At 38.6% G+C, this 144,179-nt stretch overlaps 2 protein-coding genes across 11 annotated transcripts; both read right to left on the bottom strand.

Annotated features, from left to right (window-relative positions):
• Positions 1-1,894: 1,894 nt before the first annotated feature.
• LOC115565050 (uncharacterized) lies at positions 1,895-3,102 on the bottom strand. Its single transcript, XM_030390015.2, has 2 exons — positions 2,761-3,102; positions 1,895-2,660 (listed from the first exon to the last, which is right to left on the bottom strand). The coding sequence occupies exons 1-2, from the start codon at positions 2,825-2,827 to the stop codon at positions 2,035-2,037; spliced, it is 693 nt and encodes a 230-aa protein (XP_030245875.1). The 5' UTR covers positions 2,828-3,102; the 3' UTR covers positions 1,895-2,034.
• A 29,134-nt stretch (positions 3,103-32,236) lies between these two features.
• On the bottom strand, positions 32,237-103,208 carry shakB (Innexin family member shaking B). 10 transcript variants are annotated; one of them, XM_030387992.2, is made up of 10 exons: positions 102,756-103,206; positions 99,159-100,030; positions 71,629-71,788; positions 56,761-56,894; positions 56,488-56,677; positions 38,347-38,501; positions 38,214-38,278; positions 36,036-36,202; positions 35,793-35,971; positions 32,237-35,711 (listed from the first exon to the last, which is right to left on the bottom strand). In XM_030387992.2, exons 2-10 carry the CDS (start codon positions 99,500-99,502, stop codon positions 35,519-35,521), a joined length of 1,587 nt encoding a protein of 528 aa, XP_030243852.1. In that variant the 5' UTR covers positions 99,503-100,030; positions 102,756-103,206; the 3' UTR covers positions 32,237-35,518. The 10 variants fall into 10 exon arrangements, with proteins under 10 accessions (XP_030243852.1, XP_089120373.1, XP_089120374.1 ...); XM_089264247.1 differs by lacking the exon at positions 99,159-100,030 and adding an exon at positions 101,943-102,258 and having other exon boundaries at positions 102,437-103,205; XM_089264248.1 differs by lacking the exon at positions 99,159-100,030 and adding an exon at positions 101,943-102,253 and having other exon boundaries at positions 102,437-103,205.
• Positions 103,209-144,179: the final 40,971 nt, after the last annotated feature.

The following is a 144,179-nucleotide window of genomic DNA, read 5'->3' as shown; positions in this document are numbered from 1 at the left end:
TATGCGTACCGATTTGCTCCCCCATCCCCACCCCCCCGCTCGTAGCCTTATCGCCGACTCTGCTGGATATGGATCCGAGTCAAGTTGCTAGCTGGGATAGCCGGGATTGTACGAGCTCAGCGAGAAGTAACCAGGCAAAAAGCTGCACAAGTAGCTGTGCACATCAAACCGAGCTGAAAGCGGAACACTTAGTTGAATCAGTTGAATAGACACGACAACAGACAGCGACAGACAGCAAAAAAAAAAAGAAGAAAAACTGAAGAGAGGCAGGCAGATGGATCAAAGTGGGAGAGATAACAACAACAACAACAACAACAGCATACACACACTCATATGCAGGGGTATAGAAAATATCTATAGCTATACTCAACAAGTACTTGAAATTGAGTAACAGTTCAGGTCAGCCCACAATACATTTATATGGCCATTAAAATTCTTCGATCTGGGAGAATCTTTGAGGGAAACTTGTGTACTTTAAAGGCCTTTGTAAGAGATTGTAGTTTATGCAAATATTGGAGATGTATAAAAGACTCTGCTTGGGTCAACTTGGAGTACTTTGATGTAAGATTAAGCTATAGCTATAATAAGTAATCCTTGAGTTCCTTTGGAGTACTTTAATACGAGGTTTAGCTGAAAACTTTCTAATCCAATTTCAAATGTGTTATTCAAGCTTCTGAACTTAGTCTTTTGCAAATTAACAATAAATAGGAGATTTTGCCGTAGATCCCAAGATTATCTAGCTATTCATATGATCAGTAGCAGTTTCTGGATATTTTTCTAATGTTGCTGCAGCGTCCAGGTCAAGTTTAAAAAATTGGGTGACATCTAGATAGGGCTACAGGTGATTAAAATTTAAGTTGTCTAAAGTGCTTTATTTAAAAATCCATTGACATTTGATCATTCAGTTATTAAAACCAGAGCAATGCCTGCAATTCAGGGAAATTCGGAGTCAAAATAACAGCTCTGTTTAATGATTTTATTGTGCTCTATGTCTATAATTCACAGCGGTCATTGGATCGTTCTCGAACCAAACCTACTCATAATGCTAATGTGCATCCCGTGAGATGTAGGGGGTGTAGGGCTATAGGGCTGCTGTAGGTGCAATTCCTGAGTAAGTTTAAGGATTCCACATCATCAAGTATTCTGCGTAAGGAACTTGGGCTGGCTTTGAAGATTTACATTTGGTAGGAATTCAAGCCTAATGCCACTGCGCAGCACAACTTGATATTATTAAATATTAAATTTCAAATAATGAAAAAATTAAACAAAATAAATAGGTAAATAAATAATTGAATAAATAAATAAAAAAAAAATAAATAAATAAATACATACATAAATGAATAAATACATAATAAATAAATAAATCAATAAATAAATATAAAGAAATAAATAAATACATAAATACAATAAATAACTAAATCCAATACAATAACTACCTCCTCCCTCCTAAATACCTCAATACAGTACATAACTCAATACATCACATCACTCCCTCCATCAATCACTACATAAATAATAAATAAATAAATAAATAAATAAATAAATAAATAAATAAATAAATAAATAAATAAGAAAGTAAATAAATAAATAAATAAATAATAAATAATTAATAAATTAATAAATAAATAAATAAGAAAGTAAATAAATAAATACAAAAATTAAGACTAAATATATGAAAAAATCAATAAATAAATAGAACAAAAATTTATTTAAAAAAAAAAAATAAATTAAACGAATAAGTTATTAAATAAATAAATATAGTCCAGACAGATGGAATACAAAATAAATGCAAATATATATAAATACATAAATAAATATGAACAAATCAATTAATAAATATATTTGTCAATAGCTTTAAGAAATTAATAAATAAATAAATAAATCACTTTGGTGGTTTCTGCTAAAATGCCAATAGGCAACAAACTATATTTAAAGTCAATTTTCTGAAAACATGAGGCGATTGCTGTTCTACAGACGACTTGCTATGTGGGAGTAAAATGAGAAAAATCGGGGAAAAACTTTGCGGAGAGGTGTCTAGTCAATCTTGTCCAAGCGGCCCGAGTGGAGGGTGGTGCGCGAGACGAACTTCTTGCCCTGCGGCTTATTGGTGTCTGTTGTCTCCATGGTGCGCTCTTTGAATCTGTCCTTGATATATTGTACGCGTGCCGGATCGACATTGCTGCGGCGTCTGAGCGGATTGTAGTAGGGTACCTTGCGGGCCGGCGGCTCCGGCACGTTCGGCTGTGGCGGCGGCTTGGCGGCGCCAGTGCCAGTGCTCTTCAGAGTCTGATCCACCGACGGGTGCTCGATGGGCGCAACTGCCGTGCCGTTCGGCTGCTCCACGGCCATGTCGGTGTAGCCAATCGAGACGCTGGTGGTGCGGTTCGGCTTGCCCTGATCTATCTGCGACTGCTCTAGCGGATTCAGGCAGACGCTGTACCGCCGAATGTCTGTGCGGCTCATCACACAGATCGGCAGCTCCATGCGCGAGCTGGAGTAGCCCAATGGGCAGCTGGCGCTGCACTTTACCATCTTGGAGGCGATCTTAATGAATAACTGCGATACATAGCGGCCCGCCGTCGATTTCAATTTGAATTGAGGCTCCTGCTCAACCGTCTCAGGGACCTCAACCAAAGCAATTGGCTGTGCTTGCTTTGGATCTGGCGAGGGAACATATATATAAATTCAGTCGATTATGGATACATGTATGTACATATATCACTTCAGTCAACAACAATGCAATCAATTTGATCTACTCACTGTAGGTCAATGAGCGCTTCAGCTGCAGCCCCTTGAAGGGGGCTTTCAATTGAAGTTGACGGAACATCCTCTGTATCGGTATCGGGATACTACTGGGGACTCCAACTACAACGGGAGGCTGCCACTTCAGAATTTAGTGCAGTCGATGTATCTGCCTAGTTAGTTCAATGTGTTTAATTCACTTTTCTATTGCAGCTCACAATTTACTGCTGGTTTTTCCAAGTTGATTTTTGTGATTTTCCCTTAGTCCGAAAAATTGATGTAGTGCCAGAAAAAAAGTAGGAATGAAATGAAATGGTCGACAGACGAGTTTACCCTACGCTCACTCTCTGACAAATCGCCTGAGTGCAATTTCAAAGCCTGCTCGTTTGCCACTGTCACTGGGACAGGATGGGGCTGGTGGGCCTACGACTGAGACGGGGAGTGGAAAGTGGGCTTGGTGAGGCCAGGCCACGACTAACATTCCCTCGGCCAGCCTCTTTTTTTGTTTTCGTGAAAAAACCTTCATGCATATTTATAGTTCCGCTTGTTGACAAATATCGCGCAGTGTTGACTGACGGCCCGGCAAGCGGAAGCTGCACTGATTAGAAACCTAGTGCCGCCCCATCGAGATTCCGGTCCACACGAGCTGTGCACCCAGCACCAGGCAGCATCAGAGGCACCACTAAAAATAAACTGGAATATATTCGAGTGCTCGGGTCGGCAGTGCTCGACTCGCAAATACCCTAAGCAACAATGCGAGCTCTACTTTAGTATATCAAAGGTATATAGATTAAAGACATATAGATTTAAGCAAATATAAATGTAAATAACTATACTCTAAGAGAATCTATTTAACTATAAATATATTGGCTTGCATTTAGGTATGTGGCATTTTTATTTTATATATTTTAATATCGATGGCTTCATCCAGTTTGCGCCTCACTTTGGCTTTAGCTCTTGCCTAACTCGACTTACATAGCACTCGAATAATCAGATATAATACAAACTATCTATATACTGAATATTTATATTCTCCAATGCAACAGCGAGTCGAAATATGCCTTTTGTCGCCGTCTGGCCTGTTACTCATATTTGCATGAGCACCTTATACCCTTGTTAGCTGTTTTCAATGGGCTCTGGGTGTACACACAAAAAAAGAAGAAGGGAGATAGGGAGAGAGAGAGAGAGGACGACTAAAAGTACATATACTAACAAAAAATACTTTTGGCTTTGGCTTAAAAATACAAACGCCACTTTAGTCACACTGGAAAAAAGAACGCGTCCGGTGCAAAAACTGTAACATTTCTATGCTCTAGGCTCTATAGTGCTAACTGAGCCATAACTCCCGGCCTGGCCACACAGCCCCAGCAGCCAGTTTGCAATGGGTTTATTAAGAATTCTTGCTATCCACATCTGCCCCTATTCAAGCGAAGATTATGCAAGCAGCCTTTTTGTAGGTGCATGCGACTATTTGAATTTAAGATTTGGTAAGCAAAAAAAAAAAAAAAAATTAAATCTTTATTATATATGTATTATATAGGTAAGAGACTTGTTGCCAATGTAACAGAGTTCAAATTATTTTTAAATATTTCAATTAAATATACAAAAATATATAGTATATATTGTTATATTAATTGACTTGAGGAAAATATACTATATATATATTAATATTATATATACCTATAATATAATATATATAAAATAAAATAGATAAAGCAATCATTTCAAATGCAAGTGAATTTTTAATATATGTAGTATGTTTCCTTAAAATTACTTGAATTTTTGATTAGCCAAATAAACTTGTAACAATTAAATAAATATATAATTGAATAAATTATATTTTTTAATTTTTATCATATACGTTTAACATATACAATAATTTTCTAAACTATTTAACATATGTATATGTAATATATATGTATGTATATGTATAATTCGGTATATTTTGTAATTATTTCTTTAAATTGAAAGTACTTTAGTATGCAATTTGGAATATTAAAAATAAGCACAAGCTTAAAATAAAATAATTATCCCATTACGACGATCCGCTCCAGTCCAACTGAGCCAACAATGGTTACAAATGGAGGACTCCTAGACAATTGCTAGTTCACGTTCTATTTTATACTGTTTCATTTTAGAAATGTAAAGAGTATATAGCTGGAAGAGTATCTAGCTATTTATGATAATTGACAAATTTAAATGACTCTAATATATAAAAACAATAATTAAAATATAATAATAGTAAATAAAAATAATATATTTCATATTATAATAATATATTTCATAAATAATAATAATAATAGTATTAAAAAATAATTACAATTATATATAAATATAATAATAATAATAAATAATAAAATTAATAAGACTTCTCAAGCCGAGCATTTATATTTATATAAAATATCATCGTATATATGCTTAAATCAATAATAAATTTCAGGCAGCTAATAATGGGGTTAAATTCTGTAATTTTGCTAAATAAAAAATTAAAAAAGAAAAAAAATAAATATGAAATTAAATAAAAAATAAAACAATGCAAAGGAATAGAAACCAAGCCTATACAATATATTTAATTTGCTTTAAGAACATATAAATAGATTTGTTTTTCCCATTTGTTCCGGCCGAGCTGAGCCTACAAACTAAGACTTAAACTGCGGCCGCTGCAGAGCTCTGGCTGCAGCGCCGGCGCTATGGCCAGCATTGTTTGGCAATTGATGGAACAATGGAGTTGTGTGTGCGGGAAAGGGCGGCACACAATAAAAGCCACTGGGCCGTGGCCGCGATCATTGTGCGAGAGAGCCCTAAGCCTGCGCTGGCCCCGCATGTGTGGCCGGTGCTTTCACATTAGCAAACCTATTAGCATTTGGCTAATCCGCACTTAGGCTTAATATATGAGGCCGAGTATGTGCCTGGGCCTGGGCCCGAGGATGCGCGCTAGACTGGCTGTCGGTGAACGGACGAGCGAGCTGTGAGCCCTTTATCGCAGGTCGATCGTGCATGTCCTTTGTTTTGGCATATGCACTTGCAACTGCCACTGCCACAGTGGGCATTGTGCAACCGACTGTGGGCCGGCTCAGCACTTGTCTTAATCCCCTTTCCGAAATGAGTAGCATATCCAATGGCCAGTGGCCAAACAAAAGCACACCCGTCCACAATGGCCAACAATAACGTCGAATCTGGCACGTCATCTGATCCTCTCGAAACTGAGCCAGCGGCTCAATCGATCATCAAATCGATCTTGTTCTTGTTTTCGTTTTGTTTAGTTTTGTTTTCTTCTTTTTTTCCTGTGTTTTTGCTGTTTTACCGAATTGATCCACTCAAGATAAATTAGGCCACAACATTTGTGTAAGCTTAGCCGCGGATTATCCAGCTGCCAGGCGGGCCTCAGTGCAACTGTGCGCTCTCCAGACAACATGTCTTCCGGTCGCTTATCACCTAGGAGTGCTCTATGGGAATGCCCCGATTCAATATCATCTATAAGCATATATGAATATCTCTCGCTCTCTTTCCGCTTCTCTTGCTCGGCGTCTGGCGATAATTTCTTTGATTATTGGCCGTTGAGAAGGAATGTATGTATGTGTATAAAAAGTTACAGTACAAAAGTTGATTACAAAAGACCATCAAAATCAATGGAATGCGAATAATGAAAGGCCCAACAGCAACAACAATTGAAAACAACAATAAGCAAGATGTTGTTTAACTAGGGCTGTAGATGCTGGCTGCGTGGGTGGGTGGATGGTTGGGCAGGACATGTGTATATGGGGGGCGGGTTTGTTGTTTCATTGCCGGCGTTGTATATATGTATATATATATATTGTTGTAGAGTGCAATTATGAAAATAATGTCCACAGACCATTGAGTTCATAACGCGAATGAGGCCGCAATAAAATAAATAAATAAAGAGCAACTTGTACTCAAATGAGCCATGCAAATGCTGAGATGACCAGAGACGCGGACACCGAATGCCGATGAGTGGAATAAACAACAACAGCAACAGCAACAACAGCAACAACAACAACAATCACGTCAACAGCCGTATCATTGCCAACGTCAATGTCCTCGTGGCTCATTCAGTTGGTATTGAAATTTATTTTTATATAAAATATGAAGACAACGAGCCACGCAGCAACTGAATTCCGTTGTTTAGAGGGTTGGATTTGCAATTGTGATTGCTCCATTTGGCACTGGACCAGAAACAGAACCAGAACCATAAGCAGGAGCAGGACATGGACCACGTATACGTTTTGGTAGCCAGCTGTTGGGTTACTTTATTCGCTGCGGAGGAGAGAATAACAAAAGCCAAAAAATAATAAAAATCGAAAATATTTTTAAACAAGCTTTAAGTCGCTTCAAGCAGCTTGAACTGAATTGTAGATGCTTTAAGGGCTCGATTGAAAATATTAAATCGATTAAAATTCGCTGATTGGGAAGAGTTTTGGGCAGCTAAGCAAGCATAATAATAGATAATTAATAAATGAAAATTAAATAAATACAAATGAATCTTTGTTATTTATTTATTTAATTATCTTTTTCAATATTTATTTATTCATATATTTTATTATTTTCAAAAAAATATTGATTTATTAAAAAAAATATATATATAAAAAAAAAAAATTAATGCAAATAAATTCGAATTAAATGTTAACTTAAAACATATATTATTTATTTACTTACTTATTTCAATATTTATTATTTTATTATTATTTATTAATATATTTTATTTATTTACATATTTAAAAAAAAATTGTATTTATTTAAAAAATAAGAAATTAAAATACAATATATACAAATAAATTTATACAACAAAAATCTTAATCAATATATACAAATAAATTTATACAACAAAAATTTGAATCAAATGTTTATTTAAAATATAAATAGGAATAAATACAAACAGATCTATATTATTTATTTATACATACATATTTACATATAAAAAATAATAGAATGCAATAATCTCGACTGCTTGTATTTATTTAATTAATACATTTTCTAATGATTTTATTTATGTAATTATTTTATCGGTCAAAAATTCATTATTCTTATATTAAATTATTTATTTTTTTTAGCACTATTATACATCCAAGTATACATCTAAGCTTAATCGTATTAATTAGTAATAATTTACTCAAGTCTCTAAATATATCAACACAATTTCTCAGCTTATGAGTTAGCTTTCATTTCGAAACAATTTATATTCATTTTCTGTAATCTCTTATTATTTGAGTAAACTAATACAGCTACTAAATATAATCACAGCACATATTCAGTCTAAGCAGCTTACAGTAAGTGCTATTTATGTATATACAAAAAATATTTATCAAAATGCTTTGTAAGCGCATCAACATGTTTATGCACGTGACCCTCGGCACCTCGGCAGCACCCCAGCTGCAGCTCAGCAGTAACCCGGCAAAGTGCAGACAGCAAAGACACCAAACACTTGCACACACGCACACATTCATAAACAGGCGGCAAACACCACAAACCACTCACACACGCACACACAGTTATTGGGTGCGCGACCCTGGGGCAAAGTTAAGAAGTTCAAGTGTATAATTTCGTTACAATTGGGACAGTTTTAGTGCTTCGCCGGAACTCGTCGAATGACGCGTCGGTGGCGGATCAGATACAACGTAACAGGCCAGACCCCTGCTCCTGCCCCTGCCCCTGCCCCTGCCCTTGCGCTGGCCCTTGCCCTTGTTCACACTCGCACTTGCAGTCACGCTCGTCCTTTCGTCCAGGTCCTTTCGGCCGGGGCTGCTAGAGCAACGCTTAAATGCGGTTTTGTGTTACACATGTGCGTCTAATTAGCGACTATTTAACGGCTGGGAGAGCGGGTCGTGTAACTAATACGGTTCCGGACACACACACACACACACACACACACACGTGCAGAGGGATTCGTTAACGAGCATGAAATTATTATCGAAATACAATTAATAAGTGAGACAAACGACTTGGACATGACGGCTCTGGTTGCGTAAACACTTTTGACACTTGTCCCGCCCGCCCGTCACTTGCCCCTCGCCCTGCCATTGACTATCTATCAGCTGCAAGCTGACACTGCAGAGGATGCTGGCTGGCTGGCTGGCTCCTTTCGCACGAATTCCGGCGCCAGCATTGGCCCAAGTGCCGCCGACACTTCCGTCAACAGGGGAATTCCTCGGGGAATCTTGTCGGAGCTGCGACCGCTGTCCCACATTATTGGGAACTCGAATGCTTTGCATATCTCCAAATCATGTGTGAGCCACCGGGCATGGGAGGGTGGCGCATAATCGCAGCGACCCAGTGGGTGGACAAATCGGCTTTGGAGCTCAAGGCGTAAGTAATTTGGACCCCGACCACTTTGATAAGTGAAAGCGGCTTCTGTCCGTTTGATCCGCAAAGAAGGCTCGACCCTTTAGAATGGCTGCCACGCATGCTCTAACCCAAGCGGGCGCCCAGCCTCGACTGGGTGCCACTTGAGATTCAACTCAATTAACTACTTATTAAATATATTACATTATACATGCATGTTCATTAATAATAAAAGTCAATTTTTGCATTTATAATAAATATTTTTACTCACATAATTTACAATATTTCCCAAGGCTCTAGAGTTCTTTAGAGCAATTGCAATTCGTTGCTGTGAAAATCGGTTTTCTTTCTTGCCTTTTGTGTAAATTGAGTCAACTCGCCCGGCGAGTGGGTGGGCGGGGAAGGTTTGTGTTTGTGTTTTTGTTTTTTTGGTGCGCACCCGGACTCTACATCAATACCCACTTTGTTTTAATGCACGCTGATAAGTGAGCCGCAGGGCTTAGTCCCAAGCATATATATATATACGTGTGTGTATATACATATATGTATATGGCGAAGCTCACACATGTGTCTATATATGCTTAGTTCAGTTGTCCAATATATATTGGCCAGCCCTCAAATTGCCAGCGACTGTTTATGGGCTATACCCATTGGAAATGTGATAACCCAACGGGGTATGCAGCTTTTGTATCCAAAAGGGGGGGATTCTTACAGAGGAGAAGGAGGCGAGATTCTTACTTAGGCGGGCACTCTTTAAAGGCAGAATATTCATATCTAGATGAATAGACCTCTAGAAAATTCATTTAATGGAGCAGATTCCATTAATGAATGAGACTTTTTAAGGATGTTTCGAATGTTTTCGAAAAGAGGAAATTCTTAAAGGATCAACTTGTTAATCCTTCGGAAGGCAAAGATTCTTCCAAGGCAGGAGATTCTTTGAGAAGAGTGAATGCTTTTAAATGAGGAGATTCTATAATATTTGTTTTATTTTTTATAGTTATTCTGTTATTTTTGGATAGAACCCTTAAAGAATATATTCCTCAGACTGGGAAAAGACTTTTAAATGCGAAGATTCTTCATCAGATAGTAGACAGCAGAAACATAAGACAGTAGAATCTTCGAAAGAGAGATTATTTGTATTCGATTCTTCAAATTGGGAAATGTTTCATAAGGACGATCTCTGTCAAAATGAAGAGAATCTTGGTAAAGATTCTTTAAAGAAAAAGATACTTGATTTGCCAGTCATAATCTTATGAAAATGAACAAGTGAATGCTCCTTCCTTCCTCTCCTTCCCCCTGTATATCAATTCAGATACTCTGCATGCATCTCTAGCATATTTCATGAGCTGCAGGGTATCAAAGTGTGAGGTATGATCAAAGCTAGGTACCCAACGTTGTTTTCTTTTTTGTTGCCTTGAAGCAGACCCTTAGTAGAGCCAAATGTGGGCGCTATTTCAAAGTGGCATCGCTATGAAGTTGCTGGAGCATTCTCTCTCTATCTCTCTCTCTCTCCCACTTTCACTCTCTCACTCTGTGTCTATGCGCTGGTGTTGATTTTTTAACCGAATTGAGAAAATTTGTTGGCTCAGATTCGGTGAAGCGTAGACCATAATCAACTTCAGTGGCCGGCAACTCAATTTATATTTTTGCAATAACTTGCAGCAGCTGTGTTTCTGAGAGTCCTCTTTCTCTCTCTCTCTCTCTCTCTCTCTCTCTCTCTCTCTCTCTCTCTCTCTCTCTCTCTCTGTGTGTGTGTGTATTCATGTGTGTGCGCATTCTGCTATAAAATAAAATTGAAAAAGGATTTCCGTTTGTCGTCCCTCGGTCAGCAAGGCAACCAAAAGTCTATCGACGTATTTATATGGCGACGACCAAGACCAAACGGTCAAAGGTGTAAATTTTATTTGAATTATTCGGTAAGGGTGCCAACAACAACAACAACAGCAGCAACAACAACATATCAACATCTCGAAGGACGACTACAATGAGAGCACATATTTGTATTTAGTTGGGTTACGTGGCCGGCATACAATTTTTCGGCATTGACTTTCGTTCAATTTAGTTTTGATAGAATTTTCGCCAATGGACTGACTGACTGAATTGGCTTGATTTAGCTTCCGGCCATTTCATTTCCTTTCGGCCACTATCAAAGCCACACACACACACACATATGCACATCTGTGCCCTGTGGCCAAAGCGAATCGAATGTACAACAATTTGCATATGATTAAGTCTTAAGTCCTAATGCCAAATGAGTGAAATTTCTTTAGCTATCCAAAAGGCTTTCAGTTGGTAGATTTATAGATTTTTTTAATTTGTCTGTAGTTGCCATAATAGATCATAATAATACAGCGACTTGTGATTGCTGTTAGGCTGAATAACTTCCACCAACTCTAAAGTAATCATAGAGGAGCCTCAGAGGCAACCAGTCACAGTCTTGCATAGTTGATACCAGTGAAATCTTATGGAAATTGGAATGGAATTAGTTTTATGTAGTATTAAAGGCGAACTCGTATCAGAACTATATACATATATAAATGGTATATGTTTTATTGTCTGGCTACTGGCTAGAGTGGAGTAGCTTAGAATTGCTCTTCTTAGAAGATCTCTTAAGTTTACCTGCCCATTTACTCTACACATACACATACATACATATACATATACATATAAATCATGCATCGACATATTCTGCTGCTAATCTTAAGACATCTACTCTTTGCCTTTCTCTGCCTCCCTACATATGTAATTTATTTATTTATTTATTTTTATTGTTTGTGACCATTTTATTTTGTCTGCATTGCCTTAAATATTGCATAAATATCATCAATAAATTATAAAATTTAATAAAATAAATAATAATAATTAAAATCATTTGCTAAAATTTGCTTAAATATTGCATAAATATCATCCATAAACTATAAAATTTAATAAAATAAATAATAATAATTAAAATCATTTGGTAGCCTTTGTAAATGATTTGAGTTAGAGCTGCCGCCACAAATAATCGCAAGCCCCCAAAAATCTTCCTTATGCGTATGCTTATTATCTGTATTGGATTTACCCTATTACCAATTGTAAATTTCTGTTGAATTAATTTGTCAAGCTATAATCGAGCTGCAACTAGGCATAGCTTTATACGACATGCTAAACGCAATCAAACAATTGATGGCAAGAGGCGAACGGAAATGAGGCTGCCAAGTGACCTGTGTGCGAAGTGAACCGAGGCACAGATAGCTGCATATATCGTTTATATATAGGTTGATAGCGTCTACCATGTTGGCGTGGGAGTGGCCAAGGAGGTTGAGGAGGAGGAGGAGGAGGAGTGGAAAGGAGGTTGCGATCTGCGGAAAACAGATGAGCCTGCTCAACTAGAGCCCCACCTTGAAGACAAATGTGGTTCCAAACTGGAAGGCAGTTTCTTAAAGAGGAAATATGGGGAAGCAGATGGTAAGCAGTAATGTCGTAATGTAAGGCTAACTGACTACCTGGTTGATGGGCCATCAAATATATCTAATTAGCTCAGCCAATTACTGTGTGTACAACTTTTGACTACTTCTTTATATAACAAATGAAACAGTTAAAATTTACAATGCCAGAACTAGATTCTTGCCTGTATCTGAAACTGATTTCAGCTAAATAAAATTGAAGTTCTCGGAAATTAATTGTGAGAAATTGCTCAGATTATGATCAAAATTGCTGATATATTATGCAGATATACAAATACAGAATGAAGGATGTTGCAATCGAGTATTATCGACTGAATAATACTCATTCATATGATAAATGCAGTCAGCTTCAATACTCCTCGAGCATGGCATTTGGAGTCTGCCAAATTCATTAAATATTCAATAATATATAAGTTGAGACTATTGACAACCTAAGGAGGCTGGAGAGTCCACTCACACAACCAGTAGAACTGATATGGCTCAGTTTATATTCGGACGAGAGAGAGCTTAGAACTATTGTTACTAAATTATATAAAATATATTATTTCATTGCGCACAAAGAACGCAACAGAGCGTCCCCAATAACCACTACTCTAGTGTGGGAGCGCTTAACTTATATAATATTATTTTTCAGATTATTGCAAATCAATGATTTTCCAATTTACGTTTCGGAAAAATCAGACGAGAATCAGCTGTTTAAATATTTCTCTAGAGAGAGAGAGAGAGAGCAAGAAGACATTGCGGTAAGTCAATATACTACGTCTTAGTTGGTGAATATAGAAGAGGAATATAGAAAATATTAGCTCTACATGTTCAATCACGACTCACTTTTGCAATGCAATTAAAGTGAATGAGGACGTCGATCAGCTGTGATTGCGTAACTGCAGCGCAGTCACCACCCATGGCTCATTGGCACATTTAGTGTGTGGCGCGAAACAATTGGCAGTGGCTCGGTGGCTCGTCCCGGCTCGGCGCTGGCTGTGGCCATTATTGAACAGCTGTGCCCGGCTAATTGGTCACACGCGGCCACTTAGCACTTCAGATGCCGATAATGATGACGGCCGACGGGGTTGTCCACGGCTAAATGAATACATCAGCCGCATCATTGCGATCGTTGCCCATGGCAGTCCCGTCAGCAGAGATCGGCACGCTGCAAATTGTGCCGATGACATGGGCCCCGAGCTCTCAATTGTCCGCTTCTGAGCCATAAATGGCCGCATTGGCCACGCTCATCACATGGAGCTGGGCCAGCTAGATCGATTGAATGTGAATCCGTTCCGACGAGTGCCCGCTGTGGCCAAATGATTGCGGTCGATCGGCCATGCAATTCTGCTTCAGCTCCTGCTTCTGGTCGATGATGGCGCAACGAATCAATTGAAGGCCTCTCATTCTCCTCCATTCTCTCACTCTCTTTCTCTATCTCTATCTCTGTTGTCCTGGCTAATTGGCCTGTGTGCAACATTGCAGGCGGTGCGAATATTGTCACAGATTGAAATTATCGGGCGCAAAATTGCAATTTTCATGGTCAGGCCGACTGGGCCGAGGGTGCTCGGGCCTACGCCACGGCCATTGTGCTTCGGCTCGTGATAATGTGATCAAATTTGCCGAAATCAAGCCAAAGAAGAAGTTGCCCAACTGAAACGAATGCCAGACTGAGCGGCTGAGCGACTCGGCTCTCACAAGGAACCGAAATCCTTGCCTTGTCACGGGCTGTCAGCTGCTTTTTGTTTCCTTTTCCATTTAATTTGTTGTCGCTGTTTCTTGGTCGGTCGAAAAGAGCATTCCCTGCTGGCTGGCTGGCTGGCTGGCTGGGCAGTGGATGTCTCTCGACGAGGTGTCTGCGCCTCGAGTGTCTCATTTGTCCAATCTGTTTCCGGCCAAAGTGCGTCCACTTTGTGTCGCTTAATCCCGCAGCCAAAGCGTGTATGTGTGTGTGTGTGTGTGTCTGTGCATTGGCTTTGCTCTGTGTCTCTCTCTCTGTGTGAGATTTGCATGCCAGCGCCTCAATAAAGTTTCAAAGCAAAAAAAAAAAGAATAAAACAAAAACGAGAAAGAGAAGAAAAAACTTTGTTCTCGATGCGGTTGCGGATGCAAGCAGGGGAATGGCTGCGTGCCGGGGCACTAATGCCTGGTCTCAGGTCGGCAATTACGGGCCATAACAATCATAATAATGGGAAATCAAGTTCTTCTAGTGGATCGTGCAGCGTAAATGGGGCATTGTGTTTGCTCGCGCACTGTCGCCGGCAACAGCTTCATTTTCCAGCCCAAGCCCAAGCGCTCGTGAGCGGACAATGGCAGCGCAGCTGCCCCGCCCCCTGCTTCGACTGCCGACTGCCGACTGCCGACTCCTGACTCGCTGCGTGGTTGCATGCGGCTGGCCGAGCGAGCCACGGCTAATCCGTTGCGCCTGCGTCTTTTAATCACTTCCGCGGTAGAGCATGGCCAGTCGGGGCGAGCCAATAATGCGCGCACCCAGCGGTCAAGCGGTCCAGCGGTCCAGCGCTTTTTGGGGTGACCCTTTCCGCCTCAAGCTGTGCGACATGGAGCTGGCTTATGTTAGATGCGTGCAGCAGCTGATTAGCACTGGACAGTGGACAGTAGGCACCCTCAGGTCAGGCACAGACTCGGGCTAGGGCAAGATGCTTGGTTGCCCACAGCTGGCGCTGCCTTCAGCCTAATCAGCGGAATCGCATTCAGGCAACTGCCTCATTATAAATGGTGCAGGCTGAGATCAGGTAGACGATAGGCGATATTTCGACATTTGAGGAAGGCGTGTTAAAAACGGCACCCAGGAAACACAACAGCAACAACAACAACAACAATAAAACACTCGAGTCTGAGCAGCAAATGGAGTTCCAATTACATTACATAAGAATATCAACAGCAGCAGCAGCAACAACAACAACAACAACAACAGTTGCTCAGTGTCCGCTTACAGTTGTTGCTGTTGCTGTTGTTGTTGTTGTTGTTGCCGCCTTATGTCAAAACATGGAACGTCCTTTCGACACCAGCTACTCGGCCTAGATCTCTTGAGACTTCTGGTTAAAAACGTAGCGCATTGATTAAGTAACTAATGGGCTGTCACAAAGCAGACGGGATTCTCGCAAAATTGAATGCATTGAGCGGCAGACAGCTCCCGACTCCTGCACTGACCCCTTATTCAGATCTCGCCACGAGGCGCCGTCGCCGTTGCTCTCGTTGCTCTCGTTGCTGTTGCCTGCGCACTTGTTCCCGTCTCGTATGTCCTGAGCTACAACTCAATTGGGCTTCCCATTAATTGCCCGGCATGTCGGCCAACTGCTGTTCGGTTGCATCCACGGGTCGCTACATAAATCAGTTTCCCAGCAGCTGTCAGGCGGCGCCAAGTTCGAGTCCAGATCTCACAGCTTATCCCATTTAGAGCTGTCGAAATCCGGCCATGTTCTCTGGACTGATGCATAAATATGAGCGAATTTGAGATTTCTCAACCTGCTTTCGGCTGTTGTTCACTATTATCTCATTATTCCACTATGTAGATTGATAAGATAAGATTGCCTTTGTGCGTGAATTATATTTGGCAGACTGTTGACCATTGAAATTCGCAGAATCACTACAAAAATAGCGCAGCAATACTTTAAACAGAACTGCAATCTAGGACTCCAACAAATCGCCGAGAGTTTCTGCTATTTTCTGAGCCGAGGCTTCAATCAATACTCATTTTCTCTAATTGGAATTGATTTTAAAGTTGAAAGTTGTTCATCATATTATTTTTGATGTATTTTTATTTTAATTTTTATGAAGCTTGAAAATAATACAGAATTATTAATTAAGTACAACTTAAAATTAATTTATAACCCAATTTCTCAAACTTAATTTCTAAGCTTTTTAAGTTTATTTTGTTTATTTTATTTTTTTAATTTTTTTTTATTTATATTGTTCGTTAAATATTCAACTAAAATACGCTTAAAATGTTTAGATTGTTAATTATTAAGTATATATTTGTAATTTATTTTAATTTTAATTTAAATATTTATAACTTATATGCTTATTAATATTTAGTTGAATTATCTAAAATTTAGTTTCACTAACTTTGAGCAAAGAATTTAAAAAAATAAACATTTTTTATTTTTTTCTGAATTTAAACATAATTTAATCATAGGCATTTTTCATTTTTGCTTACTTTCTAATCTTTTTTTGTTTATTTTATTTACTACATATAAATTTTTTCGTATTACTATTATTTCTTATAAATTTTTTCTTGGTATTATTTTATAATATTTTTTTACATAACAAACATTCAGCTTATATTTTCGAAAACTATTATTTATTTCCATTTAAACCTAAATTTATTCCAATCATTTTAAAAATTTGTTAAAATAAAAAAAAAATATTAAAAAAATATACTTTATATTTTAATTTCTTAAGGAATCCATATTAATTATTCAATAAATATTTAGCTATGCTAAAATGTTATTGTAATACATATTAAATTTTACTTCAGCTTCTATTGATAATTGATTATGTGCATTAATCTATATTAATTTTTTTTTTATTTATATCTTATTTATTGTTATTATTTTTTTTATTATTTCTATATATGTTTATTTATTTATTTTTGGCAATAATTTTTCCTAGATCTCGTACTGCAAAAAAAACAGCGGCAATCAGAAAAATACGATGCTCTTAGATAATGCAAGAGAAATTTAAAACACAAAATATTTAATATTCTTAATGAAACATATTTCATATTGATGATATTATTGAGACACTTTTCTCTGCATTTAATAAGACTATATAATATCATTGAAAATAATTTGTAAAATAAAAATATAAAATATTCTAGTTGTTGTGCATTGCCATTGGAAATAGTAGTAGTAAAATAGTAGTTGTACATTAGTGTTAATCAAATAGTAGTAGTGGCAGTTAGTAGGTGAGTTTATTGATAAATTACTTGGTGAAGACGCTTGGGTTTAGTTGAGATTTGTCAACGCCTCAGTTTGCCACAGTCCAGGGCTGGAAAAGTCAATTGCATTGCTCGCGGAAGAATGATTTTTGTGTATTGCAGATGCCTCGGAGAGTCGGGTTCGAGGTGGAGTAGAGTGGGGTGAGGTGAGGTGGAACATGCTGCGCATCTGCGATTGTTGGCACAACACAAATCAGAGAGCAAAGGGCTAGAGCGAAGCTGAACAGCGAGAGCGATAGAGGACAGCGGGCGACTCTTAATAAGGTTAGCCGAAGGCAAAGGGCTGGGCACTTCAATGCGAAGCACAGTATGCTCGAGTGTGAGTGACGAATGTGAATCAGAAACTATTCGCATGCATCAAAGGGGCGAATGAATTCGATTAAAATTACATTTTTTATTTTGATTTCTTGCCGCCTGCTGCTGCTGCTGCTGCTGCTGCCTTTGTGTCGAGCCAGAGACTTAGAGCGAGCGAGAGAGAGGGAGAGAGGGAGAGGGAGAGCGCGAGCGCAGCGTGAATCCTTTTGATTGTGCATGAATTTGCAACTTGTGCAACGCATTTAATTTTATTTAGTTTCATTTGCCAATCGACGGCGAACTCGTCGTCGTCGTCCTGCGCACTGGCGACCCCTTTTGTTGGCGACACCGTCCGTCGAACGGTCTGCCGCCTCCTGTGCTCTTCACACGCCCTGCGCCACGGGCGCTCCCCCAGCCCGGCCGGGCCCAGCCCGGCCCGAGGATCGCTGCGACGCAACGGAAGCAAAGCTGGCCACGTTGTGGGCTCACATACCCGGCCACAAGCGAGGTCTACCAAAGCAACCCCGAATGGCCATAGCTAAAGCCAAAGACCCAAGCCAAAGCCAAAGCCAAAGCCAAAGCCAAAGCCGAAGCCGAAGCCGAGGCAGAAGCCAAGCCATTGCCGTCGTCATCAAAAAGGACACTTGACGGGAACAACAAAAGCCGATGTTGCCACCGTTGTGTCCGCGTCTGCGTTTGCTTTTTATTTCTATTTGCAGCACACACAGAGAGAGAGAGAGAGAGAGAGAGAGAGAGAGAGCGGGAGAGTGAGTGAGACACACATTCATTGCACGGCGTTTTTGTGTGCTTGCCCCTTTGAATGAGTGCGCTCCTCGCATAACGCGCTGCCGCTGTGCGCCTGATTATCCTTTCAATTAAATTGTAGCGTAACATTTTCCACGTCGTTGACAATAGCTACAACAGAGTCGCACTGAATGACAGGGGACGGGGCGGGCCGGGCCGGGGGCTTGCACAAGAAACGGGCGAAGAGAGACAGAGACTGAGTGCGAGAAAGGTTAAATGGAATTCAGGCCAGCATTTGCCCTTTTTATTGCTGTTAGATTTGAATGTGTGTGTGTGTGTGTGTGTGTGTGTGTGTGTGTGTGTGTGTGTGTGTGTGTGTGTGTGTGTGTGTGTGTGTGTGTGTGTGTGTCTCTGCGAACTGCTGTTGATTTTACTAATGGCCAGAACTGTGCCCAGCAGCCTGGCAACATCATCATCTCGCCTTCATTATGCTCCCAGCTGCACTCGGGCCATTGATCGCCGAGATGCAGCCACTCACGTAATATGCGCCCACGGCGAAAAAAGCAGAGAAAAGTTTTAGAACACTTCAATTCAGCGGCTGGTTAGCTCATGAAGAATACTAAAATCTTATACATAGAATCCTGCATTTTGCATTTAGCAATTTCCAATGCACTTAACAGACTGTGAATACTCATTAATCTCATTTATTGAACCCATTGAAACTCGAAGAAATTAGAGAAATCAGCGGCAAGCAGATGTAATTGCAATACGAGAGGCATGCATTTATATTTACTTAATAAAAAAATAATACTTTCAAGAGAAGTATTATTTTGGTCAAAGTTTTTATTGAGCTGCCGAACGGCTTTTATTGGAGTCTTGAGGGATAGCACCGAAAGTTCAGTTCATTATTATGTGCAGAATGTGCAGACTTGTTCATATACATACATATATGCATCTGTATTTGTATGTGTGTATGTATATGCCACATACATATGCAAGAAGAGACTTTCTGGAATTGCACTCCTCAGAGCTGAGCACACACGAGCATATGCAAGCGCTAATTAGTTCCTCTCTGTTCGATCAACGAGCATCGACTAAGGAAGTCCGAGTGGGTGAGTGGGAGAACTAACAAACTGATTAAATTATGTCACTCACGAACGGGCGCACTTAATGACGATGCTAAGCCTAACTACAGAAACTGAACTAAAAATCCCACACGCTGCTTCCATAAGTTGCAAATCTCGAGGAAGCTGAAAGACTAGGAATAATACTACAATATACTATAAAAATACTACAAATACTATACCAAGTTTATGGTCAGCTAACTTACAAACAACTATTATTTATATTATATTATTTACATAGTTTTTTATTTAATTAAATATTTAATGAAGTCTTAGGCAAGACAGCAGAAGGGTCTTAGTTAAATATTATTTGTATGTATGAATATCTTGCACAGTAATCTTAATGGTAGTACGAGTCTTAGCATGTAGCCATAGGTTAGTTCAAGCTTTGGTAGTTGGCTTTCGATACAGATCCGGTCCAGCATATCATCAGGATGACGGACTGAGTGCTCTTTAAGTTCCTGCGCGGGGTCTAGCAGATCTCTGAGTGGCAGTGCCCAAACATCTAGCCACAATCTTTGGTTAAATATTTAGTCGCTGGCACCTCTTGGATTATGAATCATATTTTCGTGCCCCTCCATGTCCTTGGCACTAAAGGATGTGCCAGCCAACGATTTCTAGATATCCTGCTCTTCGCTTGCGTCCGTAGTTTATTTAGCTGCGGCTACATAAGCCTGGAATGATGAAGAAAGCGATTAATAACTATAACTAAAAGCAAATTAAGTTCGTGTCTTATATAAGAGAAGCCAGTAGCTAAGATGCTTTTGCAGTTGCTGTTCTTGTTGTCCAGAGATGAGTAGTTTATTTCATGCTGCAAGCAATAAGGCATAATAAAACAATCTTATTATGATTTTTTTTTCATTATTTTTAGGCATTTTTGCTTTAGCTCAAACTGTAATATTAATAAAAAAAGTAAATAAATCTATAAAAATAAAGCAAATATTCTCATCAATTGTTGACTTAAGCCGATATAATACTCTTGCATATCCTTGAAGCTCCGCTCTTAGAGCAAGCCAACTCCGAATGGGCTCAGCTGCCTTAGCTACGCTTGGGGCCAAACATTATACATATATACATATATGTATATGCTTATATAATACATATATATGGTTAGATAAATCTGTTATATATGAATGCATAAGTTGTTCCACGCGCTGTCACTGGCTACATTTTTGGGCACCGACATAAATGGGATTTCGGAGCGTGGCAAAAGCCCCGGTTGCCGGCTGCATAACAAATGCGATAATATGATTTGGCAACAACAGAGAGCGCTGAGCCGAAATCCACACGCACTTTTTAATTTTTGACGAGTTTGCGCTGCTGTCGCACACTTTGCTCGCCCTCCTCTCCCTCCTCCTCCTCCGCTCGGCCCGCCCCCTCGCTGCTGTTGGGCTCCCACTAAATATATAGACATAGCGCACGACAATAAACTTATTCATAATACATGAGCTCATATCAAGGGTGGGGGGTGGTGGGCGAGGGGCGGGCTTGGCAATCAGTCAAATGTAATAATAAATAAATAAATAAATAAATCAAAAGCAAACATAGAAAATAAATAACAATACAACTTCGCGCCGCCGTGCTTGATGCCCAATTCCGAATTTCGCTTCGAATATGGATTTAAATGCGAGCATTTTACGCTTTTGTATGTGACGCGTTATTAAAAACTCTCACACTCGTAAAATATTCAAATAGAAAACCCCGCCGCCGTCGCTTAGAAAACAGCGCAACAAATGTGCAGAGCCGCGTCATTTAGCCGGGATTACGAGGGGTCAACTCTTTGATGGTTTCTTAATTGCACGTTTTGTTGTCTATGCAGGGGGGTTTTGCTCTTGCTAACATTTTAATCAAAGCTCCAAATTGAGAGTTTAGAGTGAGAATTTAGTTGTGAGCATTAAAATTTATAATCGAATTTATTTGCATTTTCTTTTGTGCACCTTTTGCTAACCAACTAGATTGACGCAGCGCCTGGGTCAGATATAGAGGATATGTGCTTGATGCACGCATGGAATGGCCAGCTCCTGAAAATTCTTTATATAGTCTTGCTAGAACTAAATTGGGAAAAGATTGATATGAAATTCACATTCCTATTCTATGGTTAACAGACAATCTGAGTCTCGATTGGCAGACAGATGAGCAAATCCTTGACTAACGTTGATTAACCATAATCTCGACGTTAATTTATGGCATACAAGAGATAAACAAATTTGAGCGAGAGAGAGAGAGAGAGAGAGAGAGAGAGAGAGAGAGAGAGGAGAGAGTGAGAGAGAGGAGAGGGAGAGAGAGAGAGAGGGAGAGAGAGAGAGAGAGAGAGAGAGTGAGAGATAGAGAGAGAGAGAGAGAGAGAGAGGGAGAAAGATGTCAGAGAGAAAGGGATGTCAGTGTTTGTTAAAGCGTTATAAATGCAAAGTAATATTAAATTTATTTTTAAAAAAGTTGTTAAGTAAAAATAAATGTAAATGAAAGTAAAAAATATATGAAAGTACTTTTAAATATATTTGTTTATTTAAATAAAATCACTTTAGATTGTAAATCTAATAGTAATTAATTTACAATTGCAGTTTACAGTTTACAGTTTAGCTATGTATTTGAGCTGTAATTCTAGCATTCTTAGTTGGCCAATTATTTGTCTGATTATATAGTGCTCTCTGTCACGTTCCTTAAGGTTCTCTGGTGCATAAAGGCTGCTTTATTGTCCTATTGGCTTAGCATTAGCTAGGAATAAAGTGTGTTAGCTTACCTACATTAGCTACGACTGCACATAATTCACTCTCAATATTGTCATGAAAAGTCTTTGGCCTTAATCAAATAAATAAAAAATATTTATGTATAAATTCACAAACTTAAATGCTCAACATATTCAATAGTTACATCTATTAATTTATAAGTATATTAAGCATAAATTACCAACAAATTCGAGTGTGACTAAAATTGTTTTTGATTCGCTCTGCAACAACTGAACTGCAATAATAACACTACAGCAAAGCATTTCTAATTATTGATTGATTATTATTGAAATTGGCTCAATTTTTAATAAGGATTTCAACTGGATTTTTTGCTTTTGTTTCAGCTCTAGTTAAAATGTTGTACTTTATTTGCGAAACAAAATATATTATATACATATATATTAAAGGACATCTTTTTATCTGCATCATCTTAATCCACACAAATAGAAACCAGTTTTATTTTTGTTTAGCGTTTGCAATTTAATATTGAGCGCATTTTTAGCATCAGCAACGCCAACTTAGTTAACATCAAGCTATAAGAATCATTCATCAGACAATTGCTGCAATTTTGTTGTGCAGTGTTATGCTTGAAGCTTTAGCTTTCGCATCTCACTCCCACAAATCGTAATTGTGGATGGCTCTGGATCATTGTCCAGCTATGTGGGCTCTATCATCAGACATCCGTTAAACCATCGGATGGTGAAAAAAAAGTTTAGCTTTGCAATAAACAAACTTTAGATGGTCTGAGTGGCTAATGAATGGCTATGGCAGTTGCAATTGTCGAATGGAGTTTTTTGTTGCCTTTTGCAAATTGCATTGAATAGCTGCCAAAATAAACAGGAACGCAAAATCAGCGATAAGCAAGCAAATGGGGCAAACAAAGGTGCTTTAGTATCAACGTTTGTCGACCATTTTTTCGCAGAGATGCGTTTCCGCTCAAAACAAACCGAGCTGACGCTAATTGTCATCTGTTTGGGCAGAGTAGGGTATACCTGATCGGCGGCTAGTTTGCTGTTTTTTTGACACTCGATATGTGCGGAGCGTGCGGGAATGGCTGAGCAACAGTCTTTGACAGGCAGCCAATTCAATCAGCCCTAATTATGTCGCATGAAAAACTCATGGACGTATATCTTTCGATCTGGGAACTGAGTTTTCATTACACCAATTGCGCGATTTGCGTGCCCGATAACCCGGGCCGATTCTCATCAGCGAGGCGTCGCATCGAAGAGGAAGTATCAGCTCGAGGGATTAGCCCATGGCCGTATTTGTATTTTCACAACAAAATTGCGGAACCTATGAATGGAAACGAAATACGCAAAGGCTATCACACAACATTCCCGATGGCTATCGCATATTACTCAACATTTGTGCTGCGTTTAGCCAACAGGATGAGAGGGCAAACGTTGAGAGAGTAGATTACATGCTTAAGAAGTGACTGAAAAAATAAATAAATAGAGATTTAGCCAAAGACTTTCAATTTATATGTGCAGCACTAAAACACGTGTAATTATAATATATATTCCTTTCAATAAAAATGTAGTTTATTTATCAAACTCATGATGGAATGCCATCTGTTTTTCATAGGATTCATAAAGTGTAAGGCTTCTTACTAATGCTGTTCTCTTGGTATTGGTGTACAAAAATTAGCTTCGCATATCTTTCTTTTCATTACTTTTGCTCACAATTTTGAAAGTATGGTCGAACTACAAGTGCAACTGATGCCAGGCCAAAATATCTATAATTCATGTCTTGTGCTTATAGTCGACCAACATTGGGCTCTTATCAAATTAAATTAGTGTTCCCAAAATTATTAAATTAAAGTCAGATAATACCCAACGTCAGTGAAAAATTGCACATACAAAGAAATACATACATATGTAACAGTATGCATTAGTGCGCCCGAAAGTATGCAGGGCTTTTTAATTGCCGCTGAAAACATGTATGGTTCGTCCTGTGAGCTAAGCAGTTAAGTGCTCGTTTTTTGTGTTGATAGCTGAGGATAGACTACCATGTTACCATTTAAGTCGCAAATATAGACATGCACAGACTTTCTAATGAAACATCTGCATACATTTGAATTAAATATTATTTATAATCATAAAATTACATTGAACTTGACTGTAAACTGCTTTCCGGAAGCATACACATTCTGCTTGCATTGTTTATGCTACTCAAGTTCTTCTTGAACTGCTTGTGCATATTCATGCAAAACAATGATGGCGCATTATTTGCCTGTCTCACATACTTACATATTCGTACACATGCATGCACTGCTTTGCAAGCAGTTGCTTTGAAGGTGCTGAGGCTGCAGCTACAATTTATAGGCAGTCCTTATCCTATAGGCACTGCTTGCGGCTCATTACTGGAGTTGCCAAAAAACAACACATAGGTGGCGCCACTATGTAGTCCAAGACAGCGCACTTACCGCATTCATGTTTCATGCCCAATCCAAAGGGAAACCAGTCGAAAATAGAAAGACAGGTGCATTTTGTATATTTCGTAACAAATCGAAAATTGTTTTTATTACTTTCTGATCAAAATCATACAACGTTGTCAATTCGTTTCGTTTTTATTTTCTTTGTTTCGCATTATAATAGTGTGTTTCATTATCTGTTTGTTGCTGGATTTTGTATTTGTTTTTCTTTTTTAATTATTATTATTTTTTTTCTGTCTTGTTTTGTTTTTCTTTAATAGTAATTTATAATTATAATAATTTATATATAATAATATTTGTATAATATTACTTGGTAATTTATTTAATTCTCTTTATGCGCCATCGCTCGTCGTCATCATCATCAATAGGCGCCGTCAATCAAACCAGACTGATTGACGCCCATGATTCAATGCAACTCCTTCATTCATGCCTATTAATGCATTCCTGCCTCCTCCACTTAATTGCCTTTGTGTGTGTGTACTAATCATTTACGTTTACTTTTACGTTTACTTTATGTTTACGTTTATTTTTACTTTTACTTAACTTTGATGCATATGATTTTAACTTCTTGCTTTGCTTTCGTTACCTTCATTATTTATTTTGTTTCTCTTTAATCTTTTGCCATTTACTTGTCGTATGTAATGCGATGCAATAATTTTTGTTTTGTTTTATTTTTCTCTTTAGCAAGTTTAATCAACCAAATGTAAAATAGTATTGTATATGTTATGAGTGTTTCTTTGTGTGTGTGTGTGCGTGAGAATGTGTATGTGTGTGTGTTTACGTGATGTGTGTGTGTGAGTTATTTACAAGTAATTAATGTTCGCTATGTTATGTTGTTTGCTTGATGTATGCGTTGTCTCATGTATGCTTAGAATTTAATTTTGCTATTGGATCTTAGCGTTTGCCTTCCATTTGAAGTATAATAATATTATATATATATATATATATATATATATATATATATATATATATATATATAAATATATATATGTATGTATATTCATGAATATGTCATCCTGAAAATGATGTATGCCTTTATGCTGGTTTTTGAATCAGTTTTCTGGATTTAGTTGGGCGACATCTAGCGCTCGTTTGTGTATTAGCACCATCTAGCGCTCGTTTATGTAACTGTATGCCTTATAAATTTTCTCTTGTGGCTTATGTTGCGTATGAGTGTGTTTCTCTGTTCTGTTTCTGTTCTGTTTGTGTCGGTGTTGGTGTTGGTGTTGGTGTTGGTGTATGTTTGCCTGTCATATAACTGTATTACTTACACTGCTAAAAATTCACGTTTATATCTTCAATATAGGGGCTTCATATATGCTTTGAATGCCATTGTTTTTATTGTTTTTCGATTTGCCATTAATTCGATTTCTCTTCCTGCTTCCACTATTCGTATTCATATTATTATTATTATTAATATTATTGACTAAAAACTGTCGTCGTTACAGAGATATGTATGTGATATATACATATGCCTATGCTCACACACCTTTGCATATATATGTATATGCATATGTATATAGCACGTACTCTATCCACCGATGTACCCATCCACCATCCAGCCATGACATTCTATTCAGCTAAGTAATTTATGTATATTAAATAATTCGATTTTGGTTTCTCATTTTCTTCATTTTGGGTCTCGGTTCCATTGCCTATTCAGTAATAAATTGATGTTTAAATAATGGTTTATATTAATATACGTGTATGGGCCTTAACTTTAAGTATGTTACGTTTGCTTGACTAAATCAATTTTGCTTTTGTTTTTAATTTTAATTTGTTTTTTATTTTGGTTTTTGTTTTTGTTTTAGCTGTCACTCATTTGAAAATTTATAAACTGAGGACGTTTATCTCATCTTATTCTTCTTCTGCTGCTTTGTCGCTTGCTTCATTTATACTCATATAATATACATATACCCCTCCCCACTCACACACACACACACACACGCACACATGCACACACGCATGCGCATGTGTGTATATATGTATATGTATGCATACGCTTCATATATGTATATATATATTTATATAAATACATAGCTTCAAATTAAAGCTTTATTAACCATGCACGCGTTTTATTTTCGTATTAACAAAATGAAACGTTTCACAATAATCGTACACAAGATTTATAATGAATTCATAATGTATTAGGTATTAATATTATTATTTTTAATATTATCATTATTACGTTATTATAACTAGTTAAATATTTATTTATTTAAAAAAAAAAAAAAAAAAATCAACACACTCCAATTCACAGACCTGCCAACTGTTGCGTATTTCAATATGAACTAGTTAATATGCTATTGTTTATTAATAATGAATCAATTGATTAATTCATTGATTAATTATCCATAATTCTATAATTTAATACAAATTAGAGATTCGCTTACGAGCTACGTTGTAAATGTGTGTGTGTGTGTAAGTGTGTGTGTGTGAACTATAGGTAATATTTACTGTACTTGATGTAGTTGTATTATTTATGCTTTACTTTCCTCCTCCTCCTCCTCCTCTTCTTCTTTTTGCTGTCTGTGATTTTCTATGTCGGCATAAGTTACGTAATACATATGTGTATATATATATATATATATATATGTATGTATATAGAGAAAGTATCCAAGGAAGGTTCGTTGCTGCAGCAGCATTAAAAAATTGAAACGAGTTGTCCAGTACCCAGAATTCCTCCGAGATGTGAGACGTCGCTGACGTATTATTATTCTTAATTTCATTTTCGTTTTGATTCAAAGTAAAGCAAATGTATTCAAAGGATTGCTGGATATGTGTATTTGTTTTGTTTTCGAATTTCCTTTACTTATCGTTTGTTCGTCGTGTTTTCGCTGGTTCTAAAAATGGGGAAATCGAATCAAAAACTAAAGATCCTAATGAGATCAGTTTTCTCTCTTTTTCAGACGTAATTGATAAAATTGCTTTCGTTTTCTAATTTCGTAAATGTTTGCCTACATTTCGGATAAAATTGCATTCCTAATTGCAGAAATTACTGTATGTGTGTGTACATATGAACTATGTAAATGTATGTGTGTGTGTGTGTGTGTGTGTGTTTCGTGTATAAGTTCTTTTATGACTCTTATAGAATTTCGCTTATTTTTTGCTTTTGGTTTTTTTTTTTTCAGTGTACAAATATGAACATTTTGTTGTTATTTTTTTTTTTCGGTTGATGCTGTTTTTTTTTTTTCTTTTGTTTTTTTGGTTTTTTGTTGCTGGTTTTAAAATCTTTGTTTTTACTTCAGTTCTTTTTGAATTTCGTTTTGTGTATATTTGTTGTTCTTGTTTTCTGCTTGGGTTTCCTGCTTCTCCATCTTCTCCTTCGTCTTGCTGCTGTCTGCTCAATTCTTCTTCTTCGTTTACTTCCTGCTTGCTCGTCCTTTCATATAACTTTGCCATTCCATTGTATAAATATGTTCGTTAATGCAATATTTAATAGTTCTCATTTGTTTATGTTTTATTTGTAATATTCATTATTAATTTTGTAATCAAAATTCCTCTAGTTGAAGGCAATCGGCGAATATATTTGAAATTATTTATGCAATTATTTTACATACATCCTTTGGTTTTCTCTTGTATCCTTCATCATCTTCTTTATATTATATGTAGTTGTTTTTTTTTTTCTTTTTGGTATTTTATTAATTATTATTGTTAGTAGTATTATTTTATAAATACGTTACGTTCTTTAAGTTAGGTCTGACTAAACTTAAGAGCTGTGGAAAACAATTTAAAATACAAAACTTTTGTTTATTTCTCTTCGTCTTCTTCTTCATCTTCTTCATTTCCGTTCTGGATTTAGCTTTAAATATGATCTTTTTCTGCGGTCAAAAGTCATCTGAAGGTGGAAAACTTAAGTGTAATTTTGCTGAACGTGTTTTGCTTTAGTATTACGATCTAATTCGTTATAAAATACATATGTTATATGCACATACATATGTGTGTATATATATATGTATATATAGTATATATATATATATAATGTATATTGTATAATTTTAATAATATTAATAATAATAATATGTAAATGTATATTAAGTTATGTACAAATTGTATGTGCCTTAGGTGTTAATTAAAAGTCATGCTTATGCTTAAAGTACATTACGTTTCTAATTATTGTTAGTAAAAAAAAAATGTTTGTTTCCAATATAAGTTTTTGTTTTCGTTTTGGGCACTATATTATTTACAATATTTGTTATAAATTTGTTATATAATTTGAAAATCACTTTAAGGCAGTTTTCTTATGCTTCAAAATTGTGCTAACGAGAAAGGAACTACATTTATAAGTATTACATACATATATATAAATACATACATATGTATATATATATATATATATATATTTATATATAAGCATTAAGACGTCGAACAAATGGCCTAACTAAATATGGCAAAGTACGGAAATGAGAAAAGTAAAAGCCAATAGGATCCCCAGCAGGAGTTGGATTTCGCAGTGGGAACAGAAGGTGTTTAGCTTCAGCTCGATCTTGACCTTGGATATATTTTGTAGGAACTACTTTGCGCCTTCAGCTGCTGTCTGCATTGAAATGAAAAAGCCTGAAAGCTCGGAGCTAGCCATGAAGTGAAAGAAACAAAGGGAAAGGAAAATGGAAAAGAAAACCCAAAAGAATGTGGAAGACAAAAGAATCTAAGATACAGATACAGTTCAAGTTGTAGATACGAATACAGATACAGCTTGCAATTAGAACGAGTGTGTGTGCGTGTGTGTGTGTGTGTGTGTGTGTGTGTGCTGCCTTGCGTGTTACACACGAATATTGCTTTTTTGCTCATTCATTTTCATTTCTTCATTTGTATTTGTATTTTATTTATTAATTTGTTTTTGTTGTTGCAAATTTACTAATTATTGTCTGCTATTTATTCACACATAGTATCAGCTCATGCAAAAAAACACACACTGGCAAACACACACACACACACACACACACATATACGAGAACTGAGAACACTCCCGAATAGATATTGAAATTGGAATCAAATTGAATAGAATCTCTGACCTCTGCTCCTAGCTCAGCATCAAACTAAATGAATAATGCAAATGCGTACGCCTAAATGTAGTTGTGATTCGCTATATATATTTGTTTAAATTGTATTTGGTTTCTCATTGGAAATATTCAGCAATTTTCATTGTTTTCAATTAATTATTATTTATGCATTTTGTATACACATAAAAAATGGTTCATTTGTGTAAATTGTCTAATTTCATTTGCTTGCAGATAATATTTATTATTAATATTATTTATATTATTCTTGTCTGAGAATGTGAATTGGCAGTTTCAGATTTTTGGTTTTTGTTTTCGTTTTCGTTCTTTATCTTTTTTTTTTATATTTATGTATTTTGAAGTTTACAAAATTTCGATTCAAATGTTTACATTAAAAACGCTTGGTCTAATAAAAGATTTTGCACTATTTGACTGTAATTGTTTATTTAATTATTAATTATTTTATTTGATATTTCATATATGTAAATTAAAAGAAAAATTCTAATTTCATTTGCTAAGAGAATTTCAAAAAATCGTTTTTTTTTTTTTTTTTTTTTTTTTTTCATTTTCATTTCGTTTTTTGTTTGTTTGTTGTTTGTCTTTAAAAGAATATAAAGTGCAAAAATTTCACCAATATAATTCGATTAATTTTGACAATTGACCTATTTGCTGTACGTCGATTTCGATACCGGATGTGCTGAGAGAGTGTTAATAAAGTGGGAGTGTGGGAAAGAGAGCGAACGATGCGGAAAGCCTGAAGGCGGCAGTGTTCGTAAAGCGAGAGCGAGACAGAACGGGAAAGCGGGAGAGAGTCACAGACGAACAGAGCGAGACAGCAGTATGAACCTCTCAGAGTTGAGTTGAGCTCGACTAAAACCAATTAAACAATGATATGTATTCGTTCAATTTGCCGAATAAACAATGAAGCGAAAACAGTAAGCTGGCTAGAGAACATAGAGCTGAGCAGACACACATACCCACTACCCAAGCACCGATCGGGTAGTATGTACATATATGTGCATGAGAGAGCATAGAGTAAAAGATTTGGTTTGCTCCTGATAATGCTGACGGAGGGGCAGCACTCAAGTTCAGCTTCTGCTGCTTCCCTATCGAGAGCTCGTGAAGAAGAAGAGTAGTCAAGATGCGCTTGTATTAGTAGACGCAAGGCTGGGGAGCTAAAGTAGTCTGTTCTGTGAACTGCTTATGGCTGCTAGGGCTCTATCGTCTATTTGTGTGTGTGTGTGTTTGTGTGTGGTGTATAAGTATTTATTATAATCGTAATACACAATTCGTATTCACTTATCATATTTCTATAATATTATTTGTATTTGTATTTGTATGTATTTTATATTTCGCTCGTAGTTAATATTGCGGCAAACACTTTGAAAAATAAAGGCTTGCATTGGAAAAAGAACACGTTACGATTTCGATATACGCTGTACGATATACGATATACAATATTCAATATTCGATATTGGCTCTTAACATTATATATATATTCAGAGTTGAGATATTTTACAATTGCTTCTTTAGTTCAAGTTGAGTTACAATTCTCATATGCCTTGCTGAACCCTGCTCCTACTCCTGCTCCTGCTCCTGCTCCTACTCCTGCTCCTGCTCCTGCTCCTGCATTTGCACCTCTGGCTAGAATTCATTGTGAGCTGCATACCTGGCAGAGGTATTCTTACCACGCATATACACATATGCACATTCACACATACGCATGCATGTATGTGTATGTATATGCCTGTACGTATCGCATTAACACTAACAACTAATGGCAATTTCCTTCTATTATGCAATTATATAGAATTTCTGCATGGCTATATATATATACGGATACACATATTCACATATGCATATATATGTGTATATATATCATTTATTATTCTATATATATTTAATATGTGATTTTTACATGATTTATATATATATATATCTTGTTATCCTTTTGCATAGCATTCAGTATGTATTCAATTCTCTTACTTATTTTCTCTCTTTACTTGGCTTGAGAAAAAAAAAAAAACACGAACAAACTAATTTTTTTGTGTGTGTTTTTAATAATTATTTAGTTTCCTTGTACACCAAGTATTTTCATTATATTATTTGTATTTTTATTGGTTTTTAACTAGATTTTAGCCTTATGCATATTTGGCTAGAAGCTGTTTAAAAAAAAAAAACGCTTAAATTACTTTGTTATTTATTTATTTTTATTGTTATAATTATTGTTTTTTCTTTTTTCGTTTTTCCATTCTCTCTATTAGCGACCTAGAAGTAATTTTCTTTACTTTTTTCCAATTGCTTTTCTTATTATCCTCAAACCTTGCTGGCTAAAATCTAATGCGTCTTTGAGTATGCTGTAGTGAGAAAACAAATAGCAACGAAGGATGTTCGTATGTGTGTGTGTGTCTGTGTCTGTGTGTGTGTGTGTGTGTGTGTCTGTGTGTGTGTGTGTGAGCAAGTGCAGATGATTCCCGACTTGTTAGATTCTTTTGTTTTATACCAACTGTGGAATTGCCAGGCTCTGTTTGCATGAATCGTGACTCGTGATTCGTGATTCGTGACTCGTGAGCTGCCCTTTGCATGGGAACCTTCAAGTATAATTACAAGTATTTAACTCTAGAACTATTTAGCTGGCAGTGACATTTGCTCATTTGGCTTGGCTTGTCTGAATGCGTCCTCAATTGTGACATAAAAAAATGCGCAACAGTGTGAAAGGAAGACAGAGATAGAGATACCGATACTGATTGAGATAGAGACTGAGTGAGCAACGCATTGTAATAGAGTTGGTGTCGGTGATTGCGATTGCGATTGGTTTCAGAGAGCCCGCTAATGGAAAACTCTGGAGGCGTCTGCAAGTTGTTTGGTCCGTTTTACAGTACTTTCAAAACTTTTAACAAAATTGTGATTGGGCAAAAAACGAGAGCTGGCTATGGCTATGGCTCTGGCTCTGGCTCTGGCTCTGGCCAAGCGGGAGCCTTACAACAAACCAAGTGCGCTTCAAAAAGTTTTCTGGACGGATTTTACAATTTGTAGCACATGATGTGTGGTCAATTCGATGTGAATCAGATGAGCTAGCTATATATACATATATATCATCTATATATATATGAGAAAGAGAGATTCGCCTTCCATATATACATACACACATACATATATATAGATATATGTAGATATGATTGCATAGACAACAAGTTGATGAGTTTTGTGAGACTTAACTTTGGTTCCACAGCATTCGGGCAGCTCGCTTATGTGTGTGTGTGTGTGTGTGTGTGATTGAGTTTTTCAATTTATTATGACAAATTTATGATAATTATCGAAAATTTCTCTCTTGCTTTTTGGTTTGTTTCGGTTGCTGCAATTGGAATTATTATGAACTATGTAATTTGCATGGGGTATTCTCATATGTTTGTTTGTGTTTTCTTCTTCTTTCTTTTCGCCTCACTTTTTTTTCTATATTTAATTTATGCTATAAATGCTGATGAGTTTGCTTAAAAACTTCACACAGTGAACAAACATTATTCATAATGACGGAAATAAAAGCTGTGTGTGTGTGTGTATGTGTGTATAATTGAAAAAATAAGCTTAATGAATGTGTGTGTGTGTGTGTGTGTGTGTGTGTGTGTGTTGTAGTATTTTCTGCTTTCCTTTGTTGTATTATTATTTGTTGTTTATATTTAATGATGCGCGCTACAGATTGATCTAATTTAACTATGTTTGTATGTATGTGTGTGTGTGTATGACTGTGTGTGTGTGTATGTAATTGTGTGTTCTCGGCATTTGGAGTTATCGCTTTTGTTTCTGGTATTTTCTTGTCGTTAGTATTTTTTAATGCATATTTCTTGTAGTTGGTATTTTGTTTCCATTTTACTAAACTGTCGCTGATATTTATTGATATTTTTTGTTCTTTACATTTAGATTCTGGTATAATTTTTCATCTTCTTTTTGCATACAAAATTGGTTTTTCTTTTTGTTTTGTATATGTTTTTTTTTTTTGTATTTTAATTTTTATATATTTTTGTTTGTTTTTTTTTTTTTTTGTATTTTTATTTGTTTGTTTTTTTGTTTTTTAGCGGGTAATACAAATGCTTAGATTAAGAAAAAAAAGTTGTATCTTTATCTATATATGTACCACATATATATAGCATATGTGTACGCATATACGTATATATATATGTGTATATATATATATATATATATATATTTAAGTATAAGTAAGTTTAATATTTAGATTTATTTTATATGCTGTACTTAGTTAACCTAGATTCGAATACATGAACACTTCAAGATATCATTTTTATTTTGTTTTTGGTTTTAATAAGTGATTTAATTGAATTGAATTTAATCTAGCTTTTCTTTTTGCCTGCTTTTTTTTACTCTCATTCTCTTTTTTTTTGTTCTTTTCAGTAGCTTAACTTCGTTTTTTTTTTTTAGTTTTTTTTATTCACTCAATTTTGTTCAGAAATTATTCGAATTTCGTTTTCTTTTTTTATGTATGAGAGATGAGTTATAAGCTACTCTCCGTTCGTTCTTCTTCATCTTTTGTGAAACAGTTGCAGCTGCTGCTGTTGCTGTTGTTGTTGTTGCTGCTGCTGCTGCTGGTGTTGGTGTTTCGTGATGTTCGCAGTTGCTGCTGCAACTGCCGATGTTGTTGATATTGGGGTTTTTAATACAGAAATGCAATTATATTCGCGGGCGTCGTCTCGACTTCGTTGGTGTCTTTGTTGTGTTGCTGCATGACAAGCAAAGTGAGGAGCAGGTGTGAGTGTGTGCGATGTTTGTTGTGATGGGGGGCGTCTACGGGGCGTATGAGCAATGCCGCGTAAATGTTTTATGTGTGTGGTGTGTGTGTGTGTGTGAAATTGTGAAAGAGCGAGTATGTTTGTGTGTGTGTGTGGGTGTATGTGAGTGAGCTTGTGTGGATGTGAATAAGAGAGAGAGAGAAAGAGTGTTGTTGCTCTTGTTGTTGTAGATTTTCCTCGACTTTCCGTTCCCTTCGTGCTGTTTTCGAATCCATTCCTTCTTCCATTTCGCATGCACACTTTGTCCTTGTCGCTGGGCAACATACTATTTTCATAACATTTGACTTGAATCCATGGGGCATGCGGGCAGCTGCAGGCGCCACGTGCAACATGCTCGCCATGCCCTTGGGCACTGCAGCCAGATGGCGGCTGTTGTGCCCAAACTCCTTTCCCTTCGGCTGCTACTCGTGATTGGTATTCATCCATATCCGGTTCTTCGTCTATCGGTTGTGACTTTAATATTCGTTGTTGTTGTTTGGTTGTTGTTGTTGTTTGGTTGTTGTTGTTGTTGGTTTCGTATTCCTTGCCTTTGACTTTAACTTCTGGTTCGGCTCAGTCCGCTTTCATTCGTTGTGTGCTTTGGTCTATTGTTGTAGCCTTTGATTATCCTAAACCTTGTCGTATCTCGACTCGTTTATCGCTTATCGTTGATCGTTATCGGTATCTGTATCGTTATCGTTATCGTTACTGAGGCGTTACTCTGTGCTTTACTCTCTTGTTGATTGCTGATTGAAAATGACTTCGATGTGCTAGCATTGACGATAGTTTTTTTGGTTGTATTTGTAAGATACGTTTTATATTTTTTTCAGTTTTGTGTTGAACTTATGAAGCGGTTGCTGCTGCTGCTTTTGTTGTTGTTGTTGTACTAAATAGTTGAACATTGTTGTTGTTGTTGTTGTTGTTGTTGTTGTGGCTTTCATATTGAGACGACATATTGCATTTTGTATTGTTTCTAATACTCCCAATATCATGCATCCTGTATTTCACCTTTCAATCCAGGCACCCTGTGGTGTTGGTTATGTCCTAAGCGATTTGCTAAATCCTGTACAACATCACGAAATATAACTGTATCTATATTTTCACCTAATAAATACAACAAAAACCAATCGCCCATCTTGGAACGACGAACGATTATTTCAATTGCGTCTCGACGCACTAACCTGTGAGGCGAAACGGAGAGAGCAGTGTTAGAGAACGTTAAATCATCGCATATCATCGCATCATATCTATGTGGCACTCACCTAAATCGCATTCGAAATAAATATACCCTCATTCGAGGCGAGAATATAATAACCACCCTGTATATTAGCGTTAATAATGTGAGTAACGTTAATAATATAAACCAAAACCAAAGGAAAATGTAAATTTTCTCATTAACAACGTTTAATGGTAAAATGCAAATGGCGTCGTGTTTTTCCACCTAATCAAAGAGGAAGAAGAAGAATTATAATTATACACACATCAATAATTTGCGCTGTACTCACCTCCCCACTTGAACCATATTTAAAAAATGTACATTTGGTCATTCTGGGAAATATGTAAATCATCGGATCCATGCGATCTTCCTGATCGGTCTCCATATAATCTATCACATCCAAGCCAAATGTCATAAATTCACCATCGAAAAATCGATTCATAAGAAACATTTGACCTGTGAAACGAAAACACCAACAAAATATGAAAATGTATGTGGATAAATTCAGACGTGTAAATATATTTCAATTTGGATAATTTTGAATGAAATTATGAATGCGTAGTATCCACTGTGAGATGCGTTGGGCGGAGCGTGTTTATAAATCCAATTTACGAGTTCATTGCCTACCTCCGAGAGCGTGTGAACTCAGCTAAATCTGTTAACAATCTAATAAATTATGTCAGTCAATTCATGTGTATCAATTAGGCTTCGCTTCCGGTCCTATGCTCGAATTAATAATCACGCAAATTGAATCGGAATATAACAAATTAGCGGGAAATTCGTTTTTGTGCGTCTGTATGAGCTAATTGCGGCTATTGTTATGGAAACTATTGCAATTACGATTGGCATTACCATGGCCATTAGTTGAGCTGCGTACTTTGGCATGGTTAGATAATAATATCAAGCTGCGATCATTGGGAGTGTAGCAAATGGGGAGCAAATGGGGGCACTGCCTTAGAGCTGGTTAATTTCTATTACAGACTACCTAAACTAGAAATAATATACAGTCGAGTCTCGGTAATTGTATCCCGCTAAATCTAAAATCGCGATAAATCCAAAAATATTATATTCACTTGAAAGAAATTGGTTCTTAAAAATTAAATTAAATAATTCAAATTTCTGTGTAAATCGATTAAAAACTATCGTTTCGAGTTATCGGGATCCTACTGTACATACATACATACGTCTATTGTAGACATAACTGATCGTAGCCACAATTATATCTTCCTCTTATAGCTCAGCAAAGACCTTCTCTATGGATAAGTTAGCTTGGACTAACTGTGGCTATATAAAGCTGAGCATTAATAGCAAAATATTTATCCTGACAATATTTCTAAGGCCATAATAGAGTCTTACGATACCTAATATATGAATTTTGTATACTTGTTTTAAGTCAGAAGGTACTCAATGAATATATATACCATAATCTAACAGCAAATCCTATTATAATTGAGAGATATACAGAGCTTTTGGTCTGCTTAAAAATTGAAAAAAATGTATAAATATATAATCGATATACATATAATATGTGATACCAATATTGAATCAATCAAATGGCTTTTGAGCGAGTATTCTGCAATTGTTTATACCCGACTGCAAGGCTGGCGTTATTATGATTGATGCTGATGAGGTTGATGCCAAGGAATTTATGTGCCCATAGCATATATGGAAGCGTAGTCCAAATCCTAACTAGTTATTCATGATGTATGTGTGTATGTATGTATATATCTAAGGCATTTAGTATGAGCCATGTTGAAACTGAAATGGAATTCGCTTAAATGGGCAACAGGCTACCCCATTTGCCTCACTTCATTAATCGCGTTTCTTGTAAACTCATCAGACGTCAACATTCAATTAGCCTGAACTTTGCCTTAAATTTGTTAATAGACAAATGTGTCTGTGTGGCTATGTGTGTGTGTGTGTGTGTGTGTTTGTATACTTGCACATATATAGGCAAATTAGTGTATTTTATAATTGTTTATTTCTTTATTTCTTATGTATTCTGACAGTTAATTATTTTGCTAGATTTCTGATTGTAGCGCACGTGGCGCACGTTGTCCGAAAAACGAAAGAAAGAAAATGTAAATGGAAAATGGAAAATGAAAATGGAAACGTAAATGAACAGAAAACAAAAAGAAAGCGAAGCCTGCAATGAGTAAAAGTTTGTTTATTTTGATGCGGACTGCGGCTACGGTCAATTCGATCAAAATTCGTCATTGATTTTCCACGGAAAATGACTGAGTGTATTAGCAACATATATAAATGTGCATAGATACATATTTCTCCACATACATATATACTTTTATGCATATATTTTATCTCTGTATATGCTAAAGATATTCTGTATGATTAACCACAAATTTTTTTATGGGATTATCAAAACTGAGGCATTTGCTCTGCATCAGCTGCACATCTGACGATAATGATGATGATGATGATGATGCTGATGCTGATCTGGGTTACTCACCTATCACATTTATCAGGGCGAGCAGCTCACACACGTAGTATCTGTACGCCCACCAATTGTGATATCTGAAATTGCAGGAATTCAATTGTGAAATTGTAATCGGGCCAAGTAATTAGCAATTGCCTTGGCTTACCTTAAATTTTCCCATAAATAATCTAAAAGTAATTTCTTTTTTTGTTTTTTCTCGGCTTCGGAACAAATGCCTATATCTAAGTCCATGATGAGCGCATGAATTTTGCCACCCTCCCAAGACTTCCACAGCCATCTTGGTGTGTAAAATAAGATTGCCTGCAAGCAGAAAGACAAAGAGAGTGAGAGAGAGAGAGAGAGAGAGAGAGAGAGAGAGAGAGAGAGATATGTATGAGATATTATCAAGACATATATTTAGTATATTTAGTTCTGTAAAGGTGGGCTAGGGCGACGCCGTGTGGGCGTCTGTCGTAAAAGCGCTTAAATTTGACAAGTGACAATTGCCAGCTGCTTGCCTCAGCCATAGGCCATGGCTAGAGCCCGGCCAAGTAATTCCAGCCGGCAATGCCAAAGGTATTATGTGATCAAAATTGCCTTTGCCTGACCTTCCCAGTGCATGCCTCTGCACATTGCCTTATTATTATTATTATTATTCTTATTCGTATTGTTATTATTGTTTGCTGATTCCGCGATTTACTTACAGACAGCTAGACACGGGGGATATATTTTATATGTATACGTATTTATAGACATGTCATCAAAACAATTAGCTGTGATCCATTAGCGAGAGCAGAAAAAACAACAGCCGAACCGAGGGAACTGTGGAACTGGATGAAGCAAGAGCAGACGTTGCCACAGTCCGTCCGGCTGGCCAACAGCAATCTTGCCCAATTAAATGGATCTGCCGCTGGCTCTGACGCGCTGGTATTTATGCCCGCTCTGATGACATATTAATAATAACTTGTATCGTAAATTTCTGGCTAAATTGTGCAAATGTTTGCTTTGGCTGTGGCTCTTCTGGCTGGCTTGCCTGAGATGTGGGCAGGTGGTAATCCCCGCAGCCAACGCGTCGAGCAGCTGCTCGATCGAGCGAGGTGAGAGTTCAGTTTGTTTAGTGGCTACATAATGGCGTCTGTCTGCCATTGTCATTGCTCTTATAATTCACGCGCTGTTCATGTTGGCAACTGCTAAAAAAATATCAAACGGCATGTGATCGGGCCACAAAGCCCCATATGACTAGAGCCCACAGCACGGCAGTCGACAGACTTTTGGCATGGCGGTCATGGCATGGTCTTGACAGCAGCAGCAGCAGAAGAAGAAGAAGAAGCAGCAGCAGCAGCTGAATGTTGCATGCTTTTTGCATGTGTTGCAACAATGCGACTCGAATATTTTGAAATTGACGTCGCTCGGCCAACATCTGCGGCAGACGGTGGGGCCAGCAGCAGCAGCAACAGCTAAACAATTGGGCTCACAGCTTGCAACGCCTTGCCGGAAGTCAAATGATGCGTTTGATTTGCCTTTTCGCCGTCGGGCATCATTTTTGATTTTCTTTTATTTTGTGTATTTTTTGTTTTTATACCCTTGCCCTAACAGCTCGACCCTCAATTGGGGCATGCTGCGGGCATCATATTTGTTTTCCCCGCGCCATCTCGCTTCCTTTGCTGCCAATTGGCTTGGACCGACGACATGCAACAGCAATAATCGGAGCCACATTCGAAAAATCCCTTTCTAGAAGAAGGCAGCCGCAGCAGCTTGCGCCAATGGCTGTGGATGAGTTTGCGTATCGAACTGCATGCGTGCGTGTGTGTGTGTGTGTTTGTGTGTGTGTGTGCGTGTGTGTGCGTGTGTGTCTGAAAAGCAATTTGGCAAGCGTTCAAATTGCCATAAAAACATTGCATAAATGCAGCTGCAATCAAAACCAAACCAAGTCGAAAATCAACAGGCGCAACCAAGTTGAAAGCAAAGGACGCTGCACAGTGGAGCAAAGGTCGATGAAATATATATTTAAAAAATAAATTAATAAAATAAATTAATAAAATAAATTAAATAAAAAAATTATTCATTTATATATCCAAATTTTCTAAATGGAATTTTAAGAGTGTTGGATATGATTGTATATGTTTTTCAATTTATTTATTTATTTCAGATATACGGCTTAATATTGCACTGTTAAATTCCCGCCCCTATGGTATATTTATGTGTATATATCTATATAGATTTTTTTTGTTATGTATTTATTTTTATTGTCATTTGTTTTAATTTTTAAAATTTGGATTATATGGCAATAGCTATATAAGCTTACTTGGAGTAGCATTAGTCTTTTTTTTTTAATATATATTTTTTTTGTACATATTTATAATTATTGTTTTAATTTTTTAATTTAATTTTAATGTAATTTTATTAATTTTTGTTTGATTTTTATTTATTTTCCATATTTTAATTAAATATTTTTTTTTTATTAATTCTTTATTATTTATTTTTATCAATATGTGCATATACGTACAATATATCGTTAACATATAGCAATCATAAAAGCTTAGTTGAAGCTTTATGAGATTTTTAAACTTTTTTTTTGTTATTATTTAATATTTAAATATTAAAAAAAAAAAACAATTTTAGTATTATTATTGTTTTTCTTATTATTATTATTATTATTATTATTATTATTATTATTATTATTATTATTATTATTATTATTATTATTATTATTATTATTATTATTATTATTATTATTATTATTATTATTATTATTATTATTATTATTATTATTATTATTATTATTATTATTATTATTATTATTATTATTATTATTATTATTATTATTATTATTATTATTATTATTAATATTATTATTATTATTATTATTTTTTTTTTTTTAAATTTATTATTCATTATTTATTTTTATCAATAATTAATTTCTTTTGAGCATTCATTCATTGTTTCTCTTTGCTAAAAGCATTTATAATCGCTATTGATTTCAGGCACAGTCACACTTGCCCCACTGTGCGCAGTGCATGGAGAATAAGAGAGAAGTTTGCATTTTCAATTAGGCGAACGTCGTGCGCGAACAAGCGTCTTGTGGCCCTGGAGCCCAGCCAGCCCAAGCAGTCCAAGCACAAACCGACCCATAACTACATATGTAGCATGGCCAGTGCGTGGGCGGGCTGAATGCTGAATGCTGTGCAAAAGCTAGTGCTCGGGTAGTGGGAGGCTGGAGAGAGCGACGACTGCGAGTGCGCCAGTTGCGTTTACCGGCTGCCGGCTGCCTGATCCCGGTTCCCGGTTCCCTGTTCCCGGTTCTCGATTCTCGATTCTCGGTTGCGTGCTGGCTTCTCCCACTCTTGCACGCGTGCATAAAAATAAATACACATAAGTCAAATATAAACACATGTCCAATGCTCCAACTCTGGCGGGGAGTCCGCCAGCCGTCGTCAGCGGCGTCACGTTGCCAGTCCGTCCCTCTGAAGCCGAACCCAGCCTCCCCCCAGCGTCAACCCATTCGTTTTACCCGCTCTCCCGCTGCTGGCCAACGCGGGCCAGATTTTTGTTTCTGTGTGCTGGCATTTGGCCAGAATTATTATTTGTTCACTTTTATGTTTGTCTGTGCCTTTTCAATAAATATCCAGATAGGCAAAAAAAGAAGAAGATCGAGAGAAAAAAGAAAGCAGATTTCAATTTTTGACATATTTGAGGGGAGCGCTTGATCGATTTGAGCCGATCGGGGCCGCAATCAATATCGAAACGAAAGAGAACGATCATGAAAATCGAAATGGTAAATGGGAACGGGAGTGCCAGTGGGAGCTGGGAGCTGGCAGCAGGCAGCAGGCAGCTGGCTGCTGGCTGCTGGCTGCTGGCAGGTGGGTGGTGGCTGGTGGGAGGTGGAAGGGATGCTGAACATGTTCGGCTGCTGCAAGGCAGAATTTGCTTTTAAACTTTATAGCTGCATTGTCCAAGTTAATGGCCTGGCCATTAGCGTGGGCGATCCAATTGTTGATCTCCAGATAATCGCTGCCGATCGCTGAGCACCCACCGCCCCTGGCCCCGCCCAGCTGATCAATTATGGACGAGGTCCTGAGATCACAATGTTACTACGTACGTTCATAGATGCTTATGCATCAATTTAGATATTTTCGAATATTTGAAGTTGATTTCAGGTGTTCCATAAGGTTCCAGATATACATATATATAATTATAGATATATAGATAGGTATATATGCATATATATTTATATATATTGGTTCATTCGACTATGTAGTTGTTGGCTACAGATTTATAGCTTTGCTTGTTTTCTCGTGGCATTTATGATCGTTGACTTTTATTATTTATGCACAGTACATGCGCACACACACAATTGTACATAATATATGTATGTGAGCATATACTTATTTATATATATATGGCTATATATTGTCTGAGAACTGCATTCGATTTCAGGTCGCATCCGTCGTCTTTATTAATAAATCCACAAATTAAGCAGAATGGAAATTGTGTAAATTATAGAAACGCCGTTCACGCGTCATTAAGCAGGGAGAATACCATAATAAATGTATTTATAGGTATTTGGGTGACTATGACGGCGTCGTCTATAATCGCCGCTGTGACACTAACCGAGAAAACGAAGCCGTATGCCCGGCCGCCCCCCGCCCATCATCCACACTTAACCCCTCAATCGGCCAACAGGCAAGAAAAAAAAAAAAACCAAACACACACACACACACACAGAGAGAACCGAATGGCGACTGCGACAAAAGTGTGGTAAAAATATACATATAATATTTGGTACATTGTTAGCGGGAAGATATATTATTGTGTAATCGTTTGGGGGCCCCGCGCCTCGCCCCCAGCTCGGACTGGCCCCCGCCTTGTCTTTCCACTCGAGACATATGGCAGAGCAACGTCATAAAATGCAAGTAGAACAACAATGGGGCACAAATTTCGGATCCATTATATACTATGTGTTAAAGTGAGCTCGCAGTCGAACATGAAATATCAAATATGAAATATTTCACTGAATTGGATCAGCTAAATTTACGACAATTACCCCTAAGCAGCATTCTGTTTGCCAAACTAGAAAACCGTAGGCCCAAAACGATGTCAGTTCACTCAAGATATGTTCTGGTCTACCTGCTCAATGCGCCTCGATTTATTCAACTCGATTCAGTTCACATTGAAATTAAAAGTCAGCTCATATATGGGCCTTGTTAATACCTGAGGAACATGGAACTCTTTAAATTATATGTGCTCCCAAGTAAAGATTTAAAGCCTCTTTAATCCTAAAGCTGGTTAAGATGATCCCAATTCAACTGCTGAAGATAATATTCCGTGAAAAAAACGTTCAGATATTAAAGTCTATATTCTTCCAGTTAAGATTAAAAACCCAGTCGATTTAGCCTTGCACCTATGCATCGATAATATTGTTTAGTTCCATGATAAGTTGCGATATGGATCCTTGGCATATCTCGACCCAGCTTACATCTATAGAGTATACCTAGAATCTAAGTGTATTCCGAATGTACATATATTTGCATATGTGATGGTCACGGGTATCTTCAAGTGGGATATCAACGTGTCGAATTCCCATGCACGTTACTTCTATTGCTCAGATTTCCGACTATCTATGCTAAACTCATTAATTTCTACACGAATTTATTTCTATACTCATTTGCAAAGTGAAGAGAGTATTTTGGTTTTCTGCAGTGTCCATCGTGATGCCCATTTGCCCATATTTCAAATCGTGAAATTTCATTCCCGGTATCTCAGAAATACTACTATAAACAAATTCTACCATAGTTTTGAAGCTAGATCGTTTTCAAAATGCTGCGAATCTAATGTTACCATCCCCTATTAGTCAACTTCCTATAAAAAGGTCAACAAATTACGTGAGACTTTCTTAATCATTTAATCGATTTGTTAATTGATTATCATACACTGCTCATACAGTTGATATTAAGCATATTGGCTTATACCTTGCTCACATAGATTTAAAGTTGAAAAATCTTCAGTCAAGCGAATTCATATAGTCGGAAAATAAAAGAAGGGAACAAGTTCTGCATAGCGAACTTCCCTTAGAAGATCAATTAAAAATGTAAGTCTTCGTTACTTGATGTGAAACTACATTTTCATCGCTGCAGGTCTGTAGAGTTCAGGGTATTCCGCAGTCAGGTATTGCGTTGAGCACTATTAATTGAATTTCGTATAGCATTCCAAGAATTCAGATAATCTTGAAAGTATTCGAACAGGAAAGTGATGAGCTGCAAAGGACTTCAGATATGGCGGAACTATTTGAAATTTGGTAAGCGATTCGATCAACAAATAAACAAACAAACCAAACAGACAAACAGACCGAAAGACGAGCGGACAGGCAAGCAGGCAGGCAGACAGACAGACAGGCGGACAGACATGTGTATCCACATACGTCACAACAGAGCCCAGTCAACTGGTGTTGGCGGTGCTGATGGTGGTGGTGTTGGTGGTGCTGGCCTTGGGCAAGCGTAAGTGAAATGTTCGCAACAGCAACAAATCGGGTAATACGGATATGTTTAAACATTTTCATTTCATGGGCTATGCATACGCATACAAGTATCTTACATTTCAAAGCCACGCCAACAACAATAGCAACAACAACAACAGCAATCACAGGAATGAAGAAGCAGAGCAAAAAACTAAGTAGAACAAATATTTGGAAATTTCAATTTTGTATTGAGTATAAAAAACACGCGCACTCATAGAAATGTAGATAAATATAAATAAGTACGTAGGCATAGCACTTCAACCCACCATCCCCCATCCCCCCATCCCCCCATCCCCCTTCCGGGACTGCACACATATGTATACACTATGCTTTAATGAGTCAATATATCAAATTTTTATGATCGCCGCATGACAAGATTCGAATCCGGGAGTGCATAAGCGAGTTGAACTGGTTCCCCATAGGAACAAAGCACTTGCTTTGCCCACACACATGAGGGGTATTCCTGTCCGCCACTTTTGTTTATCAATACATATTTCATATGAATATGTTAGATAAAAGAAATTGAAATTTACATTCATCAAAAGCAATTGAGATAGATTTCAGAATGAAAATCTGTCTACAGTTGACACGCCGAAGACGGAATGCCCTTATAGCTAGAGAATATATCAGAGGTGAATAAAGAAATCAAATAGTATCTCTGATTATTATGTAACCCTAAGCTCAGGAATGAAGAACTACATATATATTGCCTTCGACATATAACAAAAGTTCCATTAATCTTATTAAGATTTTATTTTATATTACAATATCAAAGACATACTGAACTATATATCGGCTCGTATTATGATTTATATTCCCTTATATTGTATTCCAAATGCGGTTAGTGTTGAGTATAAGATACTCCGGCATTATTTCCTGCCCACTTCCGTTCGTGACTCACCTGAAAAAATAGGCAAAAGCATACCCATTGATAGTATTTATAGTGCTTCTTATCGGCTGGATCGCCATCGGAATTGCCAATACCGGGGTATGGCACCGAAACGCCTTGTTTTTTCAAAAATAAACTCTTCAGCGTATACGTCGACTGTATCCAGCAATATGTGTTGAGAACATCCTCTGGAATATCTTTAGTGTGTACACAATCAATTGGATTACCCACATATTGGCGTGTGGTTATAATTAGCGAGAATGACATCAGAATCATCACAGTTATTGAGTAGTGCAGGCGGAATACTATCGAATCGGTTTTAACGTGACTGACCTTTACAAGGTTTTTCAATCCACGAAATATATCTAACATGGTTTGTTAAACAGAGCGGAGCAGCGCGGAGTGTTTTACCAAAGCTCAATTGGTATATGGCTTTAACTGATGCTCTATCTCTCTCTCTCTCTCCCTCACTCTCACTCTGTCTTGGCTATTTGTACGGGTGTGTGTATATGTGTGGGTGTATCGATGGGATCGTATTTCAGGATCAGACTCGTCTCTGACTTGAGTTCTTTTGTTATCGGATGAGGAACTATCGATCGATTAGCTGTCCTATCGATAGGTGCTCGTGGAGCTATCGCTTTCGGGATTAGAGTTCTTTCTCTTGCGCGGCCAGCCCATCATTGGCAGCTGAGCAGTGGGCGGGGCACGCAGATCGACCATTTGTCGATGTGATAAACTGTTCACGCTGGAGCTGGAGTTGCTGGTGGTTCCGATTCTGGTTCTGGTTCTGGTTCCGTTGGGTTGTTTGTTTGGGTATACAGTTATTCGTTACGCTCGTCCCTTGCACAGAATTTGGCATTTTTGCTCGAGTTCAATTGACGATTTAAGTTCTTTGAGGTTTTTCGTTTGATCTTTGATTGCTAGTTTCATCTGGCCATTGTTTTGGGTGCTTTTTTTAGAGTTGTTGGGAGTCACTGAATCACTAGAGATTTTTACTACTGAAAGACAAATTTCTATATCGAAGCCGTTTGGAAAGCGACGAACGCGACGGAAACTCAATTATTATTTTCTTGTTGGATAAAACGTGCGAAATTTGTTTAATATTTTCACAGTATTTGGTTCGGGGGCAGTTTGTTTATTGAAAGAAGCAATTGGAAACATTTCTACTCTCTATGGTCAATGTGGAAATATTTATTTTAACGGCAACCATTGAAATTTCGTAACGAAACAAAACAAATAAAAAACGCGCCGAGCATATAAATAAAATGTGGCATTAAATGGGCTTCCAGTTCACTAGTGTTGGGGATCGCATAAATATCTATACATATATAAATATATCGAATATATATCTTTCTATATATATACAAGAGATATGTATATATATATATAGGTATGTATATTTGGTAAACGTGAGCATAGCTATGCATGTTAATAAATTTATGCTCCACGCAGCTGGGGCACAAACCTATCGACGAAATGAACAGTAAAAATCAAAATTGCAATGTTTATAAACAAATTGCCGAGAGTCGATTCGGGTCGAATGGAAGCGAGTTGGATTGAGTCGCGTCGAGCCATAGCCATATAATCGAATATAGCCAAAAGGAACGTCTAGCGAATTGCTCATACGCACACGTGGCCCAATAAACCAGGCAAAGTCATGGGTGAAGCCTTCACGGTAATTAACGCGCCATCACACCAAGTGATGAAGAGATGATCAATGTCGACTACAGGCTGTAGATATAAAGAGATATATGGGCTATAGACTAGAGACGATCGACTATAGATTATAGACTACACTCTATAGACTCCAATCTAGCACGAGTCGAGGAGGTGCTGCTGCCGAGTAGCGCATAAATACGGCTGCGTTGATCGTAAATTGGTCGAGCTCAAGGCCCACGATTTCGTAAGCTGACAGAAACTCGCAAAACTTTTGTTCATTCAAGTATTTGTGTTCTGTTACGGTCTCGGTTTCTGTTTCATTTTGTTTTGCTTTGTTTTGTTTTGATCTCGGCTACACGGTGTTGTTTATAAAATGGTAGCGGCAGCAGCAGCGGCCACTACTGCACTTGACATTTCAAGAGAAATATTTTGGGACGAGGGCGTTTGGAAATATGCCAAGCATGCTTCATCCTAATACCCCGTAATTCCAAAATTTCCAAATTTCCAAATTTGTTTATTGTTGCTACGCATGCCTAATTAAGTTGAACGGGTCCCCGATCCTAAATGCGCCCAGCCCTAGCCCCGCCCCAGCCTCTCTTGCTCCACTTTCTTCGCCTTTCCCCGTACTCGGCTAGCAGCTGAGGCAGCGATGGAGCAGCGCTAACAATGCGCATCTATATTTAAATACACGCAGCTATAATTATGATCTTCGGCTCTTTTTTATTCAAGATAAAATATGAACAACAACAATAAGTGGAATATCCGAATGGGAATATATGTAGATCGGCAGCGACTAATGACTAATTGGGTTTTCCTCGACGCCTGACAAATCTGCGCAATGAGTAATGAGCAATAATGGCCAAAAGAGAAAAGAGAATAGAGCAAAAACTGGTCTCTCGCCCCCATTCATTCGAATCACACGAACTCGAAGCATTCAGCTCCGATTGCAATTACAACGACAGTTCATAGTAAGTATTTGGATGTTCTGAGAGCGAGCAAAAGTTTCTCCACATCTGATGAATATTAAGTAAATATTTTCCCTTTGAGCTGCAGTTGTCACAGATTTCATAAGAAACGAGCGCAAAATATATTAATTTCGTATGAAATATGAAAGCGAAATGCGCGCGGACAGTTTGAGGTTGATAAGCTTAAGTTCTTAGGAAAGTCCATAAAATCACAGATGTACGCATATTTCAGCGAGGTAATGTTGTGGTCATGTGCTGCCCGGCTTTGTGCGGCTCAAGGTGTTTTGTGACGTCCTTGGCTAGAATGTAATGAAACCCATAATCCAATGGGGCAAGGCAAGCATATGTATAAAGAAACCCAACTAGCTAGCTATATGAAGAGTGAAGATCATTTATAGAGAGACATCTACCTAAAGATATCTACAAATATAGTTTTTTTTATCGTGTATTCCCAATATCTTCATAGCTTGTTATACTCATATACGGCTGCATTTACATAAATATGTGTAGTTCTCGAGCCTTATCGATTCTGGTCCCCTGCCACATTGTTGCCAGCCATAATTAACTCATCTCTGGGCATTGTTTGTATCACTTGTGGCGCTGTAGGGCGCACGTACCCACATCTCTACCGCACCGCATGTTGAGTTGGAGTATTGAAACAGTTTCGGCGCTCTTTACAAACAAGGCTTCAGAGCCTAATTTATCATTCGAAACTAAGTGTGAATGATATAAAGCAACAACAACAATAATAACAACAACAACAACTACAACAATAACATCAGCAGCGAGAGCATTAATGCTGCTGGCGTCAACTCATGTTGCCGCCAGAGTTCGAGAAACGAAATGAAACAACACACACAGAGATTCGCTCAGCAAAAGGCTGAAGAACGTCGAGCGCAACACTGGAGAGTGGCAGTTGCTCTCTTGGCCCACAGCAGCAACAATTGGCAATAGAAATAACGGCAAGCATGTAGGTGGTTGCAGTCGCAATACTCTGTGCGGCGTGCTAGAACTGTCAGCCGAGCGAGACTTGAGTTTGGTGAGCGGAGCGAGCTGAGAAGGCAAAGGAGTCGACTCCACAGAGACCGAGACACGAGACAGACACTTTAAATAGAACCGACAGAGACAGCACATGAACTACATCTATGTCTAGTAGATCAGCTCTAAAGTTTAGTTCAAATACCAGCTAAAGCCAAGTCCCTATACAAACTAATATGTATATGTATATATCTATTTTTCTATTATTTCCAATTGGCAACTCGCAGAATAAGAAAATAGTTTAGTTGTCATGATCAACAAACGAAAGATTGCACATTGCCAATATACTCTGCTATTTGCTTTTATTTATATTTATATTTATATTTCGTATTTCTTTTTTTTTTTTGTTTTTTTGGTATTTTGAGCATAAGGCGAAAGCATGTGAACGCTTCGGACTTGTGGGTTGCAAATGTGAATGTGAACGCGAAACTGTTGGCAGCGCACAGCGGACAGCCTCGGCGCGATAAACACATGGCCGGGTCCATTTTGGCCAGTTCGTTTATTTACTTTGTAGAGTTAATTATGATGGAGCAGTGGGCAGCGCGGTCGCAATTTCCCAATCACTTGGCCAGCAGACAAAACAAGCGAAACGACGACGGCCCAACTTTGCGAGACTTTGTGAAAATATCAAAGCAGATCGACACGCGTATCAATTGACAAAGTATTGAACAATGTACATATATAAATAAATACATATATTTATGTATATATATACTTGTGTTATATTTAGATTGAAATTGATATTGTTTAACTCTTGTAAATCTATATTCATACGATCATCGCATTCGTCGCTCGCGTCGCGGGCGCCGGCACAAGGCCTGCGAACGGCTGCATCACGCGTGGAAGGACTCGCCTCACATGTTTTCGATCGCACACTGTCGTTGCACAACACTGGTAGCTAACGAACACTCGAAAAAAAATATATAGAAGAAGAAGAACAGGAAGAATGGAGGAACACGAACACGAACACGAAATTTATAGAACGTAAAGTGTGTTCAACGTTCGATAGTCGAGAAGCGATGCTCGATACACGACACACGATGCCCGATACTCGATACTCGCTGCACGCTGCTCGACTCGCGTTGTTGTTGAACGTTTGGCAGTTGGTTCGAGATCACAGCAGAGGAGGAAAACTAAAATCGAGCGCGCGTTCGCCTCGCCAACCTAAAAGACACTGCGGAAATGGCCGCAGTGCTGGCCTGCCCGGCCGGGCCATGCCATGCCATGCCGCTCCGTGCCGTGCCGTGACGGACCCGGCCAGGTCCAAACTCTCTCCGACAGATCTCTGTTCACAATTTCCTCTGCCTGCCTGCTGCTGCTGCTGCTGCTGATGCTGGCAGCGTTTGCTAGCGTGCCAGCTCTGCCTCTATCAATGCTCTCTCTCTCTCTCTCGCTCGTCGCTCGCGCTCCCTCTCTCCCTCTCTCTATTTCTATCAGCTTAATACACTGTCTCTTGTCGCTGCTGCCTCTCCTTCTCTCCCTCTCTCTCTCCCTCTATCTATCTCTATCCCGTTCGCTCCATGTGCGGCCATCTCGTTCGCGAGCCACGCACACTTCCGGCTTGTTGATGTCTCTGTCTGAATATGTTTTTGTGTGTTGCATTTGGTGGTCGGCTGTTTGTTGTGTCTCTCTTCACTGAGTGTGTGTGAGTCTCTCTGTGTATGTGTGTGTGTGTGTGCGCGCTTGTCTGTTGTGTATGAGTGAGTGAATGTTGGCGGCTGTAAACAACAATGAACTGACGACGACGTTCGATACGCTCCGCGCTCATCATTGTTGCAGCAATTTTTCTGACCAAGCAGCCGAGAAACACCACAAACACACACACACACACACACATACAACACTCACACACACTGTCATACCCATACACACTGTGGACAGTTTTCATAATTTGTTCAGCCCCAGTTCCGATTCCAGTTCCAGCTCGAGTTCCACTGCAATTGGCAAGCGAATACCAATAGACACTGGTTCCATGCCAATTGGCAGCGATTTGAGTGTTAAATTTTAATGAGAAATAATTACTATTTTAAGCACGGGATGCACTTATCATAGGCGAACAACTCAAGCGCGCCCAAACCGCTGTCTGCATTTAGAGTTTCAAGCTCAAACTTCAAATAGATATAGCAAAATATTCTATGATATTCAATAAATGAATGAAGAGCAGAATATTAGCTAAATTTATATTTGGGGTATTTCATTTAAATTTTAAAATAAATATTTAATGGGGTATCCCCACTGCAAAGGATATATTTCGATAAGTGAAATTCCTAATAATTCTATTCTATTCTTCTATTCTTATTTTGGGGCACAACAAGTTATCTTAGGTAACACGACTTTGAAAATGTATAATTTATATAAATATATTATGGCCAATAAGGAATTCCCATATATTGGATAGACGAAAGGAGGGAACTCTTCAGGTACAATGAAGGAAAATATATTAATAAACTTATACACTCTGTATATAAGAAATATTTATAATTAATATATAATATATAGGGTATCTCAGATGTGGGAATTTGATAAATATTATTTCTGATAAATTATGATAGTAAGGTATCTCTGAAAAGAGACCTCTTCAGGTACAACATGTAGCTAATTATTACAAATAAATATTAATTAAAAATTTGTAAAAATATACCGCATATAAGACTGTATAAATTTCGCCGCTCGACTTACGGCATTCGACCCACTGTGCAGCAAGCAAACTATTTACATGATGCTCATATTTATTTCGCGCACTTACGAGTCGTCCTCAACTATCAACAGCATCCATCCTCCCGTCCGCGCGGCCATCAGCGAAGGACAAAAGTAAAATGGATGCAAATAGAAAAGGAGTCGCCGAGCAGCAAGTCGAGTCTTGATGGGGTTGAGGCTGGGCTGGCTGGGCTGGAGTACGTGACGCAACGTGTGCTCCCTTTGCATTGTTGTCCAGCTGTTTGTCTGGCTGTCGGCGTGTTGCTTGTGCGATTTCCGCTCATTATTGTTGCAATCAGCCAGACAAAGGCGAACGCCAGGACACAGGACACAGGACACTCTGGACATGGGCATAGAATTTATGCGTTACCCACACCCCTTTCCCCTTTCCTCTTCTTCTTCTTCTTCGCTTTTTGATTTTTGCGCACAGACACCATGCGAGGCATATCAATAAGGCCTGCGCCGGCTGAAGTCTGATAGCTGGAGTTATGAAAATATCAAATTGTCTGACGTCCATCGTCGATTTGATGATGCTGCCATTTGTCGCAATGCCGGACAGCTGCCGCCCATAATCTGTGCATACGGACTCCACGGCGCGCAGTCTCCATTAAAATTCAATTGGTTTTGGGTCTACGTGAGCTGGCTGCTCGAGACACAGGCAAGGATTTGCTTTTGCTTTATGTCACATGAATTTCGTCTATTTTGTTTTTTGCTTGCTTTTGTTTTTCGCATAATTCGGCCATTAAGACAAAATTTGTTCATTGCCAGTCAGAGTCTGCGGCGGCCGTCCGAGGACGAGTCCTGGTCTTCGTCTCAGCCCCTGAGTGCAGGCGAAGGCGGCGCAAAGTCTCTGCCAGATAAGCTTCGGCTCATTAATGCAACCCGGCAAAGCATTAGCCAAATTCGAGTGTGAAAAATGCATAATAGCTCCCTATCTGGGCTGGGCGCCAACTTTTGCATTATTTCAAATGCATGAGGGCGTCCAGCCAGTCGACCAGCTCCAATTAAAAAAGAAATGAGACACCCAACGCGAATTTCCTGTGCAAGTCCACCAAGTTTAAGGCACACTCAAAGCTGATGCTGAGACTTGAAGATCTCAAGAAGATTTGTATTTAACTTTTTTATCAGATTGAGTTAAAGTGATCCTGGATAGACAGCTAGCGATGCCTAGAGTCGTTTCTAGTTTGAAGCATATAACATACGTATATATAATATATGTTCAATTTGCAATTATTTCATCAGTTTGGACTGATGTTGAAATCATCTAGCTATGCATATGTGGCTCTATATGTAGGTGTATTTATACTTGGTAAGCTGAACTCTCAAACCCTTTTAGCCTTTTGTTTTACTATTGAATGATATCCATGTACATGAAATGTATATTTACATATTTATATCAATACATATATGAATATATATAGTAATACATATATAGTAAAAGCCGGTTATATCTGGAAGATGGTATATATAAGAAAAAGTTTGCTCATATAAGCTTGCCTGGATGCTTTAAGGGGTTCGTTATAAGCGAATTCTACAGTAGACATTCACATTCAATGTTAATGAATTAACATTAGCATCAACATTGAAATTAACATTAACATAAAAGTAGTAAAAACAGTAGTAAAAACATATCAAATGCTGATCATGTAGATTGGCCAATAAACAGAGCCAAGCAGCCTCTGCTGTCAGTTAGGACAAAGAAGTGCATGTTCATGCTCTGCTCTCTGAGGATTCAGGATTCTATATACCTCTATAAGTAACATTAAGTAACATTGCAATCAGCAGAAACTCAGCACAGAACTCTCATTTCTGATCAACTCATGGGAAACACCTCCAAAATCTTTGCCAAGTTTAGTTAATTGAATAATTGAAAATTGTCTCTAGAGAATTTCACCTTGACGGATGACTCAATATATTTCAATTTCAATTTCAATTATGATGTCAACTTGGAGCAAATTCCCAACTAAAGCCAGTTGCAGCTGTTCTCGGCAGCCTCTCTCTCTCTCTCTCTCTCTCTTTAGATGCCAATCAGAGACGAGAAGAAATATGATTTGCTAAATAGGATATTATAATTTAACGACATGCCGCTGGGTATTCCCCAGAGAGCTTTCGGCTCTTCGATAAAACGGCAAGAATGTTTGGCCACACACAAACGGCTCGTAAATTAAATGGCTCGTTTTTATTTAGGTTTTTGTTTTTCTTTTGGCTGCGGCTTTTCCATCTCAGTTTTATTGGTGGTGCCAGCGTGCGCCGCCGCCGTCTCCAAGTGAAGCGTTCAGCCTGCTCGAATAAATTAATACAAATATCGTGCAGATCGTGCATCAAATTTCCATCAAATTAACGCTGCTGCTGGCCAATGCAGCCGGCGTAATTAACTGAGCCGTCGATGTCGGCTGCCCGGGCGGATGTCTTGCCCGTCCGCCGCTCTCGAGCGGAGAGGGGCGTGTGCCTTATTGGTAAAGTTGAAACGGGGTCAAGCGGTTGCATTCCCCATTCGCCTTTCTTTCTTCCGTTTCTTCCCGCTCCCTCTCTCCCCCGCTCTCACTCTCTCTTTCTTTTTGACCAAAAATAGCACAGACACACAATAATATATTAATACACATGAAGCAGGCGACAGGCGTGAGGCGTTGCGCGTGAGGCGTGAGGCGTGAGCAGACGTGGGTGGGAGGCGAGCGCAACGAAAGAGTGCACAGCCCAAACAGTTGGAGAAGAAGAACAACGGAGAAAAACGGAGAGAGAATTGATAAGTCTGTGGCGGCTGCTCCAAAAATAGTTGCGCAGTCATCGCTTCATTTCATCCGGCTGCCGCGTGGCCCTGCTGCGGCTGGAGTTCGTGTTTGTGGCCATGCTAGCCGATAGTCTGTGGTCCACTATAGCCTCTGGGTCTGTGGGGAATGCCTAAATGCAACTGCGACTGCGACTGCAACTGCCACTGCATATAGCTCATGTGAGAGTCTGTGCCGCATCAATTCATTATCGTCATCGATATTCGCTGGGGAATCGTTGCTCGAAACAAAAGGCGGCTCAACGCTTCAATGGCTCTCCAAGCGATATCCATTGACCGGGCCAGACGTGCCCACGCCTGCATAGAGCTATCACACCTCCGCTCCCACAGCTCCAGACAGTTGCATGCAGCCCGAGCAAGCATTGGACAGACGCGCTGCATGCGCTGGGGCAGGTCAGGGCAGATCCTTCTTTAATAGCAAATGCATTTGATAAGACGCAGCTTTCGATCCACTGTGAGGGGACTTGACTTGACCACGACTATAATTCTTCTTAAGAATTGAGTTAGAGAAACAATGACATTGCCTAGATTCTAGATTTTGATTTTTGCAAACAGATTTGAAAGTGAAATGCAAAGACAAGGTGACTTTTCAAAGAAGCCCCAACCCCACTCAGGGTGACCCCAATTCTTATTCTATCAATCACTTTAAAACTGACTAGGTATGCTTTGAGATTAAACGAACCCCAGAAGCTCTTCATTTCTGGCAGATCGAACAATTTCATATTCAAATCCGCACTACTTCTAGTTATAGCTCTACTTCTAGTTCTTATCCAAATATATAAGCCTTACACAAACTGATTTCAGACAAGAAAATTACTGTTGGAGTGCTTTGTTAGTCGTCAATGTATTTTTAGTTTGTTTTGAAAGTTTTGGATTCCAAACTTTAATTGAGTTAAAAATAAATGCTCTAGAAATACTTAGTATTTACTTGTAAGTCCATAACAATTAATATCATAAACAAGTCAGCGTGTTCTATGTGAACTCGCTCGACTCAGGGATACCCTGGGTGTCTTACAGGAATGTAATTTAATTTAGCTTCAGTAACTCCCTCGATATATATTCGAATAACTGAAATATGTGCTGTAAAAGTTATATGTGGAACTAATATAAAAGCAGACGACGAATCTCCATGCCTATAAGGCTGGTTACGCTAGCCGGGCCACCTCAGCCAGGATATATCAAATCAAGTTGTTCTCAGTTAGGCATTCCATAAACTTACTTTAGTGTAATATATAAAGGGATTTGACTTATTTATAATACTTTAAAAATATATTGGCAGATTCATAAATAAGTAAGATTTGGTGCTACGATATTTTATATATTATATTACAAAAAATAAAAAAAAATGTTACAAAATTATTTCTAATATATAAATTTTTTTAAATATTCAAAGACATCAAAATAAATAATACATTTTCAGCTATTTGCATTCACCATTTATTTTGAAATGCACTTGCCAGCAGGCAGACATCTCTGTTGGCTATTAGGCTACAAAAGTTGAAAGCTTTAAGCTCAAAAGCTGTACAAAGTTGCACCAACACTTTTTGTAAGGCTGCTGAGCTTTTAGCGTGTTTATACGCTAAAGCTTTGCAAGCTTTATTCTAGGAAGCTGGTACTTGGAAAAGCTTTTTGCTTTGTGTATATAACCATATAGATTCGAATACTAGCTGAAAAGCTTTATAAAGCTCTCCCATACAGAACTTTTGTTAACAAGAGATTAACGGTTTTGTTTCTTATGTATATTTGAATGTGAAACTTACCTGAAAAAATAGTGTAAACGCTACCCATTGATAATATTTTGTGTGCTTTATTGTTAGAGGGCCACGCCCCTGTGAATTGTGAATTCCAGGAAAAGGCACCTCGGAACCTTGCTTTTTCATGAACGCATCCACAACTGTATACGTTGAGTGTATCCAACAATATGTGTTGAGAACATCTTCCGGAATGTCTCTGCAAATATATATCGACAGGTGTACAGACAAAGGGGAACAGAGAGAGGAGAGAGAGAGAGAGAGAGATGCTCGATATCTTACCTTGTGTGTACACAGTCTATGGGGTTTCCTACGTACTGCCGCGTTGTCACAGCAATCGAGAATGTGATCAGTAAAATAACCGTTGCGTTTGTGTGCAGGCGAAAAACAGGTGAATCGATTTTGACATGAGACACCTATATATGTGTATATATATATGTGTGTGGGTGTGTGTATTGATCGACAGGTTATCGACAATCGATCGATTTCGCGTTGCGTGTTGAAGTATGCGTAGTAAGAGAAAGAACATTATTATTAAGCGAATTGGCAGCGGGGGGCGTTTGGGGCGGGAATATAAATTGATATGTTTTTGGTTGTTTAATGCAGAACGGTTATACAAATTTGCTAAGTATATCTGTATCATAGTTAGTACGTTTTTCGTTTCTCTTCTTCTTTTGCATTTTCTTTAGAAGTGTGCTTTATAAGTATTGTATAAGTAGTTTATGTACATTAACTTATATGGCAGGGTTAAAGCATTTCTTTCTTCATCTTCATCTTTTCTTCTTATAATTCTTCTCTCATGCTTTTCTCTTACGTTATTTTATTTTTCAACAAAAACTTAATTTTCTTTGACTTTTTGCCTTACAATTAGTGTAACTGTCTTACAAATTAATAAAGCGAGAAAGAGTTAGACAAAGAGATAGATAGAGATAGAGAGAGAGAGAGGAAATTATCTGCCATATGTACAGGATTTCATATATTTTGCTTTGCTGATTTCAGCTGCCGCACATCGGGCCCGATTCAGGGGCGAATACCGTTATCACGACCACCCTGAACAGCTCTGCAGTCCAATATCCGATCGAATCTTGCATATTAAGATTGTTTCCTGGGCTGCTGTTCAGCTTGCTCGCAATTGGCTGATTAATCTATATGAAATAAATACAATTTGTAATTTCGACTTATCGAATTGGATTCGGATTGGAAATTTGTAATATCATATAAGTATAGTAAGGTGTCACAGCAATATGGTAATTTGAATAGACCTGACTTTTCGTTAGTTATATATATTATAGGAGGAAAATAAAAAACGAAATACGTTGATATACAAATCAAAAGGAACGATTAATCAATTTTGGTGTGGAGTGTAAAACGAATTGCGAAGTATGCTTGACTAGCAATTGAATATAGAAAATTGCTGGGAATGCAAATTTATGTTGAGGTTTTCACGTTCATGATTAGGCGCCCAGTCGACTGAAGTGTGAATGAAAACGATAGATAGATAGTTGGATGAATGAAGAGATAAAGAGAGAGAATGAGATAGAGAGAGAGAGGTGATTCGAGCCGATAAACGAGTGTCGCACTTCAGTTCTGGGCCGCCTCTTGATGTGTTGAAGGCCAATCGGGATTTTCGGGTGCTTCGTTTGAGTTTCTCCAATTTTTAATTGGACTTTTGGAATTTTGTTTTGTATCTGAATTTAGCTGTTCGTAACGATGACCACTCAATCGATATTTTATTTTCATATATGACATTTGACTTTTGGCTCTCGGCTGACTATGAGAAGTTTATAAAAATCAACAAATTATACGCAAACATCTGAATGGAGGAAATAACATAAAAGAAGTCTCGTGAAACGGTCTCCTAATACCCATGAAATTTCGATAATGGCTTCTCAATTTCTGCAAATTGAATGCACAGATTTGTAGTTGGTGGATTTTTTTTTAATGTATTTTTTTTTTTAATATATATATTTATTTTTTTGGTGGTTGGGTGGTTTGGTGGTTTTGTTAGTTGCTTTTGTTAGTGAAAAAGTTGAAATGTGATCGTCTGAGTATTTAGAACAGAACAAATCTGGCGTTTGGCTATCTCATAGCTGTGGTGAGTTGTGAGCTGAGCTGTGGTGAATTTATGGTATTCAACTTGCTTGAAAACGTGATCAAAATTCTATAACCCGGTGAGTTGGTGAACGGTGAGCGAATACTTGCGATTATGAGTGTAATCGTTATTGTGGTAAGTTTGTCTTGTGATCGTGGTGAGTTTGTGGTAGTGGTGACAGTGGTAGTGGTGGTGGTGGTAGTTTGTGAAACAGTGAGCAATAAAAATTGTGTGCTACAGCTGAAAGCTGTGCATGTAATTGTAAGAAAATTGCGAGACGAAGAGTGTACAGAGAGAGAGAGAGAGTATGTGTGAGAAAGTGAGATAGAGAGAGAGAGTGAACGTGATAGTGTGTGGTTGTACACGAAAAATGAACATTTCGAAAAGAAAGTTAAAGAAAAGATATACATATTATAGTTATTATAAAATTGTAGAAGATGGTGTGAACAACTAGATGTATTTGAATTGAATTGAATTGAATGGAGAAAAATGTACGAACAAATTTGAATTAAGGTGTAAATTGGGTACGTTAATTCTAGATATATTCAACACAGTACAAGTAAGAGTAAGACAAACAGACATATACGTATATTTGTAAATATATATAGAGGTATATACGGTTATATGTTATCGAACGAGGCGCACGCGCTGCGCATTCGTTCTCAAGGACTTAGCATTAATAATAGTCGTCAGTCGGCCAATAGATATATGTAGATATATAGCTATGATAGCTCTCGCACATCCTGCTATTGGCCAACTGGCAGCTTCAACAGAGGTATACGTCAAATGATTCAAAATAATACTAGGCATTTTCAGTGTAAACCGTTAACAACTGGGATGGCTTTAATAGAGCTGCTTTGTTTGTTAGTTCGATTGACTGTGAACCTATAACCAGTATAAATATTTACAAATTTCAGATTCTCTTTCAGTTCTGCTTCTTATTTTCTTCAGCTTTTTCTTGTTTTTATTTTGTTTGTAAATATCGTGGTTATATCGATTTGTATTTTATGTGTGTCATAATCGGAATTGTTAAGAGCTTAATTTGGTTTTGGATAGCTTAAGTGTTACTAAATGTTCTTCGGGCTTTCAACATTTTATATGGGATTCATAATTTTAGTTTAGTTTTCGATTTTTAAATATATATATATATAGGTAATACACATACACAATTTAAATACAGAGCGATAGAGAGAGAGAGAGATATATATATATATGTATATATAGAGAGAGTGTGGCATAAGATTATCGTTTATAATTGCTTTATATTAGCTTGGTCAGTTAGCGGCATTTTTGTTGTTGTTGTTTTGTTTTGGTTGTTGGTAATTGGATTAATTTTGGCTTTGACTTGGCTTTGAGTTGGCGTGGGTGAGAGAGTCTGTGGTTGCGTGATTGATAGATAAATTTACTGTGACAGTTGGTGATTGAGTGTGTGAATGAAGGTTGCTCTTGCTTAATAGTTGAGTTGAGTTAAGTTGAGTTGAGTTAGTTAATCAATATCTCATTTTGTTTGTTTGGGATATATGTAAATATATATATAGATTTCATTGTGATTTTGTTTAATTGAATTTTACTTGCAGTAATTTTCAGAGTTTTTCTTTTCTTTTGGTTTTAGTCTGATGAGCATATATATATATTGACTAAGTAGTGTTGGAGAGTTGGTGAGTTACAAAGGAGAAGGAAAATAATGAACATAATTGAGTTGCTGCTGTTGTTGCTTGTTGTAGTTGTAGTAGTAGTTGTTGTTGTTGTAGTTGTAGTTGTAGTTGTGATCTAAACGAGTACGTGGTGAGCGTCGCATCCGCTTGCTGAATACGCGCCAGTGTTGGACAATACTGAATGCCTGGCCATTCCGCAGTGAGAAGTGAGAAAGTGGCGAGTGAGAGTGGTGAGTGAGTCGTGGTGACGTGGTGAGCGTAGTGAGCGTGGTGAACTTGGTGAACGTGGTGAGCTTGGTGAGTGGGCAAGTGGGCGGGTGGGCAAGTGGGCGAGTGGGCGAGTATTTAGTATATAGTTGGTGATCAAGATCAGCTAACGAGTGAGCGCACGCAGCGATTTGTGGTGTGTGAGCGAGTGGTGGAAACTGAGTGAGATTGAAAGCACTTAATAAGTAGCGTGTATCAGTGTGTGTGTGTGTGTGTGAGAGAGAAAAAGAGTGTGTGTGTGTGGAATACTTGTAATACTTGATTTGCTGTTGTTTTTGTTTGACTACAGAGAGAGTGTGTGAGAGAGAGAGAGAGAGAGAGAGAGTAACTCGCTAGCTGGCCACTGTTGGTGTTGGTTGGTGTCCAGAGGTGAGATTGCAGAGTTAACATTTTGTTTTGGTTTTGTTTATTTGTGTTTTGCTTTGCTTGTTTGTTGCTGGTTTTCTTTTACTTTTGTTTGGTTTTGCAGTTAATTAGGTGATTTGGTTTTCATTGTTTTTGTTGCTTTGTTTGTGTAAAGTGATTTTGGTTTTTGGTGAGAGCCAGTTTATATTTTCATCACAAATTGTTCAACAATTTCTGTTTTTTTTTTTTTTTTTGTTTTTTTTTTTTTATTATTTTTGCGGGTGAGGTTTATGTTCAAATTTGATTTTATTTTTTAAAATGTTTTCAGTTGTCTTTTTAAAAAATTAATTTCTTTGTTTAAGTTTGAAATTTATGTGAAACGTTTTTATTGTTCTGGTTGCAGTTTTTCTATGTCATTGTAAGCACATTCGAGGGCGAGGGCGAACAAGAGCGATGAGTTTGAAAGTGTTTCATTTTCTTTCTATGTTGCTGTTTCTTTTTTACCAACGAAAAATAGGCGTTAATCACATATGTAACACAAATAATAATAAATAGTCGAAAGCAATAAAAGTAAACTCAGAGTAAAACCAAAAATTCGCTACTTAACACAACGAAATAAAGCGGGCAAAGCAACGCAAGGCCAACCCGCACATACATATAAATATATAGCGAAGTGGATTCTGTGTATTCACAGTCCCCAGGTCCGAATTGCCCTATCCTAATACCCATTGTGTGCGTGTGCGTGTGCGTGTGCGTGTGTGTAATAAGCATCATGTGAGCATGAACTGAAGTGAAGTGACTTACGCTTACGGGCTGATTAACAAAATGGCATTTCCCCAACTGACTGCAATGACTATGCGACTGACTGACTTCTGCCCAGTAACCATAACAATGTATTTGATGGCGAGTCGGAATTTGCTGCTGCCGCTGCTGCTGCTGCTGGGACTACAAGGCAATAACAGCGACAGACAGAGGGAGGGGGCGCTGGCCTGAAGCTCGTTTTTGCTATTAGAACAACATTGGCAATACATTTTGGCAATAAAAATAAGTTTCGCTACAAAATACAGCTCACTGGCTTAGCCAGGGCTTAGCGCCCTGCGCTCGAGTGCTCTACGAGTGCCTGAGGCAGCTCACACAGGATGGCTTTGGCGTTATTATTCTGTTCGCTGGGCGCACACTGTCTGCCACTTATGCCTCATTAGGATGCGTCTAAGAACTCTTACAGTAATTCAATAATAAATTCAAGTCAAGCGCGAGGCGTCAAGCGCCAAAGTGCCACAGAGAGTGTGTAACAAGTAACGAGTACCGAGTGCTTGCGGCCATAAACAAGCAGCGGCTAGAACAACGGTTTATAGGTTTATAGCTATGCCTGTAGGCCAACTAATGTGAGGCAAGAGGCGAGTAGCGAGAGGCGAGTAGCGAGAGGCGAGTAGCGAGAGGCGAGTAGCGAGAGGCGAGTAGCGAGAGGCGAGTAGCAAGTTACGAGTAACGAGTAGTCGTCGCTCGTCTCACAGCTGATTCACTATAAATCCCTAGAGAAAGTGCTCCCCAAAATTGCCTGAGTAACGAGTGGGCGAGTACATGTCTTCATATGTCTGTGAGTGTATCTGCTTGTGTGTTTGTGTATGTCTGTGTATATTTCATAGATAAATAGAGACTGAAAATTGCGAGCAACAAACTGGAATGAGCAGTAGTAAGAGTAGGTCGCAAGCACTTGCTTCATTTGCTTAAACATAACGAGAATTTATCGAGCTCTTAGTCGAGTATTTAGGCAAAACAATTTACAGTTAATCATAGGTAGATATATGCATAAATATATATATAGGTATATATATACATATATATATTCATAAATAAAATTAAGTTTAGTTAATCCCTGAGCCGTTGAGTCGCCGTGACAGCTAAAGGTAATACGAAATTGACTTGAATAAATGATAAAAATATACATATAGATATATATATGTTTGTAAATGGTGTATCAAATATAATAAATATATTTCAAACTGTAATCCCTCAGGTAAGAGAGTCGCATTTGGCTCCCCAAAGTGTGCAACGTACGCAGATATTTGCCCACATATGATACGATATATGATATGCGATATACGATACACGATATAAGCAAGACATGCGTTTAAGTCAAATATTCAAGTGCACTTAAATTGAGAAAAAGAAAGCAAAGAATGAAGCATAAAGTATTTATAAAGTTTTTATTCATATATATATATATTTATATACTACTTTTATGGTGATGAGACTTACGTGAGATATTTATATGTATATATGTTATATCATTGATATATATTGGTAAATTATTCGTGCAAGTGGAAACGTTTGAGTTGAGTGTTTTGGTATTTACATTTCACAATTGATGAGCTTATTTATGGGTGCATTAGTGTAGGTGTGGGTGTGTGAGTGGGTGTGGGTGTGTGTCGGGACAATGCTACGAATACGAAAGCAGTTCATGCTGCTCGGAGTCCTTGCAGAAAATGCAAACTAAAGCAAGGACCATTTGCGTTAGAGCTGCAGGACATTGGAAATCGAAGTAAAAAAAAAATAAATAAATAAAATGGAGCTGAGCTCTCCATTGTGATTAGTTAAAGGTTAACTATGTATATATACATATACATAGATACATACAAGGATCAAAAAAATACGAGACACAAGTTACAAAGTACAGGTGTATGTGTGCGTGTGTGTGGTAAAAGGTTGCCCGTTGCAAGCTGTTTACTTGTGTGAGGGGGTTATCGGTGTGTGTGGATACATATAATACAGTTATTGTTAGTATTGAGTATATATAATAGGAGCTGTTAAGCATATATCAGTATATATGTATTAGTAGTATATAGTATATATAGGATAGTTTAGTATATATGTTATTGGTACTGGTTTAAGTGTTAGTTCATGTATTTTGCAATAATATATGCTTGTTTTGGTATCTTTATTTTTTGCTTGGTATATTTGAATATATTTCTTGTTTTGTTTTTGGCATACATTTGAATTTCGTTCAAACACTGTGATATTTCATTTGTTTTTGTCTTTCTTTTGGACTTATCGAAATTTCAAAATAATAAACAATACACAGATCTCAAAACATCTAAAAAAAAAAATGACTGTCAACTGCTCAAGTGGTATTGAGTGGAGTTGATCTGCACAAAAAATCTGGCTGACTCTACGATATTACGATATTACGATATGAGGATTGGGGGTATGAATTGCTCGATTGCCAACATATATGCTGCCTGTCCGTTTGCTTTGATTCAGTTGATATGCATATACAGATAGATATATACATATTTTTATACATTTTATATATTTAGTTAACCAAATTTAATACAACAATTTTATACGCACGCACACACACACACACACACAAAAAAACATTGAAATTAGCATTGTGAGTAGTAGTAGAAGAAGAAGGTGGAGAGGATTTCAGTTGTTTGTTGGGGTTTTGAGGCAAGGATTCTTATGGATGGTTGCCTGGTTGGGCTTGGTGTTTGCTTCGGCTTTGGGTTTGGTTTCGGTTTTCGGTTTTCGGTTTCGGTTGGCTCGTCTGGTTCATCATCAAAAAACAAAGCGTTTCCATTGCAAAAATACCAGCCGCATGCCGAGGCGAGCGGCGGCATGCAAAAATAAGACTGTTGCATACTTTTGGGCGTGTCGCCGCTTGAACTGCACAGATGCTTCATTCGAGTAGTATATAGCTTAAGTATTTTGTGTTTGATTATAGATTTTGTTCGGTTTTTATAAATATATATGTATATATTGTTTGTTTTTGGGCTCAGCTTCAGTTTGGCATTTCTTTTGATAAAAATTCTTCACATATTGTTTGCTTTCGCTTTTGATTGACTTAAATTGAGTTTTTCTTGATTTTTGTTTTGTTTTTGGTTTTGCTTTCGATCAAAATTGCACATTTTCAACAACATCAACAACGACAACTACTTTTTGGTATTATGAATAATAATAATAGTTTATTATAAGTGTTTTTCGCTTATATACTCACATATATATATATATATAGAGAGAGAGAGAGTGAACACACAAACATATATATATGTAGGCATATACGCAAAGAACATATTGGATTAGATATATAACATACGTATGCATATATGTGTATATATGTATAGATATGTATGTATGCATATGTTGGAGTAACAAGTACAAGTACAAGATACGATATATAAATACGATATATGCATATGATAGTGATGGCATGATCGCAGCAATCGCTCGCGCGCGCACACCTATCGATAGGTGGTCGATAGGTTATCGCATCGCCCTCGGCCATAGAACACGCGTTTCTAGGGCCAATGGTTGCGCATCGGAGCATTGGAAATCATAATGAAACAAAGACATCGAGAACTAAAATAATAGGAACAGCATCAAATCACAATTCGCAAATCACAAATCGAACCAATTCGAACTCAAAATCAATTCCGTTATAGATAAGAACAAGGCACAATATTTGGATACAGTTTACGATACGAATAGCTAATAAGATACGGTTAATTGGTGTTTAGTATATCGGTATATATATGTATGTACGGGTATATACGAGTTAATGTTCATTGTTTAAGGTTTCATGTTAATGATTATGTTAATGTTAATGATTATGTTAATGTTATAATGCTCATGTTAGTTAGCAACGCATACGAATACACATACACATACATTAGCTCATACACATACACATACACATACACATTCATATATACATGTACATATTACATATTATAAACATACATACATCACTTACACAGACACATACACATATTTACATATGTATGTGTGTGTGTGCGTGTAGCTAAAAATATCATTAGATTATACATACCACGATCTGGAAGGAATTCTTATATGTAATATGGCAATCGAATAAAGTACACCTATGTTAAGTATGCATGTATGTATGTATGTATGTACATATATATATATATATATTTTCGCATTAGCTTGCTTAGATGTTAGGTTAGTTTCAGATACTTGAGATAAAGATAGAGATACGTACGTGTAGAGTTACATATACCATACATACATGTGCCGTGTGTTTTGACTGGTTATTGTATGCGGTTACGGTTACGGTTACGGTTACGAATACGGATTACGGATTACGGATTACGGATTACGATATCGAATATGAGTACGAATACGAATACGGATATGGTTAATTTATTATCTGCCATGTGGTATATTTTTGGGCTACTTTAAGCGCCGATAAAAATAAAGGAAAAATTAAAACAGTATCGAATATATGTATATATATATATGGATATATATAGCTTGTATATAAGAATAGGTACGACAGGCTTCAATTCTTTCACTCGAATATGAATGCTGTTTAGACTCGTGCAATTTGCTCTTAACTACGTCAGGTCAACGAAATCAATTGAAAAGAAAAACATAAAAAGGCGAAACTCAAGAATCGGTTCAAATTACAGAGAGCCCTACGATCTCTGGACTTATTCAATTAATGCTTCATTTCGACGTTATCTCAACGAACTGCTGGTTGTGTGCTAGTGGGGTTATGTGGAGCTTTGGCTAGGGAAGGGTGGATCAGTGTGAAGCCTTTTGTTTTCATTTGAAACCCAAACGAATCGAAATCATAAAACAGAATTGGAAATTTTAAAATACAAAATAAATAAAAACATTTGCAAGTAATTAAATAGGTAGAGAGCGAGAGCGAGAGCGATAGGTAGATAGATAGATAGAGATAGAGAGATTGGCAGACAGAGAGAGAGAGATATATATATATAGATAGATAGAGAGAGACAGAGAGAGGGCAATGTTCCCGCTTAGAGTTTGCTAAATTTCAAGTTGCTTTTATGTGTTTTGTCAGAGTTCGATTTGGTTTTCTTTTTTTTTTTGTATTTTTTTGGTATTTTGTTTTGCAAATTATTTAAACAGAACAACATATACGCGGCAATAGAGCTATTTAGGGGCTAAAATGCTGTTGATGAATCGATGCTTGGACTTGCAGGAACTACTTATCGCAGCATTTTGTTTAGTTTCTCTTTTTTTTGTTCAATATTGTTATAAGGTAAATTGTAAACTGTACTTTTTCACTTAGTTGATACGCATAAATAGTCATCGTTATTGATATATGTGGAAAATTATAGTAGATATATTTTGATATTTATATGTGTAACAGAAATTAAATGAAAAGAAATTCCGCTGAGACGGCTTGGGGCCATCGGTCGTATAATATATATGTATATATTCTCAATTTATCATCGGATTGTTCAGTTATTATGATCATTCATGACAAAGCATTCGCAACACTTTACTATACTTTTACATGGCTTTGTGACTGTGTGTGTGTGTGTGTGTGTGTGGGTATGGGTGTGTATATGGAGTTACATATACATCAATATAGGTACTTAGAGAGAGAGAGAGAGAGGCAGACAGAGAGAGATAGATATATATATGGAGAGAGAAACATTTGGTATGGCTTGCTCTCATTACTTATAATTAGTTTGTATTAAATTTGATTAGTTTCATATATTTTTCATAATTATTTATATAATTTCATTATGTTATTTATTATTATTATGTTCTGTTGTGTTTTTTTTTTTTCAATTTGTTTTGGTTTATTTATTTATGTTTTTTGTAGACAGCAGCATATATATGTTTTTTTTTTATTATTAAGGCAGGCGAGCAATTAGTTACCGTTGAATTCTCACGTAAAACGTTGCTTTTGATAAAATATCGATTATCGATTACGCTTCAATTGCAATCAATTTGCATCCCCTAAAATGGAATCGTTATATTTTCTGGTCTTTCTGTTTTTGTTTCAAGTTTTTTTAGTTCTTTGTTTGGGTTGATCGCGCTCATGTTTTCCGACTCAAAACGCAAGAAACTAAATGAGAGAAAGAGAGAGACAAAGAGAGAAGCGACAAAGCCAAATGAAATTAAAAATGAACCAAATGCGTAAATCGAACACAAATATTAGCCGCTAGATGGCGCTGGTGCGCGGCTAATCGACAGCTAAAGCATAAAAAAAAAAACGATAAAATATTTGGAAAACGAATTTGCATCTAATAATTATCTGAACTACAATATATGCAATTTGAATTATGAAAGGAAACGCATTTGAAGAGAGTGTGATTAACGGATAGTAAAGGAGGGGAGACAGAAACTGATAGAGAGAGAGAGAGAGAGAGAGTGAGCTCTGGATAGCTGGGTAGTATAGAGTAGAGTTTGAGGACTTTCTTTAGAGTTTCTTTTCTTTTGGTTTTTGGTTCTTGGTTCTTGGTTCTGGTTTTGGTATTTTCTTTTGGATAGTTAATGACTAGAATTGTTTTGTTTGTAATTACCATTTTCTATCACTTTGCGTTTGGGGGGATGGCACCGCGGGCACCAACCAACCCTCTGAGTGCACGCGGTGGCCGGTGGTGGGCGTGGCACGCACACACACGCACGACGCACGCACGCAATTCAGATCAGTCGTAGCCTGAGCGTTTCGTATTTCGTAGTCAGACAGTTACAGTTAAATGTCAATGTGATGCTGTAACTGTTAACGTGAGTGTTACTGTTACTGTTACTGTTACTCGTACAGTTACTGTTACTGCTATCGCTGTTGCACTGCTTGCTGAAGACTTTTGTGTGGCTGCTGCTGGCTGCTGTCGATGATATATGCTGTATAGATATATGCTTCTGTTTGTTGTTGATGACACGATTAGGTTTTTAGTCTGTTTGATTAGGTTGTTGAGAGTTTGATGGCTTATTTTTGATTATTGTTATCGATATCGTCTTTCGATTTTTGATTTACAAGTTTGATTCAGTTGCACAAGCTAAGGCCACCGTACTGTTAGTTGCCCTGTTTTCGAATATTTTGTCGTCGTTTCACGTTTCACGTTTCACGTTCTCACGTTGCTTTCATTGCTGTTCATTAGTTTATAAAGTATATGGCCTATATACACACACATACATACGAGTTATCACATGGTTAGCATTATCTTTGTCGTTCGATCATTGTTTCTTGGCTGCAGCTGCTCTGGTGGCGATCCACATATCGCCGCACTCTCAACTATCGTCAGTGGTTGTCCTGGCGGCTACGGCTGCTGTCTGCAGCATCACTAGATTCTGTGGCAACAGTGCATCAGTCTCAGTCTCAGTCCGACTCTGACTCTGACTCTGACTCTGGCGCTGGCTCCGCTTTGGCGCAGATCTGGGCTGGATGGCCAGTCGATGCCCTGAACTTGCAGCTGGGCCCTCAGCTTCTTCGCCAGCCAGCGTCTCTCTAGTTGCTATCGTTGCTGTTGCTGCCTTTAAGCTTGCTGCTTGCTCAGCATCGCGCATCGCTGTCGCTGTTGCCTCGTTCGTATCGTTCACCAGGCTGAGGGTCGTCTCATAGCCGCCGTTGCTGTTGCTGTAGTCGATCTTCAGGTCGTTTATGAGATCATCGTTGTTTTTTTTGTTGTTTTTGTTGTGGTTTTTTTTTTGGTTTTTTTTTTTTTTTTTTTTTTTTTGAGTATTTTGAGAAATAATATAGAGTAGTTTTGGTTTAAAACATTGTGAAATTTCAATACGGTTTCGGGACTAGATTATCTGTGCCCAACTATGCGTATACGCAATGTGCGCATAGGCTTGTGTGTGTGTGTGTGTGGTTGTAAATAACATCGATACAAATTAAGGTAAGCCTAACATAACATAAGCATAGATACGCACGCACACACACGCATACACACATACATACATACATAGACAACAATGCATACACAGACAGAGAAACTGAAGAAATCAACACATTGACTAAATTTTAAGCTACACAAATACAAATTTGGCATTTTATCTGTTATCTGTTCATTTGTTCAAATAAAAGAAAATAGAAAAATGTAAGAAATCAAACAGTCAACTAATATATTTAACATTTATGCACAGTTCATGGTCCGCTAAGCATTGTCAATCAAATTACAGCCAATTACAATGATAATGAGCAAATCAAAACTATTAAGAGAAGAACGAAAATCTCGACAAATGACTTTGTTGTCTATTTGTTTCGGTTGTTGTTGTTGTTGTTGTTAGATGGATAGACATACATATATAGTTGTATGTATGTATATGTATGTGGATGGCATTACATAAGAGACAAGATGTATACACATATGCATAGGTATATGTGTGCACTTGTATAAACATAAAGACAGAGAAAGAGACAGAGATTTATATATATATATATATATAGAGAGAGAGAGAGAGAGGAGTATGGGCGTGGCTGCCTGAGTCTGAATCTGAATCTGAATGGAATGGCAAATGGACAATGGTTATTAAATGGACTATGGTTATGGACAATGGACAATGGACAATGGGCAAATGGACAATGGGCAAATGGGTAAGTGGGCAATGGGCAAATGGGTAAGTGGGCAATGGGCAATGGGCAATGGGCAAGTGGTTGCTCTATGAAAATGGTCAGCTCGCTGCTGGGCCTAACGCGTCCTTAGCAATTGTTGTTGTTCGTTCTTTGTTTTGTTTTGGCTATTTTTTTTTTTCTGCTTATTTTTTTGTATTTTAGTATTTTTTATATACATTATTTTTATGTCTGTCTTTTGTTGCATTTTGTCGTTTTAAATTATTTTGTGTGTTACATATGTATATACATATATACAAGTACATATATACATACACTTTTTGTTTATTGTTCAAATATTTGATTAATTCTTGATTCGTTTATTTTTTGATTATTTTAATGTCTAGAATATGTTGGTTTCTAATGCTTGTTAGACGCACGCTCACTCGCTCGCTATTTAGAATCACATTTCGGCTGGCAATGTTTCGAATGATGATTAGAGAGAGAGAGAGACAGATAGAGAGATAGAGAGAGAGAAAGAGAGAGCCCTAGCAGATCGTATATACGCCGCGCATGATGCTGATATGAGAGTCAGTAATGGGCGTGCCTAGGGCACAGGTTGCTGTTCGTCATGGTAACTTGGTATGAGAGACATGCAAATTGGAGTCGCTCGCTCGCCTTGTGATTGGTTTTGGTTTAGCTCTTTGGCTGTTTTCATTTGGTTTTTCTTTTGGTTTTTCTTTTTGATTAATGCTGTTATTCGGTTATTGGTTTATATGGATTATACCTAGTTTTGTTAGGGGTCTATGTATATGTACATATATATGTATGTATCGATGGCCTAACATGATTGCTCTGCTGCTCCGTCGTCGCCTTTGGGCTCGTCGAGGATGTCGACCCAGAGTTGGAGATGGTTTTCAGTTGTCGATACATACATACATGACTAAGCAAATACATATGTATATATACAAATATATACACACATAGATGCATTTTTTGATTCGATCATGCGAGTCAGCTGATGGCCTTGCTTTCTTTGTTTAGTTTGTTCTCAAGTTAACAATTACATGGAAGGCAGACAAGAGACATGAAGTTGTCATGTTGTGTAACATATGTTATGTACATTGACGTGGCCAATATTTATCGTTTTATATATATTATATTTTGTTTGTTTCGTATATCATAAATTGTATTGTATTTTTGGTTTTTTTTTCGATTTTTTTTTCGATTTTTTTTATGTTTACAAAGGTTGTTGTAGAGGTAGTAACAAGTAAGATAGTAGTAGATAGATGTTACATATATTTTGTTTTATTTATTCATTATTTTTGTTGTTGTTTTTTTTTGGTATTTTTGCTCGAATGATATCGAATCAACATTGGTTGTTTAGTGATATGTTAAAAAAACAAACATAGAGGTAAACAAGAACCAAAACGTTTTTGCCGGAATAAAAATAGAGCAAGTTGATATGGATTAGTACAGTTGTTAAAATGGAAATAATTGACACTCACCGATGATCTACTCACTTGCATAAACGCATAGACACCACGTAAAAACTCCATGTTATTTTGTTGCTCTTGAGAACCCTTCTTTGTCGTTCGTTGCGCCCGACTTATGTACTGCTTGACGGTGTCGGCGACCAGATGTGGCTTTAGTTTCCGCGATAGAACGCTGCAAAATGCAACACAGAGAGGGAGAGAGAGAGAGAGAGAGATGGGCGTTGCATTAAGATCATGTGTTTACATTATTATTTTTATTAGAGCATGCAGATGTTAAGTCAAGAAAAGACATTATCATGTTGTAATTATAGTTGAATCAAGTTTAGCAAATGAGGATATAGCGAAGAGCGGATCGAGAGCCAAACATCTGAATAGCTGCTGAGCGCAGGCTGTCAAATATGCCATCGAATTACATGATAGCTCTTACAGCACCTGTACTGGAATAAGCCCTAGGTACCAGCGCCCTCAAGAGCTGCAGGACAGGGTCTAGAAATGCATCAATTACCACGCTTACTTTAGTTGTATTTATGTACACATATAAATTGATATAAAATAAAAAAAGAAGATCTAATATATAAAGATCTAAAAATGTATTTAATTTAATTATTTAATTTTATTTATTTATTTACTTTAATTTTCATTTAGAAAAGTTGCTCCAAAGGTGGCAGCACCTAAAGCAATTGTTAACTTATTAAACAGAAATAAAAATAAAAATATTTAAACAACTTTGGGCTCATTCATTTTCATTTTAGCTCAAGAGCTTTTAAATTGAATTTCCCCAAGCGCGCTCTGAGTGCTCAATGTTAAGGCGATAACTTGTTTAGGCTTTGCGCTGATTATCAAATGTATACATGTGTGCGTGTGTGTAGAGAGAGAGAGAGAGAGAGCAGCTCGAGCTATTTATGTGCATTCTAAGTCGCGACGTCGCGGCTGCCGCGAGGCCTCTCAAAAATGTAAACCGAATCACGGGCTGACTGCGGCCTGGCTAATTGTCACTTGACGTGCTGCCTAAACGGAAACACTTTTGTGTACTTAGTCAAATGCCTTTGTGCTAATTGGCCGCACTCAGCGGCCCCCCATACCCGCACAAGCCCCAGCCCCAGCCCCAGTCCCAGTCCTATCCACGGCCACAGCCACGGGGAGCATTGCATCGCCATCGCCTTGAACACTCACGGCATTTGTGCGCTGTGTTTGTTCTCGTTCTCAAGTTCATGAAATATGCGCAAAGGCCACACACACATACGCATACACGCACACACACACACACACACACACACATGCAAAAGCATCAGCTGGAGGGAGGTAAGGATATACATATCTATGTACACATATATATATATACATATCCAACTGTCGAAATCGATGTTGTTGTTATTGTTGTTATTGTTGTTGTTGTTGTTAGTAAGTACTCTTGGGAATTGGTGGCTAATTGAAATGCCGCGCTGACGCCTTCACGCATTTGTGAGTGCGACAATTGGCAAATTGACGCCGTAGATTACGCTTATCGTTTAATTGCTCTAAGCAACAGGAGTCACACACAGACACCATCAAGTCGCTCGCACGTAAACACGACTACCCACACACACGCACGCACACGCACACACTCGCACACACGCACACATAGTTAAGAGCTCAGCAGCTCGAAGCGCATAATTTGAGTTTTATACGCTAAGCTTTTAAGCCAAACAGAGCAGAAAAGTGCAGAGCAGCCGGCACTCAGTCAGTAGATTTATTCATGGAATTCATTTCAGTCAGCCCAGTAGAGTGATGCACAGGCACGGACGGCAAGATACCCTGTAGATCTACATTATAATGAAGCTGTTCGCATGTCAGCTTTAATTGGGCCATTCAGCAGCAGCTTCATCATCTCCATTGAATTGAATCCACTCAGCTGCCAGCTCACCTCCAGCCCAAGAGACCCCATTCATGCGCATTCGCACACATCCCACAGTGCACATCCTGAATCTAGTCGCATGAGCACAGCTGTTGGCCTGGTCAGTTTGTCAAACTTGTGGCTCTCTGGCTGGCTGTCGAGTCTGCAGTGACTGACTCCAAGTACACATTGAGTCAAGAACGTGATAGATTTTGTGATTTTGTATGGCTTAGGGCTGTGATTAGTTGGACTCTGTCATGTGCGCCGGACATTGTGATAATTTCAAGAGAAAGTTGAGAGTATATATGAGCATTCATATAGATATTGGGCATGCGACACTGGAGACATTTGCTCTGGCTTTAAACAAATTACGAAGATTATGCTTTAGCCTCTAATAAATGTAAAACTATTTATATTTATTGTTGGCATTACGAGAGATGCCTAACGGCGTATATACATAAGTAATAATTCATACATTTATAACTTTATTCATTTTTATTCTTTCTATAATCTAGCTCCTGACACACTCAAGTGAATTGAGGGAGTGATTTGAGAAGAACCTAAGAGCATGCCTAACGTCCACTCGATTGAGTACAGGAATATTCAACAAAACCCTTGCTTTAAGCAGATAATAGATAAGAGTTGAAAATAAAAAATCTCTCTCCGGAATGCAGCGGCATATATTAGCATATAGAGAAATCAGAGGATAGCCTCAGAGCTTAAATACTTAAACACCACCCAGCAAGTGCATTAGTCGAGGCAGATCAACTCAAAATTGCCTTAAAAGCACACAATAATGTAGAGCTAACAGAAGAGTCTAACAGCAGAGACTTACAACAGAAACGAACATCAGAGTTTAACAGCAGAATCTAGCAGCGGAAACAACAAAGCCTAACAGCAAAGTCTAACTACAGAGCGAAACAATAGAGTCTGACACCAGAGTTTAACAACAGCAGAGACCAGTAGCAGAGTGCAACAAAAGAGTCTAACAACAGAGTTGCATAGCATACATAGTTAGAGCAGAGTCTAACAGCAGAGCCTAACAGTTGAGTCTTACAGCAGAGCTTATTAGCAGAGTCGAATAGCAGAGTCTAACAGCAGAGCCTAACAGCATACTCGTAGTCTAGAGCTAACAGCAGAGCCAAACAGTTGAGTCTAACAGCTGAGTTTAACAGGAGCGTCTATGCTGTCGCATGGTCCAACAGCAGAGTCTAACAGAACGGTCTAATAGCGCAGTGTAACAGCAGAGTTTAACAGCAGAGTGGAGTAGCATGAGTCTAAAGCCGAATCTAACAGCATCTCATACTGTTACAGTAGTGTTGGTGTGAGGCTGAGAGTTTTAGAGAGCTGTGGTGCAGATGTTATTGGAGTGACTTTACGCTTAGGTAGCACGCATCTCATTATTCACCTCAAATAATAAAAGGAAGAGTCAGATGGCAATACAAATAATTCGAATAACGTGGCTTCATTTGACGAGTAATATATGAAGATATAAATTTATGTATACATATATACCGATCAAATTTCATTATATCGAATATCAACTATATTTTCAATTGAACACATCAAAAAGTTGCATAATAAAAGTCTATAATTCTCTAAGACTAAATTTGAATTCTTAGAAACACGCAGAAAACAAAAACCTTTGCGCTCATGTATACAAAAATTATATTTGTGGCTTCAAGTTGATCTGCTCGTTGGCAGAGAGAAGCCCGAGTAGAAGATGAGAGCAGAAGATGAGAAGACGAGATTTCATCAGGTCTCCCACTCTCTCACATATGCTTAGCTAGAGCTGGTAATTTCCACTGCATACAAAGCAAATTGATTTATATGGGTTGCTGATGCTGATCCAACAGTCTGTTACATACTGACGTTTGCTCATTTCTGAAGGACTTGGGCAGCGAGCTACGATTCTTAAATGCTTATGGAACTGTAACCAAATTTCTCGCTTTCGTTTTAATGAGCAACTTCAGTGCGCTCGACTCTGCTCAATTCGATTTCAAAATGAAATTAATTTTTAAATAAAAATGGTGTCGTAGCCGCCAACAGCTGTGCAATGGCTACAACAACAACAACAACAATGAAATAACAACCACAGCATCAAGTGCAAACACATTGGAATAGAGGCGTAAAGAGGAGCAAACACATTTATCTTGATTTTCACGCTGTCAGCGACAACTCAAAAAGGCGACAGTTTGTAAAAAGGTAACAAAAAACAACAACAACAACAACAACGACAACAAGAACAGCAATGAAGGCAACTAAAACAAAACTCGCGTTCGCCCACCGAAAAGAAGTCAATTTCAAGATTTATATTTTTCTTTCCTGCAGTTAAACATTGCCCACAAAAAAAAAAAAAAAAAAAAAAAAAAAAAATACAAAAAAAATCCAAAACAAATCGAGAAAAATAAAAGAAAACTTGTGAGTGCGGTTGGGACGCAATAATAAATTAAAAGCACACGACGCGCAAAAGGTCAAGTGATTAAAAAGGAAAAGAACCAACAACAGCAACAACAAACGAAGCAACAACAACGCGAAATGCGTTGTTGGTCTGCCACAAAGGGGACCGTGAGGTGTGGGCTGGGGCTGACCTGACCCCAGGACCCAATTCGTGAAATAACCAAAAACAAAACCAAAAGAAATGAAAAGAAAAGAAAAAAAAAAAGAGAATTGAAATAAAAATAAATTCAAAGACTGCCAACAAATGTCCATAAGGCTTTCGGTTATTTATTTTCTTTGTTTTTTTTTTGTTTTTTTTTTTTCAGCGCTCGCTCGCTGTGGATATTTGCATTTCCAGTTCACTCATTTCGCGTCCGCTTTACAGCTGGGCGCAGTTTTCTTTCAAGTTTCGTTTAATTTGGCTCCGCTGCTCGAGTGGTTGTTCGAACTGTGGCGCCCGCCACACTAATGCAGTTCGCTGCAGCGTTTAGGGGAACTCTTTAAGCTGCCCTCCAGCTGCCACCTGGCCGTTGCAAAGTTGCAATTATATTTGTGACGGCACAAAATTGTTCAATGCAAATGACAAATGGCGAATGGAAAGCGCCTTAAAGCCGTCGACCTCAACTGAGCTGAGCTGAGCAAATCAGGCGGAGAAAACTCGTTTCCTTGCACTTTCGGAAATGTTGGTGTGTGTGTGTGTGCTGAGGACATTTACCTTGCGGACACTAAAAAAGTTAGAAACCTGACCCTGAGGCTGATCTAAGATGAGTTTAGTTTGAGAGCTGTTCAAACTCCACTATCTGGCAGCCCTATATCTTTTAACAGAGAAGAACACAATACGGACCGTACGGCATACGCCTTCAATTGAGAGATGATGTTGAAACAAATCTACTGGAACTCAATAAAATCATTAATATCAACATCTATAAATGATATTATTAAGGTAAAAAAAGGAAAGCAATGGCAATCTTGTCGGGCTCCCAGATGGGTTGCTCGAATATGAACAGCCCTGTATTGGATGCTTTTTCAGAATCACACGATTTAAAGTCGTGGTAATAATAAAAAAAAAATGATATTAATGAGGGATACGAGCTGCTTAGGATAAGTCCACCCCTAATGTAATGCTAAAGTCAGCAAAATAACAGTTCTTTATGGTTTATCGGTCAAAGTTGTAAGCCTCTAGGGATTATTTGTAATTGCATTAGATATGCACCTGAGTATGATTCAAGTATATAAATCAAATACGACAGCTCTTTATATTGCTCTTATGTTAACACGCATTGCTATCGATTGTTGTTATCAATTAAAGTGTTATCGATTATTCAACAAGGGTTAACGTTTCATCTGGCTGATTGTATAACACCATCCGAATACACTTGTAAACTTTGCTTAAACTCACTTAATGCAACACGCCCCCACCAATACTAAGGCTCAACATATCACACGTGTCGTCAAATAGTTCCAATAGATCCAGTTGAATCCTTTCTGAAGCGCAGCAAAGTTCGAATCGACCCGTTTGCAATGTGCGGCGTCCGCGAGTTAGTTGCGACCACTGATAATTGTGCAGAGGACGAAAGCTGGACAATGTTCGGATCAAATGAGTTACTCAGTTGCACACATACACACACACATACACACACACAGGCACACGCGCGCAAAAGTATGCAATGAGCATGCCCATTCCGAACAACAGATGCTGTTGTCTGTGTCTTGTGGCCAGCCACAGTTTTCAATTGTCGATTGACAGACAACAAAATAAAAAGAAATATAAGAAAATATATAAAAAATACAGAAGAACGAAGGAAAATCAAGCAAGCCAAAGGGGAAATGCAAGAGGAAAGCACAGACTAGGCTAAGGCCAAATGGTTGACATGAAATTGCTCTGAAATTGCGAAATAATTTTGTATGACATTTGCGATAAGTCTGCGCATAATAAGTGCAATTAAAAGCACGACTAATAATAGTTGTGTGTGTGTGTATGTACGAGAGAGAGAGAGAGAGAGAGAGAGAGAGGGAGAGAGAGAGAGAGAGAGAGAGAGAGAGAGAGAGAAAGCATCGCAATTGGCTTGTGGTACGTAGCCCATTGTAAACATTGTTAACAACTGCCAACTGGAAGGGAATAGTTCCGCATTAACTGATTAAAGTTGCGACTATTTAATACCCTGCACATATTTTGAAAAATCACTGAGAGGGAGAGAGCATTAAGTTAAGTCTAAGTATCTTGACTTTGCCGCATCTAGGGACGACCTTTGATGGTCTTATTCACTTCCAAGTTTAAGGCAACATTAAAAAGTATCTTAAAATAATTCATATTTTATTTAAAAAAAAAAGAAAAAAATTTAAATTAAATAAAGTTTATAAAAATAATTATGGCTCAATTTAAATCTTTTTGTATTGAGCATAAATTTTTATTAAAATTATCTTGAATTTAACTAACACTAATTAAAAAGTAATTATAATTGAAAATAAACATATATTAATTACTACATATTTAAATAGTAACATATGAATATGAAATAAATAACTTTAAATATAAATAAAAAAAAAATCATGAACAAAATGGAAAAAAAAATATATATATATATTTAAACTGAAAATATTCCAATATTATTTAAAATAATATTTAAAAATCGTGAAATGAATTTAATTGAATATTTAAATAAATTATTGAAAAAAGAAAAATACTTAAATAATATAAAAATTTAAAATATATTTCTATAAAAATAATAAAGTAAATAAATTCAGTTAACTATATGAAAATACTTTAAAATTTTATAAAAATATAATATAAATATATATAACTATTTTTAGATTTGTAATTTAAACCCAATATCGAATATTCTCAAGATCAATTATTTTTCTAAAGTTTTTGGTTTACTATAATAATATAGGGGAAAAAACCAATGTGGATAATGTAGATTAACTATGACTTGGCTTAGTATGCCTCGACAATAATATAATCATTTTTTATTTGTTCAGTTCTGGCTTGGCGCTTTAGAAATATAAAAATAGTTTATATAGATTACATTTATTTTATTTTATTTTATTTTTTTTTTTTCAATTCAATTTGAAATATGAAAAAGTCTTTTTATTACCAGATTTCATTTCTCTTTCCCCCTTAACGAAATTTCAAGTATTTACTATTTATTTTCGTCGTCTGCTTGAGTTTTTATGTAAGCAGCAAACGGAAACAATGCTTCTTCTCATTCTTCTTCTTCTTCAGCTATTCCTGCTTTCCCTCTCTCTATGGTTAGTTTGTGCTGTTCTTGTTTGATTTCGGCATTCGCAGCCTTCAATAGTGCTCTTGCTACTGCTAAACCCACTGCTGACAATTAAACCTGTTTATACCTATCATTGTCCCATTGCCCATTGCCCATTGCTCGCTGACCCTGCTGCTGGCCACGCCCCGCACTGCCCCGCCCACCAAACTGACATGCTCTGCTGGTTATTTGTAATGAGTGGAACAATTGCTTGGCGAAAGTTTCGCAATTGTTGACTTTTTGACTCTCTTGTCATATATGTATATACATATACATATATGTGGACATACATATATATATGTGTGTTTATATATGGGCGTACATATATGTATTTCTGCTGCAAACGCGTATATTTAAATACCCATGAAGCTTTAAGCGCTCATACGCCCATCCTAATACACACACACACACACACACACACACACTGGCGCGCACACACACACACACACACGCGTACTGACTACTAACTACACTTCACCTACAACGATTTTTATTGTCTTATGCTGGATTTGTGCGCAAAGTCCCAAATGAGGACAACGCACTCCTTACTTCCCACTCCTCAGTTACACTCAATTCTCTTTAAGTGCTGCACAACACACACACACACACACACACACACAGAGACATACAAACGTACATACGCGGAGCGTAAGAGAATGCGCGTTAGGGAAGTAGAGAGTGCGAGATTGAAACAGGCAGCCACATGCGAGGGCCGTTTCAATAATATCGCAGTGCACTTTTAGTTTATTTACGATAGAGAATTAATTATCTAAAATATTATTATATAATACATATAAATTAAAAATAAAATATAATTAAAAATATGCTATTTAATAAATATGCATATAATAAATTATTTGTGCTTCGTTTCATTAGAGGGGAATACTTAATTTATAAAATAAATAATTACTATAAATTTGAATGGAAATCAACTTAAATGAAAATCTTTTATACATTAACATAAATGTATGTATATTGTGAAATTAAAAAAAAAAAAAAAATAATAATATAACAAATAATTATTTCAATTGAATAGAAAACAGTAAGTGTTAATTATAAATTGTTTTATATAGTAATATATATATAATATATATAATAAATATTTAATATTTAATATACTTTTTAATTAATATATTCAATAATAAATTGATTTGCCAACTTGTGCCAGTAGATTAGAGCAGTAGCTCTGCATAAATTTTAACACACACACACACACATGTCTATATGTATATGGACTACAGCTTCTGCTAAACTTTACTCTTAAGCATACAAGCTTTGCAGTATTTAAAATATATATTTATATATATGTATATATACGTTGAAACCTGCTCATAATGTTCGCTTTCCATATTTATAGACATCTATTGCTAACCTCTATTAACATAATAATAATGCTCTAAGCAGTACACTTTCTCTCTCTCTCTCTTATTTTTTTTTTAGCAACCTCATTTCTTGTCTCCCTGTCTCTCTCTCTCTGTCTCTCTCCAATCAACACCCGAGATCACATATATATGTTTGTCTCACTCTCTTGCATTCGAGTAAACGAAATAGCGTGCTACTAGCTTGAACAAACCCTTCAACATTACTCCCAATGATAATACGCTCTGTTATGAGACAACTTTATGCTAATTTACTATATTTTATATACAATATATTATATATTCATATATTTCAATCTATAGTTATATACAGTACAGTAAAGTAGGTCCATTTTGATCTTGAGTCAGTCATATACATATAAAAACTTTAGTACTCTCAATAACTTTTCTTGCTGCCCTCGCACGTATTTGCGCAGAGGTTCGTGCCACATTCCACATGGGCGACACATGAAAGTTATTACACTTATTATATGAAGAAAATAATTTTATGTGCGTGTCTGCTTGTGCGCGAATGTGTGTGTGTGTGTGGGTGCGCGAGTCTTCAACGCATTGCGTCCTGTCGTTGGCAGCAACGAAAGAGAGAGAGAGAGAGCGAGAGAGCGAGAGAGAGCGAGCGAAAAGAAGAAGAAAAATTAAAAGCAAAGTCTTCATCTGAGTGCGGCTTGCAGCAGGGTGATAAGAGCTCATATGGGCGTATGGGCGCATTGTAGGCGTGGCACTTGCCTGTGTGCGTGTTTGTGTTTGTGTGTGTGCACGTGTAAATTATATGCCGCACTTTATTATATAATAACGAGTAATAATGATTACACACACACACAAGCCAACGCACACACACACTCACGCACACACTCACACTCACACTCACACTGAGAGTCACTTTCTCGCATAGAAATTTCATTAGTTTAGTTCGTTAATGAAAACTACTTCAACCTATTTGCCAGCTTTACTAGCTGTTGATGTTGTTCTTCTCGCCGCCTAGTTATTATATTCATGAGGAACGATGCAAAAATAGAAAACAAAATAAAAACAAAACAACAACAACAGCAACAACAACAGCAAAAGGCGATGAAAAAATATTTTAAATGCGATTTTATCATGTCGGGCTAAGCGGCCGACCCAAATAACATAAAAAACATAAACCCAAAAGAGGAATAATATCACAGCGACCAAGTCGGAGGCGGAGAAAAAAGAAAACAGAGAAGAAGCAGAAGAAGAAGAAGCAGAGGAAGCAAAAAAAAAAAAAAATAATACAAATAGAAATGATATTTATATAGAGACACGTCGCAGCATCCCGTTCGCAGTGCCACCGACTCATTCTTTTGGCACCGCCACGCCCCCCCCCCCCCCCCCCTGCCGCCCTCGGGGCTGGGATGTTGGCATTGTGCAAATGCTGCCCCATTTGTCAGCTGACACAAATTTGCATAAGCGCCGCACAAGCAAGCGGCGGTTGGATGACTTATGGCTGGCAGTGCCGTTGCCCAGCCCGCACCCTGCTGCTGCTGCCCCTGCTCCTGCTCCTGCTCCTGCTAGTCCGCCTCCTGCCTGGCCACCCGCGCAGCCAGTCCAGCTACCTTTCCGCCTTGCCACATGCCACAAACTTGGCCTCCTTGTCACCGCCTAATCTCACGATCCAAAAATTTTCTCGTTGAAATTAGCTGTTAAATGCGGCAGCAGCAGAGGCAGCGGCAGCGACTGCGGCAGAGGCAGCGACGGAAATGACATAGAAATGAAACAGAGTAGAGAAACAATAGCAACTGCGAGTAATACGAGCACAGAACGAGGCTGTCAGACAGCATGGGGCATGAGGCATGGGGCATGCGGCATGCGGCATGGGGCAGCCGTATTGTATGAGCGATTGAGATACAGTTGCCCCAAAGACAAGCCCAAAGAGCTGCTGCTCCTGCTGCTGCCCCTACTCCTGCTGCCGCTAACCGCAAAGGCGCCACAGCCAGTTGCACAATGACAAAGTCACAAGTGTCACAAATCTGAGGCCATATGTGACCCGAAAGCAGCGTAGATATATCAAATGAAACACAAATGAAACATATCTAGTGGAATATTTTAATGATATATGCGTAGAGCCCAAATGTGAGCAAATGTGAACTGCTTTAGCTCAAATATTACAATATGCGAATTTCCTGCTCATTCTACACTATATCGGAGTATATATTCCTACATATTATTGAAGGAGCACCAACTTTACAAATGGAGTATGGCAGACCTGTATCGTAGCTTCATAGCTTTCTTTATTTATTCCTCAAATTTAAGCCAAAGCTTAAGGAGATCCACAAAAATATTTATATTCTTAGGAATTGTGCAGCTGCAGGATCTAGAGGAACCTATATACTCCTATATGTATTGTTCAATGAACAGCAAGTGTTATGAATAATTATAATATATCTGCAGATAAACGAAGTCTCAATTCGGTAACTGAATGCTATAATATCTTCTTGATCTCCAGATCTGTGGCTCTCTGCACTGGAACAAATAGAGGTCGAAAGGCAAAAAACACCTATGCATTCGTATATAAGAATATACCATAGGGAATATAGCTCAGTGGCATATAAAGGAAAGTAAAAACCTGTATATAAATTCCTTAACTTCTTCTTCTCTTAAACTTTTAACAATATAATATTCAATATTAATATATTATATAATATTATATAGATTATATGTATATATAATATGGATTATTATAATACAAGGATATTCAATAGAATCTCATGTAAACTAGAGTCCGGTTATAATGGCGCTCAAGGGAATACTGTTATACCCCATAGAGGTTTACTCATATGGGGATCAGAATTTTCGTCGCAATAAACGTGCGAACTGTGTCGTTAAAGTATATGAGATTATTTTGGATGGAATCTACACTAAATCTGTCGATATGAATTTCTTGACCTGTATCTGAATTACATAAGTTCTTCTTCTTGAACTTCTACACACATATTCTAAGGATCTCCTCCCATACATTCGCTCTCGACATTTTCTGTAGGCCTCTCGGTTGGCCGTCGCTGACACTGAAAAGTATTGCAAAGCGGCATTTCGAGTGTTAAATTGTTTCACAAATCACGTGACACGCAGCGTGGGGCGAGTGCCGGCCATATCGGCGCCCGCAAGGCCCAGGTCCAGCGTTGATAAACAAAGGAGAAAATAAACTTTAATGGCTCAGGCGGAGCCGAAGGGCCGAGGCAGAAAAAACGAAAAAAATGTGAGTGTATATGTATACAAAATATGAAACGAACGAGGGAGCAACAGAGGCAGAGAGAAGGCGAGAGGGAGAGCCATGAAATAAAATAACATAAAGCATATAAGCAAGATAGCTAAAAGGAAAAGGACCGTAATACACAACCACACACACACACACACACACACACACACACGCGCACATTGCAAACACTTAAAGCACGAAGGAAAATTTTGAGAAAATCATCAAGATGAAGCTGAGCCGAGGAACGGGGATGGTCAGCCGGCGCTTGGGTCGCGCATTCAGCTGCTTGTCGTCATTGTCGACGTCATTATAAGCATAATCTTTAATAAACGAGCGGGCGCCTGGGAGCACAGTTCTCTCCACGGTCCACGGTCCACGGTCCACGGTCCAGCCGCCGCGGGCAACTCTCAAGCGGCCGCAAATGAACGATGAGTGGGCAGTGGAAGGAGGGTGAAGGCGAGGAGCATAGCTAAAAATATGAAGAGCGTGGCGTGGCGAGCGGCGCAGGCAGAGGCTTGGACGCTGTTTTCTGAAGTGAAGAAACTTTTAAATTCATTTAGACACAAGCAGCAGCTCTTTAAACTTCTCTCGCACGGCTCCTGGCCAGGCTCGCCTCCAGCTGCTGGCTGCATTCGGTGCTTATGCTGGCTCTTAAGGGGTTTCCAGCCTGTTTGCTTTGGCTCAGCGTCTGCCCAGCGCGGCTCAGCTCAGCTCAGCTCAGCTGCAGGTTCTTCGGCCCCGTTTGTCGGCCAAAGGAAACGTAATGTACACTAAATGGATATTTAATTACACTTTGCCCGGCCCGGCCAAGTGTGGCCCACACTTGCACCTGGCCAAGAGCAGCTGGCCCGGCTCCGTTAAGTGGGCCGCTGCTGGGCCCAGCCGGGCTCTTAAATACTTATGAACTATGCTCCGAAGATTTACTATTTCCAGCGCGCCACACACACACACTAATTGAATTTCAAAGGCCATTTTATTGATTAACCAGAAACGAGAATTTTGCGTGCCTCTAATTCCCAGGGCTCACATGACGTATGCGTATTTTTTAATTTCTGAATACTTCATTCCATTCATGGTGCAGGGTTCGGCTGGGCCAGTGACTCGCATTGCATTTATGCACATCATATTGGCCAATATCCGCAGAGACTTTGGTCAAGGCAAAGCTAAATTTATTTGCATAACGTTGCGTATACGCAATATTGGCAAATTCTCTAATATTCAAGAATAATTTAATTGACAGCACTTGATGTGCATGTGTGTGTGTGAGATAGAGAGAGAGAGAGAGAGAGAGAGAGAGAGAGAGAGAGAGAGAGAGAGGTGGATAGGTAGATAGAGTGTTTATGTCTTTTCCAAATTAATTGCTATGCATATTACGCATACGCCTCGTGCGACGCCTGCAATTTTAATAGATTTAGTGAAACAAAGTAAACTGTCACTTCAGATTGATCAATCAATAGCAAGTAAATAATGTTAGAGTCACATAGTCACGAAATTAGTGGGAAAAAGCAGGAGTCTGTCGCCTGAATTGAAACTTTAATGAATTTTTGTAAGGCTTCCCCGATATATTGTGTGTGGGCGTGGCATGTATTTCGTCAGAGATGCAATTAAATTGTAGAAAATTGCCGAGAAGCATGTGTGCGTGCTCGCCTTAGCGATTGCCATCGATTTAAAGCCAATTTGCCTGCTAACAAGGGCCGCCCCAGCTGGCAGGCAGGCAGCTGTTCCTTGGACTATGGAAATGAAGTGCAAGGCTCGCAGACTTTGGTTTATGCTGAGGACTAACTGCAAAAACATATCTATGTGAGTGAGTGTGTGAGTGTATGTGTGAGTGTGTGTGTGAGTGTGTGTGTGTGTGGCATGTAGCAGTTGTTGGCTTAAAAGTCTATCTCTGTCCCTCTCTCTCTCTCTCTCTCTCTCTCTCTGTCTCTTTGATTGTCATTCCGGCAGTCAGTTAGCAGTGACTGCAGGAGAATAAGGACTCACTTGGCAGCAGCCACTTTTATGCATAGACAGTATTATTTATATATGTAGATGTGTACATGCCTGCAGACACAATGCTCGCACGTACACATAACAACGCAGGCAGCCAAGCAGAGGCAGAGAGAGAGAGAGACAGACTGAGAGACAGTCAGTCATAGACATGCAAATCGAGTCAGTGCGCGTTGTCTTCATTGAAAGTTTAGATTCTTTTCTTATTAATATTTAAAAAGTTCGCAGCGAACCAGCAAATTGAGCCAGCCTCTGCCTCTGACGCACTGCGTCTCATATCACATTCAAAATATGCACCAGGCAGTCGGATTACGGCAGCAGAGACTTTCTCAATTATTCTGGCTCAGCTCGAGTGCCTAAATATTACATTTAACAAACAATAATTTGAGCTGCTACGAAAACATTGTTGAAATTAACAATTGTGTGAAGAGAGGCAGAAGGGAGGGGAAGAGTGAGAGAGGCAGAGAAAGAGAGAGAGAAGGGGAGTTGGAGAGGATGAGAAAGGGTGAGAAAGAGTTGAAGGCAGAGAGAGGGAGAGATATAGTTCAAATTATAGTTTGTTTGGAGAGAGGCAAAAGGAGAGAAAGAGAGTGAGAGAGTAAGGAAGAGAGGAAGATGAAGATAGAGCTTAGATTAGAAATTGATTGTATCAATAGAAGGAGAAGAAGGGAGAGCGTGGGAATGACAAAAGGGGAGTGAGATACTAAAGTAGATTATAAATTGCTTGGAGAGAGACAGAGTGTGTTAGAGAGAGAGAGAGAGAGAGAGAGAGAGATATATATATAAAGTCTCATACATAGTTTATAATATACATAGTTTGAAGAGAGGCAGACTGAGAGGGAGAGAGAGAGAGAGAGGAAGAGAAGAAAGAGAAGCAGTTGAGAGAGAGAGAGAGAGAGAGAGAGAGAGAGAGATAAATAAATAGACATAGCTTATATTATTAATAGTTTGGAGAGAAAGGAAAGAGAAAGTTTGACAGAAAGAGATAGAATGAGAGAGACTTGGCATAAGTTATAAATTGTTTGGAGAGAGCTAGAAGGAAACTGAAATAACGCAAGGAAGAGAGAGAGAGATAGAGATAGGGAGACTCCCATAAAAATTAGTCTCCTTATATTTTCTAGACTTTAGCTTAATATATTTAATACGCCAGCAGGACAGCCAAAAGTTGCAGGTGTCAACTCGATTCAACTTTCGAGAGTCTTCCAGGCACTTCAATACATAAGTTCTTCAATAACATTTTTTTACCTATGCAGTTTGATTTTTATTTGCATTTCTATTTGCCTTTTCCACTTTTTTGTTTTTTTGTATTTTTTTTTTTGTATTTTTTGTATATTCAAGCATAAAGTTTGAACGTAGCCCTTGTGCGTGCACTTGTCAGTCTCCATTTCTATTCTGCAGTTTTTCTTCCTTGAAACTCTGTCGACAACTGCAGTGCATTGTGCCCATCTGACACACACACACACACACATGGGCTTGTGTGTGCGCGTGTGTGTGTATTTACATGCTTACATTTCATACAAGCATAAGAAAATATTTGCACTTACATAGTTTTTGCTCTTCTCTCTCACTTCTCTCGCTCTCCCTCTCTCTCTCTCTCTCTCTCCCACTCTGTTGTTCGTTTCTTTTTTGTGCTCTCTTTTTTTTCATATGCGCTTCACTACTCAGCTCGTGTGTACTTTTGTCTGGTTTCCTTTCCGTTTTGGGCGCTTGCTTTCTTAATTTTTCTATCCCTTTTGCCTGTTTTCGTTTCGTTTTGTCTTTGCTCCCCTTTGATGGCTGGCAAAGCGTAGAATTTTGTGTGCGTTTGCTTTGCAACATATTTACACACACACACACAAACACACACAGACATACACTTATAGATATAAGCAGCAGCCAGAAGTTGAAGACAAAATTTGCATGCTTTAGGCAGCTGGCGCAGGCTGGAGCCAGCTCAGGTTTGGGCCAGCTTTAAGGAGAGCCTTTAATTGTGGCCAGAAGCTGAAATTCGCAGTTTGCTGAATTCGACAGAAATGTTTCATCAATTTTGATTGTCAGACTCCTGTCGCTGAGCCTGTCAGGATTTTCCTTTTTGATTCAAGTCGATTTTCGGCGCTTTGTCAAATTTGCGTTGCTGATTGGCATTTAGCGATAAGCGGAATGGCAACGGCACTTGATAAGGCGCACTGCCGGGAGGACGTGGGGCGCGAGACACGAGACACCGTACTGGGTGGGAGGTCCTTTTATGAACTATGCAAAACATTTGCCAGCTGAGCCCCTGCAGCCAAGTTGTTCGCTTCTATTTACATTGTATGCATATTTAAGCTCATTTCATTTGCGCTTCAATTTGTTAGGCAAACAGTAAAAGTAGCTCGCCAGGCTGCAGGCTAGAACTATATGCTAAAATACACACACGCACACACACACGCACATAGAGAGACATACACATGCACTTTGGCATTCAAGTCTGTGTGAGCAACTAATTACATATTAATTTGAGTGGGCTCAAGATGTGAAATCATGAAGTTAGAGAGCCGGAAAACGGTGGGGAAAAATTGATTTTAAATGTGCAACTTTATTGTTTGAGTAGGCTCAGAATGCACTAAATAGATTGCACTTTGATTTACAGTCTACCAAACATCTCTTTGAATTGATTGTTGCATCATGTTCTACTGCTCTTTAGACCATAGATAATATCGTAACAGCGATAATGTTATGTTTGCGATAGATCGATTGATCTAGTTCGATTGATATATCTCAGTGAATGTCTTCTACAACTTTTTTTTTCTTAGATTAAAATTAAGAAAGTTTCAATAATATTTTGTGTCGAGTTAGTTAAGGAGAAATATAGGTTTTTTTTTAAGACTGGAGTTTTTTAAAATATATTTAATGAATAATATATTATATATTTAATAAAAAATAAAATATTACTTATATGTATACATATAATTCATATAAATTTGTTTATTTATTGGTAATTGTAAACAAATTTTAAAATTTTATTCAATATTTTAGTTGTTATAGCAAATTGAATTATTTATTTTAAAACTTTAACCAAAAAGTTGAATTTTTCGTCGTTTGACCATAAGAATTAGCTTTTATAGCAGTGAAACTATCGGTAATTCCGTTGGCTAACTAAAGATAGGAGTCACTAACGATGTTTTTATAACAGTACTCTAAAGGCTATAGAGTAGCCTTTAAATTAAATTTTCTGTTTCCATCCCCTTACGAAGGCTAAGAAGGCTCTACTGCTGAAACCTTCTCATCCATTGACTGAAGGTAGATAAACTTCTTTTTACAAACATTTTGCTACAAATGATAAAACAATAATAAAATAGAGTCTTCATTTCAACAGCTGCGCCTAGAAGTAGGCAATGGCAAATGTGAGCCTTAAGATCTTATAAACTCATATGTAAATAAAATCTTTTTGGGAGGCTTAAGAGCGACATGTTTGGCCTTGAGAACTAAATCATGGGGCTTAATATATGTAAATGATTATGTAGTTCCGTCTAAAAACGATTCTGAAAGAGTCTTCAAGGAAATGCACGAGCCTAATTAGCTTTCGGCTCGCATGAATACGATTTCATAGACATTAAGAAACTCAGGTGATGGAATTACATATTCATAAGCTTAGACCTTCTGCTGATTCGCTTTTCGCTATAAATTCAAATGAAGTTTTTCCAAATTTTTAACAAATTCGCTTATTCGAAAAGGTGTTTTGCCCAGCGCAGCTCGGAGATAGTTGATGCAAGAAAGAAAAGTTTTTCTGCAAAATATAGTGGCTGTATCCGGTTCAGCGAAGGGCAGATTTGTGCTATATGTGCGTGTGTGTGTGCGTGGGTGTGCATTGGGTAAGCCATTCGTGTAGTCGGCTTGGACATTTTGCAAATTTATTACATTGCACCGACAAGTTTCGCGTGTTTCGTTTCGTGCGCCTACACTCCACTTAACAGCTGAGCGGCAAATGCCACACCGCCAGCAACACCAGCACCGCCAGCACCACCACTCAATCAGTCAAAAGCCGCCCACCCGCTGTGCACACAGCGCACCACGCGAATCCACGCGTTCAATCCGCTTTTTGGCCAGTCGCCAAGTGCAACTTTTGCACCTAAGAAAATGTGCAGCGCACCGCGGGCCACAATTTTTAATAAGTGCACCCCCAAAAAGTTGGCATCCACATTGGCGTTGCCATCGACAGAGGCAGAGGCAGCAGCAGAGGCAGCGACGTTCGCGTTGACAAGGCAAAATGCCAAATGCCGCGACTTAAAACGAAAACATCAACATTGCTGGCCATTGGCAGTCCCGCTGTCCTGGTGTCCCACTGTCCTGCTGGCCCGGCTTTGCATCCGTATCAGCACAGCAAGCGAGAGAATGACTGAGAGAGAGAGAGAGAGGGGGGGGCGAGAGAGTACGGATTGTCCCTTCCAACATTTTCCTGGCCTTCCTTTTGATTTCACACGCTGCTATGCAATTTTGCCTATGCTTCGGGAGCATTGACCGGCCACAAAATGCACCAGCCCAAGCACCAGCACCAGCACCAGCACCAGCGCCCGCCCCGCACCCGCAGTCGAAACACACAGGCTCGACAAGCCCGACAGAGCCAGCAGAGCCCCCGTCCCCACCCAGAGAGCCCGCCCAGCCGAATGGCAGCCGCATCAGTTGGCACAACGTTGCGTAATATACAAAAATCACAGGAGACTAAAAGTCGAAAAGCCAAAGAGCCCGAAGAGCCCGTCGAGCTCGAGAAGCTCGAGGAGCTCGAAGAGAGGGCCACTTTTAAAGTTGATGTCTGATAAAATATAAATTTATTTATAGAATTTAAGGCACTTGCGGCAAAACCTTTCAAGCGCCACGAAATAATCCGAATAAATTAGTAATTAAATCAGAGCTGGCAACGGTGCGTATGATTTATATATCTATGTTGCTTACGGATTAATAAACCAATCAAAGCATCGATAAATAATTATTGCTGTAAATTGGTAAAGTAGAAGCCGAAGCATGAATACATCATTTATATGCATTGAGGCGTAAAACTCTGACAAGTGCTCAAATCAAATGTAATTTGAATAAAAAAAAAAAAATAAAAAAAATATTCACTAGAAATTACAGCATGATGAAATCGTAATTACGTAATTATGCTCCAGGTTTGTTGATTATGATTTTTAGTTCATTGCAGTTGAAGCAAATGTAATTTCAATACAAATATTTTGTTTAATGTATTTACATTTTGTTGCCATTAAACATTTGAATGAAATGTTAAATATTGAATTAAATATTTATTGAATATAATATGTGTGTACGTGAATTAGTAAAGAGTTGACCTAATTGCTTTGAATAATTTAGTATATTAAATTGAATAGTAAAAAAAATACTCAACATAAAATAAAAGTTCGATACATTAAATATGTATGAATAAAAAGTATTCAATAAACGACAAATATAATAGTTAAATATATTTTATATATAACAAATAATATTAATTCAATATATTAAATTTTGGGAAAAAAGTATTTAATTTATGAAATAATAAAAATTATTAATTAATTTATTTTTATATACATAAAGAGTATTCAAGATTTATTTATTTAATTTATGAAATAATAACAATTAATAATTAATTTATAACAATTAATAATGAATTAATTTATAAATTTATAAAAATAAAGATATACATAAAAAGTATTCAATATATTCCATATTTTAATGAAAAATAATTTTTATAAAAAATAAAAAAATATATATTTTGCATTAAAATTATTAATAAGCAATATTGAATATATTAAATATTTGCCATGTGTGTAAAATAATAATAATATAATATAATAAAATCTAAAAAAAAAATTAAATATGTAAAATGATAATTACACACAGAAACAATTTACATAAAAATACATTCAAAATATATAAAATAATATTTGAGTACAAATATATAATTTATAAAATTATTTCAAGGAATTAAAAAAATAATTTGCTGATTCATGAATTTACTGCATTTAATTCAATTTGCCCTTTCATGAATATTTAAAATAGTCCCTCAAGCAACACCCCTTTTGCAACTTTATTCAAATAAATATTTATTAAAAATAAATTTGAATGACATCATAATTAAATTCAAGCATAGGCAACATTGATGCACCGTTTGCTGCTCACCTAATTTAATATAAAGCGAAATATTTATTTATTTAATGTGTTGGTCGTATGCTCTATATACGATGCTTACCTAATTTATTTATTTAAAGTCGAAGCTGATTATTTTATTAAAGTTTCAATTTCGAGTCGCACTCTATTTGCTGTTGTTGTTGTTTGTGTTGTTGTGTGTATTTATTTCTATAATATTCGCGCTGAACAGCATTGAGAGTTTCATTTATTCGCGGTTTACGTTGATTAAGTCAAAGTAAATACGAAAGCCACGGTCCTTGCTCTGCTGCCGCCCCCTTCTCCTCCTGCAGCGAGCACCACCTGCCACCTTTGGCAGTGGAGTGAGGTGGGGGAGGTAGGTAGGGAGGCAGGCAAGCGTTTTCAATTGCTTTTCATGTGCGTTGAGACGCAAAAGTCAAAGCTCTGGGTTCAATGAATGCTGAGAGCTGCCGCCGTGAACTTTAATGCTCGCTTGAAGCGAGCCAAGGCGCAAGAGCGGTGCCGAGGGGGGGTGGGTGGCTGCTGGCTGAGGGTGGGTCAAGAGCCAGCCGGCTAGATTAGTGAACGAGTGATAAATCTTTATCACTTATTCAACAAACAGCGCCCAGTGCCGGCTAAATTGATTAATTGCTCAAATAAACGCGCGACGAGTCGAGACGAGTCGAGACGCGTCTCATCTTCACTTATCTCAATTCGTCTGCACTCAGCACTCGGCACTCAGAGCGGCGGCTCTCACAACATTCGCCGCGGGCCCTTTAAGCCAACAACGTGGCCACAAATCAAAGTAGCCCCGCGGTCTGGCTAAACGCTGACAACTCTCGTCACGTTCCGCACAACGGAAATAATTTATCAAAGTGGGTTTATATTAAATAATGACTAGATGACACCAATAACGATGCCCATAGCCATGGTCGGCATAATTAGTAGACATTCTGTGAGGGGGGGGGGGGGGGAGGGAGGCAGGGGGGATTACGAGTGCAAATTAAAAAACGACAGAAATAGATTATTGATGGGTCGACGCTCTTTTGACTGGATTGATGAGTGGGGCTGGGTAGGGGGGTAATATTAAGGAATTACATTTCATACACTTGTAAGGCCTGTTGTCTTCTTCTTCTTGCCTGTTGGCCAGTAAATATTTACATTGGCCTAAACCAATTACGAGCGCACGCCCCCAAAAAATGCGAGCAAAACCAGAATAAAAACCATTTAGTTGGCCAGGCTCAAAGCGAAATTATGTGCACAACTGGCAAAGCGCTTTTCATTTTATTTTCTCTCCTTCTCCTTCTTCTTCTTGTTTTTTGTTAATTAACTCAGTTAAAAGTGCGCTAAACAAATTGCAAGGGATATCTTTTTGTTTTTCTTTCTCGTCTACTAATTTTTGTGCTTTATTTTTGCTTTTTTTTTTTTGCTTTTTTTGCGGCTCTTAAAAAGTTATGAACGCTTAGCGGAAAAATTTTAAGACCTTCCGAGATAATTAACCAAAGCATAAGCCCATTTTCCAAGTGTTTGAGTAGGCCAACAAAAACGTCGCATACATGAGCTGCGCCTTACGGAAAGACTGTCTGCAGCGATGTCAACTGAGAGAGAGAGAGAGAGGGAGAGAGAAAGAAAGTTCTAAGAAAGAACTAAGTGATATCCTGTAATAGACGTGGGTATATATAGGTGTGGCATACGACTGCTGCTCAGAGCCTAAAATGTATATTTCCTATTATGAGTAGAGTCCAACGACAAAGGAGCATTGTATAGTATATAATGGGCAGGACTTGCAGATACCCTGTACGCAAACATCCTTTAGAGCTCTTAGAATAACACTTGAATAGTAATTATATTAAGAGCCAAGTTGATAGACCTAAGGATACCCTGTAGTACGTTATGTGATACAATTTTCGGTATAATACATGTGCCTAAGCTATGAAACTGAACTAGGAACATAACTATGAATAGAACGCAATGGCGTCTGCCCATCGATGGACAGGCAGGACCTTAAGATACCCTGTACTATGCGATATACTGTTTAGAATAATATAAGCCTGAAGTGTATATTGAATGCAAGCCAAGTCATGAAAAGTCTTAAGTGAAGGAATGAAGACAAAATGAAGGACTAACAGATACCCTGTACGAAGATATCCCTTAGAAAAATAATAATGATTATTATAATAGCCGCAAGCAGATTCAAAACCAAGTTGACTTGAGTCTTCAATGTATGTATAATACTATGAATCGTAATTTACCATAACTGAAGAAGGGAAGACTTGCAAATACCCTGTATTAAGATGGAATAAAATAATATTATGAATAATCAAATTGATCTTAAATCAAACTAATCTGAGCTTAAGTCACTTCCCACATAAATGCACAGCCAATATACCCGCTGCTCTCATATCCATGTTCAAGAGGTATTCTAAACGGGAAGCGCTCAATGCTCATTGAGATTTTTTGCAAACATTTTGATTATAGACTTGAAGTGCGAACAGATTACTGAAACCGATTTTCGTAGGCAATGGGGGTGCCCACATCAACACACACACACACACACACAATAGACTATGTGCGCGTACACTTCCTTGATCAGGCCTGTTGACAGTCGTCCGTGAAACGTCAAAGTCAATATACAAAAAATAAAGAAGAAGAAGAAGAAGAAGAGAAAAAAAAAGAATGGTGCGAGGCTTTGCCATTCAGTCTGTTTAGTAGGTGCTATAATACAATCAGCCGAATCAGACAGGCGACGAAACGTGGCCACATTAAGCAGGTGAGTGTTGGCACGCCCACTCACACACGCACACACACACACACACGCACGCACACGCATACTCGTGCAGTAAAACGCGAGACGGGCGCATTATGCAAAACTTTTTAAAAGTCAGGCAGAAAAATGTTTTTGAAACGCTAAATTACTTTTGAATGGCAGCCGGGCGGGCAGCACTGTTGATATGGGCGTGGCAGCAACGTCACAATTTCATTTGTGCTTCCTCATACACCACGACCACGCCTCCGCCTACCCAGCCACCCAGCTAGTCTTGCGCCGCAGCTTTAGTGGGCGTATGTGTGTGTGTGTATGAGTATGTGTGTGTGTGTGTGGGCACATTTTTTAGCGTTACGTCTGAAGAGCGGAAATACTTATCCCAACACTTGAGCATCATGTGCTGCCGACGCAGCGTCGACTGCGCTATGTGCTGCCAGCAAAAAAAATAAAGCTAAAAAGAAAGCTTAAAAAAGCTAAAACTGTTCAAGCTGACTATCAAATGCTCTTTCTATGATGTCTGAATGAGTTTTCGAGCTGAATTTGCAGGTTTTTATTATTATTATTTTATTTATATTTAATTTTCGTTTTATTTAGTATTTTTAATATTATTAATATAATTATAATTATTATTTTATTACTATCATATTTAATTACTTTTAGCCTTGTTTATTCACCTCCTTCACATTCTGCTCTCTTTTCTGATCTCTTCTTGAATGAATATCATATCCCCTTTCCCCCCTCGGGGTCCGTGGCTTTCGGCTCTGTCAAGCGGCTGGCGAAAAGGCTTATACTCCAGCTGGGCGCTGCCAAACTTGCATAACTGTGCCACGCCGTCTCCACGCAGTGTCTTAGCCGCAAGCGTCTAAGGTCGCAGCAGCACTCGGTCAGGGGGCGGGGCGGGCGTGGCAGAGCCGTGTAGGTGTTTTGAATGTTTAGCTCAAGTGGCTTTTTAAAACATATTCTATGCTAATTAAGGGCCTGCGCTTGGGGCAGGTGGCGGCAAGGGGCGCTGGGTGGGCGTGTGGGAGGCGTGTGGTGGGCGTGTGTGGGGCCATGGCTTAAATGAGTTGTCGTCGTGGACGTTCTTGTTTGCCTTTGATAAGCAAAGATTGCTGCCAGCCAATGTCATCAATGGGGTGGGTGGGGCAGTGGTTGGGCGGCTGGGTGGCCTCCATTGCGTAATCCTTAAAGTTGAATTTCTGTTCACAGGCTGCCATCGAGCGCCAGCCAGGCCAATTTAATTAACGAATTAACAAAGCCAGAAGTTTTTGCGGCTTTTTTAAGTGATTTCGGTTTCGGCAACAGCATCCCCATCAGGGTCTAGACTGCGGCGCCCAATTATTTTGCGGCCTTGTTGTGCATAATTGAATTATTGCCATATGCAAAGCCAAAAATAAAGGATAAAGCCCAGCCCACAAGACTCTGCCTCCCGCCCTCTCTCTCTCTCTCTCTCGCTACTATTCAGTGTGACCCAAACAGAGCCCAGCCCCGAAAAGCAGCCCCAAAAATCAACCCCAAGCGACAGCCGACAGACGACGACGAGGCGACAAACTTTTCTCTTGTGGCTTTTTATATTTTGGCGGCTTTTGCTTGTTAAATAAATCAAAGTCGACAAAGCTCAAATAAAAATAAGAAAAAAATAAACACTAAGCCCCAGTAAAAGGCAAAGACAAAAGGCGCTCGGCTCAGACCGAAAGGGCGCCAATAAATTGAATTATAAATTTAATTGAGAATTGGCTCTGCCCCAGCCCCCCACTTGACGCATTAACATTAACGAGTCTTACAACTGTTACCCTGTTCCGAAAGCTCCATCAATATTACGATATAAATATATTTGCTCGCACTTTAAATAGAGAGGATTGTTTCGATGCCGAGAGACCCAAGACCTTCATCCGACTGGGGATAGTAATCAATATCCACCCGAGAGACCTGCTTACTTGATTGTAGTATTACTTAAAGCTTATCAAATTTATTTATTTATTTTGTAGAGATTCGAATTATTATTAAATTAAGAGAAACTTAAAAATAAGTCACTGATAACTGCGTTCTTTATCAATCCCATATGCTATAGTGAGACAACTTAATAGTTGTTTTTCTGAAGCCAATATGTATTCTCATTCCGCCTGATGCTGTGCTTGATACTGGCTTGACCGAAATAGTCCAATAGGCTTTATCCTTATCAAATCTGTTTTATTTCCTCACGTATTTATTCTCTTGTGAAATTCTCTGTAGTCTTATATATACGAGACAATTTCAATTGGTTAATTTTAATTCAGATTAAGCTCCTTCCAAAGCAGCAGAAATATTTTGTTATAATATTTTATTAAAAATAAATTAATAAATTTAATAATGCAATAGTTATAATTTGTTAATTTTATCATAACAATTGCAAAATAAAAATCTAAAAAAAAAAAAAAAACAGAATTTAAATGCTTAATTAAGTTTCCAGCATAACATTTGCTTAGTAAAATATTTTAAATAATGTTAATGCCAGTTCCCATAAACAAGAATTGTTCCTCCTGCAGCATTTCATGTTATGCTATTAACAGCATTCTGTTAATAACATAACTCCAACACCAGTTCTCTTACTGGTTTTCTGTGCTTGACACCCTCTTGTTCATTGCCTCTCCTGGTATTGACACTTATAATACAATTTATCCGAGCTGCAGAGCTACCATCCCGCATTGCAACGCCCGACGCCTCTACTCCAACAAATAAAAAGAAAATGGAAAAGGTTTTCCTGAAGACTAGCATGAAGCATGACCCTGCTCTAGCCTGAAGCTGCCAAATACTTAAATAGGCAATACTAAAGTGAGCCCAAAAACGATTTTAAGATTCTTATATTAGAAAAGTTCAGTGCAATTCTCGAATTCGGCAAATGTGGAGTAGTTTCATTTTACCTCTCTAGTAATACTCATCCCACTCTTCCATGCTCTTGCTAAGCAAACAATCTCCCATGTGCTACGACTTTGTAGCTGACTTATTTCTACCTAGATCGGTAGATCGAATTGAACTAGTTACAATCCCTGCTCCATTCACAGAATCTGTTTGCGGATCTGTGTAGACTTTATCCATGGGGGCCTCCCCATTTTCTAGCTGCCTTCAGAGCTGCGCCATCAGCAGCGTCGCTCAGCTGGCGGCTATTAGCTGCGAGCTATGGGCTGCTCATAATGCGGCCAGTCAAGAGCCCAATTGGAGTTAAGCGAGCAGCACAAATGGTGGCTCAGCTCAGGCCTGACCACCTATTTCCCACACATTTGACCCGCGGCCTCGCCAGAGCGAGCATCTCGTAAGACATACGCCCGCGCTTAATGCAGCCTGCCCTGCAGCGGTCTGCGGTTGGTTGGGCCAGGGCCTGCCATGGGCTGGTCGCCGTGTGGGCTGCCTCCCAAAAGGCTCCTAGCCACAAGGCGTTTGCCTCTGTAATACAAAACGGCCCAAGCCACTCGACAAGGCTAATGCGACTTTATGGCATCATAAACAAACCCCTTAAAAGTGTCAAAACAAATCTTTTTTATGGAGAACAAAATGAATATATGTATATAAAAATATATAAATATAAAAAAATATAAAAATATATGAAAAAAAAATGTATTCTTTTATATATATGCTAGCGTATATTTTTACCAGAAACCGAATCAGAGCAAAGAATTTATCGAAACTCGTTTTTATACTCATTCCCAAACCGGAAATGAGTATATTGGTTTTCTACAACGTCCGCCTTGCGCGTTCGTCTGACCGAATGAATTATCGGAAAGACTACAGACTTGAAATTAAGATTATTTACTCCTGTATATCCTGGAATTATAGGGTTACAAGATTTTTGCGATCCTCAAATTGAAATATTCCATTTTCATATCTATAAACGAGAACAGGTTTGTTAAATTGCTACGGATTTGAAATTTTTAGTGTATATTCCCATTGGGAACACAAGCTGAAGGAGTTATGATTGTTAAATCTACGTCCATTGGGGGCGTGTGAAATCGGCTCAAACTGTACTTGTTTAACTATAGTTAATCACTCAATATTTAACGACTAAATTACAGCATGTTTGATAGCTTCTTATTAGCATTTAAAATTAAAGTTCATATATATTTAAAGATGAAACATCGATATGTTCCTTGATCGATTAATTTCGATGAAAATCGATCATTTTTCTTATAAACTAAAATGAAGTGATATGATTATTAATCGAGAGCCAGACCTTTGCTGCAATTGCATAAAATATTCTCATTTATATATTCACATTTCAGATATATTTCAGATATATTCGTATTACTAAATATTTATTATAATATCAGTTTATGTGTAGATATACAAGACACCGTCATGCATGCTACAGCTTGGCAACACTTCTCTTTACTTACACACACATGCTGAACAGACTATGTGGAAGCCGTTGCTTTTGGAGGGCGGAGAGAGTGAGCGAGAGAGAGAGGGAGAGGGAGAGGGAATGATTTATAGATCTGAAAGAGAGATAGCGATGCTGGTAGGGCGAGAGGTGGTGGTGGTTGGGTAGAGTTTGACGTACCGTTTCGGCTGAACAATCTTTCGTTCGTTGTTGCGTATGGAGGCGTTCGGACCGTATCGTCCGAGCAGTGCGCTCTGGGATTGAGAGATGCCACCGGCGGCACTGGCGCTGGCCGCTGTGATAGCCGCGATACCGCTGCGCAGGGAGGTGCCTAGCTCACGATGATGGAAGGCGCCAATGGCTGACTGCGATTGTACGGCATAGTCGAGGCCGGGTAGCTCCAGCGAAGCAATCGGATGGATGCGGGTCAGCGAGAGCGTGCTCTCCAGCACCGTACTGAGCAGCGGTGCGCTGCGCAGGGATCTCAGACTGCCGCGCCTCGTTAACGTATCGGGCTTATACATTTAGCCAATGCCCGCTCCCACTCCCCGCCGCGGGGAGCCGGGAGAGCTGCTTGAGCTGCTGGAGCCGGGGCAGCCGAATCGCCAGCCCACCAGCTCGACAGCCCTTTTCACACTCACGCCCGTCGCCTAATTGGTCAAGTGCTGGCAAAGCGTGCACGCAGTCAACCCCTGCCCAGCCCAGCCCAGCCCAGCCCGGCTCAGTCCGGCCAGGTCCCAAATGGCTGCTTGGCTCGTATAATTGTTATAAACGGTTTGGGTCTGTTATCGGCACTCTTTTGCGGCACGGCGACGTTTTATAAGCAATTACGTTGCCAAGTGTGTAAAACTTGTCGGTCACGCGACCGCCGACTCCAGCTCCAGCTCCAACTCCAACTTCAGCTGTGACTGCAACTCCCACTACACACCTTCACGAGCAATTCGTGGCTGGTGACTAGTGACCGCCTGCGTTTTGTTTGCGCAAATGTTTGTACAAATTACTTATCGCCCGACAAATGGCCGCGGCGACCCCGACGTCTCGTCTCGTGGCTCCTGCTTTGCATATGATTTGCATGAGATTCGCTTTGTCCGATTGCGCTCGGGAGCAACTGGACAAACAGTGCCTAGGGCAAAGGGGCAAGGAACGGAGGTGGAGGTGGAGGGGGGATAACATTGGTGTCGAGCTACGGACGCTATTTACAAAAATGTACAAAATGCTCTCTAAGTGCAATCAATACACTGCAATGAATGCGGCACAACGAGTGCTTCGAGTGCCCAGACGACGCCGCCGATGTGGAGGGGGCGTGGTCGGTGGCAGAGTATGCAGCTATCCTCTCAATTGAGCACTGCTTGTTCGTCTACAAGATTACGTAATGAATTGAGCTCAAAACTCAATGCAAGTGTGTGTGTGTGTGTGTATTTATGTGTGTGCGTGTGCATGTAGAGGCATATACATATATTTACCACCACATACGCTGAGCTGCATCTGAATGGACTATAAACCCACTAAATATTAATATATACATATATACATTTACAAACTATGATATAAATGTAGACTGAGCTGAGCAGAGCAGAGAGAGGAGAGAGAGAATGAGAGAGATATCGTAAATTATGGGTAAACCCTATAATATAGCAAAACACCAACTGGCTGAATAACTATATAAAATATATCATTTAATCATTAAATAAATCTTCACTTTGATCAGCTTCAGATTGGACTTTTTTGAACTCTTTTTCTTTCTCATTTTAAATATATTTTTCAATAAAAAATATAAAAATTTTTCAATAAATTGAGCTGGACTTGATTCAATTTGAGAATCAATTGTCTAACAGTTTTTTAAATAATTTATTTAATTTTATCCAATTTAATATTAGACTTCATCTAATGAATTAATACATACGTGCCCCCTTTGATCAGCTACTGATTAAAAAAAAATAATCTGCCTTCATATAATTAAAAAAAAAATTATTTACGGATTAATATGAACTCTCCTTTTTTTTAAATTTATTTTTATTAAATTGATGTATATTTCTTGTTATTTTCTTTTATTTTTTTTTTTTTTTAGTCTAAAATTGAAATGAAAATTTCAAACAAAATTCCTTTCATCAAAAATTAATTCAACTTTATTTATATTCTTTTTTCTAACAGTCGACAATTCGGACATAAGCCACAAGATAAATTCTTTTAACCAAAAATGATTAGAAATTTGTTAAAGCGACAGTGAAATCACTTTCAAGCTAAATATTCAAACTTAAGTTACAGAAATAGTTTAGACGGAATAAATTCGGACAATTTCTCAAATACCCGCTAAAATATATTAAGATAATTATATTATTTGAGCTACATGAGACAGCATACAACGCCACCTAGCGGGCAAGGCCTGATGATCTTCAAGAAATAACTTCAATATCAAGTTAAGCAGGGCAATAGTTAACTTCCTTTGCTTCTTGCTACAAATTCAGACCTAAGCTCAATGCGGAACTCGTAAAAATGAACAGATTCCATGTAACGTACATTAATGACAAACTATACATATATACATATGTTGTTTACAATCAGAATTGGCTATAAGAATTATCTAAGATAAAGATGAGCTGAAATTGTAATTTATATTTTACAGACGTTTATGAAATCTCGATGTTGATTTCTTCTCAAGACCTAAGTTGTATGTGTGACACATTGAGAGTTTCTAGAATGTCAAGTAATCGATAAGTGTGGATATCGATAACTATTGGTCAGCTAGACTCGCTAGTCTAGTATGTTGGGCGAATTGATGCATATTTTACAAGAATCGAATCGGCTCAAAGATGCAAACTTCAGTTCATTCGAGAGACAAAGAGAGAGAGAGAGAGAGAGATAGATAGATTTGTGCATATTGTAATTGATAATGTTTCATATATTGTGTGCTTATAATTAGTAAATTGTATGAGCATGCATGTTGGATAGTTGTTCTAAACTCACTTGTGTCAAATCTAAACAAACGATGATGACGTTGTTGATTAATTATGATGGCAATGAGGGCATTGGCAGTGTTGAGGCGGTTCTTGTTCTTATAGAATTGTTGTTGTTGTTGTTACTGTTGTTGTTATTGTTGGTGCTGCTGTTACTGTTGCTTGTTGCTTGTTGGCTGTGGCAGTGTTGCAAGCTATTGGCTCTTCCACTGGGGCAACAAAACCGCAGCTAACGCCGCCCTCTCCGTGCCCGTCTCCTCTATCCACTCCAATATTGTTTTGTTTTTCTCTGGCCCGGCACTCGGATAAGTTCATTTAGCACTGCACTTCATATATATATATATATGTATATACATATACATATACATACACATAGACATATACATATACATATATCTATATGTGTATATATATATGTATGTATATATATATATATGTGTATAGATAGATAGATAGATAGATGTTATATATCTATTGGTTGTAATGACTTTTCGATTTATTTACAGTTTTGTTGTAGTTGCTGTTGTTGTTGTTGTTGTATGACTCGTTCTAAGCGTTGCTCAAGATGGTTTGGGAGGCAATCGATCGCAGTAACTAGCGATTGCTTCGTCTGACTAACTGATTGAGTGGGTGACGTGTGCACTGATTGATAAATATATATATATATATGTATATATATTGAATAGCTGATCGATTAATCGACTGATCGACTGACTGACTGATTGACTGACTGACTGACTGACTGATTGACTGACTGACTGGTTGGTTGGTTGGTTGTTTGGCTGACAGGTTTTGCACTAGTTGTATGACTGATTGAACCTACTATGAAGCTGGACGAATCAAATGGGTAGCCACTGGCTGTGCTGATGCTCGCAATCGTTGCTGCTGCTGTTGATGTTGCCGCCGATGTTGTTGTTGTTGGTGCTGCTGCTGCTGCTGATGTTGCTGCTGCCAGCACTGTCTCTGGCTTTAGCGTCTTGCCACCGAGTCCAATCCATGTTTGGCCGTGCTGCTGCGTTCAGCCTACACATCCGACACGCACACACACCCACACACGGCGCGCGTGTGTCTGTGCGCCCCGACTGTCTGCAGTTGTGTGCGTGCCTCAGCAATGAACCAAACAAAAAACAAACAAAAAATTCACTCGCTTCGCGCTCACTTTGCCCGCGCACACTCGACTCGCGCGTCTATCGCACTAATCGTTATCGATAACAGCCTCGTTGATTCGCACTGCAAATAGAAGAGGAAACAAAAAAACGAAAACTTCATTTTAATATTGAATTTAAGAGCTTCAACTAATCATGCAAATAGATTTCGCATTCGTTATGCTAAAGATATGGGGGACCGCAGCGACAACAACAAAAATAAATCAAAGTTTCCCCTAAACATAAGTTGTTTATATTGATTTAGATTTCTTGCTCTTCTTCTTGCCATGTTTGTTTTCAGTTTCGGTTTTAGGGTTCGGCTTACACCCAACTGGGCCCCAGAGCAGCTCCCTGCCGTTTGGTTGGTCACTTTTGCTCTGCTTTGATTGATGGATTCCCATGTTTACCCATCGAACCATTACCAAAGATGATGATGATGATGATGATGATGATGAAGGACAGGAAAAAGTCGAAGAAGAAGAAGGGAAGGGCTAGCCACACACACAACGGGAGACGAACAGATTTCGATGGAGTAATACTCGATTATCGTAATATATCATAATTCCCTAGTTTCCATGGGGCTAGCTCTCTGCGCTCTGACAGTTTTAAGGTCAAAGTTGAAAGCCTATGAAATGCATTTGATTATTATTATTATTATTACTATGCATATTATGTTTAGTGAGCGGAAACCTGAGCAGGAGAATTGCAAATGGAATGGGAGTCGCAGAGCTAGAGCTGCTTTAAGGCCTGCCCTAACATTAAATTCTCGAATGTAAATCAAATTGATGTGAATAGTTATGATATATTGCCAGAAAATCGAGTTCTCCTTTCGTCCATTCCCTCACTCAGCCGCAGCTTTAGCGGGAAAACTGAAAACTTTAAGGCACATCTTAAGTTCGTTGCGAGGCAAAGTCCGCTACATGCTACGTGCCAACACGCTTGCACCCACCCACACACCCACACACACACACACACACACAGTGAAAGGATGCCCATTGAGAAGGGAAGGAAGAAGAAAAAAAAAATGAAGTGAAATTTACTTTGACATATTTTTGTGCTTAGCAAAGCAAATACTTTCATTATTTTTGCTGTTGGCATTAAGTTTCTTGCATTGTTGTTGTTCCCGCCGCTGGCCATGTGCTACGTAATCACACACACACACACACACACATACACTGGCATGCTGAGCCACTTGCCTCTGAGCTGCATTTGAGTGAGGCTCAAAACATTTGTGGTCACGCCCACAAAACAGAACACAAAGCGAGCCGAGCAGGAGGTGGAATATGCTGCATATACTATGCTATATTCCACTGTATATATATGTATATGTGTACATATATATATGAAGATGGCCAACGTGGACAGAAGCGGTATTTCGTACACATTTCGGACAGCAGGACAGAGGGACAGAGACAGAGACGTGGCTAAGGGGTCACTGTATAAGCACAATATGCGGGAGCGGTATTTCGATAAACGCCACTGGACCAGCCAAGCCCAAACAGGGCAGGGGCAGGGCAGGGGTGGCGAGGGTACGGTGTTTTGGGGCGCTGTCACGTTAGTTGTGGAATTTGTAATTTTTGCTCAAAACAATTTTATATGGCAGCGCTTGGTAGACTGAAACTGATTGTAGATACGACACGCTCCTTTGACTCAGCGACCCAGCGACCGAGCGACCGAGCGACAGACTCACTTTCTTTGTTATCTGTATATACAAATACATATACAGATATACATACACAAGTGCGTGTGTGTGTGTGTACATATGTAAAAGCATAAGATTGTGTTGTGTCGCGTCTTCTTTTTGCTGGAGTTCATGACACAATTTCAACGGCGATACGCTTAAATAGACTTTTATTTATGTTACGCCCCCTACCAGAGCCATGCCCAAAGATACGCCCACATGCCCATAGTTCGGTGTAATCAATTTCTCTTGTGTAAACTTTAACAAAATCTATATCAATATATATATAATATAACATCTTGATTTTTTTGTTTCCTCTTTTTTTTTTTTTTGTTTTTTTTTTTTTTTTTGTGACTGCGATTGTTGTTGTTTTTTTTTTTTTTTAATTTTTAGTTTGAGGTGTTTAATAAAAAAACCAAAAGAAAAAATATTTTATACAGATACTATGTGAGTATATATGAAGGGCAAATATATATGTCATTATGTATGTATGTCCTTTTTATGTAAAATTATATTTTATATACTTTGTTTTGCCATTTGTTACTGAACAAGATCTAAGTAGACCCTACCATATATTCATCTATATATATATTTTTCCCATAAGTTAGCAGCCCTAGGCTATCAGTAGACCTCAGATATAGAGAGCTATAGATAGGCTTCTATACAACACACTGAGAGCGAAGCAATTGTGGACCGAAAGGATGTCCAGCTAAGAGACCGAGAAGTAAGTGCTGTCGCGTACCTGAGGCTTAATTTTGATGGCCATTGTCATTATGACTCGGCCATAAAAGGGATAAACTATAAAACGATCGGAGGCGTGGACTGAGGGGCGGAGTGACCCCTAACAGCAATTGAGCACTTTATAGCTCAATAATTCGACCAATGGGAATTGACTTTATTCAACTGCAAGCTGAGGCTGTAGAAATACCCTAGGCATACCCTAGGCTAATGAGGTATAGAAGGTATATAAGTATATCAAGTCTACAAGTTAAAGGGTATATAAGGTAAGGATGGTATACACACAATCTATGTGTATATATTATGTTTATAAGGTATAACAAATATAAAATCTATATAAGGTATAAAGCGTATATCAGGCAGCGCGAATGTATTATATATATGTATATATTTTATATGATTTTTCAAATTCCGAGTTACACTCTAGGTAACATCTATGTCGTTATAGCACATCTGCTCAACTAAAAGTTATTCTTTATATGAATGTCTACTATTGTATAAAGTAATTAGCTCATATGTCATATTAAAATCTCCCTCTCTCTCTGCCTTTCTCTGTCTCTCTCTCTCCATCTCTCTCCATCTCTCTCTTTCTATCTCTCTCTCTATATATATCTTTAAGTTACCTCCACACTTGAATTTACTTTAACTCATTTCAAGTAATTTTTAAGCCTTCTGCTTTCTCCTTCGAAGCTGATACGCAACAACTTTGGGGGGCAAATTCCAAAGTTAATTGTTCAGCCGTTCGAGCTCATTTCTCTATTTCTGTCCCAGTCGCGATTTGTCAAGTCAAGCGGCATCATTAGTGGAACATCGTCATCAATATACGGTTACATGACTCGGGGCTTGAGTTTGGCTTATGATGCTCCTCTGCTTCCTCTTGCCCAACTCCAACTAGTAGTACTTTATTATGCTTTAACTTCCGAGTTCCAAGTTGCCTGTTATTGCTGTTGTTGTTGTTGTTGCTATTGTTATTATTGTTATTGGCATTGCTGTTGCTGTTGTTGTTGCTGTTGTTGCTGCTTTCATTGGTACCATATAAAAGGCTACCGAAACTCTTGGTCGCTCGTAAATTTTGCGAAATAAAATGGCAATAAAACAAGCCATATTCTTATGCTCTTGTGTTTTTCGTACATTTGGCAATTATTTGATTACTTTAGCCCGAAAATTTATTAGCTAAACAAACATTGAAATTCATACACACACACAAACACACACACACACACAGACAAGGTTTGGCGAGTGTTGAAGCACGTTTCCTTGCTTAGAAAGAGACGACACTAGCACATGAGACACATAGTGAAAGAGAAAGAGCGAGTGAGAAAGAGAGAGAGAGCAGCTCTTGGTAAATATTAAATTAATCAAGTTTCATTTTTCGGGTTTAATTATTCGTGTAGATGATGTTTGCGACACACAAACACACATACACACATACACACAGCTGGTCTATTTGCCAAATCTTTATCACTTCAATCTACACACACACACACACACACACACACATGGATGTTGGTCGTGTGTAGACACAAGGCACACCTAGGCACCTACGCATGGCGCCCAAAATTATGCAATCCAATGTGCCTCTGAATAATTACACAGCCGTGCACCGTCAACATTCATCAGCGGCGCACAGAAAATATTGTTTATTCAACACGAACGCGCCGCAGTGCAAACTGTCAACTGTCGCTTGCACCTAGCGCAGGACATAAAGCAGGCCTCCAATTGGAATTACCTAGTAAAGCAGAGGCACATAGAGTGGATAGAGAGAGAGAGAGAGAGGGAGAGAGAGAGAGAGAGAGAGAGATAGAAAGACTGAGCGATTGGAAGACAGAATTTGAGAGAGATAAAGAAGGGGAGAGCGAGAGATTTGGAGATATCGAGTAAAAGAACGAAATATACTGAGAGAAAGAGAGAGAGAGAGAGAATAGAAAGTAAAAATGGGAGAGAGAGGTAGAGAGAGAGAGAGAGAATAGAAAGTAAAAATGGGAGAGAGAGATAGAGAGAGAAAGAGAGAGAGAACAGAATGCGAAAATGGGAGAAATAGAGAGAGAGATAGATAGGGAAACCGAACAAGTAGGAATATGTGGAAAAGAGATAGAGTAACAAAAATAAATATGTTGGAGGAGAGAGAGAGTAAAAAAGATCAATATATATATAGAGAGAGAGAGAGAGTGAGAGAGTAAGAGACAGACAGAGAAGCGTAGAACCAGAAAGGTAGAGCAAGTGAGCTAAGTGATTTGCAGAGGGACAGATCAGAGAGAATTAGACAAAGAAAAAGATCAAGAGGTCAAGAGAAAACACAAAATAATAGAGAGGTGATGATAAAGAAATCGAAGATAGAAAAGAATAGACACAGTGACAAGGACAGATGCAAAAGCACAGATAGAAAGGGAGAACTAGAATCAAATTGACGTAGAAAAAGACATGAAGTGAACGGAACTTTTGTCACGCAGACATCAACCTCACCTCCCCATATAAATAGCCATGCCAGGTTGCTCGGGCTAGAGAATGAGTCCAAGCGCCATCGCTGAGCAGTGCTGCTTGCTCAGGTAGTGTGCCTGCCCAACTACAAATGCGCAGAGAGAGAGAGAGAGAGAGAGAGAGAGAGAGAGAGCGATGTCTGCTCACACCAAGATACCCTGGGAAACACTTGATCGCATTAAATGAGGATGCTTGAGCCTCGACAACTGAAATGTGTCCTGGGCCAACATTGGCAATCCACTCTGATCCCATTAATCTGCAGCTGCAATTGCCTCGTTCCGGCATCGTCAAAGTGGAGAGGCAAATGTGCGGCTTGTCAGCTGCTTTGGTCGGCAATTTTGGGGATAAGCCTGTTGTGGTATGTGGCCTGGGCATGCGAGGGAGCTAAGTCCAATAATTGGGTATGTCAATATGTTAAAAATGTTGAGAGCGAGGAAGGAGGGGAGGGGGTGGCCAACTGGGCGAAGGCTGGACCGGAGCGAATCAGGGAAACGTGGATAATGCGATTTCAATGGCCATATGCGTTTAACATATTAAAATACACTTTGTTGTATTAGAGCCTAAGCCGAAGAGGACATGACCGGGAATGCCGGAAAAATCGTTGGCATTGTCAATCCTTTTCGCACAAGGAGGTCCGTCCGAGGACCAGGCAGGGCTCAGCGAGGGGCTGGACCGAGTCAGATTAGGCTCAGGCAAATCATCAACACATCATCAAGGACAGATGCAGATAAAAGCCACGCACTAGCCCGTTGAGCAGGAGACGGGAAGGCGTGGAGGCGGACGAGCTGGCGCGCAAGTCGAAGAATTCGGAATGCTCTTGGAATATCTGGTAGATGGGCTGCTAAGACACAGCCACGCCGAATTGAATCAATAAAATTCAAATTAGTTTTGGGTAATCATTGTGGGGGACTCACGCTCACGCTTCGAGCTCCAACTCTGTCGCTCTGTGTGCGTGTGTGTGTGTGTGTTTGTGTGTGAGCAGGGGTTCAATCATTTATCCATTTCAGTGGTGGGCCATTGCAAAAAGGATCCAAATTGATACCGTGCAGCTCAGCCTAGCACCACACCACCCCGAACCGCACCGCCCCGCCGCGCCCCTCTGCTTTCAGCACGGCTCGCACCACCAAAGTTTGGAGCAAAGTGTTTGCTGGCCTAATCCAGTTGAGCAGCCAGTGAATGGAAAACCCCAAACAGAATGGACAGACGGACGGACGGACAGACGGACAGACGGACGTACGGACAGAACGACCCGAAGTCGGCGCCTCGAATTCGACTTTGCTTGTTGTCTAGGCAAATCAAATTAGAATCAAGTAATTTTGCCATGATTCCCAACGTTTGACCGCAAGCTCAATTAAATTACCAACTTCAGAAGGAGCAGGGCGAATGACAAACGTAAATGCGAGACAAAGTCGACGCAGCAATACACTATAGAGCCCATGTGGTCTAGGGTATAGAGACTAGAGTTCAAGTGAGTTCAAGTCACATTCAATTGCCGAGCTTTGAATATTGTTTCCTCAGTTGAGCAGCCAGACAATATTCCCAGATGGGTGCTCGAGTCCTGTGGCGTATTAGTGGACCGCTGCCAATCCGTTAGCCGCGTCATTTCATCTCACTGCGCTCCATCATCGACTACGTTGGGGGCTTTTTCGGCGATTTGCATTTCCCCAAGGAAACGGGCAACCGTAAACCAAGCATCTAACACTTGTCGTTCTCGTTCTACCTCTCTCTCCCACTCCCACTCCCTCTCTCTCTCTCTCCCTCACACATTCCATTTGGCACTCCCTTTCGGTTGTCTGCTCAGCTCCAGCGCTTTTATCCTTTAGCTAGTTTGTGGGTCATGCTTGGCGGCTAAGGCGTTAAGTGTCTTGGATTTATTATTAGATTTGTCTTTGTTTATGTGCTTGCGCGCCAGTGTGTGTGTGTGTGTGTGTGTGTGTGTGTGTGTGTGTGTGTGTGTGTGTGTGTGTGTGTGTGTGTGTGTGTGTGTTGCCTATCCACAGGATATATGTGCTTTGGCGCTTTCTGTATTTGCTGGCTGGCAAAATCTCAACAACTGCTCAACATGGCCTGGCAGGGCATCCTTAGTTAAAGCTTCAACTCCGCCAGACGCTGCCAAGCAGCTCCCTCTGCCTCTCTCCCTCTCTCTCTCTCTATCTCTGTCTCTCTCTCATGCCTTGTGCTAATGTGGTTTGTTAGTTTTTGGCTGCCATTAAAAGGCTTTGCTCTGGGATTTGTGTACGTGTTGAAATTAACAAACTTTTCACACACACACACACACACACACACACACACACACACACACTCACACACATATATAGACATTGTCCTGTCGCCTCATATTGGCAGCTGTATAATAATCAATTTAGGTGAAAATTGGAAAAACAGCTTAAAGCCATAAAACGTTTCGTTTGCTTAGCATGCTAGAGCCCGGCCACGCCCACTGCGCCTACAACTGCAAATTTGTCACCTGTGCGTAATGGCCAAAAGCCTTGACTAAAGCCCAGTTAGGCAGTTGGCCAGCGCATTAAATATTTAAAGATTGAAATGCAAATCTTCAAACCGTTAAATTGTTTATGTATAAATTCATATAAGCATGAATTTATTTCTATATGAAAATACAAGCGAAATATTCCTCCTCTCGTAAACAATTTAGTTTGTAAAGCGATTAGTTTATTGTCCCCAAGCACACAATTAATTAACAGGAATTAGTGAAGCGTTTGACTTGATTAGCCTTTGTTGCGAGCCGAATATAAACATTGTTGTTTCATCTAATTTGTGCTTGATGCATATAGATGGGGATAGATTTATTTAAGTGTGGTAGTTAAAAATTCGAATAACAGAATAATGGTTCAGACGTATCAATTGATATTATAGCCTGTATATGGATATAAGCCGGGTACTTCGTTTGATCAACAGAGTTTTTGATGACAATTGAGATTGAGAAAGAGAGTGAGAGAGAGAAGGAGAGAGAGACAGAGTGAGAGAGAGCAGGAGAGAGACACAGAGTGAGAGAGAGGGAGAAAAGATCAAGTTCAGCGAGGGAGAGTAACTGATGTCATGCATAGGTAGAGTCATATATGAGTGAGTTAGACCGAATGACTCATTGACTCATTGCCTTCAGCTGCTTTTGAATCATTAAAAGGGAATTGAATCAACTCAACTAGTGAATCAAGTCAATTAGCTCATGTGTACAATATTTATATATGCACATTAAATATTTAATATTTATAAAATACGCAAAGAGTCAGATCATTCAGTCGAGGGCCGCATCGGGCGACTCTGGGACTGGCATTTCCAAACTAACCAACTAAGCCACTAAACTGCAGTCTAAACCAACTTCTTTCCTTAAAGCTAGCTGACATTAATGAATAAAAATTTCAGCTGTAAAAAAAAAACAAAGTTGATTAAACTCTTTAATAATATTTATGTATATAAATAATAAACCGAGGTATATGGGGCGGAACATTGCAAGTGCAAACTATTCAAGAGTTATGTATTTAGTTATGAATATATTATATAAAATATCTAAAAATAATAAAAAATAATAATTTTACAAAATTAAAAGGAGCACAAAAAACAGACGCTCAAAAAATAAGCAAAAAAAAATAAATAAATAAAAATAAATAAATAATAATAAATAAACAAAAAATAAAATAAACAACAACATAAATTGGAATCAACTCAGTATATGAAGATATGAGCGAAAGCCACTTGAAAGACAAGAATTTAGCTAAGAAAATATTTAATAAAATATTTTCAAATACAGACAGTGTAAAAATAATAATAAGAATAAAAAAAAAAAAATAAATAAAAATTTGTTTTATTTTTAATTATTAAAATCAACTCAGTTTTGTTAGATGTGAAGACGTTTTGCCTTGACTAAGGGCCACCTGGCACGCCCAATAAAAATCGCTGTCTTCAGCTGTTTTCAGCTAGCTTCAGCTTTTTTCAGCCTTTTTTTAAAATCTTTTTTCGGCATTTCTTCTCCTTTCTTCAGCTTTCTTCAGCTCTCTTCAAGACTTGTAAATTTTTTTTTTTTACACAGCTTGGAGAGAATAATTATTATACAAGATTACAAATAATATGACATACATATATTACACAGATATGTACATATATATGTACATAGAATCTATAAAGTTGATGCTGCTCTCAGCTATTTCTCAGCGACTGTACATTATTTCGTCCTGCAATAGATTTTTTCTCTAAAACTAAGTTTACCTTTTAATATTCTCTCTTGCTATACATATTATTTTTATTTTATTTTTTTTTTCAGCTAGGATCTTCCAAGTGATTTGCTGGGCGTCGCAGCTGCTGGCATTGCCGACTTAGCTGCCTTTGATATTTGTTAAAGGGCATTTGAAGATTTGTAATAACAAAATGGCTTTAGCCCAACGCTTCACCTACGTCTGCACCCCCAATGCCCCCCCGTTCACTCACACATATAAGCCCTGCTGCTGGCATTGTCTGTCTGTGTGTTTTGGCAGCGGTTTATTTTTATAGTTATTACACTCTTTGCTTTGGTGCATTGAAGTTGTTGTTGTTGTTGTTGTTGCTGTTGTTGTTGTTGCTGCTGATGTGCGGTTGCTTGTGGCTGTCTTTATTGTGTCACGCTAGCGATTCAACTCTTGCCTCAGTGCGTGCGTCCGTCCCTCTCCCTCTCTCTCTCTCTTTTACTCGCTCTCCTTATGCCTTTTCCCTTGGCGTTCTTGGCCCCATCCGAAATCACCTTATTGTTCTCTTGGCTTAGTCACAGCCGTCTCCATGGTGGCTTCCATGCCACACCCTGCACTCAATGGAGGCGCTGATCAGCTTGCCTCCTGAGAGAATCTACCTAATAATTCAATTCTCCAATTCGCCTAAGAATCTCGTTTTGTTTGCTGCATTTCCTGCTGGCTCTCAAGTCCAGGGTATCTGCTAGTCGTGCATACTTCTACTACCGCTTCCTCTCTCTGTTTTTTTTTATTCGTTTGTTTTCTTTCTTTTTTTGCAGCTCTCCGTTATGCTCCATGTGCCTGCCTGCCTGCCTGCCTTTGCCGCTGCTTTTATGTGCTCTCAGTTTTAAAAGGATTAAGCTGTCGTTAGATTTCTGTTGTTCTCGGCCCTCCGTCAGCCTCGTCTCCCCGTCTGTCGTCCGTCCCTCGCCGCCTCCTTGGCGGTGCCTTAATGCCGACATGTCTGACTTGCTGGTGGAGCAGCCTCGTCTCGACTTTCAGCATCGATTAGCCATAAAACGCTGCAGCCGGCTCAAGTGCCGCAAATGGTCACCAGTTGCCATCGGCTCCTGCCGCAGGCGCAGCGGCTTTTAAGGCCAGCCCGTGGCAGCTGGCAACGGCTATATGGCTATATATGGCTATATGGTAAATGGCAAATGAAAAGCCGTGCAGTCAAAAACTCAACAATCAATCGAGCGAGCGCATCTCCCTTTTATTAAAGGGATTACGCTGAGCCCTACTTGAATGTGTGTGTGAGGCATAACGGAGGATTTTCTATCAGTTAAGAGCAACTGGCGTTAGTTATTTCGCATACTCTAGAGATCAACACTGGAATAACATATATGTTACGGCTCTGTTGCAAGCATTAAGGATTCTTATTGAAGTTGCTTTTGGTGTCCCAACGGAGGCATGGCAGGACAAGGCTGAGCCTCCTAATCCATTTCAAATTGCAATTAGACTTACTTAGCTTATATTCTGATGATGACAAAAATCAATTTTAATCGATTATTGAGTGATATGATAAGTTGAATCTATGAGGAAATTGATTTCAGCTAATCTACGAACAATAATCGATTAATCCTTATTTTCAGTCAAACGACGAGCAGTAATCGATAATTCCTTCATTTCAGTTAAACGACGATATATGTATGTATATTCGGTTAGTGATTAATTTAAATTAATCGACAAACAATAATCGATGAATCCTTCATTTCTATTAATCGACCAAAAATAATCGATTAATGATTAATTTCAATTAATCGACGAGCAATAATCGACAAACAACAATTGATTAATCGATAACCGACAATCGATAATAATTGATTAAGCTCAATGATAACTCAAATGATTTTTTTCTTGTTTTTGTTTTATATTTTTAAGATTTTATATTGTATTGCTTTACAAATATATATGTGAATATATATAGTTATATTATTAAAATAATCGATTATTGTGTATTAATCGTGCCATCACTAAATATAATTTGTAATATCTACGCCAGTTAAATTTCTCAAATAATTACAGTTAGGAAATCTTCTTGTTGGGGCAACCAAACAAACGAAACGAACGCAAAGTGAGAAGTCATGCAAAATCAAGACGTGTCTGGAATGCCGCTGCCTTGGGCCGGCCACAAAACCAGGAGAGAACAGGCCGCAGAGCCGCAGCTCGACGTGCCGCACGTTGGCCAGGCGAAAAGGTTAGGCGCCCATTCAGCTCTAGCCTATGTGGGGAGGGAGGTGGGGGCCATAAAAAATTCCTAAAAAATTTTAAGACCAGTTGGCCAAAAGCAAAGAGCAAAAAAATGAAACCGAAATGATGGCGAAGGGACGTCGGACCATTTCGGGTGTGGGGGGAATGAGAAAGCATATTGAGCCGCTGCTCGTTTTGTGGTTTGGTCTTAAAGGGTTTTCCGTTGATGTGGCTGAAAGGCTTCGAAAGCCCCTCGGCCATCTGGCCGCCCGTCAACCAGATGAGCTAGATGCGTGGACATATGCGCGCATATGAAACGTTTACTGGGCATTCGAATTCATTGGCTTTGGCCGTTGCAATCGAACTAAATAACCAACACGCTATGGCCATTATCTATTGTCACTGCAGGGCAATGCCACACACACGCACACACACACACGCACACAGGACACTTCAGACTGGCAGCAAAGCAATTAGCCTTCTGCTCCTGGCCAATCCAATCTGCCTTTAGCAATATGACTCGACTAAAACCAGGTGGAAGTATTAACCCGTTTTAGCCCCAGGAGTGTGTGTGTGTGCGTGTGCGTGTGTGTGTGTGTGTGTGTGAATTATAAACTATTGTTTACACAAAGCGGAAGTCCTTGCCCGTGTGACTCTTACATGCTTCATTAAATTATGCTTTATTAGCCCGACGGGAGTTGAATTTGAAGAAGTGCCCGGCCGGCTATAAAACTCTGCGTTTTCCCTATGCAGAGAGAGAGAGAGAGAGAGAGAAAGTCTAGTGTGTGAGAGACAGAGATATATGTACATATATGGAGACATAGAGCTTGATTGGGACTGTGTGTGGGGGACGGGGCTTTGGGGCTGGTTTTGTAACGAGAAATTTATGTTTTTTGTCAAGTGATAAAATTTTTCGCTTACTCTCGAAAGGGCTCGCACATAATTTGTGGCTATAAATTGAAAATTCAATTTCTTCAAGTCTTTCGGATACAGCGGAGGAGCGAGAAAGTGTGTGAGAGAGGGGGAGAGAGGAAAGCAGGCAGCTCACCTGACCAAGCAAATAACCCCTTTGACAGGGGCGGTGCGTGTGTGTGTGTGTGTGTGTGTGTGTGTGTTAAGGCGGGGCTGTTTACGATTTGTTTGGGTTCGCATTTTGGCGACCCTTTCACATTCTCCGTTCCCGTTTGTTTAGGACATATGAAGCGGACGTGACGTGGCGGCCATTGTTGTGGCTGCCTCCTGCTGCTCCTGCTCCTGCTCTGGCTCCTGCTGCTCTTGCTGCTCGTGCTGCGGGCTGATAATTGGCGCCAGTGAAATGCAAATTGATCATTTCAGCTGGCTCTTTAATTAGTCAAAGTGGCAGCTGTGAGTGAGCCGAGGGCTAAATAAACAGCCCCACAGCGTGACAACAATGCCCAAGCCAGACACCCAAAAGGGCTGCCTAGAATCTCGCCCGATTAGCCATCTAAAGGCTAAAGGCCAGGCCATAGATAAACACGCGCCCGCATAAAACATAATACACAGCATCTACTTGGATGCTTGATTTGCATTTATGCAGCGGCATCAAAAGATTTTCTGCTGATGCCGCAGAAACCTTGCAGCCGCCCATGCAACCCTTCCCTAACCAGACCGCACCGCCCCGGCCTTAGGCATCCACAAAATACATATACACTATTCACCTTGAACAATTTTTCTTTTCTTTTTTTTCTTGTTACCCCTTTGATACTTTTTGTTTGCTTTCTATTTTCCGCATTGATTGATTTGCTTTGATTTACGCCATCCAAAGCAGCAGCAGCAGCAGCAGCAGAGGATGAAGCTCTTCAATCTTTATCTATAGCACCTTAAGGACAGCCGGCGAGAAAGAGAAACAAAATTAAACTGCTGACTACTGGAAATATGCACACACCTAAGTGGACATAGGATTAGGCTCCTTGGCCTCGCTTCCCCACCGCCCACCCTCTCGCAAGCACATCGTATAGATCAGAGCAATCGGCCTGCTGGCAGCACTTGGCTGCCTCTGGCGGCGACTTTTTAATTAGCCCTGACATGGTTAACCTCTGTCTGAGTGCCCAGCGGCAGGAAATATCAAATTTGTACACTTCGAGTGGCCCTCGAGAGCAACAGGACAGTGACATTGTTCCAGTTGCCAGCTGCCAGCGGCCAGCTGCCAGTTGCCCGAGTCCTCAACTATCGCCATCTGTTAGCTACTGTTCAGGTGCTACTCAAAGAGCTCAAGTATTCAATAGCCTAGATTCGGCTCAAACAAACTCAACATCGACTTGATAACTATGCCACTTGGCGACAAACTTCTGAGAGCCCCATCCCCCAGCTGCAGCCTCCTCCGTCCTCAGACTGACCCATTGCCACGTGCCAAATCAAGATATAGCAATCAAGATTTGTATAAACAAAGTGCGAGTAGTGCATCAAATTTATGAGCCGTCTTGCTGTGGTCGAAGATAGACGACCAAGAAGAGATAGCCCGAATTCTAATTGCTCGACGGTTTTAGCACAAGCGCTTTTAGATTCTAAGATCTACGTGTTAAAACACACGGACGGACGGACAAGCAGAGTGATGAAGTGATAAGCGAGCGGATGAACATACAGAGAGGCGGCGGACAGATAGATAGACAGGCGAATAACACACACACAGAGAGAGAGAGAGAGAGAGAGAGGCGGACGAACGAATGAATGAGAAGACGTACGGAGAGACTAACGGAGAAAACGCAGACAGCCGGACGTGCGGCCAGACAGGCGGAATAAAGAGCAGACAGAGGATCGAACAGGCGGACATGAGAGTCCTATAAACTGACGGACGGACGAATGGATGAGCAGACGTGCACACAGACTAAGGGAGAACAGGCGGACACGCACACAGAAAGACGGATGGACTGACGGGCGGAAGAATGAATGAGAATGAAAACAGGGCTGAAAAATGCAAAAGAAAAGTCGGACTGACGAAGAGCCAGATAGACGGATGAATAGTTGATCAGTCGTACGGACAGACTATCGTACAAGCACACAGACAGCCGGATGGCTAACGGTTCGAAAGACCACTCAATTCGTCATGCTGAGCAAGAATCTATATAATCGATCCATGTGCTTGTTGCACACCTTTAAACGAATACATTTTCAATGGATTGGGCTATACAGATACTGCTAAGTTTCAAGTTCTCTCGGGCTTATATTGATTCCTCCGCTTTCACTACTTCAACTCTAGCCATTTCTGCTTTTCATAAGACAATTTAAATAGAAAGCCCATAAGATATTGCTAGATATCAAAATGTATTGCGAAATAATGTCTATATCTTGAGAAAAGAGAGTCTATTACAATAATGCTGTAATTATAAAGAGGATTAGCATACATTATACGGGCTGTCCGGCTTTTAGGCCCCAGTCTGTGGTGCTACAATCGAAAAGTGCCCCAAAAAGTATGCTATAAATTTAGCTGCCTTTAGTTGGGGTCTGAGGCGTCGAGCGCTTGAGTCTGTTTCATTTGGTTTGGGCCGGATTCTATTGCCAATAATTGAAACTTAAGCATGTCATTAGCTTTGCTTTAGTTTGCTGCGAGTTCATAAAACAAACCGACACACACACACACGCACACGCGCATGCCACACATCGACATTAGCATGTATTTTTATCATTTATATGCATGGCAGGCGGTCAGTTTTATGCGATGAGAGTGTTCGGCAGAAAAAGAGATGAGCAACGAATCGCTGATACCCTAACCGCAAGCCAATACAACGAACTGGCCGAAGGCAGCGACATGGCCCTGGTTCAGGCTCGGTTCGAATCGCTTTGGCGAGCCTTTAAAGCATTTGCGAATTGCAGTCTCGGCCTCACGACCCCAGCAGCAGCGCAGGGCCTGTGGACTGTGGCTCTGACTGTGCTCCGTATTCGTGTACGTATCCTCGTTTGTCCGTAGTTGTGTCCGTGCTGCCGTCCATTTCCGCGCAAACGTATTCCAGCTGGCGTGACGTAATAGATTTTACGCGACCATAAACATTCATAAAACATTCTTGCGCGTAACTCACATAATTTCGTAATCTCACATGTTCTTTCATTAAATAATTCATTTAATTTGATTTCAGCTTCGGCTTCGGCTGCGCCTGCACATACACAAAATACAAGCATACACGCATATTGATTAGATATGTAAGGAACATAAATATCCTATACCACACAAACACACATACACAAATCTTGTATATCTATATATATATATAAGTGTGTGTGTGTGTGTGTGTGTGTGGGCAGCTGGGCCATAGGAACTGTCCAGCCCAATGGCTTTTATGTGCGCCGTCGAAATTTATTTGCAGCGCATTTAATGAAAATATATCCAGCATCATTCGAATTGATCTAATGGAGGCAGCCGCCCAATCTTGGCCCCGGACAGCGGCCTTTATGTAAATATGGATTATGCGCGCAGCATTTGCTGGCAGCTCCAGCAACTGTGAATCGGATTACGCCTGCAACTTTAATCAGGACTGCCAGAGCTTTGCTTTTCTCCACTCACACCAAATGCTTGACATGTTTTGAATTGTTAATCGGCTAATTTGAAAATTCAGAAATTAACATGATTCCTAATGAAAACAGTTATCTTTATAGAGCTGCAAATCTGAGTTGTTGATAATACGAAAATAAGTGGCCTAAAATTAAGTGCGATTCTTGGCCAAGGGTAGAGCCCGACGAGAGTGTTGAATAGCCTCTGGGTAGAGTCGAGCATCTAATTGTTATTTCTTACTTGGACGATAATATCAAACATAAAATGGTGAATGAATAATGAAATGGGAACATAAATAAATGTATGAATAAATAGGTAAATGTATAAATAAATATATACAATGTAATGCATAAAACAAATAAATAGATAAGAAAAAATAACAAAAACTTAGTTTATAAATTAAAAATAAATAATCTAATAAATAAACATCACAATTAATAAATTAATAAATATTAAAGAAGTTATATAAACAAACAAATAGATAGGTAAAAATAAAAATGAATGAACAAGAAATAAATAAAAGAGGATGTGCAAGATAAGTAAATAATCACAAAGTGAGGACAAAAAATTAATAAATCATTCAAAAATAAATATGTAAGCATATAAATAAATAATCAAAAAAAACTAGAAAAACTAGAAAAAAAAAACAAAAACAAATTATTAAATAAGTGAACTTATAAATTTAAAAATAATAAACACCGAAACTATGAAAACTTTTTAAGTAATTAATAAGTAAGTAATAAAAAAAAATAAATAAATAAATCAGTTTAAAATAAATTTATAAATAAACAAAATTGATTAGTAAGTAAATACACACGTCAATAAAATTAGAAATAAATAAAAAAATAAATACTCAAAAAAACTAAAAAGAAATACTTCAATAAGTGAGTAAATAAATAAAGAAATAAGTAAACAGAAAGGTAAATAAATAAATTAGTAAAGAAAAAAATAATAATATTGAAATAAATTAATGAACTATTACTGAATTATGTAAATTAATAAAATATAATAAAAATAAATACAAATTTAATTGCATCAATGAAAATATAAATAAAGTAACTAAAATCCTGAGTAAAAAGTATAGATTTTATCAATTAAATATTAATATAAATAAAGTAACTAAAATAATGAGTAAATAAATGCATAAAATAAGTTTTAATTAAATTTGCAGTAAAAATTTATGTATTTGATTTTATAATAATTTATAGTTTATTGATCGGAAAAACAAGTTAGACTGCTTAGGGCAGCTCTTCTCTTTCTATCTGCATGCATGAAGGAATTCACTCCTTGCTTTGTATGCCGTGAGAAGTTGAAGTTAACTTTCTCGTCTATCATAATATTTATATAATATTTTTAAGATCGAGCCCAACCTCGAATAGCTGCTGAGGGCATCTGGATTGTCTCCATAAAAAGGCCTCATCTAATGCCAGCGTCAGGCTTGCATCCACACACAATACTCTATAAATATTTATAGCCAAACATGATGCATACAAAGCCGAACGAACTCTTCAATCGCTTCAGCTGGGGGCAGGGGCAGAAGTGCAGCCAGTGCATAACTGCCTGGGCTTGAGCTAATGACTTTTGATGTCATATTTATCTAGCGACGGGCTCCATTTGCGCAACTCTTATTGCTAGAGAGCTATAATTAATCTCAAGTGTTTAATTCTTACTTAAAGTAAACGGCAAACTTTTGGCGTGGCTTAAATAAACAAGAAAAGTCGGAGCAAAAGCTATTTGCATTGTATGGAGGTGAGCTGCGAGTTCTGAGTTCCGAGCTCTGAGTTCTCAGTTCTCAGTTCTGAGCTCTGAGTAAGTGCTTCAACTCGCATCAAGCTGGCGCTCCCCACAGACAGCGTCGACCTCTCGCCCTCTCGCCCTCTCGCCTCACCGTTTGATGTTATTTGGCCCGGGCGCAGCTTTCTTCATCTTGATGTTTGTGGCAAAAGTCATCCGGTTGTCCATAATGTTAATTTCGCGTTATTCTTTTCAATTTGCGCAGACATCTGCGCCGCAGACGGTGCCTGGCATTACGATGTTCATATGCAGATTATGCCCAAACAGCTGGGGTGGGGGGAGTGGCGCCTCCTGCCCACAAATCTTGGCGTCTTTCAAGCGATGCAAGACATGCCCGAATTTCATAGAAAACTCTGCCGGCAGTGAGAAAGGGGGGGGGGGGGGGGGGGGGCGTATTTTAATTTCCCCCAACCACAGCCCCTCAGACATGGGACGTGGCACAGAATTGAAAGAGTTTCTCCCTCTTACTCTCTTTTGGCCCGCTGATGCACTTTGAAGACGGCACGCAGGAGGCGGACGGCCCACGAAGACGACTAACGGCTGGGGTTAAGTGTAAAAATAATGGCTTGCCACTGCAAGAAAAATGGTAAGCAAAAGTTTTTAACTACGTGCCGAGGCAGCCGGGCAGCCGGGCAGCCGGGCCAGGATTCACTTGGGCTATGGAAATGCTTTTGGCCCAGTTTGCAACACGTTTGCTTCAAAGCTTCAGCTGCCGTCTATGCGTTCGTGAATAGTTTTTTGGACAGCGCGTGGCAGCATCTAATGGCCACGCCGTACCCCCCACCCACCCATCTCCTAGCGCCCCCAGGCGAAAGACAATGCCAGTCAAGGCATGTGGACAATTTTCATGGCAGCAAAGAATTTTTGATTATGCAACAATAAATCTTTAGTTCATTTGGCAAAGAGTTCGCATCGTGTGCACCTGTGTGGTATTTGGGGCGCCCGTGCAATGGGCGTGGCTTAGTGGGCGGCTCACGTGAAATTAGCATGTGAAAATATTTGTCAAAGATTTGCGCAAAATTATGCGCAGTGTTTGCGCAAAAATACACGAGCCGAAACTTTTCACAATTTTAATTTAAATTTTTCCACCGAGTTTGCTCACACACACATGGCCATATACGTGTGAGTGTGTGTGTGGCCAGAAAAGTTTGCTGACTGAAAATATTTGGGTGGGAAAACAAAAATGATGTTGCATCACAGACTAAAGCGCTTCAAAAATTTTGCAAATTTCCAAACTTGTTTGCCAAGTTTCGCCTCATGCAGCAAAAGTCAAAGTGAGTGAGAGAGAGCAAGAGAGAGAGAGGGAGAAAGAGGGAGTCCAGAGAGCGAGTGTTTTTAGTATTTTCATCCTTGTTTTGATAAGCTATTTACATAAGCTGATGTGCGAGCACAAGCATGCTATATGAGCCAAGTTTGCGTTAGCGGCCGAAAGAAAAAAAGTTTTCGTTGTCCTTGTTTGAATGTGCCGGAATTGCTGGGCCGCTCGCCAAGTCAGCAGCCTGAAATGTGCGACGGATTAACGCACAACAAATGTCAGCGAAGTGTGTGTGTGTTGGTGTGTGTGTGTGTGTGTGTATAGGTAGTGGTTCGAGCAATTCTAATCGCTGCCTCGCAGCGGGTTTGGCATTGCCAATGGCCGGCCCAATGATGACCAGGCGGTGGTTCGCTGACTCGCTGGCTCGGTGGGTGGTTGACTTTCAGCTGCCAGTGTTCGGTGGTGAGTGGTGTACAATTACGTCGCATAAGCAATGCGTTTTTTATGGCGCTAGCGATTATGGCGCGACAACAACAATAGCAGCAATAACAACAGCAGATAAGCCAAGCGGGCGTATACATGACGTTTGATGCCGGCCATAAATAAGTTCGTACTGAAGACCGAGTACATAAGCAGAAGCACACATACACATATGTATATACATGTGTGTATACACATGTGTGTCAGTGTGTGTGTGTGTATAAGAAAACAAACAAAGTGAAAAGCCTTCATATTTGCATTGGAGTCACAGCGGTTATATTTCAGACATATTATATAATACGATATTTCCCGACGATATTTAAATTGAATTTAGCGCATATATGTATTTACATGCCCATGTCAGAGAGTTTACTTACCCAGAAAAAAAAAAGAAAGGAAAATCACACAGACGCACAGTTATTTTATTGCCATCTATTGGTTGGAGGGAGACAGACTTTTATAGGCGCCCACTGAAAGAGAAGAAAAGGCGGACATTGAAATTGATTGTGGGGGCTAGTTAAAGAGTATATAAGGGCATGTAATATTAAAGTTAACAGAGAGAGAGAGATAGATAGAGAGAGAGAGAGAGAGAGAGAGAGAGAGAGAGAGAGAGAGAGAAAGGGACAGCAAGTGACTTTAGTATAAATAGAGATGTTTTTTTATAATCACTTTAAAATTTTACTTGTAACTTTTTATTTAAAATTTATTTGGCATTTTTAAAATTAATTTTTAAGATAAAATAAAAAGTATTTATTACTCATCAGTTTTTATATAAAGATCTTATTTCCATAGCACCACGGCATGTGATATTATTTACATGATTTACATGATAAGTTTATAGAATCAAATTTATGTTTATTTTTGTAATAAAAATTTATAAAATAAAAACGTGATTTTGTGATTTTTATATAAAAATTCATTTGATTTTTATTATAATAATAATAGTACATTTTTATAATTTAAAATACTTTTTTTTCTACCTGCAAAAAAAAAAAAATTTATTCCTTTTTTTGCTATCTTCTAAATTAATTTAAAAAATAACTAAACATAATTTTTGTTTGTTTTTTAGTTAGTTAATTTCTTATAGGTTCAAAAATAATTTTAAGTTTTTCAATTTTTTTTGTATAATCTAAATTAATTTTAAAAATAACTATAAATAATTTTTGTTTAATATTTTTTCTTGTTTAATGGCTGCAAAATTAATTTGAATTACTTCATTTTTTTCGATGCAAATTATATTGGTTGCGGTTCTTGGCTAACAAGTCTCAGCATTTTACTTTAACTCTCTCGCTCTTTCTTTCTCTGTCTCTCACCCTCCATCCCTCCCTGCCACCCTCTCTATCTCACTCTTTCTCTCGCCATTAGTTTTGTTACATCACATATGAAATACACTATGTATGTCCTCCAGCTGCTCTAACTGTGAAGGAGTCTATTCATTCTCATGTACGCACACACACACACACACTTAATCAATGTGTGTAAGCTGCTTAGTCACTGCTGTGGACCCCTTTTCTTTTTTTTTTTTTTTTTTTTTTGTTTATTTGGTATCAATTCAATTGGCAGCTGAATTCGTGCTCAAGTCATTTGGCTTGAATCGATGACGGCGTCACAATTATTCATTGTGTTACACTAGCAGCTCACACACATACACCCACACACACACACACACACACACACATGCAGACAAATCTGTTTGCTTTGTTTGTATGTTGCTTATTCTTGGCTTTGTCTTGTAATTTGCCTCAACTTTTGCTATGACTGCAGCTTGCGTAGCTTTCTCTCTCTCTCTCACTCTCTCTCTCTCTCTCTCAGTCTGTCTCTTTCACTCATAGAATCTGACGTCTGGACCATTCTCGCAATTCGCATTTGCGTTTGCGTTTGCGTTTGTGTTTGCGCTTGCCAATTGACAGTGAAAACTAACGAGACGGAAAAGTAAACGCACTGTGAGTAATATTAGTTTGTAATTTGATTTTATGACTGCTGTGTTGTTGTTATTGTTGTTGTTGTGGCTGCCATTGTTGCTATTTGTTGCCTTGGGCAGCAGAGCATTGCTTACAATTGAAGCGGCCTACACATAGTCAACCGGAATGCTTATTTATAGTACCTAGTATTTGGATAGGTGCACACACACACACGCACAGCCCGTCTCTCTCTCTCTCTCTCTCTCTCTCTCTCACCACATTACATATGCTTGCGCGTATTGTGGACCCAGCTCTACCAACTGTTAACGCACTGACAATGGCTAATATGAATTAGCTCATTAAATGTTCAGCAGCCACGCGAATTAATTCTATTTCAGTCAAATATAAAGAGAAATTACATAGCTGAACAAGCAGAGCACAAAATTGAATTAACAAATATTTCGACATATATATGCATACACATGTATGCATAAATACATACAAATATATTGATAGTTCAATTAAGATGAGAATGCGCGTAATTGCAAAATGTTTCAAGACAGTTTCCTCAACTGTTAAATCTTCCCGAAATAGCTCCAGATAACTGACACTATAAATCCCCTATAAATAATAATATATATAATAATTAAATAAAATTTTATAATATTTTTTTTTTCCATATCTGTCAGTTCCTAAAGACGATTTTCGTTCAAATAATCGAAAATCAACGTGAACTTCAAGCACATATGATGTGGAATATAGATATAGAACTGTAAAGCAATAAGAAAGAGCATGAAGTATGTTAAATATCAATTGAAAAGTTGTTCAAGCAGTCCCATATTAGGTATTCAAGACTTTCGCAACACTGAAAACCCAAATCTGATGTTTGTCAGCATTGATTACCTCTAATGAGGCTCGACTGTGTCAAGAACTTTCCCTTTCGCTCTTTATGGTTAAGTATCACTGACTCTTGCACTCAGTCAGTGACTCACTCTCTCTCTCTTTCTCTCACTCTCTCTCACTCTCTCTCACTCTCTTTCTCTCTCTCTCTCTCACTCACTGACTCACTGATATGCAAATGATATTGTATTGTGTATGGCTATATAAAACTGATATCTGGCGCACTAATCTTAGATACAAACAATATATTCAAAAAGCGACCTAGATCCTTGCTCAACGTCGAATAACAACAACAAGCAGCAACAATAACAACAACAACAACAACAGCAACAACAACAATAACAATGAGGACTACAACTGCGATAATAATAACAATAGTAAAAGTGAATGCCAGCTCGAAGCAGAGCGGAAGGAACGTAGTGAGCGATGGCTTGTAATGTGCCAGGGCAGAGGCAATTGGGTAACAGAAGAAGAAGAAGAAGCAGCAGCAGCAGCAGCAGCAGCGGCAGCAGCAGAACCACCAGCGAAGAAGCACAGAGCAGGAGACGGAATGGAGGGGGTGCTAGGGGGAGAAGCAGAGGGTGAGCAGTTAAAAGGGGAAACGTGCCTGGCTGTGGTTGTGCGGCATAGATGATGAGGCACTCGTGACCAGGCAGAGCAAAGCAGTGCAGAGAGAGAGAGAGAGAGAGAGAGAGAGAGAGAGAGATAGTTTATAGAAAGAATGAACGAGTGTCTATGTGTGCGAGTGTATCTATGTTTGTTGTGAACATTTTTAAAAATTACACTGAAATGGGCAAAACGCTCTTTGTTGTTTTATTCTGCTTTGTTTCGTCGGTTGCTTTGGCTGTCCCACAAAACAACATTTGAATGGCAAATATGAGTGCAAATAACTAGGCAAATGTCACAGCAAAGTGTGGAATACAAATCCGAAATGAAATGCCATTGCAGCGACTATAGCTGTAGGTATTTTCAGTATATATATGGGTAGGTATGTAGATATATATAAACATACATATATTGCCGCATAAATTTATAGAGTGTGGATGTTTGTTGGACGAGTGCTACATATATCTCACGGCGTGATAGAGCAATGCTGCTGAGAGCTTAGTCAGTTGATCTCTAATCTCTTAATCTAATCTCTCACACTTTTCATTTATTTCATTTCTCATGCAATTTATATATTTAAAGTTCTCTTTCGCCAATAATTATTATTGTCATATGAAAAAGGTTTTGGAGGTTTGAGCAAATTAGACCTGTAGAGGAAATTCTTTTGAGAATCTGGATTATAATTCTGCATTAAATTGTCAGCCACACAAAGCATATAGCGCAGAGAGCATCCTGCTCAGACTTGTCAGCGGAGCTCAGTGGTACATGAGCCGCAACAGACGGCCAAAACCTTCAGCGTACCCTTGTGCGAGGCCATGTTAAGCAGACAATCAACAACATAACACTTCAAGCTGTACGCCCAGGCCCAACAAACTCGTCGGAAGGCTCCGCAGCCGAAGACGCAACGAACTCAAGGGCATTTACTCATCACACTTGCTGAATGGCTGCATTTGCATGATTTGCACATCAGTATTGAAGTCTTGGAGAGAAGCCTTTGCTTCATAGAGGTCTACTCTGATCATATAATAGACATCAGTAGGACAAAAGACCTAGCCACTATATCCTAGTCCTGATAAGCCAATAGGACGGATTGCATATAATTACAATCCAATGAATAATCTAGTATAACTCATTAAAACCTGATAACTTTTAATAAATATAAATTAATATAATAAATATTATTTTGATAAATAAAAAAAAAATAGAGAATTTCCCATAGAGATAGAGCAGAATCCCGCAGAGGGCATCTGAGAAAGGAAAGTGTTGTAATGCTAAATTATCCATTATTAAGACTATTTATACCTATAAAGGAGTTTATTTCACAGACGTAGATAATACATTGATTTTATTTGGTTGACTGTCATTTAATAAATGTAAGGCCATCCTCATCTCATTGTGAAAGTATTTGTGCTTCTTGATTAGCCACTTGGCGTATTAGCCGCATAGATTCCTCATCTAGCTGTTCCTAATAAATAGCTCTAGATTTCTATGCTGAACTTTTACATTTGCCCAATCCACAACCATCCTGCTGCACAGCCTGAAGAGCTTTATCGATGCCAGCAATCACAAACTATAATTTAAGTTGAATTTTGTAAACATAGTTATAAGAAAGAATCCTACTACTACTACTCCAAAGTAAAACAGCTTTCAGTTCGTATTCCAAATTCCTTTCTAGCATTTCAATTGCTTTTCGACCCCTTTAGCCTTCATTAAATAGCTCTATTACCCCGGCAAATACACAGTCATGCATTTGCAAGCTCTAAAGATAGTATCGCTGCATTTGTCCACCACACACACACACACACACACGTGGCTTGATTGACAGCTTTGCTGGTAACCAAGTGACTATAGTGGTCATTCGATTTTGGTTCAAGGGCGGCAGGCACTGCCAAGCGAAAGCAAATAATCAAAAGGAAATGGAAACGAAAACGGACCAGAGGCAAAGAAAACGGAGGAGAAGAAGAGGCAGAAAAGGAGGAGGAAAACGAAGCAGAGTTCACGTTCGACGTGCCTGTTTAGCACCGCCAGCTGCCACACACACGTGACAGCCGCGGCATGCAGCACGGGAGTTGACACGTTTCGTTGCAGGCCAAATCAAGTGAAGCCCCATTGGGGCCAAGAAGTCAGAGAGCGCGGGCTAATCAAATTTCAGCTGTGCCAGTTTGCAGCCAACACACACACACACAGGCACACACAGGCACACACAGGCACACACAGACACATAGACACAGGGCTGAAACTTGAAGTGCGAGTAGCTAAGAAACGAGAGAATGGGGAATGCTCGAAGTGGAAATACCCTGCATCTTAAGGTGTTATGAGTGGAGTAAGGGTAGATGTGGTAAATAATATATAATAAATTGCATATGAATTTTTATTATTATTATTATAATGGGATTATCGATGTATGGAAATATATATTGTATTTAAGCATCAACTCTTGGTTTTTAATTGAACTAATTTGACTTTTTTGATGGGAGATCTCTACCAGAGATGACTAGAGAGATAGGGAGAGATATGCATGGACACAGATATATTTGTAGCCAGAGAGAAAGGGAGACAGATAGAGAAAGAGAGAGAGAGACATAAAGATAGATAGATTAACAGAGAAAAAGAGAGAGAGAGAGAGAGAGAAGGGAGGAAGAGATATACAGATAGACACAGATATATATAGACATATATTTAGAGAGACAGAGATAAAGATATATAGGCAGAGATAGATACAGAGAGAGAGAGAGAGAGAGAGCGATACAGAGAGAAAGAGAGAGAGGGGGCTATCTGTATCCCCCTCCCCCTCTCTAGGCAGATAAGCAGACAGAGAAAAAAAAGATACAGGCAGACAGAGTGAGAGAGAGAGAGAGTGATACAGATAGATAGGCAGACAGACTGAGAGAGATATATAGAGAGAAAGAGACACAGATATATAGAAATACATCGATGGTGAGAGATACAGATACAAGAGGAGAATACACATCGATAGAAAGACACAGAGAGAGAGAGACACACACAGAAAGAGAGATATATTTGAGTATATTTGTATTTGAATGCGGCTTAAGGTGTTGCCACACGTTTGCTTGATTTATCGGCTGAAATATTTAGCAAATAATTAAAAGTACAAATAAAAATGAAAAATGTATAAATCAGCGGGCAGACCCGATGCAATTGTGCCACTGTGTGTGACTGGCATAGCTGCATGTGGACGGCTGAATTATTGATTGGTGTATGGCAAAGGCTGAAGTTGTTGTTGTTGCAATCGTTGTTGCTGTTGTTGCTGGACTGCAGCAATTGCGGCAACTTGTACTGGAAAACTGTCAACGAGGCAACGCTGACAAAAATAAAAACAAAAGCAACAACAACAACAACAGCAGCAATTGCTGACAAGGTCGTTGATTTTGAGGGTAAAGCAATATCTTCATAGGCTCGCACCTATCAACCACCGAGCCACCCAACCACCCACTTTGGAGCTGCACCAGTATAGGGGATACTTGTTTGTCCGTAATTGTGTATGACTGCAACGGCTGAAGAACAACAGCAACAACAACAACAACAACAATTTACGACGTCTCTTCGGTTCGGTTCGCTTCGTTTCGTTTAGTTTATTTTATTGCGGCTTATTTGAGTTTACAACGAGTCGAGTCGAGTCGAGCGAGTCGAGTCGAGCCCACATTGCTCATTTATATTGAGACTGTACATATTTCCGCTATGCAGACCGAGTCCAGGCCAAGTTGGCCGCCCCCTCCGCCTGGGCCGACGCTCCATCGCCTGGCAGTCATCATGCGGCGTCGCACCGCAATTTGTGTGCCTGCAGTGACCCAGTAACATGGAAAACAGCCGCATCGACAACAGGCCGCCTCCTCACACCATCCACAGCCACATCCACATTCACATTCACATCCTCATCCACATCCACATCCACATCCATATCCTCATCCCCATTCCCCATTCCCCATTCCCCATTCCCCGTTCTCATTCTCATCAGCATGCCCATGTCAATCCTCGCCGTCGTCTTGCACACCCTTTTTGGGCCGCTCTGAAGCGCTTTCCGCACAAATTCCTCCATTTGACCTACTTAAATGTCGTAATTTATGAGTATACAGTGTGAAATTGTTTGAAAGTGGCGCCCCTTAGCGTCGTCCTATCCAAGAAGAAGCGTCTTCTTGCTCAGTCTTGGCCGCCTGCAGATGGCTAAGGTAGACTTAAGTACAATCACAAACGTTAGCTAGGCCCTCGTTAACTTGAGCAAATACTCATCAAGCAATGGAGAGAGAGAGAGAGAGAGAGAGAGAGAGAGAGAGAGACAGACAGAGAGAGAGAGAGAGAGAGATAGGCAGAGTGCGAAATTTTCATTCAATATTCAATTGATATGGAAGAATGAGTAACAGATCGTATCTAAAATTTCATTTGACTTTAGTTCATTATTTATAAATGAATCACAATTTGATTTCAGTATTTTTATTGACAGCTCTTTCAGCTAAGTTGTTTCCGATGCAAATAAATAATAAAATATATAGTGTAAATATTTCTCAACAGCTACAATTACATATGTAATCAAATACAAGAGATAGGTAACTAGTCCTTATACACGTAAATTCGTTTTACTTTAAAAAAGACTTTCATTCAATATTCCACTGGTACTTGTACTTATACTATACTTATACAATATTTATACCTACTATACTTTACTTATATTATTTTTATACTATACTTATGCGATTCTTATACGTTATTTATAGTATACCTATATCATACCGATACTATGCTTATGCTATATTTATATTATACATATACGTTGCTTATTCTATACTTATACTCTACATATACCATACTCTTACTATACTTATACCATACTTATATTACATTGTATGTTATACGTATACTGTACTTATAGCATTCTTTTATGATACTTATACGATACTTATACTGAAATTATACTAGATATAATACTAATACTATAGTTAGACCATATTCGCAATGTACTTATACTCCACTTATACTCTATATACTATATATATCATACTCATACTATAAGTACTTATACAATACTTTTACCAAATTTTATACCGTACTTGTACGATACTTATACTATGCGTATACTCTTCTTATGCCATACTCTTACTATACTTGATCCTGTATTTATATCATACGTATATTACATACATATATGCGATACTTAGGCTGTATTATACTGTTACGATACTCATATACTTATACCACTATACTTATACCATACTCATGCCCTACTTATACTATTCTTATACGATAATTGTAGTATATGTATACGATTCATATACTCCAACTACATGGAACATAAATACTATTAGCATTATTTTTTATTTTATAAAAACATTGTGCTCCATATTTATAAAATTTTAGTTGAAAAGTTAATTACAAAAAAAATAAATAAATAAATAAAATAATAGTTTCTTTTTACTGAGTTTTTTTTTTTTACTTTTCTTTCGAATATTTGAAATCTTTTCAAAGTAAAACATAAATAAATCTTAAAATGAAATATTAGCAGTGCTATCCAGTCATTGCTATCAATTAAAATCTCACATTGTACTAAAATATATTAATTACATAACATAAAAACTTTCAAAATGTCGAAACGAACATTTTCTGCGCTCTCCTCATTTAATTAGGGTATTTCCCTTAATTATATGCATGTAAATATATATATTTGGGCCTTAAGCAGCAGCTGTTATCGGCTTAATAAATATAACCGCACACACACACACACACACACACACACCCTTGCATGCATAATATAAGTAATAAATAGAAGTTCCATAGGCCATGAAAAATTGTTACAAATTAATCGGCAAACGTTTGGCTGTGATGGTGGCGACGAAGGCGGTTGCGGGGGGGCGGCAGTTCGGTTGGGGGGTGTGGCATGAAATGAGCAGCGCCGGCAATTTGTAGGCCATAAATTTAAAACTGAATTAATGGCGTTTGAAATCGAAATGGCGCTAGACATCGACGACAAAGAGCCGCAAAATTTTAATGTCGCTGCCTCGGTTCGCTGAGTGGGTGGCTGCGTGGGCGTGGTGGAGAGGCTGGCTGGTGGTTTGCTGCCTGATGGCTGATGGCTTGTGGTCGTGAAGGAGCATTGAAATTGAAATCAATTGAATTAATTATTGGCGCTTAATTGATTGAAACGAAGCGAATTCAGCAGCAGCTTCTGCGTTGCCTCCCCCTTCTCCTCCTGCTCCTGCCGGCTACGATTTCTCTTTGCCTTGGCTTGCCACACTATTCGCCATTCTTTGCTCGACTACCGTGCCATGCCATGCCATGCCACGCCCAGCCAGCAGCCCGCCCCAAATGCCACTGCAGTTGCCACGTTAACAAGCTGCCAACTGTTTTTCATTCATATTCGTCCGCTGACTTTTCCCGTAACTCTCGGCTTTCCACTTGCGTTGCGCTCACTCTCACACTCTCTCTCTCTCTGTCTCTCTCTTTCTGATGCACCCTGCGCCCTTCTCTGCGCTTCTCACATTCATTGTCGCTGCTAAATAGAGCGCATTTTAGCCATTTCATTTTCATAAAATCAATTAGCCGTTGACGTTGCTGCCGCCGTTGCCTCTCCTTCCGCGCCTTCCCTCTGCCAATCTGCGCCAGTTGCTCCATTTTCAGTTTGCTTGCGAATCGGGCGCTACATAATACAACAACGACAACAACAACAACAACAACGACAACGAGCAACACTTTCGTGGAGCAACGGGAGCTAAACAAAGCGCGCGCCATGCAAAATATCAACAGCGACGCGCTGCAAGCGGCTCTGGGCCGCTGTTTGTCAAGTGGCGAGGGTTGCCACTGGGCTGGCCCCCCGGGTTTGGTGAGGAGTGGCGGGGTAGCGGAGCAATGGAGAATATTGTTGTATTGCGTTCGCTAGCAGCAATTGAACGAGCTTATTGATTGGCAACGTTTGCGCCCAACCAACGCCCGCCACCCACCGCCCTCTGCTTCTTCTGCCTTGGGTTGGTTACTTTAGCGTTGAGCTTTTCCTATATACGACCTATTTGTGTGTGTGTGTGTTTTGTGACTGTTGATTTTGTCTTGAATATTCTGATTTAGATCGCGTATTTGCATCTATTAAAAGTCTAATTAATTTACTGCCACGACTGAAAGAGAGAGATAATGAAAGAGAAAGAGTGAGACAGAGAGAGAGAGAGAGGGTGAGAGAGAGCGAGCGATTTGACAACATGAAAAACTAATGCAAGTAATTAACCTTGCTTGCATATCTTATGGCAGATCAAACAGGCAATTAAAATGAAGATAGTTACAAAAACAAAACAAAATAATAATAATAATAATATATATATATATATATATATATATATATATATATATATATATATATATATATATATAAAAATTGAAATAAATAAAAAATAAATAAAAACAAAGCTGAGACTTAATTGAATCTAATTAAGCGAAAAATCAAGCATATTTAGAGCAGACTAATCTAGCTGTATTTTTTTATTTATTTATTTTATTTTATTTTATTTATTAATTTTTTTTTTTTGTCTATATATATATTGACTATTTTTAAAATTTTTATTATTATATTTTTGAATTATTGATTGTCTAAATTAAAGATAAGGTCTAGGTAGAGTAGGCTAGCCGAGCTAACCTAGTATCCTCTACTATTTATGACTCTATTTATTTATTAATAAGCTAAACTTAATATTTATGCGGATCTATACTACTATCCTTGCCATATAAAATTAATTGTGCTCATTTCTTTATTTTTTTATTTTGGCTGGAATTATTTTTTAATTTAACTAAAGATTAAGTTTAGTAAGAGTAGGCTAGCCTAGCTATTTAAGTACCATTTACTATATATATAATTATTTGAAGATATTTATTTTTATTTTATTATTTTATTTTTAATTTTTGAATTATTTATTAACCAAACAAATGATCAAGTATAGTTAGAGCAGACTAGTCTAGCTGTATCCCTCACTATATATAATTATTTTTATTTACTATAATTTATTTTATATATATATATATTTTTTAATTGCAATTATTTATTTTATCTCACATCTTTTCTTTTTTCGTTCTTTTTTGTTTGGGCTTAATTTATGAATAGAGCCGAGGCTCTCCCATTCGATCAGATGCACTAGTCGCTGCATAATGGGCATGTGACAAGCAGGCGGTGCTGGGCCGAGTTCAGGATGGCCCACATGGAGACCTCCTTTCTGGCCCAGTCATCCAATTGGGCCTGCTCAGGCTGTGTTGGATTTTTGCAGCGTAAGCCCATTGCAGGGGCCTGCGCCCGATTGGCAGCAGCAGCGGCAGCACTTTGACCTTATTTGCATGCACTACCTGTGCCGCGAATCAATTCTTGGCTGCAGCAACAACACAACACAAGCCGAGCCGAGCCGAGCCACAGCCCGCAGTCCGCAGCCCACCTTTATTGCGGTTAGGCTGGGCGGCAATTGCAACAAATGGAAACGAATTCCCGTATTGGAGTTCGAATTGCAATTGAAATTGGTTTCACTGCATTGTCGGGTCACGGCGAAGTGGGGCGGGGCGGGGCGGGGCGGGGCGTGGCGCTGGCATTGGCGGTGGCAACAGGACGACGTTTACTTGCGCTGCCTCCTGCTCCTCAGACTTCTTCGAACGCTCATTGCGGTCGAAGTTCTTTTGCCTCTGCCTCTGCCTCTGCCTCTGCCTCTACCGTTGCCCCAGCCCTACCTCCTTGTTGATTATTGTTGCAGGCGCTGATTTAATGCAAAAAGCCGCCAACTGCGCCGCGGCGTCTGCTTGACTTGCCGCTACGACTAAAAAGAGCCAGCACAGTCGAAGAATACACAGAGAGCGGGCAGAAAAACACGAAAGAAAGAAAGAAAGAAAAAACATACTACACACAGCATAAAAATGTTAAAAGGCGCTTCTAAGTAAATAACTGGGTTTATGGGTCGATTGGGTGCACCAAATCGTGAGGCCCCCACACTGAGTGCTAGACGATAAGCGTCGAGCCAGCAGCGATTGATGGCGTGACTGCAGCACAGACGGGCCAAGGGACGGCAGATGGGTGAATGCGACGGTGACTGTGACTGTGACTGCGAGTGTAACTGTGACTGCGACAAAGAAAACATAATAAATGGGCAGCATTAGAGGCGAGTTAGAGACTTGCTGTCTTAGCTAAATATCAATTATTGTTTCTCTCTCTCTCTCTCTCTCTCTCTCTCTCTCTCTCTCTCTATACTCTACTTCTGCCTCTACCTCTACCTTTACCTCTACCTCTACCTCTACCTCTACCTCTACCTCTACCTCTACCTCTACCTCTACCTCTACCTCTACCTCTACCTCTACCTCTACCTCTACCTCTACCTCTACCTCTACCTCTACCTCTACCTCTACCTCTACCTCTACCTCTACCTCTACCTCTACCTCTAGGTCCAATTGGCAGCTCGAATAGCTTTGAAAGGTGACAGCAGATACAAATGTGAGGAATATAATAATCTCATATTATTCAAATCTGTCTTTAGAGTCGAACTATGCAACGAGAGAAATTATTCGCCATTGATTTTATATGTTTAAAGAATACTTTGCTCTACAACAAATTTGGTTTCTTAATATATCTCAAATCATTCAAATAATACTTAAAATACATTTCGTACAGGAAATTATTTCATCATGCGAATTCTAATTCTAATTTCATCAAATTCCTTATAAGATATCATTAGAGAAGAATTTGAAGTATTCGATAACTTTTTTTGTGTTTTCTTTTCAAAATAAAATAAAATAACAACATAACAAAATATATTACAAAAATATATATATAAATGTAAAAATATATAAATGATGTAAAATATTTATATAAAATGAAATACAAAAGTTTTTTAAAGTTTTCTGCGCTCTATTTAAATGTAAACATATAAAAAGAGATTCACTATGACGATCTGGCATCAGTGGCATATTCCTAATCGATATATTATAATCGATAGATAATAAAAATGGTCAGCTTTAATATTTATGGCCTTTCGCACGCTGAACACATTATTATACGATGGCTGCAGCAACATATGCCAGCTATTTGATACAATTTTTTTACTTTTTATTTAGGCATTGGCAAAAGTCGAGAGGAATCCAAAGATTTAAAGGGAACAGCAGCCCAAAATTAATTGAGTAGAAATTCGCGAATACTAAATTCATTTTGAACAGAGCTCGTATATATGTACATATATAAGTATGCACATATCTTCTATATATTTCGTGTGCGCCTTTGCCTTTGTGATTGAAAAAGAATTGGTAATGAACTTAGCTCCGGCTTGCTTTGCTCTGATATTTCGATAAATGCTCTGTCATCGTGACTGTCAAGGCTGCGAGAGCTGAGCAGCTTTGGCTCGATTATTTATGTATGGGCTGTGCATAGCGAAAGGGCGAGGAGGCCCTGGGAGATTCCGAAATTAAAGCTCGAACAACATTTAATTAAGAACAGCCGCCGCCTGGCACTGGGCAATGCAATTAAAGTGGCAGCTGGGCGATAACACAGCCGCTTTCAGATTCTGTGGTCGATATCGATTACCAATTAAATCGGCATGTGAAATGTGAGCGGGAAATTGAATTAAGTGCGGAGCTCTGTGTGCGCGCTGCACCTGCCAAACTAATTGCCAAATGCAAATGCAAATTGCAATCACAAACAAAAAAAAAAAAAAGTAAATAAAATGAGAGGATTGCAGCTCCGATTTCAAAGGCTTGTTTAATCAGCGCTGCGATGAAACCAATTCAGATAGCCACGCCCCAAATTCATTTGGTTTGATTCATAAATACAGAAACATTTTAAATCGCATCTAAATACATTCAAGGGACCCCAAGCCGAAGCTTTGTTGAATGGATGAATTAAATTCGATAGAAATTCGATTTGTTGATGAGGAGAATTGCATGACAGGGAGAGAGAGAGAGAGAGAGAGAGAGAGAGAGAGAGAGAGAGAGAGAGAGAGAGAGAGAGGGAGAGCAGCTGGGCAATACAGGGATCATATTATCAATGTAGCTAAGAGTCGAAAATATATTAAATTAAAAATAATAAAAAATACTATCAATCAAATTTAATCTTGTTCTTCTACTACTTCTTTTTCTTCTTCGTCTTCTTCATGATGGGCAAATGTTGGTGACTTTGGGCCTCTAGTCAAGTTCAAGCCATGCCAGGAAAAGACAACATCAACTGCTGCACTAATGTCACATATAAAGCAAGTGCATGGAGGCACCCACGCACACACACACACACACACACACACACACACGCACACGCACACTCAAAGGCTGTCAGACGGCGACGTTGTGTAAGACATTTCAACTCGAGCAGAACCAAATGCAAACAAACAAACAAAGTTAGCGCCTGCATGAGAACTAAGCATGTGCATGCGCATGTGTGCATGTGTGCATGTGTGCATGCGTGTGCATGTGAGTGTAAAACAGAATATAGACAATTACACATTTCCCACTGCAGTGGGTACGCAGTATTTAGATAAATGACAAAAGGTTAATGAACTTTATCACCCAGCAGCAACAGCGTGAATAACATATTATGAGATACATAGATATGTAGCTGGATATGCATACATATACATATGACACATATACATATATGATGAAGAGTGAGAGGGAGAGAGCGAGAGGCAGAGAGATAGCTAAGTGCATTTGTATGTATTTGTAGACAGTCCCTAACGCGACTTTTCCACCTTTTGGAGCTGAGCCGATGCATTTTCTTTAGAAGCCGTTTACAGCCGTCTTCTTACTTAAAAATGACAGAGAGAGAGAGAGAGAGAGAGAGAGCAATGCTCGACTAGCTAGATACCCTGGCATATACATATATATATATGTATGTATATATGTCAAGTCTATTATTTCTCCAAATAGCTTAGTTAGACCAATATTTCTCGGCTAGCTGAATATCCTGAATACACATGTATGTATGTACATATATATTTAAGGAATTATATATTTATATATGCTTTTGATTTCATATTTCATCAATAATTTATTTGCTAAACTGCTTCACTTAGAGGGTATTTGCACGTCGAGTATACCCCATTCCTTGCAAACTGCCAGTGCTGTGCCTGAGCTTAGCTCTGAACTGAGCCACAGTCATATGCATTGCTAGGGTATCGTCATATTCGTCTCTAACCACATAGATTTCAGCTTACGATTCCTGCTGCTTGTAGACTCTTTATTGCATTTGCCAGCAACACACACACACACACACATACAAACATATATGTATGTATATGCATATAGCTAAGAAGCATAACATAGGCAGTTTAGCTTGGGATTGTACATAACACATTTCAGCATGTGCAGAGACGCACAGCTCTCTGTGTCTGTGTGTGTGTGTGTGTGTGTGTATTTACACATACATATATCGCTGGCATGCATCCATAATGAAATATATATGCGAGAAAAAACACTGTAAAATAAATAGAAAGGCTGGCAATGCACATGAGCAAACAGAGAGAAAGACAAAAAGATAACTGCAGTAATAAATGATAAACAAGTGCAAGCTGGCCAAGTTGCATGCGTGGCCGTAGGCAGAGAGCAGAGGGCAGCGAGCAGGGGGTAGGGGGCAGAAGACAAAGGGCAAAGGGTACAGGACATAGCCAGAGCCAGAGCCAGAGCCAGAGCCAGAGCCAGAGCAAGAGCGAGGCTGTTATTGAAATATGCATATATATTTATATAGCATATATATATATATTTATATATATGTATGTATGTATGTATGTATGTATGTATATGCTGTTTCTGTGTGCCTACTACGTGCCTCGAAAGGCAATAAACGTGCGTCAAAAGCAGCTTCCACCTGGCTTTCAGCTCCATCGTCAGCTTAACTGGGAATCACGACTTATGATGAAACATGAAATGCCAAGCAATATATGAGTGCACACACACACACACACACACACACACAAATGTGCATATTAAAATAGCTTATATATATTCGCATATGCGCTCATATTTATATAGTAGAAACCAAATGCTGAAGCAACTCAAATAGCTTATGAATGAGTTTTTAGCCAAAATGCTAATTTAATATATTTTTAATAATGTATTTCTGTATATATTTTATATTTATTATTTTATGTATTATTTGTATTTTTATTATATTATGTATTTTTTATATTTTCAATATTTAAGAAATTTTATATATTTATATAATTTAATTATTTATAATATAAATATTTCTTTTGTAATTTTTTTAGCCTCTGATTGAGTTTTTAGCCAAAATACTATTTATGGATATTAAATATATATATATTTTTAATAATACATTTCTGTATATATTTTTTTGGTTTATGCATTTCAAATATTTTGTATACATATATATATTGTATTGCTTTTATTTTATATATGAAATACATTTCTTATGCATTTTATTTAATTGGTCTATAATATATACTATTATATTAGTATACTATATTTATTTGTTATAATTTAAATATTTAAAAAATGGTATATATTTATATATTTTAAGAAGTTTTGTAAATTATATATATATATATTTTATGAGTTTAATATAATGCTATTATTTTTTATATTTTAAAGAGCTTATTCGTCTTTTTTATATTATATAGTATATATATTAAATTTTAGTCCATTTTCTGTATTTTAATGCACTTTTTTTAATATTTAAAAAAAATTATTATTTTTAATTTAATTTATTTTTTGCTTATTTTATTTATTCATTAATTTATTTTTTATTTAATTTTCTGTTTAATTATTTTTCCTTAGTCTCTTTTTATGTATTTTGAATATTTTAAAAATTACTCAAAATTTAATATATTTTATGAATATATATTTTGCTCTACATATGTAAAATATTTAAGAAATTATAAATAAATATGATACTAATTTCTAAAATATTTATCTATATTTTTTTCTATTTATTTTCGACACTCTCCCTTTAAAGATTTTATCCTGAGCTTCTGTCTATCTATAAAGGCAATTATGTATGATTGCCAAACTGAGTCGAATCTTTTGAAACTTGAAGTGCACTTAAAGGAATTCGCATTCGCCTTTGTTCTTCTCCACACACATCGGCAACAAAGCTTTGTCTTCGCATGTGTGTTTGGAAATTTGAACAAAGAAAAAACCCCGAATTATATTTTGAGCAAACTAAACAAAAAAATAAAAACGAATCATATTTGACAGTTGGCTAACAAAACAGAAACAAAAGAAGAAGAAGGAGAAGCAGCAGCAGAGCTACAAAAGAAACGTCAAACCGGCAACACTTAATTTTAGTGCAGCTGCTGCCAAAGCTGCTCAGCGGAAGTAAGAAAATGTCTGAGCAAAAATAAAATACTGCAAATAAAAAAGCAAAACAAAACGATGAAGCAGAGAATGAACTGTCTTAGTTTTATTAAAATGAGTTTTTATTAAAAGCCAGTGGCCAATCAGAAAAGTTCGCTGGGCGAGAAGTTGTCAAAGGCAAAGGCAAAAGCAGCAGCAGCAGCAGCAGCAGCAGGAGTAGGAGCAGGAGCAGGAGCAGGAGCAGGAGCAGGAGCGGCCACAACAGCGCAGTAAAAAGTGCTGCCAATTTGTGTGCAATTTACAGTGTAAGAGATTTTTTAAGGGGGGACCGCCGAACAACATAAAAAAGTTGCCAACTATTTAGCTGCATGGCATAAAAACTTGGCAGACACACGAGCAGACACAAACTGCTCCGACGGCAATGGCGACGGCGACGGCGACGGCCATAAAGCGTTCAACAACAGCAGCAGCAGCAGCAGCAGCGGTGGCCACCACTGCCACAAAATACAGTCAAACAGCTAAGGATATGCGACAGGATGAACAGGAGGAGCAGCAGCAGCAGCAGCAGCCACAGCAGGAGGAGCGGCAGCAGCAGCAGCAGCAGCAGCCACAGCAGCAGCACCAGGAGGAGGAACGGGAGCAGCAGCAGCAGCAGCAGGAGGAGGAGGCGCAGCAGCAGCAGCCGCAGGGTAGCTGCATTAACGCTTTCCAAAAATCTGTGCAAGTTATTTTTATTCTTTTTTTTTTAACTCATTTTTGAAATGAACAAAAAATAAAATAAAATTATTTCGCGGACAAAGCGAAACGCTCTTTATAGCCTCACTCGGTCGCTCGCCTCCTCTCTGTCGCTCTCTCAGCGCTTGCAACAATAACGGTACATAACAATTGGCGAGCGTCGAGTTAGTTAGTTTGCTTGTCGTCCGCAGCCTCAATCTGCCCGCGTCTCATCCTGCAGCCGAGCTGCGGTCTTGTTAGCCTGGCTGCCAAGTTGGTTAAAAAGTTGTTGATGCAGTTGCTGCAGAGCAGAGGGCAGAGCGAAACAGAGAGAGAGAGTGAGAGAGAGGCAGTTAGTAGTAGAGAGAGAGAGAGCGGATGGCCAACGACCTGCCAGCGCTGCCAAACACATATGGCAAACGTGTTGCAACTTTGCGGCGTAAGCAAAAATTCGTGCGCTCTGCGGAGTCAGAGCTCTGCTTGATGCTGCTACACGTGGCAAGCATTGAGCTAACAATGTTTAATTAAAAAACACGTAGAACTACAAGAGACTAACACAAAGTGAAAAAAAAAGATCTCGACTTTAAATATAAGTCTGAAACTATTTCCGATTTAATTTTGGATTTGTGCACTTCTTGAAATAGTTAAACATGACACTTTATTCTAACTATAATAAATTATTATTTAGAGTCTATTCGTTTATATTTTTATTCCAGATTAAATTTTAGCTTTGTGAACTTTTTGAATTATTGAAATCTTAAATTTGTTGTTGTTAATATTTTGATTTGAAATATGATAATTTATTATTTTAAATCGATTTATATTTTTTATTATTATTATTAAGTATTTAATAACTATATATATTTTTTGTTAATGTATATATAAATATTATATAAATTCTGAATACAAATTACCAAATATATTAAAGTATTATATAATTAATATTATATTTATTTGTAGATTATAGAAATAATAATTATATTATTTTAAATTCTATTTATTTTTTTTTTATTTTTATTTGGATTTTTTTTAAGTTTTCATTTGCATGGGAACAAATTTTTTTTGTATTACTTTTTATTATTTGTTTTATTTATTTACTTATTTACTTTATTTTATTTATTTTTATTTTTAGCCGAGATAAGACGAATCGAACACATATACAAATATCTCCAAGCTCAACTCGAGAAAAAGACTTAAAGCTTCAAACAAGATTCCCCTTACGTCTGTTAAATAGCACAGGAATGCAATTTCCAAGTCTCGTAAATTAAATACAATTTAAATGCAGCAAAATTTGATATAAAATTAAAATATTTAAGTCAAAATAAATTTGAGGACAAAAAACGAGTTGCTTAAGCAAGGATTAGGTAAACCCTTAAATCAACCTCAAACATACAACATAAACCCGCTTGGTGTGGATTGTGGCTGAGTTTACACACGGGTGGGAGGCACAGCAGCAGGAGCAGCAGCAGCAGACGTTGTTGTTGTTATTGTTGTTGCTGTTTCAGCTGCTGTGCTCTGGTCGTGTGGATATGTGGCAACCAGAAACAATGTGGCAACTCCCGCAGAACATCTTGTTGCATTTGCAATTTCCGGTTTGGCACACTAGCACACACACAGACACACACACACACACATGCGCACAGACGCGACTGTTATAGCAAAAATGTGTCAACACATGACAAAGCAAAAACAAACAGCTCAAAGTTCTTGTGTTGTGCAGCAGCAACAACCATAAAGGCGTCTGCAACAGCAACAACAACAACAGCAACAACAACAGCTCTAACATCTTTCTTCTACTTGGGCTGTTACTTGGAACTGAACTGCATCTCGGATTGCCTTTGCGACGCCTCCGACTCATGCCCAAGCGCCATTGCCGTGACGATTACAATGCAGCCGTGGAGCACCAAAGCGAGCCGAACAACAGCTCACTGGGACAGCTGCACATGCTACATGTGTTTGCTGCTGCATGTGAAAGGACGGACGGACACCGGAGCAGAGGGACGTGACTGGAGCGAAGGGGATAAAGAGGGAGAAGGAGAGAGAGAGAGCAAGAGGGAGAGGGAGAGTCACGTGCTTGAGCCATTTGTTTATTCCTTTTTGCAACATCTACCATTTCAGCTTGCTTTTGCGACTGCTGTTCGCGACGAACGTTTCTTGAACTGACTCTACTTTTTCCGCATGGCATGGCATGGCACTGGATTGTGTATAGCAGCAAAGAGATTTAGATTTCCATCACAAATCAGAAAGTATTGCTAATAAAGCTAGCAAATGCCGACTGTCTATCGATAAATGTCGATTTGAATAGAGTGGGAAATATTCAGTTGATATTTTAACTGCAGTAATGGAAAAATGCTAGCTATAAGCCGTATATTGCCTATCGATATTTATCGATTGGCGTTAAATGAGAAATATTTGCACCCTCATTTGGGCTTGAGTAAACTGTATTAATGGTAAATTAAATGTTTAAAAAATGACTGCAGTATATGTTAACTACAAGCTACTTGGCTGTCGATAATTATCGATTTGCGTTAAGTGTGGAGTATCCGCATTCTATTTGGTAAGGAGTCAACTTTGGTAATGGTATATTAGAAAACTATGTACTATAGTAGTATTGATGAAATTTCGAAGTTATGTTTACTGTAAGCTATAGACTGCTAATCGATAATTAACGATTTGCGCTAAATGTAAATTATTTGGGTTTTATTTGAATTTAAGTCAACTGTTGTAATGGTAATAAGAAATGTTAAATGACAAACGTAAGTTAGCCATTGAAGGCTTATCGATATATCGATGTGTGTTAAGTGTGGAGTATCCGCATTCTATTTGGTATGGAGTCAACTCTGGTAACGTAATATGAGCTTGCATAAACGATCTTCTTAAGCTATGTCAGCTATAAGCTATACACTGTTTATCGATAATTATCGATTTGGCTTATATTGTTACGCTAACCTGTTTTCTATAAAGCCTCACTCGTGCCATGCTCAGGCTATAGCTCACATTTTTCATACAATCTCTAAAGTTCTCATTCCCAAAGTAAATCTTAGTTATTTTCTTAAGTTTCTCTCAGTTTGTAGGCTCAGTTAATCAAACAGAAGTGAATGAATTATATATGCACATATATTTGTGTAACTTTTAAGCTCTAATTCTTCTAATTCATTCACCCAGCCTAAGCTACTCTACACGTTACTTGAAGCTGTCATTCTTGACACATTCAAGTCAGCCTTTGCTCTTGCATCAACACTCACTCAATCACATACAAATTGTGTATGCCTGTGTGTGTGTGTGTGTGTGTGTGTGTATTTAGGTAAGTATATCGGGGCTTAAGTAAGCAATTAGTATTTGTCTGAATTGCTTTCAAAAGTGCCTCTTGTCAGTCTCGACACATGGTAATATTGTG

Source organism: Drosophila navojoa, chromosome X, assembly GCF_054131105.1.
Source record: "Drosophila navojoa isolate 15081-1374.11 chromosome X, UAZ_NAV_1.0, whole genome shotgun sequence".
In the NCBI taxonomy this organism is placed as follows: Eukaryota; Metazoa; Arthropoda; class Insecta; order Diptera; family Drosophilidae; genus Drosophila; species Drosophila navojoa.
The sequence above is the reverse complement of the archived record's forward strand: the minus strand, read 5'-3'. Positions and strand labels throughout refer to the sequence as shown.

Excerpts from the sequence above, each read along its gene's own strand:
- shakB (XM_030387992.2), bottom strand. The coding sequence starts at position 99,502 with ATGTATAAGCCCGATACGTTAACGAGGCGCGGCAGTCTGAGATCCCTG. Across the intron at positions 56,678-56,760 it reads ATAGACTGTGTACACACAAG|AGACATTCCGGAAGATGTTC; the intron begins GTAAGATATCGA and ends ATATATTTGCAG. Across the intron at positions 38,279-38,346 it reads TATTTATGGGAAAATTTAAG|ATATCACAATTGGTGGGCGT; the intron begins GTAAGCCAAGGC and ends CTGCAATTTCAG.
- LOC115565050 (XM_030390015.2), bottom strand. The coding sequence starts at position 2,827 with ATGTTCCGTCAACTTCAATTGAAAGCCCCCTTCAAGGGGCTGCAGCTG. Across the intron at positions 2,661-2,760 it reads GAAGCGCTCATTGACCTACA|ATCCAAAGCAAGCACAGCCA; the intron begins GTGAGTAGATCA and ends TTCCCTCGCCAG.